The sequence below is a fragment of the Manis pentadactyla genome, chromosome 3 (genome assembly GCF_030020395.1).
Source record: "Manis pentadactyla isolate mManPen7 chromosome 3, mManPen7.hap1, whole genome shotgun sequence".
Taxonomy (NCBI): Eukaryota; Metazoa; Chordata; class Mammalia; order Pholidota; family Manidae; genus Manis; species Manis pentadactyla.
In genome coordinates this window covers 84,437,043-84,581,221 of record NC_080021.1, presented here as the reverse complement: position 1 = coordinate 84,581,221, position 144,179 = coordinate 84,437,043, and the positions used below count along the sequence as shown (strand labels likewise).

Genomic DNA, 144,179 nt, shown 5'->3' with positions numbered 1-144,179 from the left:
CAAGAACCTTGGGCCCTGAGAGTATCAGGGGGATAATGTCAGTCTGATCCACACCCAAAGTCCAAGCAAGAAAGACAATGGGAGACAGAGAAGTGAGCTCAACTGATCTCTCACTATCTGACCAAAAATTGTTTCAAGGAAAGCCCAAAGTGGGGTGAGAAGTCTGTAGCAGACATTCCAGAAAAGGCATCTTAGCTCCTAATGGAGTGCTGTAGAATGAAATGCACATCTAGTGCTTTGGACGACATCAGGTCTGAACTATGGGGAATAAAGGGAGTACCTATGAAAGCAGAGCAGAGAGTGGGAGGAGCCTGGCTCCTGGGTGAACTGATTGAGCCAGCCAGCCCTGAAGCTTGCCACATCTCTAGACATACTTTGTGAGGTAACACATGTCCCTATTGTTTAATTCAGGTGTAGCCAGGGAACAATAATCACAGCCCAATTCAACCTGACATATCTTGATTATAGACTACAAAGCAAATAAGTTTAATGTAATTATTCAGCTATAGATATAAAATATGGAGGTGGAGAGAGAGGAGAGAGGGAGAAATAGATGGAGAACATGTAAGTTTCTGCAAAAGAGAAGGAAGTGTTAATAGCATTTACTTAATAAAAGTCATTATAAAGTATGTAGTTGAATTTTGGAAAATGTAACCCTAGACTATAGAGCAATAGGAGTATGACACTTCACCAACGACCATGGGAGAAAGTACAACTCCCTGAGGTATTAATGACATTCTAATCTCCTTAAAGAACACTTTTACATATGGCACTGCCAGGAGCCATGCTCCTCAAGCTGTGTAGCAAAGCTCAGGCTGGAGGAAGACCCCCACAAATCAGGGGCCTTCGCAGCTGGCTCCCTCTATTACCCACCTTGATTTTGTTATTTTCCATTATACTATTAACTTTGTTTTACTTGCATTGTTGCTAAAGACTAAGCTAACCTTTGCTAAGCAGCACGGAAAAGATGAGAACATAAGTTTCCCAAAAGCTTTTCAGGACAGTGTTCCTGAAGAATAGAACATGCAGGGGCCAAATGGTGATCTTAGCATAAAGTACTGAAACCTGCTGTTAGTTAGTCAAACATTGACCACCCAATTTCCACTGAGAATGCCCCCCTTGTTTACAATGCTAGTGAAACTAGTGAAAGAAGGTTTTCTAGAAATAAAGTTATGAGAGAATGTTGAATAGAATAACCCTGTTGACACTTAATTAATCATTTCATGTTTTCTTCCCTCTACTACTTCTATAGTTTGTTTTTCTTCTTTCCTAATTACGGCCCTTTACTAGAATTTGTGCCTCATATGTAAAATTACCAAGTACCATAATTTTCCAGGAAGTAAAGATACCTCAAAACAAGTGCTGGGCATAGAAGCGATGGAACATAAATCTGCAAAGAAGTAAAAAACTAACATTTTCAAAGAACATTACTTCTCTCTCACTTGCCAGCTTTACATTTCCCTGTATGGCCCCGGAAGATGACTGGTTAGCCAGAGACGGGTAAGATTCCTCACGGGAGGAACAACCTAAGACAGGCACAGTCGCAGGGGGGCCATCAGGTGAGAAAAAGGGGGCCAACAGAGGTGAGGCTTAGAACCTCACCCCCCCAGTTTTGAGAGAAATCTTCTACACCTGTGGATGTTTTGTTGCCCTTGTTCAGCTTGGATTAAGACCTGGTCTGTAGGCACAAACCTGATCATCTACACCTGCCTTCTTACAGTTCTAAATCATGCTTTCTATCTATATCTTGCATTTACCTACTACATTAACATTTTATTAGATTCACATATAAAGTATAAAAATCAAATGAATATTCATACATCATATTTGACATGATTGTTTATAGTTTAAGGTTTGTAGTTAAAACAGAAACAGTTTCTATGTTATGAATGCCCTTGCATTGTTTAGTCCCTGCAGTAGTGGAGTCATGGAGACCTGTGTAGCATATGTCAGGGAGATTTTGGTATCCACACAGAAGAAAGAGAAATGTAGATAAGAAGGGGAAATTTAGTTTGCTGCCTACTGTGCCCTATAAAGGGGTATAAAGTGAAAATATGGGTTTATGATTTTAGATTGATTATAAATTTATTAAAGCCTCTAAGAATATTTTTGTGGGAAAGAATCCTAGCTAACTGTGGCACTAGGTGACCTGTATTTCAGCCTGAGCTGGTAGACTCCATAGTCGCTGCTACATACTGCACGCTCGTACGGTCACATGCACTTCTTAGAAACTGCGTTGCATAGAAACGTAAAACACAATAGAGTACATATTGATGGGAAAAGTTTTGGTCAAGGAACAGAAAAACAATCACCTGTCTAACACTTGACCAACCATGAATAGATTAGAAAGTAAAAGAAAGAAAAAAGCTTGCCTATACTTATTAACCAACTGCCTATGTTAATTAATCATCAGAATAATAAAAAATAATCATATCCTTGTGCAAAATGGTATAAATAAAGCTGTCATCGGCACTTTGTCGAGAGACCACCTCCATCTGACTCCCTGTCCTATCTCTCCATATGCCGACTCCGTCCTGCACCTTCGGGCATCCCACCCCTAGGCTGGAGCTGGACTCCCGCATGGCACCTCTTAGTAATTTAATTAATTCAAAATCTGCTTAACACGAAAAATTACATCTAGTAATAGGGAGGGGTGATTATCTACATTTGTTACTATTATTTTGATTATTTGGAAACTTCAATAATTTCCAGGTAGTATTGTCATTTTTCACATCTAGAAAATGTCTTCCTTTCCCATCAGGAATCAGTTTCCAGAAAAAGGGAATTTGGAAAAACCACAATGCTTCAAGTCATTAGTGAGTATTTAGTGTTTACTGAAATTTATCACCTTGAGAAGATGTAAGAATGCCATAAATCAAAAAATGTCAGAAACTTTATTATTTCTGTTTCAGCTAATTTAATAAATTTAATGCTGGGGTGTACTTTTGAAGGCCAACTTATTTCACTGGTTTTTAATCACGTTTATCGAAAAGATTCTTCTTATATCAAAAAAAATGTGTCCTTTGCATCAGATAAGTTTCCCAAACTTATTCAGAACTGATCAAGTGCTTTTGCTCTGGCTGAGAAGCATTTTTTTTTTTACACTAGTTTCAGAATGGGCATGCCTGTGCTGGTGTGGGGAAAATTAGAAGCACATGCTGCTTGCTTTTGTGGGTGTGGTGTACACTGCAATTATCTCCTTGTGGATGTTTGTCTGGGTGCCCCACAGCTGCTTGTATGGGAACCAGCAACTACACATGGTGTGTACAGATGTTCCTCTTCAACCCTTTTAAAAAACACACAAGGTGTGCTTGTGCATTACTAAAAGTATATGGAAGATTGTATTCATTTGCTAGGACTGTCATATCAAAGCACCACAAACTGAATGGCTTCAACATCAGAAATGTATTGACTCACAGGGTAAGATGTGGGCAGAGTTGGTTCCTTCGAGGGCCATGAGGGAACGGTCTGCTCCAGGCCTCTCCCCTTGGCTTGTAAACATCTGCCTGCATGTGCACATGGAATTCTCCCTGTGTATGTGCCTGTGCCCTAATCTCTTCTTATAAGGTCACTGGCCATATTCGATTAGGGTCTATCCTAATTTATAATTTAACTTAATTCTCTGTAAAGATCCTATCTCTAAATAGAGTCACATTATAAGGTACTGGAGGTTAGACCATCAACATAAGAATTTTAGGAAGCTACAGATCAACCCATAACAAAGATATAGTACTTTATTCTCAGTAATTAGGTTATGGAAAGTCAAAAACAAAATTACAATATGTGGCAATATTAGGTCCTAATTTGTTAGATATAATTGAACTTAGATTTCACAAAATAAAAAAACACTGCTAAAGTAATCTGGATATTTTTCAATGATAAGGCACTTATACAAAATAACAGATGACTAGCAGTTTCTTAGACAATTCAGCACCACAAGTATTTTTCCCTTTGGGGTGTCTGAGAGCTTTCTTTCTTCAATTTTTCAGTTTTCCTGGCCAGACAGAGTTCTGTGCTGAGCTTCTCATCTCCTCTTTACAACAAATAACTGCATGTTCTCAGGGGTGATCTATGAGTACCAAAAACTCCACCCCAAAGTCTGACTATTGGATTCAGTGATACAAGACAGAAATCAGTGGTTCTCCTTAAAGACAATCCCCTTCACACCACATTTAATTATGTCCATTCACTGTGCATTCTGTGTCCTTATTTCTTTTTTTCTCCATCCCCTGCTTTTCCTCTGCCTTAGTTCCCATCTTCACTTCTTCCCCAAGGAAACAATTAAGACTCCTACTCCAGTAATGCACAAACACACCTTGACTCACCAGCTGGTATATCAAATGCAAGATACACCTACATGTACCACCTGCCTTGGGCCTTGGCCCCCTACTTTGATCCTAAGAAGCAGAAATTAAAAGAATGCTAGATTATTTTTAAAGCTGACTTGATGAAAAACTGAAGAAAAACTTTAATACTGAATTATTTTCTTGGCTTTAAATATGGTTAATTGACAAAAGTTATACTTAATCATATTGTTTGGACATGCTTCTATTACAAAGTATATTAGAATTAAGGCAAAAATGTTAGTCTTTCATAATATAATGGCAATTTCTGACTTGAGAAAATAAATCTAAGCCAAGTGATTGGATTTTAAGACTTTTTAGCAATGGTAGAAATGTATAGCATCTAGTATAATTATTTCTTCTGAAATGATTTTTAGTTTTAAAATACAGAGTACAATTTGATAAAGGGCTTATTCTCTGAACACATGTGAAGTGTCTTTTGAACAATTGTTTGACTTCCAAAATTTTGAATGTAATACGGTAATTCACAATATTTCTTCCTGAAAAGAAATATGCTAGCTAGGCAAGTCCAGCAAGCATTTTTCAACATCTTTCTTGAGGTATAATTGATGTACAATAAACTGCATATATTTAAAATCTACTTTTGATAATGTTCCACATTTTTATAATATATGAAACCATCTCCTCATCAAGATAATGAAGATGCCCCAGATTTCCCTGGGCCCCTTTTTAATCCTTCTCTCTTGCTTCTCTCCTCCACTCCTTCCCTAAATCCAGGCAACCACTGGCAATGCTAAAGTTGACTTGAGCCCTGTGCTCCTGAGAAACAGCAGGTAAGAAAGAAAGAGTACATACTAAAGGATGTACTGCCTCCTTGAACATATTCTGAGACCCATGACCAACTTCCTCAGGATTCCCATCAGACTCTGGGTGACTCTTGTCCCTGTGCCTTTCTGAAACCATCCCTTTCTGATTCTCTGAGATGTTCCTCATTAATGCACACCCTCCCTGTGCAGTGGTCTGAGTGATACTATCTCCTTAATTGTCCAGTGAACTTTATATTTGACAGCGGGCACCATGACTCCATAGGATTGGACTTCACCTTTTGAATCCCTGTTCACTCCACCCAGGTGATGAGGCTTTCAAAGGGCTCTCTTCCCGATCAGCCATGAGGGGACGCAACAGGATGACTGGCTTCTGATCCTGTTCTCTGACTTTTGTCGGAACTCCCTGCTGGAACCGTTTGGTGATCTCTAAATGAACTGACAGTTTGTAAAGATCTCAAATCCACTGAATGAAAGACAATAAAGAATCTGATTTATTGGTCTGTTCTTTTTGTCTATTTTACCTATTTTGAGCTCAAATCAATGAAGAGTTCATACCCTTTGGGAAGAAAACAGCTCTTTGATATGATCCAGTGAATTTGTAATTCTGTGTTTACCTTTGACTCATGACTGAAACTTTTAATCAAAGCTATAATCTTTCTTTCCCTGTGTTATATGTTTTTATGTCTGTTATTTGGAAAGAACTTTACCTCTCATTGTGTGAATGTGTAATGTTTTCCTACCTCCAGGTATTAATAAACTAGATTTTAAAAGTTGTTAAATTAAAGCAGCTATACTCAGACTTGCTTAGAGATAAATAAACACTTACATAAATGGAATATTTCTAAAATTCCCAAAAGTTAAGGAAATTTAACTTCCAGTACTTTAATTTTCTTAACAAAAAGGTATTCTTATAGAAACCAACTCAAATAAACATTTTCCCTCTGACAACAGGCTGAATAACATCATATCTTTAATTGTCTCATGCATATTATCCTTGGTACCACTGATCTACTTTCTGGCACTAGAGATTAGCTTTTATTTCTTAGAATTGTATATAAGTGGGATCATACAGAATGTACTCTTTCTTTTTTGCCTAGCTTCTTTCAATAAACATAATATGGTTGCATGTATCAACAGTTCACTACCTTTTACTGCTGAGGAGTGTTCTACTGCATGAAAGTACAATTTGTTTTTCCATTCGCTCTCTGCTGGATATTTGGGTTGTTCCCAGTTGGGGACCACTACAAATAAAACTATAATGAACATTCACGTACAGCTATTTTTATAGATATATGCTTTCATTTCTTTGGGGTCAGTACCCAGGAGTGAGAAGGCTGCTACTTAACAAATTTAAATCTTTAGCTCTGTACTAACCATTTTCTGTTAGAATTTCTTGAAACCAACCCTTCACTCTATGACCAAGATAATAATCTTAGGCAGAAACTTTATGTAGAGATACTCATAGGCTGACAAGATGGCCTTCACACTACTTTGGAAAGAATAATGAATTTTTAAAAATTCACTTGTCTTCTAAAACGGATTTTGCTTTAAAAAGGAGGGAGAGCAAATTCATGTGCCTGTAACATCTATAAATTTCAAATAATATTTTGAATAGAGTAAAATTATGATTAGATGCCATTACCAAGAAATGATAGTAATGACTATAGTAAACATAAATTAATAGATCAAAAGTATAAGTGATACAGGAAAGTAATGTGAGGTTGATGATAGGGATGTAAAATATAGATAATAGAAAAAAGATAAAAGAGGTTAAAAATGGAACTCAAAGCTGTTATTCAAGCACATTTCTTTAAAGGTAATATTTGTGCCTCTTCAGTTCCTTCCCATCAGCCTATAAGCATGTTCAAGCCATTTCTTTGAGAAACCACAAACGGACTCCTCTTCCTCTGAACGTGCTTGCCCTTCCAGCTACTGGCCTGGCGCCTTGTCTCCTCTGCCCCAACAGTGACAATTCCCTTGCTCTGGAAAGGTTCCAAAGGACCTACAGAAGGCCTTATTCAAAGGACGGATCTTGGTTGTTATCAACTTGTTTTACATTTGGTATTGTTCATCACATTCTTTCTACTTAAAAATCTCTGCCTCGCTGAATTCTATGATGCTGCTTTTTCTCTCAGTGCCTCTGTGATATTCCTCACTGTTAGCTCTTGGTCTTTTTTTGTGGGCCTCTCTCCCCCACCCCATAAACAGCTTTCTCTCTGTGTTCTTCTCCTTCTATCCACTCTTGCTCTAAATCTTCCTGCAAGTGAATTACAAACCCAGGAACCCCTTTCTGTACACGAGTTATGAAGAGGGAGCCCCTCCCTCAGGGGCACAGCAGGCAGGAGCAAGGCTCCTGTGGGCTAGACCCGCCCTCCCTTGCTGCCTCACCGGTGCGATCCAGCCGCACACAGCCACAGGCACTGGTGGCCTCCTCAGGCTGGGTGGGGCTGTTCACACTCATGCTGTCTCTGCTCCTGGCTGGTTCTCACCATTTGGGGAAATGCAATTCACACGGAAGGGTGAAAATGCATTGCATGGTGCTGTACAGTTTTCCTACTTTACCGTGGGTCCTCTCCTTCTGCTCAGATAAATGAGATTGGCATCTATTATGAAAGGAGAAGAGCAGTGCAGAAAAATATGTTAGTAATGTTTTCTGGATAATAGAATCACTGTATTTTTTTTCTTCTTCTTCAGAGCAGTTTATCAGAAAGATTTGAACTGATAAGATATTCCACTCATCTCTCCAGTGTTTAACATTTTAATAAAAATATATAGGTTAAATATTAGGAAAATTATTGGTGAAGTTTAGGGGAAGGTGAGGAGAAGGGATTTCCCACAACAGGAAATGGCTGAAGATGAATAATATGTACATTAAAGATTAGTATTTTATAGTCTCTTTTTAAAATTCTGTTGTATTTCCTGATTTTCAGTGCAATTGTTTTCTCTATTTATTTGCTAATGTGTTTGTGTGTCAATGAAGAATAATTTGCAAGAAAAAACACAACCAGATACTGGGTAATAACAATGAACATCACCATTGTCATTTCCACTAGAGGTCAGGCAAAACAAACATGGCAGAGATGTCTTCCTGTGTCCTTCATGAAATATAATAAAGCAGAGCTATTTCCAATGTCCATTAAACATAGTTACATGCTTTGCATTTTTCTCAGCTTTTCTAGAGAGCCAAAAGGGAATGGGCTTATTATTGTAAATTATATAGTCACAATTCTACCAGCTTATTACTCTGACTTTTAAAAGGAAATGAATAGTTTGAGTTAGTAACAAAATTGTAAGCATTTGTAATGTTATCTTCTTTACCCAGTTTTTGCTAAAGTGGCTTTTATAAAGATAGATGAAGTGTTTCACATTAAAAAAAAAATGCAATGTGAGTCAAAGAAAGGAATTTGTTCAAGATTCTTTTATAATAACTAAACTGCCATACACCTTAGTAATGAACATAATTTATGTTATATTATCTTTTTTAAAAGGTATGTTAAACATGAAAACTCAGTGAAATCTCTACACATACCAGGATTTCCCTCTGCCTTTGAATCTACCAATATAAATATGAGATGGATGGGCTTGGGGTCAGGAAGTCCTGGCAGTGAATTGGGGGCTCACTGACTGTCTGGAGGGCATGGCTGAGGCTCAGAGTGGCGGAAGTCACATGGACCAGGGCCAGAAATGAAATTGCTTTGGGAGGTGACTGGTATTCATGGAAGCAGGCCACCAGAAGCATAGTCCTTCTGGGAATCTTATATGTATTGGAGAAGGTGCTGGAATGGCCATAGGACACAGAATGGGGACATGAATTAAAATAACAATTTCCTTTAATGTCCAAATGATTCTGAAGCTAGAAACTGAGAACATTTATAATAGTTTAAGTAACACTTATTTTACCTTGTGAAAAACAGTTGAGTAAAACAGACCCTATAGGTTAAATTTCAATCTTACCACTCATTCGAACTCATTCTCCAAGGAGTGTCATTGATAAGTTTTGATTACTCATTGTAGACACCAGAAACTCCATGTTCTTAGCCTTCCTCCTTCCTTCTCATTTGTCCCATCCTTGTGTAGGGACCTTTTCTCCAGTTGCTTCCCCTTTATCTCCTTTCTTGCTAGAAATTGGGCCAATCAATATTTGTCCCCCAAAGCCCCATCCTGTACTTTGCATGTTTTATTTCTCTTTTTACTCTTTCTTTCACCTAACATGCCCATCTTTCTAAAATACCATCTTCACCTAAAATGCCCATTTTTTCCAAAATTCTGTGCATCCTTGAAATCCCAGCTCAAATATTACTGCTTCCGTGCCACTTTCTTTGGTCTCTTCAGACAGTTCATCTTAAATTCTCTGAGCATACAATTGTGTTGCTTTTCCCTCTACCATAGCTTGTAATACCTCCTACTTCGCAGTGGACTGAGGTGGGTGTTGGGTATGCCACCCAGTCCCCCATGACCAGGCTGAAGCCCCAACACCCTTCCCCCAGACTCTGGGAGTGTGGCCAGCAGCTGTGGCCTGAGTGTCCTGGACCACCTGGGCTGCCTGGGTCATCTGCAGGGGGTGGTTTAAAGACTAATTCCTTACCTCTGAGTGGGACAGCTCTGTAGGGCCTTCCCAGCTCTGGAGACCCCTGGGCATGGCTGAGGTCTTTGCAGGGACTGTATCATGCTTGGTTCCTCTGCACAATCCTACTCCCAAGGACTTGATCCTAACGGCACTCTCTGCTATATTCCCTCCCTGAAAATGTTCACCTCAGTGTATCTTTCCTGGGATCTTACTTGACCCCCCCTTGTTTGGATGTTAGCAGCACTTGGCATGTGTCTGTGCAGTGGAGGCCCTGAGAGTGTGTTGGCTGCACTGAACAGTGCAGAGGTCCTGAGGTCCACCTTCTATCATAGCCTCACACCAAGAAGAAACCCAACCTAGGCCTCACTGCCTTTACTGAGTAGCTTTATTTCACAGATTTATGTTGGAGACTGGGCCTTTTATTCCTACGCGGGCTTGCAACAAATATTGAATTAAATTAAACCTATACCTTATATAGTGGAGGAAACTAAAGCCAGAAAAGGTGCTGAAACTCATTCCAGATCACACAGCTCGTAGGTAACAGAGCTGCCTTGTAAGACTGCATCCCAGCTCTCCCTCACCAACGACCACTTCCCACCCATCTGATAAAGTGCCTGTGACTCTGAGTCTCTGAAAGTTCTGATTCCAATGATATTGGTTTGTTTTTTAAAGAGAAAAAATTAGATTTTAGCTCAACCTTGGATTTCCTGTTTGAGGCCTTGTTGAAATGGCTGGTGGGCTTCTCCTGGCCCTCACTTTCCCTTTAACAATTTCATAGACTTCTGCCTGGAATCTGCACACTTTTTTTTGGTGTCTCTACTGTAGTTTTGAGACTTCCTTTTGAAGCTGGGCTTGACTGTCTTGGGCATATGCCTTGCAGTTTTGGGTACCCTGCCCTTGCCTGCCATGCCAGTATAAGGAGCTGTGAGATACTGGGAGAAATAGAGTCTGATAAAGACAGGCTAGGCTTCTATCTCCAGCATTATAATCCAAAATCCCATGTAGAATTCCTGATGGACCTGCAAAGACAGAAGAGGAAGGCAGCTGGAACACACCCAGAGTGGATCCAGCATTGGACAGATGCCAAACTCCTGCTTGGACCCCACTGTTTCCACCACTCTCTCTGACTGGGCACTGTCATGCATCCTCTGAAGGGGTTCAGTTTGGCAAGCCAGTTATGCTAGATGAATTCTCCCCACAGCTCCAGATGGGGGAGCACAGGGGGAAGTGGCCCTGCCTTCCCATCTGAGAGGATGCCCTGCAGTGGACTGCTCACTGAGGAAGCTGCACAGCGAGGTGGTGTCTGTCTGGTGACCCTTGGGAGAAACGGGACATGCCACACTATGTCTGTATATTATTATTTTGTCTGACTGCTTCTTTAGATTCCCTAAAGCTGATAAAAGTAAACCTTATTATGAGTATTTTTAGAAAAAGTCTTCAATCATTATTAAGGGAAGTTGTTCTGTGTCTACAAAATAGAAATTATAAATCTACTAACCAGGGCTTTTGACCAAATTAAATCATAGAATACATTAAACTAATTTTCAAATAGAATATTGTGTAGGTTTTACTGGAAAAGAATTATTAGAGCAAAAGAGATGGAAGAAAAACAAATGAGTTGTTGAAAGGTGATAAAACTAGGTCAAAGCCTAAGAATACATGATATTTTATTCCCATTTTAATGGGTCCCTCTCCAGAGATCATGTAAACCAACCCTCTTACTCAAAAGGAAAGCACTTATCTATATATATGACATAAGCTTCCCTCACACTATGTGCCCTAATAAATCAGGTGTTTGAAGAATCAAATATAGGAACAAAATCATGAGGGAACGTTCAGAAAAATGATATGCACTATGATAGGAAATGAGTTTTGAAATTAAGAGCATCATGGGAAATGTGTATAATTCAGTCATAGGAACAGGCTAAAAAAGGCTATTGAAAAGTTGATTTACTCATTGTTTAGTGCCAGATCCAAATGTAATTGCAGTGGAGAAATTAGCATTAGATTATTGCATAGCAGTTTTGAAAAACTGTAACTTGGCCAATTTGTTTTTCTAAATCTATATAACATTAGCTAACATGAGTCAGGCTGTAATATTTTTCAGGCTCTGTTTAGTGCCAAAACCTTTAGATGAAAAGTAAAAAAGATCATGTTCCTACAGATGCAGATGTTTTTAGCTCTATACCAACTATTTCACCTAAGTACCTTATAGTTATTGCAAAGATGAATCATAACTTCACATGTTTGGGTGGAAAAACACAAAGATTTGCCTGTGAAAGTAAGATTTTGCAAGGTGGCCTGTGGAGGATGGCAACCCTTTCACTGGGCTGCTGTGGGTGTCTGGCATTCCCAATTAAGAGATCGTGTGTCTATGTGAGAAGATGGATGTCAGCTGGACCCACTGCGGTGATCATTTCACAATATATGCAGATCAAACTATTGTGTATGCCCTAATCTCATATGGTGATGTATATCAATCATTTCTCAATAAAACTGGAAAAAAAATATAAGACATAGGCAGGGAGTGAAGTGATAAGGCTGATGTGTGGCCACATGTTCCCCTGATGGCTGGCTGCTCCCTGTCCCTAGGTGTCTTGCCTGGGTCCTCCACCCAGAAGTCCCTGAGACCAGGATTCCAGTAAGTGGGATATTAGGAAGTGTTCCCAGGAAAACATGTAGTGGAATTAGGAGGGAGGACAGGTAGGAAAAGCTAGGGTGTGACTTCAGGCTAAGGCCACACAGGTGTCAATGAAGGGGAGCTCTGACTCAGCCCCGGGGGAGCTTTGCAGGGATCATAGTTCCCACTTCTGAGAGGTAAGGTCAGAGATGAGGAGCTGAAGTAGCTATCCTCCCCAGACCTGGGCAACAGTCAAGAGAGATCTGTGGGGGATGCAGTTTCCAAGGCACTGTCTGTGAGCAGACACAGCAAGAGCCTGACTGGGGGCTAAGTGCTGAAAGCCCCTCAGAGAAGAGGACACACACTTTTTGAAGGGCTCCCAGAGCACCAGTGCCCCCAGACCCCAGGGCACAACTGTAATGGGCACATGCAGCATTTTCCAGCTGTCTTAGCAGGGCCGCAACTCTCTGCTAAGACTGAGCTCCTTCTTCATTACCTTAGCCATCACAGAGATGACCAAGAAGCATGTGAACAGGTTCTCCACATGACTCATCATTGGGGAAATGCAAACCAAAACCACAATGTGTCCCCTCATATCAGTCAGAATGGCCACTATCCAAAAGACAAGAAATAACAAGTGCTGGCAAGGATGTGGGGAAAAGGGAGCCCTCATACATTGTTGCTGGGAATGTAAACTGATGCAGTCACTGTGGAAAGCAGTATGGAGGTTCCTCAAAAAATTAAAAATAGAATCACCTTATGATCCAGCAATTCCTCTTCTGGGTATTTATCTGAAGAAAACAAAAAAATTCTATCTTGAAAAGAAATCTGCACCCCCATGTTCATGGCAGCATTATTTACAATAGCCAAGTTATGGAAGCAACCTAAGTGTCCATCAATAGGTGAATGGATAAAGAAGTGGTGGTACATATACACAAAGGAATATTACTAAGCTATGAAAAAGAAGGAAATTTTGCCATTCTTGACAGTATGGATGGAACTAGAGGGTATTATGATAAGTGAAATAAGCAAGGCAGAGAAAGACAAATACCATAGGATCTTTTATATGTGGAATTTAAAACAAAATAAAACAAACAAAAAGCCCCAGCTTATAGAGAGTTTGGGGGGGATGGGTAAAGGGGCTTGAGGGTGCAAACTCCCAGCTGTAAAATAACACCATGAGATGTCATGCACAGCATGAGGACTACAGTACTGCTGTGTTTTTGAAAGTTGCTAAGAGTAGATCTGTAGATCCTAAAAGTTTTCATCACAAGAAAAACAAATTTGTAACTACATGGCAATGTATGTTAATTTGATTGAATGTGGTGATCATTTTGAAACATGCACAAATATTGAATCACTACATTGTACATCTAAAAGTAATATAATGTTACATCAGAGCCTCTGGGATTTGTGATGATATATTTGGGTTACCAAGTCTCCATTCTCTCTGACTTCCTTTCCTGTCCACACACATAAGTTTAGAAAGGATCTGAAAAATGTCTAGCCATGACCACAAAAAATAGGTAGAAACAGGCAGAGGGGGCTTGACAAGCTCTACAGTGTGTGAGGTGAACATATTTGCCATGTATCAGACTTGATCATATTTAAAGTTTAAAACAACCCTATTTGGCTTACTTTATAGTTAAAGAAAGGAGGCTTTGTTGGTTCAGGGCTGCTGAGAAGTAGGAAGGGATGGGGTACCCGAGAATGTAAAGGGGTAACAACAAAGGGAGTCGGGGTGAAGTGCTCAGCCTGCCTTGAGTCCTACCTGAGAAGGAGGGCTTCGCTGGAAGAGGCTTGGGCTGCAAGCCGGGTCCCCGAGGGCTTGGGGGAGAGGAGGGCTGGCATCCGATAGGAAGGCCAGGGTGACCCACACCTGGCTGGGCAGGGGCTGGACAGCTCTCTCTCTATTCCACCACCCACACTGAGGGGTCACTTAACTTCCAGGACACACACAGTTGGTAAGGGACACCGCTGAGATGCAAACGCATTCCTGTCTGCTAACACTCCTATAGTTTTCATTATTATACCTTCTTGCTGGCCCTGGTCTCCACAATTTCTAGAACTTTAAACTATGTATTTTCTGCATTTCACAGAGAGAGAATTGGAGTCTAGGCAAGTTCAGTGTTTTTCCTCAAAGATAACATAAGGATGGTAGAAATGGAAAAAACAAAACAAAACAACAGAACATAACATTTTAGGATAACTTTTGCAGGACATCTCAAACATCTCTAAAAACTAAAAAGCACTACTATACTGAAGATTACTCATAGTCACAGTTGATATATAGCATAGTGTGAAAAATCTGGGAATAGCACAATTAAAACCAAGAAATCAATAAATTGTATTTGGTAAGAGTTTATTGTGTACATAAGAATACTTTGCTACCCAGGAACCTTCAAATTCAAAGACTTACAAGAAACTAGGGGTGTGATGCTACAGGTGGCTTATGACGTGAGCTTGAAGATACTGTTGGCCTTCACAGTGACTCTGCAGGGATTGCCACTGAGAGGAATTGGTTAAAAGCAATTATCTTATACCATTGTTAGGAAGATGACAGGTTCTTTCACGATTGTCAGAGGCATCTACAAAAAATAATCCAAGTTAAGTTATGCTTATGTTCATGAAAAAAGCTAGATTTTACTTTCATGGCCTAAGTGGATTTCTCCCTCATGGAATTCTCAAGTCTGTCCATTTTGTATTTAATTTTAACACTTACGTAGTTTACTACAGTACAGTATAGGAGTACCACATGACTCTGCCTTTTCCATTTTCACATATTCTCATACCTGTCATCATCCAAGAACCCTGAGGAGAACTGGGTCACACGTTACTTTACATTTGGTAAAATAGACATAGTGAAGACCTAATGACATTTGAGACATCACTCACTTCCTCAGGAGCTGTGTTCATTTTTCCTCATTTGGTTCTTCAGATTATGTCCTGGGGCTGGCTGTCACCCTGGGAAACAGCAATCACTACAGTTGAGGCCTGAACCCCTGTTAGCTCACACGGCAGCCAAGTAAAAAGTCCCAAACAATTTATAAAGAATTTGGTCTGATGTTCAAAATGCATGCTTACTCCTTAGTAGGAATTTCAGGATCAATGAAGACTGGAATTCTGTGGAATGGGTGTCTCTTTTTAGGAAAAAAAAGATTTATCAGAATTGTAGAAAATAATAAATGAAAAGAGTATTTTTAAAATAATGATTTTTAAAATTGCAGTGAATGGGATGCTATACTCGAAGGACTTTCACCCAATTCTCCCCTGCATAAATAAGCCATGGGTGATGCTCTACATTAAGGTGGCTCAGTGGTAGGGAGCTTGAGATGCCTACCTGACACCATTCTTCTCCGACTAACAGAACTCTGAACTCCAGTTCTCAGCTATGACCGCTGTTATCCAGAATGAGGGACGTCCTCTAGAGTCAGGAAGCCCAGGTGACTAATTCTGGCCAATGAAAGCAAGTGTAAGTTTTATATGTGGCATATGGGATGGCTGGTTAAAGGGACTTGGATAAGCTACCTGGGTCCTTTCTTTGACCTTTCTTTTCCTTTCTTGCATCCTTCTCTTAGTCTAGGATGCAGGGGAGATACCTGGAGGTCTAGCAGCCATCTTGTCATGTGGTAACTTCAAGGATACATCCTTGTCATAGGATGATGAATTAGAACGATGGATAAAACTAGTGCTACCTTGGACTGTCTGCCATCCAACTTCTTGGAGAAGGTGAGAGAAGGAGAGAAATAACTTTCTATCATTTTAAACATAATCATAATGGGGTTTTACTGTTATGTTAAGACAAGTCAAATCTATCTAATATAATTAAGTACATTATTCTTTATTTCTATTAAATTAGAAAATCCTGACATAATAAAAATTATTTAGATGATAGTAGTTGTTTGGTGGCTCTGGCAGAAAGTTCTGGACATTTGGATTGAACATGGACCCAGAAATAATGGTCAGATTTCTCACTCCTTACTAATTTCAGTGCTTCAGAGGTATTATAGTTACAAGTACTTCACACGCAAACACTGAGGTTAAACGCTAACCTGGACAGTAGCTGTAAATGGATTCCTAATCCATTCTGTGGTTGTATATGTTTCTAAAATCATTTTGGAATGTATTTGATCTTAGTATAGTTTATAAATATATCTAATAATGGGCCATTGGTTTCTCTCTCCACTGAGTGACAATATAATCAAGTGCTATGAAAGTTTTAGCTCCAGATGATTGAACATTTTGACCCACAATTTGTTTTATTCTAGAAATTCTGCTGTATTATCCTCAACATTAAGAATTATGATATTTTGGCTGTAAAGTAATAGGTTCACATCTTTCTGACACTGATAGTCTCTGAGGTCCAAAGTTGATAAAGCTGCATGAAATCTTAGAGATGGTTTGATAAGGGTAATGAAGGAATATCTTTATCTTATTGTTCATTTAAAAAACCTAGGTATAGAAACAGCACTTATCCATTCCTTTTTAAAGCACACTTCAGGGTGAAAAAGCAAAGTCACTTCTTAGTTCTTCACAAGGAATATGCATAAAAATATGCTAAGAATATGCATATTCAGTGTCCAAAGATAATTTTTCCATTTCCACTATTTCTTTCAACACGGCAATAAGATTGGAAGGCTTATTGCAGCACTGGCTGCACTCTGTGAATGAGGGAGTCTATAGATTGGCATTCAGGTTGAACCTGTTTTATTTCAGTACTAATGCCCTTCTTTTTTCACACTTAGCATGTGCTCCATTAGTACTGATACAAAGTGTAAATAGTGGCTTAAAACTTGTCATTAATTCAGCAAAATATCTCATGGGTTTTGGGTGATGGAGAACAACTCCCAGTCATTTACCGTGTGGCAGTGTGGCATAGGGCTCTCAAGGGCAGAGCCCAAATCCAAGTCCTGACACTTGGGAGCTTGTAATCCTAGTTTAAGAAATCTCTGCATGCCTCAGCTTCCTCATACATCACTGGGAGAGTATTAGTATCCCTCATGGGAGTATGTTTCTCTAAGTTGAAATATTTGTGTTGGAATTGCCACCTCTTCGTTTCACTTCAATGAGTCAAGTTTGAGCCTTTGACTCATTTGTGTATCAACAAAACAAGACAACAGAAATGCAATCAACATCAACATAAGGCACAGCTGACATAACAATACATCTGCAGAGATGTCTGCTCCCATTGACAGAATGCCAGCCTGTGTGAATGCACCCAGGCCATCCTATAGCTCTTTGCAATTCTGAAGAACCTGATGATAAGCGGAATTTCTATGAAAATAATAATTTAGATTATATTTTCAAATTTGTAAAATCCATTTGACAAATTTGTTTCCCTCTTTGTTCCTCTGAAACACCTCTTACAGATGATGAAGCAGCCTACAGACTCACTGGAGCCTGCTCACCACTTTTGATGCCCCAGCATATGATGGTCAGCTAAGTTTCAGGGTTTTTTTCCATCTGGTGTAAGAGAAATGATACATGGGTACCTAGTATGCAAGTGAAACATAGGTGTGAATTTTCCCTGTTGTAATAATTCTACATTTTGAATGTTTCCTTGAACCTGGCCCTCCTCCTAATTTTCAGTGCAGTCACTTGCTCAGACTCTCACATCTTTTCAGCCTTCACAGCAGCTTCCCAACTGGTCTTCCTAAATTACTTCTTACCATCAACTTCACTCTCCACCCAGGTTGGGATGTTTCTCAATTAAGGACCAGATTTAGTATAGTATAGTGGGAGAACCATCATACTTGCAGTCAGAAAGATCTGGATTTGAATTCCAGCTATTCCATTTGTTAGCTAGGCAATCTTGAACAAGTTAGTATGGGGAAAATGGAAGTTCCTATGGCCAGGATCCTCACCTGACCCTAAACTACTTGATGATATAATTGGCCTACTGCTAGGTACTGCTGGTATTGACTGAGTCACTGTATAAAGAGCTCTGCCCAGTGCTCTGGGAGGAGGCAGAGAGGAAGGAGGATTACAGACCTGCAGTCTGTTGGATGCAGACATGATCCTAGGGCTTAACCTACCACCGGAGAAATAAAGCTAGGTATAAACCCTTTTACCCCAAGAATGTTCCATTGTCATTTCTCGGTTTCCCTGAATCTGTAGTGAACCTCCTGGGGCTGAAACCCTCAGGCAAGACAGTTAACTTTTTGAAGACTTAAGCAAAACAGAAATACAAGTATCTGCCTCTTGGGGAGAGACTTTCTAAGCTTACATATGTTCAGCATTGGGCAGTGTTTGGTTTACAGTATACCTCCTCCTCTGGGTGCCAGCCTAGCCCTCTGCTTATCAGCTGCACTGTACTCAGGCTTGTGTGTCTGCCCACGAAGGGCAGGGGCAGTGTGGACACCCTCTAATTAGCCTTTTTCCAGACACACTCAGTAAAGGAGTATGGGATCAGGTATCCAAGCTGGTGCTGTGGTCACTAGTGGATAATGGGCTTGGTCCCACCACATTTTGAGACCCCATAGGAACTTTTGGTGACTCTAGCTACCTGGTCCCCACACCTTTCCTGAGGCCATCCTGTCAGCTCTGCTCTAAGGCCTCAAAATTCCTTAATTTCACAGTAAAATCCCTGCAAATTTACCTTGGAGAGTAGAAACTATCTATTCCACACAGCTTACCATATACATTAGTATGACTTTATGATTATAGTGTCTTCATCCACATGGGTCTACTGCTTTAGGAAACTCTGCCCAAGAAGGTAAAGCTGCAAATAGCCTTATTTTTTGTTTCAGAAACTTCCCAAAACTTCATTTAAATCAGTATCAGAGCAGTCAACTTTCAATAAACAGCATCAAACAGCTGTTTATTTTCTACAACTCCCTGCAAACTTCTCATCTCTTAAACTGTGACCACCTCTTGTAAGCTATTATATCACAAAATTTACCATGATCTGTGGTAAACCAGAGCCCCCAGGCTATAAATAGCCCATATTTGCCCTTCCTTTTCTAGAAGAATGTTTTACTCCCTACTGGCAATATTAAACTTAGTTTTCTTTATCAACGAACATACTTTTCTTTAAAGGAAAAGAAATCTACCTGGTTGAGAAAAGCCTGGTGGTCACCACTGGAGAGGGGCTGGGGTGGGTGAGTGAGTGAAATAGACGACAGCTATAAAAAGGCACAAAATCTCAATCATAATATAAATTAGTTATGGAGATGAAAGTACAGCATAGAGAATATAATCAATAGTTCTGTAACATCCTTCTATGGTGACAGATAGTTACTACACTTGTTGGGGTGAGGAGTTAATAATGTTATATAACTGTTGAATCGCTATGTTGTATTCATAAAACCAGTATAATATTATATGGCAACTATTTTTCAATAAAAAATAAATCTACATGTTTTTTTGTTGGGTCTGTAATTCTACTCGGTTCTCTAACCTTCTAGTTCAGCACTGTATGCAGATACATACTAAAAAAAGAACATTTTGCTTATTGCAGTGACCTTTTAAAACAGAATTTGCTTCTATACATTGAGAATTATTTTTAAAAAGGCTAAAATGAGCAGATATTCAGGTTGTATTAGCAAATGTGATATAGTCATGGATTTTATGGTCTGAACACATAAAAATTATAATAGTTCTCAGATGTTTTCAAATTTTGGAGATTTCTCTCAGAAATTAAAAAGAGGAGAAAAAAAGCATGGTGATTTCTAAGCTGTAGGAAAGGTTAGAAAGGAGAATATTCTTATTTTTTTCTTTCTGAACCCTCCTTTGGCTTTGAAGGAGGAACAGTCAGGTGGCATGATCAATAGAAATGCAGTGGACGCCACCCATGTAACTCTAATTCTCTAGCAGTGTTACTGAAAGTAAGTAGAAAGAAACAGAGAGCTTAATTTTAAAACTATATTTGATTCAACCCCATACATCTGACATATTTTTCTCTCACCTGCGGCTCTAGCCCTAATTCCGTGCTCAGCAGCTACTCCTTCAGCTGGTGTGGCAAGTGCAGGAAATGAGACAGGGTGGCTGGGGTGGGACAAAGACTGCGGGGCTGGGGGACAGACTGGAAAGGCCCTTCTGGAAGTGCCCAGGAAGAGAGGGTGTAAAGCTGGCCTCTACAGTGCACAGGGTACTTAACCAGCTTGTGAAGAATCTTTTTCAAAATGTGTAAGGATTATAATTCTTAATTCACAGAATTGTAGTGAGAACTAAATCATATGTGTATAGCGCTTGAGAAATTCCTGGTGAATATTAAGCACCGAATAAATGTTCAAACAAACACATGCAGACACACACACCTTTTTAAAACCTCCAGGGAGCTTTGCATTGCCTGTGGGAACAGAGCACAGGCCTTGTGCTTGTCTAGGCCTGTGAATTAGCTTCCACTGTTGGCTGTGAGGAATTTACATTCACTTCTTATTTACTTATGAAAAACCATTTGTTACCAGGGAATAATTTGTCTCTCTGTGTTTCTTCTCTTTTCCTTCTTCTCCCTCTTCCCACTATCCTCTTTTTTCTTCCTTCCCTGGTTCTATTGTTTACTCACCTGGAATTTTGTTCTGATGTGGAAGACTCTCTGGGCCTGGAAAGGGCACCAGGGAGTGTGAAAACACTTGGCTTTCCTTTATGTTTGCAGAACTAGTCCCAGAGGTTATTGAAAATGTTCAGAGTTAAGCTTTTAGGTTTTTGATGATTCAGACTTGAGCTGCGTATAAACCTGCTTACTGAGAACTTGAAGATACAGGTACCTAGTCATGGCTGTGTGGGAATTCCCTGGGTCTGCCTGAGGCTGCTTCCACAGAAGACAGCGGATGGGGTCTGTTGATGACACAACTCAGTCCACCTTGGCAGTGTCTTTACAACTGAGCAGAGGAGTGAGTAAGGGTGGGATGTTTATATGGTTAGGCAAGACTTGAATGTGAGGACAGATTAGAACTGGGCAAGTTTGGAACTGCACAGGTAGACCCCTGAAGAAGACCCTCCGACTTCTAAGAGAAGTCCAAGCCCCTCATTTATGATCCAGAGTGTGAGGATTAGACTAGGTAGCTAGAGATTAAAGAAAATCGGAGTTTGCAAAAGAAGGTAAAGCAAACTGCACTGACACAGGCCTCTGAATTCCCCTCCAGGCCACAGATAAACTCTGGACTTGTGTATCCTTGAGGTATTTCGCAGGAGCTTAGCTCCCCCACCCGCCACCAGATGGGCCACCTCCTGACCACAAGCAGTAGACCCCAGACTGGGTGGAACCAGGAGACTGATGACTTAGGTTCCCAAAACAGTCCCTGTCACGTCACCACTGACCACCAGATGAACACTGCTGACAGCACATCCTGCAACCCTCTTCTGTAATTTTGCCTTTAAAAACCCTGTTTGCAGCCCTACAGTGAGTTTGGGTCCTTGAACTTTCTCCTTGCCTGGAGCCTGCAATAAACTCCCACTTTCCTTCACTACATCCAACATCAGGTGTTTGCCTTTGCTGTCTATTGGGCTTGGTATTGAGGTCAGATGTAACTGTTCAGAAGAGAGATGCACCTAGCAGGACTGGGTCAAAGTGAGCCCCTGAGAGGCTGCCTGCTGGCCTGAGAAGCATTTGCTCTGCCAGGACCTTGAAGAGTTCCTGGTCAGATAAATGCATTGTTAAGTTCCTAGAACCATAATGAAGACATTTTCAGCATTTCTCCCTGGGGATAAATTTCCTGGACTAGTAAACTCATGTTAATGGAGACACCCAACCAAAAACACGTCACAGAAGACAGCACTCTGGCCAGGTGCATGGCCACCTGTGTGCAGGTGGTGCTTCTGGCCCAGACAGGTTTTTGATGAGGCACAAAACTTGAAAGTTCTCTTATATTTTTAAAATTCAAGTACTAGTCTTAGACTAAGTATTTACAAAGTTTTCCAATGGTTAAATTTTGACCCCTTAAAAGAATTATTAGAGTGTCTCAATTCCAAAGTGGCATTCTTACTTCAAAATATCTAGTTCATATATAGAAACTTGGACTTCATTTCAAACTGAATAAGGTGGTCAGTCACAGAAGACAAGAGATCTCTGGGAGAAAAATTATAAAACAGCTGTTTCTTAAGCTCAGGGAAATTTACATTCTCTTTGTGTTTTTAAATATTTAATAGCTGGTAAAGGTCAGTGCAAAATTCCTTTTACTGTTGGAGGCCAGTCCAAAACTGTCAAGTATACAGAAAGCAGCTAATTGCACAACATAGTAATTACGTTCTTTTGCCCTAAAAAAATATGATTTTTTTTACATTTTCCTTATTTGGGAGCTATTATAAACTGTTTTAAGATTTTTAATCCCAATTCATCAAAGAAATTATTAAAGTGTCACATTTTTATGATATGCCTTTACAAGAAAAAATACATCGTCAGAATGTGGTTTAAATGTGAAAATGATGCTTCTTTGAACAACTTTATCTGAATGGTGATTAACTGGCTGCCTCTTGCCCAGTGATTGTGACTCCACAGAGGTTAGGATGACAGCCCGCCAGGGAGGGGTTGGCTAATGACATTAATGATGACCTGCAGAAGAGACAGGAGCCTCTCTCCATAGCAGAAATGGGATGAATCCTGACCCTGGTAGTTATCGCTGCAGCATCAAGCAAATTCCTTATTTTCACTAGGCCTTGGGTTTCTATCAGAATTATGTTGTCACAATACCCATTGCAATGTGCCTATGAAGCTTGTGAGAGAAAATTCAGGGGCTCGGGGAGACTGTGTGGCACTGAGTAATGGTAGGAAGTTATTATCATTATGTTGAGATTCAGGAACATTGGATATGTCTGGACCCTGGCATAGTCTTAATTAATTCTTGTTTTCTTTTTTCCAGGTTAGATAGCACCTGACAAGTGACTAGACAGATCCCCATGGGTTAGATCTTAAAAACAGAGAAACAAGGTTGAAGCCTCGCTATACCATTCCCTAGTTTTTTGGTCCTGGGCAAGGTACTAGCTTTTCTGGGCACAAGTTTCCGTCTCAGTTTAATTGGGCCTGGTGATATTTAATCCATAAATTTATTTGAGGATTTCATGAGATGAAGTATAGAAGGGCATCCTTGATTGTGTCTGACAGTGTAGACAGTTATTAGCTAATTAAATCTGCTTGCTTTGTAATTAACTTCTGAATAATAAGAGGAAATAGCAGGATACTATTCCAAAACCACAATAAAATTATATAATGTATAGAAAGAGATGAAGAAAATATTAGTTGTATGAATATTAAATACACATGTACCACAAGTTAAAATTTTAAAACTTTATCTAGTGAGGCAAATCAAAGAATCATCCAGCCCCATCTTTTCATTCAGAATATTGGTTCATGTAGAAGCATTTTAGTTCTGTGTCCAAACATCCCAACTCCTTTCATGGGATGGTGGTAAGAGTCTCTATACAAGAGCCTAAAAACAATCACAGCAAACCATGTTATTCATTTTTATGTCCTCCCTCACAGCAAAGGTACCACACTGAACACAATTTTGTTGCCTTTGATGTAAAAAATATTAATGGTTTGAAGTGCTAGAAGAATTGTCTCTAATGGTAATCTGATACTGTCATTCCCCTAGTCTTAAATCTTCCTTTTGCATCCTGAAGTCTGCTTGTGGAAATTAGAACTCTTTAGCGCAGCCATTTATAAAGCACCCCGTCCCAACTCACCATGGTTTTCACCTTTTGCTTTCTCACTTCCCACTAAGTTCTTGATAATTCAACTACCATAAGCTGCTTGACTGATGATTTGTCCCCCCACCATGCCTGTGAACATGCCTGCTGCCTATGATACCTTTCCTTGCACCTGCCCAACTCCTCTGCAGCCACCCTGTGTCTGCAGGAGCCTGTGGTACCTACCCCTCCCCTCACAGCCCCTCACCAGGCTGACCTTGGGGAAGCAGGAAGTGGGCCTGGAATAACTGCCTCTAATTAAGCATCTGTTGAATGAATGTATGACTCTTACTCCTCGTTCTCATTTCCAATAGGACTGGTACTCCTCCTCTGACATGTTGGGTGCCAGGGAAGTAGAAACCACTCATATATGTGACTTTCAGTCAGCGCAAGGTGTGCATACTCTGCCCAGGGTGGGCTAAGAACCTGGCTGGGCAGATTGCCTGCATGTGATCCATTTTCACAGGATGTAGCCTATGTGCCTCTTGTACAAAAAATTGGTGGCTAAATGTAAGCTATACGGTCCACCGACTGTGGCGTACCAACCCTTGCTACACAAAGGGCTCCCAAGTCAGCCATGGCCTTCCTCTGGGGATCCAGTCTTCCTTGCAGTCAATGTTGCCCATTACATAGATTTCATGGGTTTTACCACATTGAGTATAAACAGTAAGCAGTGCTAGAGCTGTAATATGGTCAGAAACTGGAAAGCTACATTAGGCTGACTGCTTAATATTCGGTAGGGAAAACACAAGCAGAAGAGGTACTGTTCAGAATTAATTATTGTTTCTCTTTAATTTGAGTTCAACTAGTATGTATGAACACACAGATATTCTCAGTATCCAAAGCAATTTTGGAATTAGGAAGGTGAGGCCTCTACCATATTGTTCACTCTGATGCAGGTGAATTTCCTGTTTGTTCTGGCAAAGCTTTTCCTTACATCAAAAGCACCCACTGCTCTGTATGTGTATATTAACCCAAAGGCTGTGATGACTTATCAGTTGGCAAAATATCCCATCCACTTGGGATCAGAAACTAAGCCAGCCAACTGACTAACAAAACTGAAATGTATCCAAACCGCTCAGGGAGCAAGGTATGTGACTCCAGCAGGGGGTCTCCCAGGACACTGGGTGGGATGGCGATGACCGTCTCTGAGTGGTAGCCTGAGAAAGATCACAGCCAAACTCATCATCAATTTTTATTTCCTACCATATACCAAATGTACAGCACTGAACACAATTTTGTTTCTTTGATGTAAGAAATATTAATTGTTTTGAAGAAACAGTATACAAACTACTTGAAATTAAAAAAATGCATACATCATTGCCTTTTTGCTGTTTACAAAAGACCAAATTTACAGGATCGATCATTAATGTAGTGGAAAGGAAAAAAAAATTCAGTGCACATTACAAAACACGTCAAGTACAAAGGAGGCAAATAAATACAAACATATTTCACAAAACGTTCTTCTCAAACTATGCAAACACAAATAAATTAACCCGAAGTCATAGTAAATTATAGTAATAAATACAGAGGTTGGTAAGAGGTTTCTTTTAAATTAAATAAAATATATAACAAACTTGTTAAAATATTTAGCAAATTAAACCTTTGTCTTTGCAATAAGTGAACTCATTTGTATGCATCTATTAAGTACTGCATAGCAAAATGTTTGCAAGTACATAACTTTAATAGAAAATTGTGTTTGGTATCCCATTTATAATAGACTATGGTAGCTGCTTTCTTTTTAATTGACTTTTAAATAAACACCATTCCTACCTAAGAACAGACATCTCATTTTCACTAAACTAAGATTCAAGGGTTCAAATGAACCCCAAACCAAAGATAAGCCCCACTTAATACATAACAATGACCACAGTGTCATGGAAATTGGAGTTACTGTGATACTACTTTTGATTTGTGCAGGTAACAGTAATAACAGTGGAATATATCAAGCCTGTGTGCCGTCACATTCAACCTACATATCCATGAGGCTAATAAAAAATAAACAATTTTCTTATAGCACAGAAAATTAAGCCCACACGAAGTTCAAGTGTCCATTTACACGGAGGCACATTGCACACGTGGTGTGTGTGCACACCAAAAAGGCAGTTTAGCTGGTTGTCTATACCTTTATCTTAAAAAAAATAAATATAAAAAAACTTTTGAAACAATGCTTAACTACTTTACAATCCCTGAAATAGACATTGCCTTAACTATAGCAACTACTAAACTCTGATCCATCTAGAAATTCAAGATTTCGGGCTCAATTTCACACAAGTGAGTGTACGCACTTATCTGTGGGTAGTTTGTAGCTCTTGAAGTCCTACAGAAAGATTTTCATTGAATTGAAAGTTGTCCTGTTGCCTAAGAAGGGTGAGACAATGTCACCAGTGTTCAAAGTAACTGCTCAGATAGGAGAACCATTTTTCACCCGTTACTATATTTTCCATTCCTTTCCAGTCAACCCAGTAAGATAAATGCTATTTCAGGGGATATGGTTATCTACAGAATTTTCCATTTGGATGTGTTTGTATTCGTTAAGTACAAATCAACATCCATATTGTCACTTGTATGTTGTACCAACATACGGCAGGAAAGCCTGGCTGGTCACATCAAATCTTATTTCTCATCTTGGAGTAAGAGTTGCCAACTCTCTGAGAGGATTTGAAAAACAGACAAATTTGCATCACTAAAAAAGCATACGTTTCTTTAAGCATTTCAAATAAATAATTCATATTAACGAAAACCGCATAGCCAAGTTGAGTACTTTGCTGATTGCTGTTTAATTATTGCTGCTTCCAGTACACTGTGCTTTGTGAGTGTGCATTCCCACCTGTAGGCACCAGGGAGCCTCTCATGCCCTCCATGCAGCTCACCACAAGCCCACTGATAGATGCAAAGCCAGTGAAATGGGGCAAGAAGTGTGCAATAAAAATCTACTGGACCATAGTGAGTCCTTAGACAGGGATTCCCTTCATATTTTTTCTGTTTTCTCATTTAAACCCAGCAAGGTATGTGATTTGAGAATAGCATTTCTATTGGAAAATAAATTAACGAACACACTTGTAAAAATATGGCAGCTTCAAAATGCAGTTAAAAGATAAAAAACTCTGATTAGAAATAAATAAAATATAAAAATGTCACATTTATTTTATATATACTTTACAAAAAAGAGAAAGAAAGAAACCAAAAGGAGTGCAGAAATAAAATAAAAACATATGAAAATAAATAAGTTCTAATATTTGACTGCATCGCTTTTAATCCAAAGAGTCTATCATAGTTTTTCTTTCCTTTTTATGTCAGCTGGGGGGGAAAAATTAGTGCAATGTCGCCATTGTAAATGCAGGAGGCAACCTACATGCCTTAGCAGCACAGGATCCATCCGTATCACTGCCGTTGGTGAATTCTGCTGCCCAGCAGCCCTGTGGTCCTACACATGGATGCCCTTCACTGCCTGTTTGATACTTTCCAGCAGGGCTTTGCATTCCGGGGAATAGTCCCGTTCCAGGTTGCTGTACATGTCTGTGAGTGTATTTACATAGGCTTCAAAATTCTGCTCACTGATAGGCCCCTAAATGAACACAAAACACATTGAACCCATCATGGCGATTCAGGCTTAGGGAAGAGGAGTCCCAAGCCACATGGGAGGAAGTGTATCATAACCCCAGAGTCTGAGGGGACATGAGGATCCAGGTGGCTGCTAGAGTTTGGGGAGATGGAGAGAGACTGAACATGCTGGGACTGGCCTGCTCCCTCTCTCCTCAGTGGGATTAATAATGTGATGGGTTAGACAGTATTCAGTGGTTAGTCTGGGCACACATCAGGTGGATGTCAGGCTGCTGAACTAGATCCCTCTGTGTGATGCTCAGGAGAAGGCAGGCCTCCCGTTTGTGGAAGGGGGTGTTGTTGAGGCTGGGGAGGAAGGCTTCACCTGGACCACATGGCCCCCTTGACAGCACTGGGCTGGAATTCAAGGAATTTAAGATTTGAGCAAGCTGCTCACTAACTGGTGTCTGGTGGAAAAGTTTCCCTTTCCATCTGAACTTGGACACCTTCTTGTTGATTTCCCTGAGCTACATCATTGGAATATGCTTCCTTGTTTTTCTGTCTCTTTTCCAGGCAGCACATCAGATGCACAAAGGCAGGGGCTGTTCATCCCTTATTCTCTTTGTGTGTTTTGGTGTCTCCTCTGCACAGTGTGGTGCCTCAAAGAGAGTCGATGCTTGGAGCGTGTACACCGCATGCATGGGTGAAAGGAAGCGAGTGGCACAAAGCAAGTGTGATACAACCATTTTCTGGTGCCTCCATTTTCCCATTGTTTTGGAAAATGTTCCTTACTTACTTCACAAGTCTTGGAAGAAAGCACCTTTAAAAGGCCTAAATTCTACAGGCACAAAATATATTACTGTTATTGGTGCTACTTAGAAAGTAGGCTATCTAAATGGGAAGGTATTTTGTTGTGCGCAGCAAAGCACTGAGCTAAAGCAGGAGTGTCATTGAGCACAGCTTTCTGTCCCCTCTGTTTCTGCCTTTGTTGTGCCCTGTGTTTCTTGGAGAGCCTGACAACTGGCCTTATGACCCAGGAAGCAGAATGGAAAAAGGTCACCAGCAAAGCCAGGCCCATGTGGCTCAGGTGGGCTTTGGAACCTTGATCAAATTATGTGAACTCTGAGCCTCGAGGTCCTCCGCTGTGGAGTGGGAATGCTGAAGCTCGGTCTTCGGTGCTCTGGTGAATGTTGAGTGTGACCAGCTCTAACAATCACCCCTAGTGTGCCTTGTGTATACCTGTATATGGTACAAGCTATCTTGTAGGGTAACGATTATTTTCATGGCACTGGTGAAGGGCAAAATAGTAAGGCATACAAATTTGAAGTATGAGTTAGACAAATGTTAAAAATGATATTACAGTAATATCCAATAATTTATCTTAATAGTGGCCATAAACACTTTATTTTCCTTTGTGCTCTTAATTGTTACATTATTGATTTTCTTTTTTTAGTTGCCAGGAGACACATTTGGAACTGGTTAAGATGTGGCCTCTAGGCTGAGAAGGTGGGTCGATTGAGTGATTTATTAATTTTGGGAAAACTAATGATATTTCTTCATTAAATTGCTGCTTCTCTAACCATTCTAAATATAAAATTTGCAGCTTTAGAAAACTTACTTTAAGATTGCATGTGATTAATAGCATTCAACAATGCAGCCTCTCTTCCAAATGTAATGGAAACTAATTTTCTATGAATTTTAAATAGTTCCCTGAACCAGTATGTGTTCACATTTGGGAAGTAAGGATGCCCTGCTCATTTTTGTGTTTTTGATTCAGTCTGAGAACTTAAGTATGTCCCTCATATTTAGTCCAAGGAAAGCACCAAGTTAAATTTTAGTTTTTACAGTCCTTGAATTGGGTGGCTGGCACACATGGCTGGCTTTCAGGTTTTATAAGCTGTCTACTTAGAAACAAATCTTTAGTGAGGGAACTTCGGCCTCCAACTTTCATATTACAAACTTTAAATAAACCCTCATCTGTAAATGACTCCTACAACATAAAAAACCCTTGGCCTCAGTGGGATTTAAATGTGGGTATCTATCATGGCCCTAGCAAGGGGCTCCCTGCAGGCTGACAGGGAGAAGCTGCTGGAGGCCAGAGCAGGAGCTTTGCTGGCCTGGCACTTACCATGTGCGGGAGCTGGATGTCGGCAAGGCTGGAGATGAGAGCCTGGCTCAGACCCGCCAGCTCCTTCAGCAGGCTCTCATTGTTCTGTTCTATAAGTTTGTTTTCCTCCTCTATCGTCTTTAAGTTGCTCTCCATGGAGGTAATCTGAAATGGAAATAACTTGGGAATATGAGAAGTAGGCTTTAGGAGGAGTACAAAAGGTTTTTCTATGCAGGAAAACACAGGCTAAATCTAAATGCCAAGGAATGCATACACGGCCACTTCTCATGAAACTGCAGCCTCATTGTTCTGCTGGAAGTTTCTGAATCACATTCCCTAATCTGTATCTTTAGCCCAGATTGTTCCATAAATTGCAGGCTCTATGTGCCTGCATGGCCATGTGCTGGATAGCTCAGGCTCAGTGTGTTCCAGAGGCAGACTTTGCCGCTCCCCTACCAGCTCCCTGCACCCCTATGCCTCCATGCACAGCCCTCTCCTCTCCAGCTGATGGCAACCTGGTGGTGCTCAGGCCATCAAGGACTCCCTGCTGATGTTTTTCTCTCACACTTCAAATTTACTGGGCTCCTCCTTCAAATATCCAGGCCTGATGACTGTCCCACTTACACTGCTGCCCCTTGGACCCAGCCAACAGTGTGACTGTGACACCTTTCCTGGGTGGCCCTGCACCTGGCATTACCTCCTGCCATCTTCTCAGCCCATCAGCACAGCTACCAAAAAAAGTCTCTTGAAATGTCCCAGAAGTACATCAAATATGATCACATTAACCCTTGGCTCAAAACCCCAGAATGATTATGCATTAACTTACAATAAAACCAAGGTCTTTAGAGGGCAAGGATGTACACTGTGTCATCTCTGGGGCTTGTCGCCTATGGTCCCCCAGATTGCTCACCTGTGGCTACACTCACTCCGCTGTTTCTCAAAACTCTGGGTCTTCACAAGATTTTGGGTCTCTGAACTTGTCATGTTCACTTGTTTGAAACACTCCCTCAACCCCTCAAGTCTCCCCTCAGATGCTTCCTTCTTCCTGAAGCCTTGCCTGGCCCTCCAATTTTACATGGAAATCTGGCTTCCTTTCCCCACTGCCTTCTCTAATACAACATAACTTATCATTTGTGATTTCCTTTTGTTATCGTCTGCCTCTGCCTTCTAGACAGTAAGCCCCATGCAGACAGAGGCCTTTGCTTTCTCTGCTAGTGGCTCTCCAGAGGAGCCCCCACGGTCTGTAAGCCAAGGACTGAAGCTCTTCCTAGAGCCCTGGTTACTGTTAATGGAACATTACGACAGGGTCACGCTGGGTCAGGAAACCAAGGCTGTTTCAGATGAACCAACACCTCTCTGAAGCTGCTGCTTCCAAAGTCTTATGCTCAGGCAAGGAGAGAAGGAAGAAGGATGCCTAGTCTGTATTTTGCCTCTTTATTCTTTTTCCTTCCTACTTATTGCAATGGAATCATTACTCACATTTGAAAAAAAATCTTGGACTGAACTTTAAATTTCGATTTGGGTAAAGTTAATTAGAGGATGGGTCAGACATTACATAGGAAAGAAAATTGAGAAGTTGATTGGAGTTTTCAGTAAAAAAATCTGTTCAGGAAAATCTCCAAAAAGATCTGTTTCTAACAAACACTGACACAACCAGAGGTGTCCTAGACAAAGTATTCAATAAATTGCTCTGTTTTACTTAAATTGTGAAGAAAGCTAAGTACTCTCACATCTTGTCATAACAATTTTTCAAAGGCACCACATGCTTTATACAACTCCACAATTATAGGATGACCTGCTTTATGTGTTTATAAAAGCCTTTGATGCACCCAACACAGAAATATGAGTAACACTACCTAAAACTCCGAAATTAGGGATGGCCCAGGGAGGCCCATCTGTTCAAGTTTTTATAATAACTGTGTTTTTAAGACATGCTCAGTGTATTTATTGCAACATATCAGTTATGTTTTTTATCAGATGGTTTAACAGTTCAAGGTTTCACCTTCACTAAAGATTATGACTACAAAGATAACTAATTGCTTTTTCTTTTTTTTTTTTACCTGTGTCTGAAGTTTCATCATATCTGCTTCAATTTTAAGGTTGGATTCATTCAGTTCCTTTATTTCTTCATCCAAATGCCTAATTTCTTCTTCACTCTCTATACCTATAAAAAGTTGGACTTAGTTCAAACTGAAAATATGACACTGTGACACATATGAGTCATTTTATGTGTAATTTGTGACCTGCTCACTGAAAGGTAGACTTTATTTTGAAATGTTTAGTTTTTACCAAAATTCATTCCCAAGATTCTAAAAAAAAAGTGGGTTAAAGGAGTTGCAGGATTAATTCCTTTGTAAGAAGAGAGTAGGAAGTTTCACCATTTAATAGAGCTCCATTATGTTCCAGGAATACTGCTAGATGTGTTTACAAGAATTCCTTATTTCCACTTCCCTGCACCCTGTGGGGTGTGCTCCTTTATATCCTGTTCACATATGCAGACACTGAGCCTTGGAGAGGCCAAATGAGGCCACACTAGTCACTGACAGGGGCTCTGTAACCTGCCCAAGTCCTAAGTAGAAGGCAGAGCTGGGTTCTCTAGTCCACAGCACATGTGCTCTCTCACACACAGTGGTGCAAGGACAGGTAAGCCATGAGTTATGCTGATAATTCTGTATTTGTTATCTGAATGGGACCTTATGAACAATATAAGAGGCAGAGCTGGGGTGCTGGTGGCGGGTTGGTGTGCAGGACCACACACTTTGGATTAGGAGCAAATGCAATCTGGGAGAAGAAACATGGGCTTCAGTGTTTGAACACTGGCCTTGACTGGTCTTGAACTTGTGCAACTTTTCTTCCTTGTGCTTCAGTTTCCTCTTCAGTAAAAACAGGCACAAAATCTATGTTGTGAGAATTAATGTAATAAGATATAAAGTCGTGAACAATAGTAATTTGATAAATGGGAATTATTTCCCCATCACTGTTTATAGAAGGAATACAGGTACATTTAAAGATTTTAAAAAGCTGGAAGTGGTAGCTCATATTAAGGATACCAGAGGCAGGTTTAAGATAATGTCAGCAGTCCAGAATGATGAATCTAAACCAAGGAGATGACAATGAGGAGGCAAAAAATGCAAACTTCTGTATTTAGATTTAATAAGATCAATTTCACAAGAGCAGGCTGGGGAGAACTAACAGTTCGTTTGAAGGAAATCTAGGCTCTTATATTTTCCTGGGATCACTATTCTGGACAGTGGTTCACTATTTACTGAAGGTGAATTTCACATGTCCTATGACCAACATGGTCGCACATGTACAATAGGAAGCATGCCCAAGGTGGACAGAGCACAACCTGGAAACAAGCAAGCCCCATACCCACCATAGACAACATGGATGATTTACTAATATGATGTTAGAGAGAAAAGGAAGCCCTGAAAGTTGACACACAGCATGATAACAAGTGGCTGTGTTGTAGATACTTATTGCTTTATTATGTATAGCGACCTAAATAAAAGTGGGCCATGCATGGACCAATGGAGAGAGTACATCCTAAGAGTGGTCTAATACCACGCTCTGAGTTTCAATAGAGAAGAAAAGCAACCCACAACTAAGATCTAGGGATTTTAGTACCTGGATCCATTTGAGTGTGAGTCTGCAGTGTGACACAGCTGCTCAGAAAGCAATAAACAGTTCCCCAGGACCACACTAATGGAGCTAAAGTGCCTGGGACATGGTTGATTCTGCACTGGCTGGCTGTATCTGCAGAACTGTATTGCATTCTGAGCACCACATTTTTCTGGTCGGTACCCTGGTGGAGGAATCTTCTCTTAGGCAACTGGGATTGAAATATTTATTTTCAACAACACCAGGGAGCATAAATTATCAACTAAACAGGTATTTTGAGTCCTATCAGCACTTGAAATTTTTCTGAATTGAGCAAATGAAAATGTCTATTGCTAAATTTTTTGTCATAATTTTTCTTTCTCTCTTTGGAGTTAAATTTCACCATAGGGAATGGTATTTTCTTACAACATATCTGGTGAGGCAGACAATTAGTGAGGAAGTAAACACCTACAAAATATGCAGAAGGAAAAGTGAGGGTTCTATGTGAACCCTCACTGGAGAAGTCTCATTTAATCTGAAACTTTACTGATACCAAAGGCAGGGGCATGAAAAGCTAGCAGTCAATGGGGAGCATTCCCAGGAGGAAGCAGAAAGCACAGAGACCTGGGGTGGTGAAAAAGTGGGAAGGTCTGCAGTGAGTGAGGCACAGTGAGGGAGGGAGACACGGGGGACATGGGGCAGGGGCTGCAAGGAGCTCGGGTTTATTCCCAGGGCAGGGAGGGCCAGTGGAGGATTTTAAGCGGGGAGTAGATGTGATCCAGCTAACTTTTCAAAACCATAACTCAGAGTTTTAGGTGGAGAATGGGTTGGGAGGGAGGCTGAACAGAAGCCAGAAGACTGGTCAGGGTCCCAGCTGGTGTGGTGGCCCCCTGCCCCAGGGCATGGAAGTGGGGGGAACAGAAGTGAACCCAAGGTAAACTGTGGAGGTGGGATGTGCCATGCTTGTGATGGGCTGGAGGAAGGGAGTGAGAGGTGGAGGAATCAAGATGAGCCCAAGCTGCTGGGAAACTGGGCATTTCTGGGATGAGGATGACTTTGCTGCAGCAGTTGATGGCAGGAAAATCAAGGGTTCAAGTCGGTCAAGTTAGAGATGCTTGTGAGAAGACTCTTTAAGGGAGAGCCTGGGTTTGTGGTACTGACATATCTTAGGACTGTGTAGCCCTGACTCCAAGTTGGGGAAGACACTCAAGCCTCTTTATCAAGGTGGGCCATCTGGAAGATGCCTAATAACAAAAGGTGCCCGGAAGCCTTTGGGGAAGGTGTAATCATGAGATGGAATCTTGAAAAGAAATGTTAGATGGGATCTAATAAACAATAAGGTACTCCATAAGTTGTCACAAAATTAATACATGGATGAACTAATGTTTTCATTACAATTTATGGGATTTGGGGAGATTTTAACCATAGGAGCAAATTCAGTCAATTCATTGTAATTATCTTCCCTAAATACATCACCTCATCTATTCCCACTGAGACATTCACCTGCCAACCTCCTCTCTATACACAGTCTTTAAGAGACTTCAGTGCTGAGTGGAGCTTAGAGGAGGCCACAGATTTTGAATTTCACACCACACTTGCAAATATTAACTCGTTTCATTCTCTTAAGGATCCCATGATGTGGGAACACTTACTGCCTCACTGTGTGGATGAAAAAGCCAGCGTATGACTGGGTTAAGTAGCAAGTGGTAGAGCTGGGACTCAAAACACAAGCTCTGGCTCCAGAATATGTCCTCTTTACCATTATAATGCTACCTTTACACACAGGTTTTTAATCTGTTTTAAAAATATCAATGCAACAAGTGACTGATGTGGCTTTACCGGTATGATTACAACAAAATGTAAAGTGTGGGTTAGACCAGCTAAATTACTCATCAACAAAACCATTAAATTTTCATTGAACAAACTATATATACTTTTTATTTAATAATACTAAATATTTTACTGAATAAGTGGCTCTGTTGTTTTATAGAGTCTACCTGTTTAAAAGCAAGAGAATATGCTTTCTTTACACTCAATAATGATAATTTTGAATTGATACAAATCTATGCCTAATTTACATATTTAGGGATTATATAATTTATAATAATATTTTCTTTATATTCTGTACAAATTTATAAGTGATGTATATATTTACAGCAGGTGTATTCAACTTACATGGGGCTTTAAGAATTTGTTTCATATATAAAATAAACAATTCTATTATATTTGAAACAAATTCTATTATATTTCTTGAGTGAGCCTTTATTCTTACAGTGTACTTACAGACTAAAATTTTACTTCTTTCATTATTTAGGGGGAGATGAATTAATGTAAATTTGACTATTTTAGTTACTAAAGGGGTCAGGAGATATATCCAGAAGGAATGATGTATCACGATATTTAGAACACACTACTTTGCCACATGGGAAGAAATAGAAGGATTTACTAAGTGAAAGAACAATATCCATAAGTCAACCATCATAGCTTTTACTTGTTCCCACAAAGAATAGAGAGGCAAGCATTTGTTCATGTAAGATGATCTAATTTTATTATCAAGGACTAGGAGTGGTCTTAAGAAAATTAATGTGGCAACTTAATTGTGGCAAGACAGAGAACTGACGGCCAATTCTAAAGTTAATATAAATATTTTTGGTGCAGATTTTCCACATTTTAACTGGGGTATAGGTAAAATTCTCCTAACATGTTTATATAGCCAATTGCATGAACGATTTGTACTCAGTTTAACTTCACATAGTACACTAAGAAGTTTAAAGTCATATGAACTTTATATTTTTTTGCAATTTGACTTTTTTTTATGAACGAGAGAGTGTTAGGCTGCATCTGCTTTATATGGCATCCAGGGAACAAACACTGTGACCACACGTTAGGTAGGGGACTGCGGTGGGGGGTGTTGGAACAGACCTCAAATCACTTAGCTCCTCCTGGACCCTCATCAGACCACTGACCTGAACTCAGGTGGACTTTTCTTCATGCACAAGCCATTGTAGGTTGTCAGGCTTCACATGAGCTTTAGAGCCTCACTCCTTAGATTGTAAAGAGATGTAATCTTCCACTTTCCTGGCCTGTCTAGAGTAAATGCACTTCAGACACTTTTCAATGTGCTCCACATATCTCTCTGCTGCTCCATGTCCTTTGTGAGCTCGGCTGAAAATGCTAGATTTTTAAGGGCCCTACAAAGTGTGTGTGTTCAGTTGCTGTAACTGTTTACCAGCAGTTGGTTAGGACAGATTGGGGCAAGTGTGAGCCTGGCCCAGACAGCACCAGCTTTCTAAAGCGTCATTGTGATTTGCTATAATGCCAACAGCTTACCATTTTGTTCTTATCTTTCTGAAGAACAGTCTGTGATTTATATTATCATGTGAGTGTTACTGGTGTGATAATGAAAACTCAGAAGAAGTTCTTCCTTCACACACTGGTTAGTTCCAGAGGGAGTTTTGCTCTGACTTTACTTACCGACAGTGTAATTCTCATGGTGGTTATGTTTTCCTTTGGCTTTGGCTTCTAAAAAGCTACAGTCAAATTCAAGAGCCTGTTTTGCCTACTGAAATGGCTTGCCTCACAATGTCTGTTCATGATCCTCTGGCTTGTCCTGTCTTGCTTTGTTGTTGTTGATTTTCTTCTGTCTCATTTTTTGAATTAATTTTTAAAGTAGCTTTCTTTTTTATTTCCTTAATGTGGCATTGCACTCCCGACCATTTAAATATAGCTTAAGATAAGGAGAGGTGTAAATAATTGAATACTAAATTGTGTCAATTTCATGGGAAACATGCTAAGAGGCATTTGAGGAGTGAGGAGTATTTCCAAGGAGCAATGACAGCATCTACAGAAAGCATTTTCCTGGTGCAGCTGAATGTTGTGGAGAAGGCATTGATTGACCTCCTTCAGCTCTGAGGGCGAGTGCCCAGGGAGGGAGAGCAGGCCCCCCAGGGACCACTTTGAACAAAGGATCTCATGGCTGATGAAGGCCTCAGAGGGAAACAATAGGAAGTTCAAGAGGGCTTTCCCTCCACAGATAGTGCATATGTTTTTTTTAAAAAATTACACACAATTTAAAAAGATTGAATAATGCTTTCAGAGAAATAAAGTAACCACAGTTACTCAGTTCTAGTAATGTGCTAAAGATGCAATCAAATAAAATCTCCAAAGCAAAATACTGCTTGGCTATTGTTTCTCACTTGCTTTCAAATGATCTTTGATGGAAACAACACATGCCTGAGATAAAGCTGATGAGAAATCTTAAGAAAAGCACTGAAGAATCAAAGGAAGATTGGAGGATCCAAGATAGAGCTCAGAAACTGCATATATTAACTTTGCTAAGGGATTGACACTAGGAAAATATAAATATAGATGTTGAATTTAAATCTTGCAGATTCACCATAAAAATACCATTTTGAGTATAGAACAAAATTTAAGGATGCAATATAGATGCCAAATACCATGTTTCTTGAAATTTGATAGAGGCTTACACCAGGAGCACACATCCACACACATCCACATGCATGCTCATGCACAAAGCTGTCATTTTGAGGACTGCAGGACAAAAGTTCAGCCAGTGTACTTAATCCATCGAATATCAGGGCTTGATTTTCTCTGTTGGAGATCCTTATTAAAAAGTAAGAAAAAAAAAAACCAAAAAAAATTTTTTTAGATAAAAGTGTAGCTCAAATGTGAGGAAAGCTTCCTTCTTGAATACTGAAATTACGCTGCCCATGTAGAGTGTCATTTGGCTCCAGAACCCTTTGGGGAGACAGGTCCTGAACCTGGGTAGGGATGGTGACCTCCAGCCACATGCTCTTACCTCCAGTTGCTTTGAGCTTGATGGTCATTAGTTCTTCTGAGATTTTGCTTTTTTTGATGGCTTGTGCATTTAGAGGACATCCAGATAAGCTGTGAAATGGAAATTATACCAATGTGTGAAACACATTGTTTCTTATAAAACTGTGTATTCACTATTTACTATTTTTCTTTGACTGCCTGCTAATTACAACACAATCTGCAATCTCTTAGTACGAATTTAACAAGTCGGTCTCCAATTAAAATGGCAAAAGGCCTTCAAATAATGTAAAAAGTTTTGCATTGTTTTCCTTAAATCAAAATACAAGTAGCTACTGCTGATATCCTCATTTAACTAACTTTGTTAAAATGTTTCTGTTCTGTATTTACATAAATGCCCTCTTAGCGGTTACTCTATTTTCTGTGATGTATAGTACATATATATTTAGGATAAGAATTGTTCCAAATTAGTTAAAATCCAAGAATAATAAAACAGAATCTAGTTCTTGCTGTGTCTGTATTGTCATCTGATCTTTAGAGAATGACTAAAATTAATACAAGACCAAAATAATACCCCCACCATGGTAAATTCAGTTGGGGTATGGAAAAGTTTCCAATTTATTCTTTAACTTTCAAAGTATTATATTGCATGAAAAAATCTCTTATCTCACAGGAAAGTAAAAGGAAGCACCCTATGTGTGTCCAAGTTCCCTCACTGCCAAGGCAGCCACTGCCTTGCAGCTTAGTTACACACTTTTCCTTAATAGCTGCACACCTTAACAGTGCTTCTGTCTGTTAATGTCATCTATTGTATTTAAATCGTCATCTGCTTTATTTAAATTGCACTAAAATGATCATGACGGCATTGAGCAAAATTTGTTTCCCCTAGTACATGATGAGATGATTGTGTTGTTCTAAGCAGCCATTAATTCCTTTGCAATTGTGTTGTATTTTGGAAATAAAATTTTTAAATAAAATAAATAATGATCACAATCATCCATTATATCTTTCTCCCCACAGAAATATGGCTGCAATTTATGTATGAAACTTTCACTGTTAATCCAAAGATTAGGGCACTTCATATATCTGAAGCAAAGCCCTTAATGTTTGCTGAATGAACAAATTTTATTCTTTTATTTAGAATTTTAAAGAAATCTTAATTATTCTGTATGAAACTTATAGGAAATATAAAAAATAATAGATATGTAATACTATGTATGAAAAAAGGCTATGTGGCTTGCCAAAAGTTTATAAATTATGAAATATCTTACACAGGAAAAGGAAATAATGAAAAAGGACAAACTGAGCTTTGAACTGGATATTTCTATTTTTGAAGCATCTCATTGTAAATTGTGGCCTATATAACCTTCTTTATCTTATTTTTCTGGAAAATTTACTTAAGTCTGTCTTGTTTTATGTCAAATATTGTGCTCTCAGTAACTGGTCATGAACAGGATTACTATTTTGTTGTAAGTTGGATTTTTAAGGAGACCTGTAGAAAGTCCATTTGCAATGTAATAGATATTAATACCTTCTGAGAATTTCGCTCTTCCTCTAAAGGATCTGCTTTGTTCAAACCACAGGACAGCCATCACCCAGTGGTAACACAATGGTGTGGAGTTAATGACAAGACCACTTACAAAGAGTATGGTTTGTAAGAGTTTGGTTAAGTTATGAAGGTGAGGCTATGGTTTCAAAAATGCCACTTGACGTTTTGTATCTTCCAATGCAGTTAATGCCTTACCAAATATAAAACAAACCTGAAGTTAAAAAAAATTGGAGTAGAAAATATAACAGTTCTTTTTTCCTTTTGAGCATAATATATTGTATTAATACAATTTTAATGAAAGGGAAAGGAAGCAGTCTGTGGGAAACACAGTGTTGTGTCAGGCAATTAGCTGGGCACTTTATTAAATTATTTCATTACATTCCATATATAATAAAGAAAAGCATTCCACCTTAAAGAGAAAACCCCAAATTAAATTCAGCCTCTTAAATCCTTTAAGTGTCAAGATAAATCTCTAGTGAAGAGTAGTGAAATACAAATTATTCATTTGTACAACTCTTATTTTCCTTCTCCTAGAAAATAATATCTCAGCACTGACATTGAAGCTTATGTTTTTTGAACTTAGAATTGTCTTTTTCTTATTACAAAGTAGGTAGTTGTATATGTAGTCACATGCAGTGTACACCTGCAGTTTAAAGAGCCCTCCAGTGCACACCTTTAGCCTTCAAACATCAAACCTGCCTTTGAAGCTCCTTGTGCCCATTGACAAGTGTTGTCTCTGCCTCCCAGAGATGACCAGCTTGGATTATAAGTTACTAATTGTGTAGCTACTCCAAATGTAATTTCACTGCATATTTTTAACTTTTTGGAAAGAGAATCATACCACACATATTCTTCAGCAAATATTTTCACTCAGTGTTGTGTTCTGGAACTCCTCAGAGCTGTGTCATGCCTTCATTTCCACCATGTTGTGGCAGCCCCATGTGCAGACGCCACCATCTATTTCCATGCTCCACTACCAGTGGGCATGTGGGGCGCTCCCAGTCTGGATCTGGCAGAACAACAGCATGGACATTCCCAGCCATGGCTCTCCTGGGGCTCCAATGTGTGGGAAATTCCCTGGCCATGGACCTAACAGCTCAGTGGCTGGGTAGCAGGGCACATTTGTTTCTTTGCTCTTCTCCAACTTGACTCCATAAAGGCAATTTGCTTGCTGAGTGGCTCTACCCTTTTCTCTCCAACTTATAGTTCATGTGACTCCCTATTGCTCCATATCCTCACCAAGTCTTAGCACCGTGTAAAACTTCTCCATGATTTTTAAAGATAATTCTGTTTTTGCTGAGGGACATGCTCACTGTAGTTTGGCATTACACAGATATTACTGAATCCATGATAAGAAAGTAAAGCTGCTGTGTGGTAAATGTGTCATTAGACAGGTTTGACTTGTGCCTCTCACTCCTGAATATGAAATGGTTATTCAAACTCAGAATAAGACAATGTGTGCTATTGTGAACATGGCCATACATTTGAAAACCTACAAAAAAATAAACCACTTAAACTGTTCAGGTTTTCTCCATAAGCAGGTATCTGGGCATATTTGCTTAGATCAGCAATTCCTGGAAGCCTTCATTTTCTGATACCATCAAGATATACCTTTAAATGGAACAAAACGTCCAAACTCCCCAGCTTTGCTCAATTTGCGTACTGCTCATAAGCAAAGCATCAGGGCTCTCTAAAGATCCACTGGATTTTAAATCTGCATCACATGCAGGAGTAGTGCACAGAGGAGCCCACACTGACTGAAGAAGTGTGTTGTGAATTTCTAGCATCTTTCCTTAAGGTATAATATAGACAAAAAAGCTGGACTAAGATCAATGTTATAGGACTTGGTGGAAACCCACGACATGCGGTGACAAAGGAATTAGGCCATTGTGCGACTATAAAGGGTTTTCTAATCTCATCCTGTTGTACACTCAGTGGTCACTGTGTCATCTTTTTGACTGCTGGAGACAAGTCACATCTTCCCAACAGCAAATGACTACCATTTGGCCTGAAATTGTGCCAGTTCACGAGAGGAAGGGAGTGACATAAATATGGAAAGTGAAAGTTTACAGTTAAACAACATAATCGAGTAGATATTGCCACTTGGAGCTGAAGCAAACCATTAAAAGACTGAGCCATTAAAAAGTAGCAGCATCAACAATATCTTAGAACACAAAAAAGCAACTGCACAGTCCCTACAGCACTTGAAAATCGTGCCACGAATTTTTCAGAAATAGAAAAAATAACACTTTTCATTCCTCAAACTAGTCAAATGTCTATCTGACAAGACATTAATGCAGCATCTAAAATGCTATGATTAATGATCTTGAGGAAGGTGTCCCCCAAAAGCAATCCAGGTGACAGACAATCACAGCAATGACACAATAAAAAGACAGAAAATGAATATTACCTTCTGTGGGTGACAAAGACGTTATTTACGTGGCCCAGCCCATTGCAGCCTGGCAAGGGACAGTGTGGCAGCTCTTGTTTGTTCAGCCTCCAGGAGAGGAGTGCCCCATTGAGAGGATTCTCTTTCTGTCTCTTGGCAGCCAGGGGACAGCCCGAAGCCGTGCGGTGGGACGTGTATTTACCTGATATGTGACCTTGGCCATCACACCCTATCACAGGACATCTAGAGACACAGAGAGACATTCCCAGCTGGGAGAGACTAGCCACCTCACACGCAATGCTGTCGCTGAGTGAAGGAGGCAGTGGCAGTGCCACGCTTACACAGAAGGTAAGTGATGAAATTACAGGGTTTTAAATGATGCCACTACAACTAGCAAAACAGCACTGGATCAGCAGTAATAATGGTCCACAGGCCCTGAGCTAAGCAATTTTTGTGCATTATCTCATGTAATCCTCACTGCAAACCAATTGGACAGAATATTATTATCTAATTTTAGAGTTGGGGAAAAGGAAACAGAACTTTAGGAAACTTGCCACCCATTCTACAAGAAGGGGAGTGAAGTTCACGCCCATGTTATCTAGCTCCCGAGCCAACCAAGACAACGCTTTACGTAGCCCCCAAACAAAGACCGAGGGTGTAAAGGGTGAACCACCTTGCCCTACAGTTACATTACATTACATTATACATCATTCATAGTACTAGAATTTTGGTTTCCAAAATGTCTTATATTTAGAAATGGTGTAGAGCAAGCCATTTAAATTTCTACATCTGCATCTGCATACCTCGTCCAAGACTGGGTAGCATATTTCGCAGAGGAGGGAGTTCAATTTAGATAAAATTTCATCTCAAGTAAAATTACAGTTTTGGGGGAAATGCTGCCATATTTGTGATTTTATAGCATGTCCACAATATTGCTTTCTTTCACAGCAACTGGGAAAGGTATCTTTTTTTTTCCTTTTGCATTATCAAAGAACTTGTGGAAAGATAGTTAGGAATGGGCGTTCTCCAGGACCTCCAAACACACTGATTGCTGCAAAGATCCTTGTGTTCACAAGGATGCACCTTCCTAAAAACTCAGTCCAGGCTAAGTTCATCCCAAACGAGGTCCCACCATTGGACCGACAAGCTGCCTCTGGCCCTGATGCTACTGCCTCAACTGCCACACTTACTTGAGCTCAGGGTCTTCTTTTTCTTCCTTCATAGGAGTCACTTTGACACCACCTTTCCTGGCACGAGGGCAGCCGGACAAGCTGAAATGTGTACCCAAGAAAGAACAAAACAAACCATGGGGTCTCCCTGGCCACTGCTGTGGACATCCTGATTCCCACCCCTCAGAAATGCGATTCATCCTACCTTCTGTGGGAAGCATAGTTTCCAGTCACATGCCCTGAGCCGTCACAACCTGGTGTTGGACACCTGGAAAACACAGGAACAGAGCGCGCGCCGTGTGTTTGCAGTGAAGGGAGGGACTGCGACATTCACACAGAACCAGACGAGTGAGCTGCTTTTTGTGGCACTCAGTCTGCTTAAGAATAATTAGGTTTGGCTGGTAATCCATTTTTAAAGAAAATGTTAAGCTATATAACTACTGCATGGTGCTTGATAGACAACATACTAGCTGTTATTCCACATGCTATTTTCTTTTTTTTTTTTGTAAACCTTATTTTGGAAAGAATCTGAAATTCAGCCCACAACCTATTGCTGGGTATTTGTCTTCATCATGCAAAGTTCCTAACTTCGGCTTAAGAAAAGAAGTTTTCCAAATTGTCTTCAGGCATAATTTATTTTTCTATGATTTGCTCCACTACCACGATAATCCATTAAATTCAGAAGAACAACAGTGGTGTATGTGACTCCGGAGATTCAGTGCATCAATACCGTTGCCAAAGAACCTAAGTCATTTGCACCTGGTCTGTTCTGCCTCATGGCCCAACCTAAATGATCTTTTGGGAAATCGACCAATAACTATTATTGACAATAACTATATTCAATGATCAACCATTACATTTAGAATGAGGAGGGGTGAAAGAGGAAGGAGAATCTGCTGATCAGGAATAGGTTTCAAAATACACAAGAATGCAAAAATTTATGAAGATTCTGATATTTTTGTTTCCTTTTTAAAATCCCCAATACAAATGAAAACACAGGGGCTGTCATAAAATGTTTGCATTTCTGAAGGTTCTTGAAGACATTTTGTTTGTTATCATTTTACTGTACGCTTACTCTGGCTCAGATTTCTACCCAAACAAGAGCTTGGAAAAAATAATAATCCAAAGAAAAATGAGAATACTATCCTTTTCTTAAATGCTAGCCCACAACTGAACCTTCACAGAAATGCTTTTATATCCAATCCTGAGTCAGAAAATAGGATGGAAATGCTGGTTTGAAATGAAATATAAATTCAGCATATACCTCTTCAAACTAACCAGAAAAACTTACATGGAGTCTTTAATCAGCCATGTAAAGATAATGTGTCTTCTATATTGTAGGAAAGGCTAGGATGCTAGTCTTTTTTCTGTTAACATTTTTAATAAAATAGTGGTTTACTAGCATATTGCAATTATGAAAAAGTCTATGGAAAAGTCTGTGCCAAATGCCCTTGTTTTGGAATCCTCCCTGAGTGTCTAAGCAGGAGGGTAATAAAATGTGTCTTTTTCTTCTTTGTATAGAAAAAACCAAGAATGTTATTTATTAGATGGCCCTATAAAATACTTAAATACTTAATATTGCTATAGGACCTCTCAAGCTATATATTTGCAATGTATTATCAACATCTTTTGGTAGACATAATATTTAGAAAAATAGGAGAACTGATAGCTTTTATTAAGATATGGCAATGTAGATGTTTAGAGCAATTGAATAAGATTGAATAAGGAAGTGTGGAGTCCAGAAGATTGAGTAAGATTGAGTAGGTATACCTGGGACTTGTCTCCTTCCAGTCTGTTAATTATTGGTCTCTATTTAACATTCTTGTATTTCAGTCCAGAAAGGTTTCTGGTACTAAAATTCTGAATGTTAATATGTTTAATATCACATCTTCTTTCATAAGCTTATTTTCTGTAACTTTTAGATAAAAATTTTAGACAAGTTAGGAACTGGAAATGCTAACAAAATATTAAGAAAATGTAGTATCTGAAAATTTACCTGTGATTTAGACAGCAAATGTTGATTCGGTTTATACAACTGTTTTATCACTAGACTCAGTAACATTTTCCTAAAATATTATTTGCAAATAAATATCATTAATTTTGTTATGTTATTCCTTATCATTTCTAAATTTATGCCCTATTATATTTTTAAGGGGTTTAAGGTATAACTTATTATTCTATATGTAAAAAACAAGGTATGAAAATAAATTTGGAATAAAAGGAGGTACGAGTAGGTAAAATAAATAAGCAAGTAAAAATTACTATACATGTGACTTTGGGATTTTGTGGATTAGGTAGAAATGGGCCAAAATTGTGTTTACCACCCAAAAGTGAAAGGTATATGATTCAGAATGCCTATAAAGTGAAATATTAGACAGTTTTCTTAAAATTAGATGATAGAAACACTTTGCCACACCTTCATAGATCTGATTTAGTATAAAATACTGAAATCAAAATAAAAAAAGAACTGTGTTTAGCTATTAAATCAGTGCTTTAAAAAATATCGTAAAATACAAGACCTACAAAGCAAGCAAGCTGATGAAATTAAGTTACAGTGATTTGGTTTTAGTCATTTGAACATTTTGGTAAAAAAGTGCATTGGTTATAATTGAGTCAGGCACAAGTTATATGTGCCAGTGACCGCATGGGTCCTGAATGATGAGGGTCCTGCTGCAGTGGACAAAGGGCAAGGAATCGCACTTCCACACTTACTTAAGCTCCTGAGAGTTAGCAGCCATCAGGGACTTCAGAGTCTTATCTGCTAAAGGACATCCAGAAACACTAAAGAGTGTAGGAAAAACAAAAACACAACACTGACATATAAAACCCAACTCAAATGGCTTCTGGAGTTTGTGAACATACATTACATTTATTGTGACTAGGGATTGGGAAATAAATAACTAGGCTTGAATATGGCTTTGCTACTCTAACCATTCTGGGCTTATGGATGCCTCAATTATTTCTCATAGTCAGGTTTGCTATTTATCAAATGAAAGGCTTTACCTCACTGAGACTTCCAGACTCCAGAATTCAGGATACCATGATTACTGACATGAGTCCTTTCCCACTGCATCACCAAGGGGTGGTGGCTCAAAGGTCTAAACCAGCTCCCAGGGGGAAAGCAAAGCACATCGATGGAGGTGAGTGGAAGGATTGAGTGCACTGTTTCCTCTGACACCTACCTTGATTTCCATGCACAGGACAGAGAATGCCATACCCCACAGTGTGAGTGGTCAACCCTGTCACTCTGTTACCTTGGTCTCACTTCAGTCCTAAAGCTGGACAGAGCCAAACCCTGAGCTTTTGGTTTGCAACCTGGACCACAGGGTCAGAAAGTCATTTTTTTAAATCCCAAATCATGATTTCTATACCACATAAATAAAAAGACTAAAGATTTAACTAAGATTTATTCCTGAAAAACAAAACAAAAATCCAACTAACTCATTCTCCACTCACTGATGCAAATAATGTCTTCCTAGAATGGGTAAGAATAAGTATTTAAATTAGAACAAGATGGTCTGGGTTATTAGGTACCTGCGATGGGAAGCATAGTTTCCTGTGACATGGCCACTTCCATCGCATCCTGGCGTTGGACAGCTGGGTCAATAAAAAACATAATTAATGTCAAGCTCATTTCACAGATTCATTTGCTCTGTCTGGTTACCAGGTAGCTTCTTTTCAAGTTCACTTAACACATTCTAAGACATGCAGACACTAGTGAACTAAAGTTTTATGTTACATAAGAACCAGTAGACTAGCTAAAAGGAACTGGCATGGGCTTTAGTTAGTTCTCAGCATCACATCCAAGTCTGTGATTCATATGATGTAAAAAAGTGATGCTAAAATTTATGTCCCAGTGATGTGAGTCAGCAATCAGTGATATTTTATTTCTTTGAAAGTATAAATGTCCTAAAAAATAAATGTTATACACCCATGCTTTATAATGATAGTGACTCATAAGAATACTGGCACCAATTATATAATAGATCCCAGAAAGGAATTTTTGTAGCGTTTGTAAAGAAAGGCAACATAGTAACTTCATAAACATCTTAGAAACTGTCTGAAAAGCTTCCAGAAGCCTATATATGACTGATATATACTGAAATGTATATTGACACTTTAGATGGGAACGTTGCTGGCAGTGCAGAAATAGATAAGAAGTTTAGTTGACAAAGCTGGTGGTGAGTTTCATCCAAAGTTTGACCCCAAGGAGGACAATTGCAATTATTAAGGTGGGCTCTCCAGGCTGCCGCCCAAGACCAGAGCATGCTGGTGCATGTCATCTCTCCCTTGAAGCTGGTCCCATTCTGGGCATCTGATGTGTTTTAAAAGTAGCATAAGAAGAGAGTCATTCTGACCAGTTTTGCTTCTATGTTAATAGATTCCTTGGTTTCTCAGCCCTCTGATGCTGCTCCAAAACCCCTCACCTGGAGTGAGCAGGTTGACCCCTGCTAACTCAGTGCTGTTTGTGGCGGTGTTAATAATCAGAGAAAAATCAGTCACATCATTAGTGCCTCTGGTTTTCTCTGACATCCTGTCTAAAGTAAAGGCTTATCTATATGTGTAGAATATAGAAATTGCCCTTTTGAAAGTACATTTGGATTGACAATCCAAGATTTTCTGAAGTTCCTTTTTTTTTTTTCATGTGAGCTACTCTCCAATCATTTTCAGGTAATCTAAAGAAACTGTAAGAGCTAGAACATTTCCATCTCTCAGAGAGATGTTTGATTTCCAGGGCTTGATCTGAGCAGAATCACCTAGCTCTTCCCCACCACTCTCCCAGATGGGATACCAGAAAGTGTGGAAGCCATACAGATATGAAACCGACTAAAGAAGAAATGAACACTAGCATTTGAGCTGAGTTACCTTGCAAGTGCCATTCACCCACTAAATGGATGAACATTACACAATTGAACATTACATTATAAAACTGCGGTATTCAGAGCTTGAGAGGTGATGTCATTGCCTTGGAATTCCACTTTGGAAATGCACCGCCACCTACTGTGCTAATACAGCATTGCATCTTTTTTTCTTTCTGTTTTGAATTAACTCCTGTTTGCACAGCCAGGAGAGGAAAAGACATGCCGATGATTTTTAAACCAGTCAGCTACAATTTACTTAGGAAAACAATAATAAAGTGTGAATTTAATTAGTTGCTAATTAACTTTTTTAAGTTTAGTGGCAAAGAGGTCAATGAATATAAGGCTGGAGGCTGCGTTGTGGCGGGCAAAGCTTCTGTTTCAGATTCTGGTAGCTGGCTTAAATTACGAATCTTCAGTGAAAAATCTTACACAACAACATGTGGCAATACCAGTTAGGTGATAGATTCTGGGTAAGATTGTAAATGAAAGAATCAAAATTTAGAGAAAGGAAACTAGCTTAGTTCACTCAGTAAGTGGCGCTCAAACACCAAGCAAATTTATGCTAATTAACAACATAAAAAAAATAAAATTCCAGGCAAGAAGTATTTGGTAAGAAGTTAAAGTACCTATATCTGATAGAAAAAAACCCAAAACCTCAAAAGGACAGGATGCACCTGTACAGGATTGACTTTTACAAAACCCACATGCTAACACAGGTTCACATAGATAAGTGGCATCCATGGAGGGTTCACCCATCTGCAAAATGCGGTGGGAACCATGAGGTCTCTAGAATTAATCAATCATATTAAGTAATCATATAAATATATTATCATACATTAACATATTACAAATATATATTAATCTATTACAAATGTGTCATATGTTAACCCTATAAATTCATCATAATTTCCTAGGAATTAGGGATTATATTCCAAAAATTTTTCAAAAGTCTTTTTGCAAAACTTTTTCTTTTGCATTTCCTTTGCACTTCCTTTGATGAGAAGTGCCCATTACAACAGAATCATAATTCACTTCTCTGTCCAAGATGGTAATGCAGGTTAATTATCAATCTTTACACTACATTTAGTTTGGAATGACTCTGACAATTTCAAAAAATCTACCTACAAAGGATAAAATTTTGCCATTTTTGAAAATATTCAAAATAATTTACAGAAACAAAATCCATAAAAAGATTTGTAAAACTGGAAAAGCAGCTCCATGAAGGAGACAGTTATGGCTGGTCTCTTGGGGCAAAATGGTGTTAAGTGAAACTGAAGCTCTAGTAGGTTTGGTACTACATCGTCATTTTGCTTCAGCCGCCAAGCTCCTGGTGAGTATTAAACTCATTGGAGAGCATGCTAATTTGAGTGAATAATCTTTGCATATGAAGTCTATAAAGAATTCAGTCTAAGATTATTTAAAAATCGCCCACACCTCAACACAACAAATGGAGAGAGTACTAGGAATAATTTCACGGAACACTTTCCACATGCAAGGCCCTGAAATGGAAACTGAGATGTTTTCCTTGCTCCGAAATCACTGTCCATGTCGTTGGGGAACTCAGAGGCAGCATGATAAATATATACTACTGGTGTGGATATGGAAGGGAACAAAATCCACAAGACACCTCTGCTCTCCTGGGGCCTCTGCTTTAGGGAGGCCATCTATAGAGAAAGCAGGGAGATGAGATGTGTGAGAGCACTGGGTGGGAGAAATGCTGGAGGACAACAGAAGATCTGGAAAGGGGCCAAGGGTGTCAGGGTCAGGAGGCCCCTACAGTAGCCCAGAAGATCTCCCAGCTGAGTGACATTTGGGAGGAGAGAATGGAGCCCTACAGAGATGTGGGGGAGGAGCGGAGTGAACAGCAGCTGGAAGGCCCCGAGGCCATAGGGGAAAAGCAGGGAAGAGGGTGGAGAGGGGGCAGGGTCCTAGGGAAGGGAGAGCTCATGTGGACTGTGGGAAATGGGCCCAGGGGTAAGGCCAGCCCAGAGTCTGTGCATGGACATGGTTCTACCACTGAAAACTGGGAGCAGTGAGTGTAGATAGAGGAGAGATGGGGGTCCAGGACTGAGTGCTCAGGCATTCCCATCTTTGGAGGGCAGCCCAGGAGTCCAGGAAGGGGTAACAGGGAGGTTGGGGAGTCCACAGGTGTGGTGTTAACCCCAGGTAGGGTCAGGGTGCTGAGGAGGACAGAGCAAGCAGCTCTGCCAAGTGCCACGACCCAGGTCAGTAGGACCGAGGGTGCAGATGGGGGCCTTGGACAACTCAGGAACGGTTTTGGTGGGAAGGTGAGAGTGAAGGCCCGACTGGGAAAGGTTCAGGACAGAAACTGAGTCACACAGTAGAGACCACTTTCTTATGTTTAGCTATAAAAGGAAGGAGAGAGAGAGGGTCAAGGTGGAAGCCAGGTCAGGAGAGGGTTTTTAATTTTTTTATTAGAAAAATGTAAACATATTTTTAAGCTGGAGATTCAGAAAACAGGGTATAGATGCTGGTGCCTGACAGAAAGGTTACTATTTGCTAGATGCTCTCATTAATGGGCAGTTTTAAATGTATCTGTGTATAAATATAATTTTTTATTGAAGTATACTTGACATACAACATGTTGGTTTCAGGTGTACAGCACAGATTCAACATTTCTACACATTATGAAATGCTCACCACAGAAACTGATTACACTATCATTGACTCTGTTCCCTATGTCCCACTTTTCATCCCATGACTTATTTTAACTGGAAGTTTGCACCACTTTATCCCATTCACCTATTCCACCCTATTTTAAATGTTAAAATACTTTTATTTTAAATTAAAATAATTTAATCATTTGCATATGGAAAATATTCTCCTGCATTTCATTCTCACTCACTCTTGTTAAGCAGCTCAGCCAGGACCGTACCACCTGCTGAAGATATAAATGCAATAAAGAACTGGGTCCAGCCTCCTCTTTGCCAGGAAGGCCCTTCCTCCTCCGCCCTGGCTTCATGTCTGTCCTGATACTCCACCTCCCTGCACGGTAACTGGAGCCAAGGTGGAGAAGGGACCCAGGGCTGTCTCTCCGTAAACAAGTGTGAATCAATCTAATCCTAACAACCCGCAGTCAGAGTTCTTCAGGGTTAGCAAAACCGGCTGTGTGAGCTGCAGGCTACGGTCTTGGTTGCTGCCCCGCGGTGCGGACAGCACCTGCGATGCGTCTGCACAGGCCCTTCTGGGGCTCCACCTGGTGTGCCCTGCCCCGCCCCCCTCCACGTCCCACCGGCTGCCTGGCCTCCCTTATTTCAGAGACCTAATTTCAAAGATCGGGCCAGGCTTCTCTGATTTAACCTCTGAACTTCCAGTGGCATTTGATCTTATCAGATGCCCAGTTTGGGAACTTTCCTTGCTTCCAGCTCCATGGCAACCACTTGCCCACTTCTCCGGTGGTCCCAAACAAGCTCATACTGCATTCTTTGTGGGCTCCCTTTTCCCTCTGAGGCCCCAGAAGGATGTGGATGTGGGCTGGCATCCCAGACGACACACTGTCCTGTTCCCTCTAGGCTCCCTCCCTGCCTGTGGGGTCATCCCCCCACGGCCTTGCCACCAACCTCTACGCCAACATTTCAGATGACCTCCCCACCACAGACAGTCCCCAAGGCGTCAGCCTCACACCGCTCTTCCTGAAATCCTGCGTCATTTGTTTGCTTTCGCCCTGCAGCCTGCGCCTGCCCCTCCCCCGCAGCCGTCTGGTCCTCCTGCCCGCTGAAACTTCGTCCCTGTCGGGCATCCTGACCTCTGTCTAAGAACCTGCCTGCCGTTCTAATAGGCCTCTAGACTCTTCTGAGTCTCAGTACCGTCTGAGAATGTGAGGAAAACCAGGAACTCCCTGACCCAAAGAAGGGTCAGCTTCAGGGTGGATAAAGGTTGCAGGGTCCCACAAGCCCTGACCTGGATGTCTGGCATCCGTGGATGTCAGATTAAGAACTAATCAAAACATAAACAGTTCTAATGGTTTTATTTTGTTTTGTTTTCCAATCAATTAGAATTTCAGTTCTCTTAGCATGAGAGTATATCATACACTTCTTTTCCATAATCCTCTTAGTTCTGAGCATAGGTTTAGGTACATATAGGACATTTAACCACTGACTGGTTGAAATTGCCCTAAAACATTCCTAAAGTCAACAGTATAAGCCAAGACATTACTCAAAATTATGAAATGGGACTCTTAATTCCAGCATCTCTCAAGTAGGTCACGGCAGATTACTTACGTAATGAGTTCTTTCTTGAGATCTCTTGCATGGAGCTTGGGTTTAGGGCTTGGTATGGAGGCTTCCCCATGAAACTTTTTTTCCTCCAAATTATCTAGAGAGCTCACTGAGTCTTTCTGAAAAAAAAAAAACACAACACCCCAAAAAACAGAAGCATAGGAGGCATTAGGGATCCCTGGAAGGATAACCATATTTGAAATTGTCAGGGTCAATTTGAGTTTTAGTTTAAGGGCTTAGCTGAAATTCCTCATAAGATTTGTACACAAAATCAATAAGATAACAAGTATAAAGGATATATTCTGATTATAATGGATTATCCTTGGTGAAGAGTGAGAAATTATAATTCAGGCAGACACCTTTAAAAAAAGTTCACCTTTGGGCAAATATAACCACAGAAGAATTTCTTGACCTATAGAACCAAATTAATACTTAAAATATGTTTCAGGTTTTATCATATAATGAAGATTTGCAAAAGAACATAGGACTAGTTCTTTATGTGCATAGCATTGCAAACGAAATACTGAAAAAAATGAATCACAAATTTTTAAACAGAAAAGGAAGAAGTAAATTTAGGTTAAGAGAATGTCCTTCCTAATATACAAATTATTAAGACTTAAATTATTTGTTTAAATATGTAATAACTGAGTCCACAATATTTACGCATTCAACTTGATGTCTCTGGATAATTGTTTTTATTCTAATATCATTTCCTGTTTTTCTTAAGTTACTTCTTTTACTAAGTCGGTATTTTTTAATGCTTCTATTCATTGGATGGATTCTTGTTGGATTATCACTAACTTCCATGGCCTAACACTGATCTTGATTTCATAAAGTAGACATATTAATGCCTTCAAATCATTTATTTACCATCATATATATTATCTTAAAGAAAACTAATGATGGTTTTCCTCAATCACATAATTAGCCTACTTTCATCCTTAAGCTTATATCCAGTAAAAACAATACTTCCTGGATTTAATATGAAAATCAGATTAATTAATATAGAAACCTATATTCTAATTCTCAAAGGTACTGATCTATTTAAGGGGAGAAAACTATTTTTAATTACTCAAGGTAAATCTCATTTAAATAAAGAAAAAGATGGCAAAATATAATTTTAATAATCCTAAATCTATGCTCAGAATCAATGGAAAAGCAGAGTCCCTTGATCTCAGTCATAAAGGGAAATGTAATTTCTTTCTTTAACTTCTAGGTTAACAATTATTTTATATAAGACTATACAGTGGTAAACACATTGATATCTTAAGTACCATTATCTTCAGACCACATTAATAAAACCTGGTTTTATACAATTTATTTCCTTATATTATTTTTAATGCTAAATAATTCCATTTTATTTTATTGATAATTGTTTGAAAATAATAGCAGATAATAATGCAACATTTAAAAATAAAGAGAAATGGGTGCTTGGTAACAGTTGCTTACTAAGATACAAGGAGAAGTGCTATTTTAATGCTACTTCCATGGACTTTATAGCATGAATGATGCTTTTCATTTTAAGTTTTACAGTGTAAATGCCTGAAGTGAAGCAATTCCTAATGATAAGACCTTAAATCTGATAATACCACAATCCATTCTATTTGGTGCTATCTGGATTCAGCTTTGGTAGCATTTTCCACTATAATTTATAAAAGTCTTGGCTTTTAGTAAGTAGATACAAATGCTAAATCCAATACTGTCTCAATGTGCAACAGCCTGTGTTTTTCTGTTTAGATGCTGAGTCTTTCACAAAAATGGCCTAGAATAAAAAAGAGCCATTTTATTGTTTTCTTTATGCTAAAGTTAAGAACAAAGAATACCTAAGAAGGCATGGACATTTTATACATGAAATATAAAGATATCAGATATTGTTTGACTGCTAAATCTATATATAATGGATGGCAAGGGAATAAGAGATTTTGAAAGAAATTATCAAATGTGAAAGTTATTATTTGACTAAAACACATACAAAAATAATGCCTGTAGAATATATGATATTTAATTTGTGGTAGTATGTGGTAATGCTCTAATTGGATAGTTTTATTAGATATGACCTTTTAAATATTTCATATCTTCTTTTAAAAACTGTGGACTCTTATATATGCAATTATATTATGAAATAATTGCCTCTTTCCCATTTCTTTGCTTAGCATACTATTCCTGGAAACTTGCAGAGAGCATACGTATTAAAATACAGGTGATGCCACTAAAAGAATTCTTAATTTTGTTACAGGAGCATTTTATTTTGAACAAATTCCTAACTAGCACCCAGTAAAAAATAAGCCAATATAATTTGCAAGAATTTGTTCAAAATTTAAAGTGTCACTTTGAAAATAATAATCTTATCCTGTGGCTATGTAAGAGAGAATGTGGCATATATGTGTGTGTTTACAGAGTATATGGGCGCAGTGAAATTCCTTTAATGTACAGATGGAAGTTTATATTAATTTCAGTAAAGACCAGAACATAATGGTAAAATGAATAACAGATAATAGCATCTGGCACTTTTAACATTTTAAGCTCTGAAATCTTTGGAGAACTGACAGTTGAAAGAAACTGACAGCCCTAGCTATTTCTCAATACTTTCCTTTCACAATATTTTGAGTTTCTTCCAGATTCAGGATTTTTTTTTTTAGGGGGCATCTGGACAGGCTATTTCACTGAGAGAGACAGACAATATTTTCTGACAATTGCCACCAAAATTAAGCAACTGTTGTGCATATGAACTAGATAACAATGAATTAGAAATAATCACTCAATTTCTGTGTGTGTGTGTGTGTGTGTGTGTGTGTGTGTGTGTGTGTGTGTGTGTGTGTGTGTGTGTTTCCTATGGGCTGGGGTCTGGGAGGTGCTGGTGGTGGGCCTGTGGGAGCAGAATCAGATCCCATTCACAGTATACTGCCTGGGCCAGGGGCAGCCTCCTGGCAGAGCTCGTGGGAAACGGCAAGCATGGGCCAGTCCCTTCACCTGGTTTGTGAGGCCACATCCTGCAGATCAGGGTCAGGGGAAGTTCAGTCCTGCTGTTCTGAGAGGCACCATAGACCATTATTGCCTCCACCACACCTTGCCAAGTGCCATTTCATCACTATTCTCTTTTTTTCTTTCCTTCTAATTTTTCTCACTATTCCCTAGCTGTTGCTATTTTTTTCTTTTCCTCTTGTTCATTTCTCCCTTCTCCTTTTTCTTCATGTTAGGGAAGCCCAGGTGCATTACTTAATTTCTGTATGACCAAGGACCAATGCCCTTACCTCCCTGAGATTCAGTTTTCTCCTCTAAAAATATTAACAATAATCCTGCTTTTCAAGATAGTTAGGATAAAGAGACACTGTGTATAACAATCCCTTATTTTTATTCTAACTGAATGTGGCATCCCTCTGCTACCTTCACAATGAGGATATTGAATAAAATTTGCCCTTACAAAATAATAACTATCCAATATCATATTTTTTATTTTCCATATTCAGAACAGGATGTGAAAAATACTCTCTATCAGTAGAGGACCTTGGCATGGATAAAGGAACAAAGAACAAGTAAGAAGCTGTCCTAGGGATTCCCAGTGATTTAGAGGCACTTTTGTGTATGTCCCCATCATCTATGGCTTCACCAAGCCATGGGTCAACCATGCTCAGATAACTGTGACAACAGCATCAAGCTTAAAAAATTTTTGTCACCTCAAATGAAGGGTAAACACTTCAACTCCAAGAACTCACTTTGCATCTCCAAATCCTCTTAGTGACCTTGAATTTCCACATAGTTTCTCAATTTTTGATTCCAGAATACTTAGGTTGCAAATTGTAACAGTAGAAGTCTGTTCTGTCAGACCTGGTGTAAGAAAGCTGTTCTGAAAAGAGCAGAAATCTAATCTAAACAAATACATTTCTTCCCATAAATTTCCTGGGAAACAAAATGCTGTCACAGATATATAAGCATTGGATAAGGACATATCCCAGTTGAATCCATAAAACTGACAAGGTAAATCCAGAAAATATTGACACATTTCTGGATAATGTTTTTTGAAATTGTGCAAAAAATGAGATTGGAAATAAATCTCTCAGAATATAAGGGGTGCTATGTTGACATTGCAAGTGAGAGCACAAAATTGTAACTGATGTCAAATGACACAAGAGACCCTAAATGGAAATGAGATACCACTTGACACAAACTTGCTTCATTAGAACTCAGAGCTGGATCTATATGTCTGACACTGTGTAGAAACAGCAGGAAGTTTCCTGGTGCATGTTGACAGTAGCCCATTTACAGCAGTGACAAGAATGAGGACAGAGTCAGTCCCATCCTGCACCTGACACTGAGAAGCTCCCAAACACAGTGGGGTTTATCCTCGCAGGATTCATCCAAGAATAGGGGTACAGTTATGCTTACTCTGCAAAGCACTGTCCTTCATGTAACATGTGACTTTTACTGAACCCCCATCAGGACCTTGTAACCAGAATTAGGTTCCCCTCTAGTGGTGTGGAGTGGGACATGCCAATCAATGGCTGGAGATTAAGTTGTCTGTGAAATGGAGGGGTGTCCTTCTCTACTGCTGACTTACTCCAGGGGGGTTGAATCAGCAATCTGGATCTCACTGTGAGTGTGCTTCTTGACTACCTGCCACATCCTCCTTACTTTCATTCAGGATACTTTGTACAGAAGGATCAGTTAATGTGAATATTGACACATTTCTGGATTATGAAAATAGAGGGAAGTTGGGTGCAACTTCTGTTATTTTGCACAAGCCTGAAATGGCAGGGGGAATGTGGAAGAAGGAGGAGATATGTTTGCAGACTTGTGGGCATCACTTAAAGTAAACCTGCCTCTGGAATTTTATGTATTTAGTAGAGCCAAAAATATATTATTTAAGAAGTGGTTCTTCTAAATAGTATTATGATAGATTAATTAACCCTCCCTAAATACTTCAGGTGAATTTTAAGAAGCCAAGCACAATAAAATGACTAAGACAGTACGGCAGAATCTAGTCAGAAACTGCTGGTTTGTGAATCCCCGTCACCCTTCTCTGGGATGGTGTGGGCGATGGTGTCACAGATCCTCCCTGTGTCCTGGGAGGCTCCTTGAGGCACCCATCCCCACCACCCCATGTGGAGTGGGCCATTCCTTCCTGTCTGTTTCTGTGCCTGCTCGTGCCACTGTGTTATCAGTGTATTTGCTTACATGTCAGTTCTCCACCCAGACCAAGTATACGTATGGCAGAAGCATGTCCTGTTTGGTGCTGTGTCCTCAGGACCTATCTCACTGCCTGGCTGTGGGGACACCAGGAACGTATGCAGAAGGAAGAAGGGAGAGACGTGGGGAGGTGGCACAGAGAGGGAAGGGAAGAGGAAGGGAGGGAAATTGGAAACCACTCCATCTTGTGATCACTACTGTTTAGGTCAACTTATGCTCTGAGATATTCAAGCATATGCCAAAACCAAATTAGTCTTCCCCCAAAAGTCCCTGAACTTCAAAAAGTTGAAATAGGTGGGGCACCCTTCTAAAGAGAGTAGCTATTTCACTTCTTTAAATATATCAACTGGCAAGTATTAACAACTTCCCTGACATACAGTAAAACAGAATCACTTGCTATAATAAGTAGGGCCACAATTGCAATGATTTAGTCTAAATGACAGACGGTTCTGGCCATGAGTTCTTCATGACACTAAGTCATGGCTAATCAGACCAAAACCATGAAAATGAAGGCTACATGGACTCCTGCACAGTGTGACACCTGGCCAAGGGGGACGCCTCCTCTGAAGAAAACCAAACACGTGAATGCAGCTCCTTGACTTTGAGTTTGATAAACTTAGATACCCAATGTTGCTGATTCAATACCTTGGACAATGGTTCTATACAAAGGTGAGCTAACACAGGGCCTTCGCAAAACTGAGCACGTGGGACCTGATTCTTACTTGCTCCTGATTTCATCTTCTACGTTCCAGTTCAGAAGCAGCAGTGAGATGGCGTTTCAGCATCAGTGACCCTGCATGTTACAGGCTGCTGCATCCGAATGGAGAGAGGCCACAGTCTCTTAGGCAGTGCACACAGTGGCAGCCATAATGCAGATAAATGACATAGTATCTTAGGCAAGTGACAAAAGAAGTTGGATTCATTTGTCAATTTCTTCTGAAATTTAAAATGATCACTTTACCAACATCTAAAACAAGGTACAGCCAAACAGGAATGTGAAAAACAATTAAGGAAAACAGCTAAGAACACTATCTGATCATGCTTTGTCTTAAACTTCTGGACATATTGACACAATACCTCTTTCTCTTCCTCTGTTCTCCCGTGAGTTTTGCTATAGTTGACAGGAGTATCCCAGCCCTCTTGACCACAGAGGCTCTGGCAGAAAGCCCCATTGACCAAGATGCCACTTGCTTTGAGAGGGGAAGAGGAAGGAGGCGGGATAGAAGTGTTAGAGGAAGCTAGGGGCACAGCCTTGTCCAGGAGTCGATTTTTTTTCATGCTTAAGTCCAATGTGCCATTTTCATCCACTTCTATCTCTGGTCCCTGGTATACAACAGGAAACAGAAAAACACTTAAGCAGTTTGCAGTTATAGCCTGGCCATGTGGGGATTTTAAGGGATCGTTTTAAATGCAAGCTTTTATGGAAGTATATCTGATTTTAAATCTAGCTTTCTGATTTACTTTGGTTCATGTTTGATTCTTAGGCAGACTTTTTAGTGAGCAGCCCCATTAGTGAGCTTTGTGTTTCTGGGTTTAAATAAATCCTAATTTAAATAAGATGTTCCAAATACTAAATGCACAGGCTAAACCTATTATATATATATATATTTTTTTTCAAAGGTTAGCTTTAAATCTTCTTTTCTGGTTTGCAGAATTATCACTCCCAATTCAGCATTTAAAGCAGCCACACTTGAGTTGATAAAAAGGCACAGACCACTTCCCTCTACTCACCAACATCCAAATCACAATGTTAATCTAACATGAGAAATATGCCAAAATAACCAGCTGGAAGTGAGTTTTACGGGAATACTTGATTAACATGAAAGTGACATTTTACCTGGGGTAACCTGAACCAGAAAAGCTTTATTAAATTGGAGAGCGGGAGAGCAGAAACAGTGCAAGCTAGCTCACTCTGGAGGTATTGAGGCAGTACCTGCCGGCAGGCCTGTGTGCAGTTCAAGTTCTACAGTGAAAACTTCAGGATGAAGGTGGTTGTTTTCCAGATAATATGAGATTTAAAACTAACTACACTTCACAACATTTCTCCTTTGGCTAAGTTCTTTTTTTTCAAGGTTCAAGTCCCAGCAAGCTCCATGTGCCCTGGATCTTCCACAGGACCCCTGCTATGGGGTGGCTGCTATGGTATCATTCGTGAACCTGGCTGCAATAGCTCTAAGAACGTGGGAAAGACATGCCTGTCATTTTCCTAAGTAGGTCAAATGAATACCTTTCTGGTATTTGCCATTGTCCATCAACACACAATTAACTTCTGGACAATGCCTCTACTCTTTTCCTTTTGGCTGGCAAAGCTGGAATCTTCTTTGAATATGTGGTAGCCAGTAAATTCCCAAGGGATTAATTTTAACTCCCAATTTACACTGTCCAACTCCCTCCCCAGGGCAGTCCCTGAGGTGTGGGCCATGGTAGCTGGCCTCCAGAGGCCCACTGCTTGTGTCTGGTTTAGAAAATAAAAGCACCTCTTCTGTTTGCTTGTTTTACCTGAAAAGTTCCTATTTTCAAGCTCTCGGCCTAGGAGGTAGACATGCTTTATTATATTTGTGGGAGGTAAATACACTTCTAAAATGTTTGTACTAAGATGCTTTGGCCATATCTTTCTGTCCTTTTTAGTAAATAGTTTAATCTCCTGTGATAGTTTTAAGCTCTGAATTTGACAGTACAGCTTATCCGGGATAATAACTTAGTAACCACAACATCTTATGCCATCTGCATAATATCAAATACGTTTTTATACCAGCATTAATAAATCTTAGTTAAAAATAATCCAAGATATTAACCATATCAGTGCCATGTGCTCTCTCCATGATACAATAATGTATTCTGCCTTAGGCACATCAAAACAAGTTTTGGCTTCATAGTTGATATGTAACTATTGCAATGAAACTGAGCTATAGTAATCAAGTTTAATGGCCAATGCAAAGTAAAATGCTAAATATTGTAGTTGCTGACATTTTTCATAAAAAAATTAAAAATTTGGGTTAAGACTGCACAACCAACATTCACATAAAATTCCAGACCTCTGTGACAGATGGCTTAGGAAAAAGAAGCCATGTGACTGGGCTGCAGAGTTTTATAGTGCAAAACCCATAAATAGTGCAGATTCGCGCTCACTGAAAAAAACATCAACTATTCCAAGACAACACTAATATGTCTTTTCATTTTTACAGAAGAAATTTCAAATAGTAAATTTTTTAAAAATGAGAGAGTGTCACAGTTGTGAATGACTGTACATCTTGAGTAATCACCTGCTGACTGGAAAAAAAAAATTACTGCTAATGTTGAAAAGAGACCCCCTTCTACATCCCTCCCCAGCAGGCTGCTCTGAGCACCTGACTTGCTGGGGAGCGAATGCGGAGGCTCGCCTGGGCAGCAGGGTACAGATGGGCTTTAAGTGAGTGCACAGATGCATTCAACAATTACACACAGCACCAGAGAATGGTCCCTTTCTGCCCGGAGTTGGGTGGATCCCACATTTACTGCATGGACTTTTTTTCAGAGCAGTTATCAATTCATATCACTTCTCTCTGCGCTTGAAGCTCCAAATGGCAGGACAAAAAGATGCTGGTGGAGCAATAGCCTGGGGCCTCCCTCTCCCCCCCAACTTCTAACATTCTGACTTCTCAAAGTGCGGTTTGGGATCCTGATTTTCATCATTTAAATTTAAAAATTATTTTTTTTGAGGGTAGACTTAGGTGAACACTACCCATGTTCTTTCCAACTTAGGAGCCACAATAAAGATTAGCCACTTATGAATTACAGAAGTTACCTCCGATTTGTTTATTCACTCTATGATTGGGAAAGCACTTAATCTTCAAGCTACTACATTTAGGGGAAAAGAAAATTGAAAAATAAATTGTTCTTGCCTTCAAGGAGCTTATTTTATTCATGTTGGAGATTGGTAGTGAAAGGTAATTTAATAAATATATTATAAATTACTACTCAACTGAACATTGAAATAATTATTCATTATAACCCTTATCTGTACTATAAAATAGGGAGAATCTGCCAACAGGAAAATGATTAATGAAATTATGCTACCATTACTTAATGGCATAGTATGCAACCAGCAAAATGATAAGCATGAAGACTGTTGCCAAAATGGGAAGACTTATATTATTGAATGCAGGAAACAACCTGGCATTTCTACGAAAATGGGAAAAAAGACAGAAATTTCTTTTCTGAAGAACAAAAAAGGAAAACACAGACATCATTGTACTTGTACTTAGAGGATAGACTTATGGCTGTTTCCCCCCAGTAGCTTCCAGGCAAATGATAATATCATATTGCTGCAACAAATAGAAGTTATACATTCAAAGGTGGTGATGAAGTAAAAGTGAAGTTATAAATTTGCCTTAAATGTTCTGATTGTGAAATGAGTTCCTTTCAAAACATTGATGTAATAAAACACTGTTTTCCTAATTTGTCAAGATTTCTATTAATACAAGATAGGTCACCCAGCACCCTTTCCTTTTTGACTTCATGAATAGGAAGTGGAAAAATGAAGTGTCCTCAGCCCTGGCTTTCACCTTCCAGTTCTTGTTCTTCCATTTTGTTTCAGGATGTAGTTTGGGGGGAGTATCTTTTCTATATTAAAAGCTACCTGAATTATGTTTTCAAAGTAGGCAGGATATTGACAATAAACAGATGTAATGAAAATACCTTATTTTTACCAAATAGTTATTGACGATTAAAAATATTAAGAGTATGAACTTGTGAAACATACTCAGTATAAATAGAATGATGGAATTCAGAAGAAAAATAGGTGGCTGATGGGTAGAAAATTGAAATTCAACTGATAACAATTTTCCAAAACTCTTTGTCTGGGACTTGGAATCATAGTCAGTGAAAACTCTTAGATGGGCGGCCATCTATAAACTATGAAATGATAAGATCTTTAAAAAGAAAAGATGTTGGGCAGGTGTGAATTTAAATTTCAGCTCCACCAGCTACAGCTGTGCCATTCAGAGAAAATGATTTAATATCACCATAGTACTGTTTCTCTGCCTGCAAAATGGGATAATAATGTGTGCCGTGCCTTGCTGAGTTCTTGGATTAAAAACGATTAATACAGGCAGAGTGCTTATTTACAATGTCTGGCACATAATAGGTGTTCAATAATGACCACTAATAATAATAATCTGATTGGATATTCTAATACCAATAGGCATCTCTAACTACTGTACACAGAGGTGAAGAGGCAGTTATGAAATGTCTAGTTTCCTTGCACCTATGTCAGTCAGTCCCTGAGTCATGTCCCTCATCACATTTAACTCACAATATATGGTGTAATCTGATGGGATGTTAAAGTTACTGAAAAAGGCTGCTTTTGGATGCTAACAATCCCAAGTGCCACCAGGCTATTTCTGATATCAGCCAGGAGAAATGGTGGTGTGATATTGTGTTGTTTCTAGGCTTTGTTCAAGCACAAAACAGACTTTGAACTTTAAACATTTCAAGCAAGTGTCAATTTTTTGTTTTCTTTTAAGGCACACTATGCATATGCCACTTTGTCTAAACAGGTGGGAAAACACCAAAACAAATAACAGAATGCTTGGCAAGCAGCATCGGTTAGGATAAAGATAGGCTGTGTGCATGTTCCTACCTCTGTGGGTGAGGGTAGGAGGAAGGAAGACGGTGCGCTTCTGTGACATGTGCTGGCACACGGACTGCATACGCCCTCCTGCCGCTGGAGGGGGCACGCAGCAGGGTAAGCACCCCCAGGGTGCTCGCTCCCGGCCCACTGCTCAGCCGGGCAGAATGCTGCGCTCACATCAGCAGCAAGTCACCAGCCTGAAGGCAGAGCGTTTGGAGCTGTGGTCCATGTATGTTTGGCAAACTCATTTTAATTCCAAGTTAAAATAAAGGACTTTATACAATCTTAGAATCTAGTAACAAGAGAGGGCTCATAGTTCAGACACAATTACCCTTAACCACTGTGATATCCATGAAATACTACTGATATTACTAAGTTTTTCTCCTGACTTGATTACTCAGAGTACTTGGAACACACAGAGGCAATTTTGGTGGCATAGATATGTGGTGAACATGCCAGATTGTATTTATAAATATTCCAATATTCCTTTTAAGACCTACTTTCAGGACTGACTGGACTGGAGTTTAGGCAGTGATGGGCAGTGTTAGCACTGATTTCCTCTGCAGTGTGGAGAGGGGCCTCCAAAGGAGGCTACTGCTGGGCAGACAGCTGCTCAGCCTGAGAAACTTCCAAAGGGGGGCCCTTTGGAATATCCATTTCGTCCTTCATTGTTTTTTCAAGTGTGTAACTCATTCTCTCACCTCTCTGAAGGTATTGCCTTCTGTAAGAGGAGAGATTTTGCAAATCATGAATTCAGATCTCCCACTGAACTTGTGAGCCAGTTGTGAGCTTGCACATAGCATGAAAAAAATCTGTATTAGCCCTTGCTGACAAGTGGTCTGTGGCAATGTCAAGGTTAGTCTCCTTTGGCTTGATTTTCAAAAGGTTGTGCCAATGTGTGACAGCATGATCTGTAATGTGTTCTCCTATTGGGCTCCTAAGCAATGTTAGAGAAGCTCATTACATAAAAGAAAGGACAAGATGGGGGCAGAAAGAAAAAAAGAAATCAGTTCTCACCCAAGTTCTAAGCAAAGTCCCTAAAAAACCCATGCCTCCCCAGGGCATCAGGAATGGCACCTCTGCAAACCTAGCACTTCACCTGGAGCCCTTCTTTTGTCCAGCTTTGTTCATAAGCTCCTTGAAGGTAGGGCCTATGCAGAATCTAACCTGTGGCTGAGCAGCCCAGCATGCACAGACCTTTCAGATAATACAGCTAAGTGCCCATGGGCCAGAATGTCTCTCCAGGACATCAGAAATGTTTCTGTGCTCAGGATAGAAGTCATAAGTGGGGAAAGCTGTATGTCTCTGCATCCTTCCTTCTAAATAAGCAACTCAAGAGCTCTGGATTTTAGTAGCACAAGTAAACATCTTAACAACATGCCCTGGAGGAAAAACCAAATCATAGTGGATAGAGGATCCGGCCAGTATTCAGTGTGGAGGGGAAGACTGTCTATGCCTAATCCTACATTAAATAAAAGACACAGAGCAAAGTGCAACAGTAACAATAGAAAAGGCTCACATTGGGCACCGTTTGATCAGAGGCCACTTTGCAGGATTAATTATTTTGGCTTTTTCTCATTTTTTGCTACAAAAATTATTTTGGGATTTCAGGAATTTATGAGGTTCTCTTTTATATTCAGAAAGTAGGATCCAACTAGGACCAAATTCTGCACATTGTTAAGGTTGTGTGCAATTGCATGCCCAAGAGAAGAATTCTGCACAAAGTGGCATCACAGGGTGCCATATCTGTCCTATTTTAACAACCACTATGTCAAATGAGATAGTTTTCATGGGAGGACGGTTTTTAAAACTGCAAGTTTAACAAATTCCTTCTAAAATTCAATCAGTACATATTCTGTCTCTTCCATCCTCATTGTCACCTCCAATGCTTGGTTTCTGCAGGTAAGACACAGCTGGCAGTTTGGAGGCTGAGACATGCAGTGGGGGTACTGTCACCCTGGGCAGGTGTGTGTGCTCCATAGAGCAGCCTTGGCCACACAGAGCACTCCCAATAGGAGAGAAAGAGTACACCAGGGGTCAAGGACTTGAATTTTTGAAATGTGTCAATTTAATAATCACTTTCCTGATCAGAAATGTCTTTGAAAAGGAGAACATATGTATTGGCCTGAGAAAATACCCTACAATTTTAGTAGTCTTTGTTCAATTCATTGTTTGACTCTAGCAATTTGCAGAAGGCAGAGAATGTAAAGGTAAGGGCAGAATTCAGAGGAACCAAAAAATATCTACATGTGCAGATGGAGAGCGTTCCTTTCACAACCACTTACTCAAGTAGTTTCAGTAGCACTGTTATAGATTAGTGCTTTTACCTCATGGGACAGCCTCAACTAACAAAATAAAGCACTAAGAAGGAAGATATTTTAATATTTCTCCAACTAGCTGCATATTAGAATATCCCTTTAAAATGGAGACATTTATTTGAATCAAAGAATGAATTTAAGAATAACCAAAGTTGCATTTTAAAGTACCCTAAGTCATTCACTTACATAAATAATCTCTGAACTGGATTCCTTTGAATTTGGATAGCTTAGTATCTCCTTTATATTCCTTAGAGGATATGTTTTTCTTTGTTTAAGAACCTCATTTGTTTAAAAATTGTTTTTGAGTGGTTTTTGGCCGTCAACTCTTCCTGGGGTTTACTTGGCTCGGATTTGTCCAGAAGCTAATTCCGATTCTTCTATCCAATGCTAGATGGTACTGCGCTCTCTGCTCTCCTGAAGGCCTGGCATGGCACAGGTGAGCAGCTGACCACACCAGAGATGGGGCGGGCGGTGCTCGGTGGGGGAAAAGGGAGTTATCCACTCTAATCACCTGAGTTTCAGGGCTAGAGTCTAACCAGGGAATCTTCCACTTAAAGCAAGGGTAAAGTCTCTTCTCCAAGTAAGCCTGGGCACTTTATTTCAGCTGGCTTTAGCATCTAAACAGGAAAACAATTTTTTATTTTATTTCTCATTTCTTAGAGATATGTGATTAATTTCTGGGCTTCAGAAATGTGGCATCTTCTCAAACTTCACAGAATTTGGTTTGGAATTTGAGTGCCCTGAACTCCAGTCCCCCTGCACCATCTCTTGTTGATTTCCTGATTCCAGGTTTTACTACATGCCCTTTGAGAAAACCACAGCAACTTAAACTCTTATGTTATACAATAGTAACATGTGCAATAATAAAATTTCATGAGTCAATTTTGCAAACGTTTTACCAGTCACTGTTTAATCAAACATTTCCTACCCTCTTTGATTTACAGAGAGCAGAAGCTTCCTTTGTTCTCACTGACTTTAATAGCAACCCTCTGGTCTTGGGTGCCAAAGTCCCCAGCACAAAAACTAGGTTTGAAATCTATAAATCTCCCCAACCAGGCTCCATACCTCACTTCTCCCCAGACTTTGGCACACCATCTTCAAGAACAGCCACTCTCACCCCTGCTGGAGCCCACCAAGCTTTCCCTGTCAATGTTGTTCGAGTCTCTTCCTCAGACAAGGAGGGGACGTGCTTGAGGGGTAGGGAACTGCATGGTGGTGAATGTGGTTAGGAGCATGAAAGGCAGTTTATTCTCACGGTTCAGTCGCTGGCCCACCCTCCGGGCTCTTGGACTGGCCTACCTTGGCATACAGGCTCTGTGGTTTGTTGGAGAGGATGTCTGCAGCTTCCCTGCAGCGGGTGGAAAGGTTCAGGATGGCAGCAGCTGCTGCTATGTGGGTGTCTTCACTACATTGACCGTAGCTGTAAGAGCTGGCACGACAAGGGCTCTGTGTGTGGGCGCTTGCACTAGGCAGTCGATTAGGAAATTTCCCTGGACTTGAAAAATGCCTTGCTGTTAAAGAGAGATTTGATTAGCAATTGCATGTACATGGTGTTAGTCATTACACAGATTTGTTTTAAAGATATGACTTCTTGCATTAAAATATGTGAATAAATTAAAACATGATCCATTGTCCATTGGTACATTAAATGAAGGTTATTCAGATTGGTTCTGAATAAATTAACGGATATTGTGATTGCTGGGAGGAATGCCTGTTCTCTTAATATTTTTTGTATTTACACTTATGACAAAAACTCCATAACTAATGTTATGGGGCAGGTGCCCTGGGAGCATTTGTGAAAAAACTGGGGATTAAAAACCACATTAGTAAAAACCTATCAGGGTCTCCAAAGGCTTAAGACTTGTACATCTACAAACTGCATGTGTGAGGACTGGGAGCTCCAGTATAGAAAAATGTACCTTTCAATATTTGTTTTCACAAGCACACTGTATACTTAGACATGGAATTGTTATTGTTTGATATGCAGGTTTGTTTTGTACTTAAAACAGTAGAAGTTGTTATTCATCCAACGAGATGGAACCAAATAGATGGTGGAGCCTTTAAATGAGCTGGCATTTTGCATATTCAGGTAAAGCACGTTAAATAAAGGACAGACTAAATGTTCTCAGAGTGCATGGAAAGGCAATTTAGTTATCAAGGCTGAGTTTCTGTTTTACGTTTCTGTAGTGGGCACCAAGGTATTATGGAGAGATAGAATTGAATGTATTTCTCTTCACTCTACATATTTGTAAACATTACTCAAGGTTAAGGGATAATCACCTGAGATTTAATGTGAGATAATATAATAGCACTTAGTTATTTGTTAAGCTGTAAATATTGTTTATTTTAAATATTTGATCATTATTTTTCATAAAATAGTTTAAAACATTAACAAGTGTTACTACAAATATGAAAATGTCACTGAATGTTTTCCATTTTTAAACCAACGTCCACATTACATGAAAATACAGAGTGCTCTTATTAACTTGCTTCAGCTGAATTTAACATACATATATATGTATATGTATGGGTGTATATTTTATGCATGGATCATAAAACTGTATATATATGTGTATATATATATGTTTATTTACAGATAGATAATAGAAAATACATATGTATGTGTCTAAAATTTTTTCCTTAATCTAACAAGTTTCAGTGGTGATGTGTTGGCCAGACCCTATTTTTGGTAAGAATAGTAAAATATCTTTTGGAGTATAATATACTTTTCCTAATGAGCAAGCTCCCTTCAAGGCTGTTCATCCACTGCTGGGTTTTACATGACATTCTGGTTCTTTGAAAGGGGTGATCAACACCACAAAATGAAGCAGATATTAGGTGTTCCACAGAACACTCAATGCCTGAAGTGAGATCAAGGGATTCCATGGATTTGCAGAATATTATAAAATATTCAAAAATTCATGGTCTGTGGGGGATTCAGACTGGAAGATTGTTACCATACTTGTTACCACAATGCAGAAATTATTCCTGGGTTTATTCCCAGGGTTCACTTTCTTACCTTTTCATTAGAATATTCAAGGACTCTGAACAACTTGAAGAAATGTGTTAGTAAAACCACCAAGTTTTATATGTTATAGCATCTTTGTGTTATATTTTATGTGGATGTGTTAGCAGTAGAGTGTTAACACATTTTAAATGTTTGTATATTGATTCTTACATTTGCAAATAAATATCTCCATAGCCATACATATTTTTTTCTAGTAAAATCTTGATTCCTAAATTTTGAGTTTCTTCCTAGATTTTTCACTCTTTCTCCTACCTTCAGTGTAAGCTTTATTGATGATTTAAGTAATATTTTAAGAAGAATTTCAATATCTTAACCTATTAAGTTTCCCTCACTTCAATACGAGTAAAAATTACTGTGTTATATTAGTGATTATAGCTTTCATATAGTAATACCAATCCCAGGTAAATGCAAATTAAGTATTTTTTTCAGAATGACTGCATTAGATTAGTGGTACCATATCTGTAGATAATTAATCCACTAACTATTCACCATATTTAGGGTAAGTTCATGTGAAATTGGTAACCTAATCAACTTCCTGTTGTTTTCCTTACTTTATTTCATTGTACAATAGAGTTTCTCTCCCTCCAGTAGTTAGTAGTGTATTATATATTTGAGTACGTCCCCCCCACCACAACAAACACATAAACAAGAGCATTTTTTTGGACTCAGCATTAGAATTTGAAGCTTACATTCAAGAAATGGTGTTGTTTTTCGTCCTTGACCTGTTTGTACAAGGGGACGTTTCCCAAAAACCTGAGCATCGAAACTGGCATAATCAAACGGTACTTTTCCAAACTTCTCTTGTTCTTTTGACACAGTGGCTCTGGGAGAGGGGATGGCCTGTGATGGAAAATTGAATTCAATTTGCTTCACCAAGTTTGTCCTGAAGAAGGAGGGGAAGAAATAAAAGGAAACGTGATGAGACTGTTGGTGAGCATACTGATAACAGAGTTGAAAGTGGGTCGGATGTGTCATGCCCGAAGGTACCCACAGGGACACTGAATTGGGGGAAAGAGTACTGGTCACAGTGCAGAGCAGAGAGCCGTGTCCCAGGAGTGAGCAATGGGGAGGCACTCTGAACTCTGAGTGGTCTGGTGAGGCTGCATGTTGGAGAGACTCCATGGGTGAAAGAGGAACGTGCAAGCTTCAGTGCATCTTATGCAGCCATGAGGAGCAAGTCTTTGATGTCTTTAAGCACTTTGAGCTCCTCAGAGAAAAGTGCCATGTACCCATCATTAGGGCATTAGGGCACTGACAAGGTGTGCACATTCTGCGGCTTAGGGCTATTAATCAGACCAGCAGTGAAAAGTCGTGACCGTACCTAGTGAGTACATCATTTTATTAAATTGCCGTCATTTCAATATGAATTAAAATGACTGTTAGTATATACTATTTTGATAACGAACACATTTTTTGATAGAATTATCCCAATCCAAGCTCAATGTGAATTAAATATTTCTTTAGAATTACTGTATTTGGATTAAACACAGGCATCATATTTGTGTAGCACCAATTCCAGCCAAGGAAAACACAAATGTTGTTGTGTTGTGGTCTAATGTTAGAAGAACATGAACAAATACACCTTTCATAATTCAGCAATATCAAATATATATGTTTTTTCTTTTGTTTTCCACCAAAACATCCCTGACTCATCAGAATGTGGATTAAGTAAAAAACTTTTTAGCTGCTGCATAAAAATACTTGAATGATCTTGTCATTGCATATATAAAATAACTTGCGTTACAGTCCTCTTGTTGCATCAGTGTTCTAGTCTAAAACAATATCTATTTTTATAGATATGAGAAAAATGAAACTTAATGCTATTTCCGTATTTGACAAATAACCAACTTAGAGAGAACTAGAGAAAACAGTAATATTAACTGTGAATCTTGCTATAAGATTTTTAATTGCTAGTTATTCAGTAATTCATGATCTTTGTTCAACATATATTCTTTACTCAAGTGATGTGAATGCCAATTTTGACTCTTTTAATTGAATCTGTAAAAGCAAATATTAAGGGAAGCCATACCTTGAAAATACTCCTAATCGTTATTTTGCACTACACAGTCTTAGTAGCAACAATAAAGATCTGGTCATCTACTTTAATCTTGAAATTACTTTTCCTACATATACAATTTTAGCATTAATAAATGTATACCTTTAACTTGCATTACCACACATAGTGCATTATTTAGGTATAAGTAAGGTCCTCCAAACTACTAGTGACTGTGAAATGCCTGGGGCCAACAGCATATATTTTATTAATAGTTACCAACTCATGGGATGCATTTGTTTTAAAGAAACTATATGTAAATCTGGAACAGAAGGATGAACATATAACATTGCATATTTTCAGTGGGTGTTAGTGATTTATGATGGCACTTTCCCATGCAGAAAGGCTAAGTCAATCCTAAGGGAGAGCTTACCTAACTCTTGAGTTTGGATTGCATTTAGTGACACAGAATTTTTATTAACACATGTTATCATATACTTTATTTCTTTCAGATTCATCCACATTATGTTACCTTTGCATACAGAGTAATTTCAAGTTAAACTTCTGGAGGGCCTATAAGTTCATTTAAGTTGATAGGAGGATTAACTGGGCCAGCCTTTCAAAGGTGGTGGCAACTGAGAGTTAGGTCAGGCCATGGTAAACGGGCACAGAGGGGAGAGACTGTTGGGTAGGTGCATGGCATGAGGACAGTATGAACAATGTCATGGGAGGGTCATACCTGTGAACCTGGTCAGAGCACTGCCCGGTTTTGGGAGAATCAAGCTGATTTTTGTCTTGGGACATTGCCAATTTTTCAGCTGCAGCAATTGGACAGCCAGAAAGACTGTTAAAAAAAAAAGTGGGAAGATTTGAGTTACAAAGATCATGTGGTTTGCTTGGCCATGCTCTTCACAGCATACTTGGCAAACACTAAACTGTAAGTCACAGTAACAGTTCATTTAGTCCTATTCTCCTATTAAAAGATCCCAAAGCATTTTACAAACTACCGTGTCAGCTTCTGCCCTCAACCCAATCTCATGGGTGGGTTTTAAATGTGGTGTTAAAGTGGTTTTATTTTATTTTTATTTTAGTATCATTAATCTACAATTACATGAGGAACATTAGGTTTACTAGACTCCACCCATCACTAAATTTCCCTGACATACCCCACTACAGTCACTGTTCATCAGAGTAGTAAGATACTGTAGAATCACTACTTGTCTTCTCTGTGTTGTATAGCCCTCCCTGTGCCCCACCTACTTTATATCTGCTAATAGTAATGCCCCCCTTTATTTTTCCCCACCCTTATCCCTCCCTTCCCACCCATCCTCCCCAGTCCCTTTCCCTTAGGGAATTGTTAGTCCATTCTTGGGTTCTGTGAGTCTGCTGCTGTTTTGTTCCTCCAGTTTTTGCTTTGTTCTTATACTCCACATATGAGTGAAATCATTTGGTATTTGTCTTTTACCACCGGGCTTATTTCACTGAGCATAATACCCTCTAGCTCCATCCATATTTTTGTAAATGGTAGGATTTGTTTTCTTCTTATGGCTGAATAATATTCCATTGTGTATATGTACCACATCTTCTTTACTATTCATCTACTGATGGGCACTGAGGTTGCATCCATTTCTTGGCTATTGTAAATAGTGCTGTGATAAACATAGGGGTGCATCTATCTTTTTCAAACTGAGCTGCTGCATTCTTAGGATAAATTCCTAGAAGTGGAATTCCTGGGTCAAATGGTATTTCTATTTTGAGCTTTTTGAGGAACCTCCATACTGTTTTGCACAATGGTTGAACTAATTTACATTCCCACCAGCAGTGGAGGAGGGTTCCCCTTTCTCCACAACCTCGCCAACATTTGGTGTTGTTTTTCTTTTGGATGGTGACGATCCTTACTGGTGTGAGCTGATATCTCATTGTGGTTTTAATTTGCATTTCTCTGATGACTAGTGATGTGGAGCATCTTTCATGTGTCTGTTGGCCATCTGAATTTCTTCTTTGGAGAACTGTCTGTTCAGCTCCTCTGCCCATTTTTTAATTGGATTATTTGATTTTTGTTTGTTGAGGTGTATGAGCTCTTTGTATATTTTGGATGTCACCCCTTTATTGGATCTGTCATTTATGAATATATTCTCCCATACTGTAGGATGCCTTTTTGTTCTATTGGTGGTGTCCTTTGCTGTACAGAAGCTATTCAGCTTGATATAGTCCCACTTGTTCATTTTTGCTTTTGTTTCCCTTGCCCGGGGAGATATGTTCATGAAGAAGTTGCTCATGTTTATGTCCAAGAAATTTTTCCTATGTTTTTTTCTAAGAGTTTTATGGTTTCATGATTTGTATTCAGGTCATTCATCCATTTTGAGTTTACTTTTGTGTATGGAGTTAGACAGTAATCCAGCTTCATTCTCTTACATGTAGCTGTCCAATTTTGCCAACACCAGCTGTTGAAGAGGCTGTCATTCCCCATTGTATGTCCATGGCTCCTTTATCATACAATAATTGACCGTATATGTCTGGGTTAATATCTGGACTCTCTATTCTGTTCCACTGGTCTGTGGGTCTGTTCTTGTGCCAGTACCAAATTGTCTTAATTACTGTGGCTTTGTAGTAGAGGTTGAAGTTGGGAAGCAAGATCCCTCCTGCTTTATTCTTCCTTCTCAGGATTGCTCTGGTGGTTGCATATGAATTTTAAAACTATTTGTTCCAGTTCGTTGAAGAATGCTATTGGTATTTTGATAGGGATTGCATTGAATCCTAGATTGCTTTAGGCAGGATGGCCACTTTGACAATATTAATTCTTCTTAGCCAAGAGCATGGCATGAGTTTCCATTTGTTAGTATCCTCTTTAATTTCTCTTAAGACTGTCTTGTAGTTTTCAGGGTATAGGTCTTTCACTTCCTTGGTTAGGTTTTTTCCTAGGTATTTTATTCTTTTTCATGCAATTGTGAGTGGAATTGTTTTCCTGATTTCTCTTTCTGTTAGTTAATTGTTAGTGTATAGGAAAGCAACAGATTTCTGTGTATTAATTTTGTATCCTGCAACTTTGCTGAATTGAGATATTATTTCTAGTAGTTTTGAAGTCGAGTCTTTGGGGTTTTTTATGTACAATATCATGGCATCTACAAACAGTGACAGTTTGACTTCTTCTTTACCAATCTGGATGCCTTGTATTTCTTTGTTTTGTCTGATTGCCATGGCTAGGACCTCTAGTACTATGTTACATAACAATGGAGAGAGTAGGCATCCCTGTCTTGTTCCAAATCTTGGAGAAAAGGCTTTCACCTTCTCACTGTTAAGTATGATGTTGGCTGTGGGTTTATCATATATGGCCTTTATTATGTTGAGATACTTGCCCTCTATACCCATTTTGTTGAGAGTTTTTATCATGAATGAATGTTGAATTTTGTCGAATGCTTTTTCAGCATCTATGGAGATGATCATGTGGTTTTTGTTCTTCTTTTTGTTGATGTGGTGGATGATGTTGATGGATTTTCGAATGTTGTACCATCCTTGCATCACTGAGATGAATCCCACTTGATCATGGTGTATGATCCTCTTGATGTATTTTTGAATTTGGTTTGCTAATATTTTGTTGAGTACTTTTGCATCTACCTTCATCAGGGATATTGGTCTGTAATTTTCTTTTTTGGTGGGGTCTTTGCCTGGTTTTGGTATTAGAGTGATGCTGGCTTCATAGAATGAGTTTGGAAGTATTCCATCCTCTTCTATTTTTTGGAAAACTTTAAGGAGAATGGGTGTTATGTCTTCTCTGTATGTCTGATAAAATTCTGTGGTGAATCCATCTGGCTTGGGGGTTTTGTTCTTGGGTAGTTTTTTGGTTACCAGTTCAATTTCTTTGCCGGTACTTGGTCTGTTTAGATTTTCTGTTTCTTTCTTGATCAGTCTTAGAAGGTTATATTTTTCTAGGAAGTTGTCCACTTCTTCTAGGTTATCCAATTTGTTTGCATTATAGATTTTCATAGTATTCTCTAATAATCCTTTGTATTTCTGTGGTGTCAGTCACGATTTTTCTTTCTCATTTCTGATTCTGTTGATGTGTGTAGATTCTCTTTTTCTCTTAATAAGTCTGGCTAGAGGCTTATCTATTTTGGTTATTTTCTCAAAGAATCAGCTCTTGGTTTCATTCATTTTTTCTGTTGTTTTATTCTTCTCAATTTTATTTATTTATTCTCTGATTTTTATTATGTCCCTCCTTCTGCTGACTTTGGGCCTCATTTGTTCTTCTTTTTCCAGTTTCAATAATTGTGACTTTAGACTATTCATTTGGTATTGTTCTTCCTTCTTTAAATAGGCCTGGATTGCTATTTTCTTTCCTTTTAGAACTGCTTTTGCTGCGTCCCACAGAAGTTGGGGCTTTGTGCTGTTGTTGTCATTTGTCTCCATATATTTCTTGATCTCGATTTTAACTTGGTTATTGATCCATTGATTATTTAGGAGCGTGTTGTTAAGCCTCCATGTGGTTGTGAGCCTTTTTGTTTTCATTGTACAATCTCTTTCTAGTTTTATAACTTTGTGGTCTGAAAAGTTGGTTGGTAGAATTTCAATCTTTTTGAATTTACTGAGCCTCTTTTTGTGGCCTAGTATGTGGTCTATTCTGGAAAATGTTCTATGTGCACTTTAGAAGAATGTGTATCCTGCTGCTTTGGGTGTAGAGTTCTGTAGATATCTGTTAGGTCCATCTGTTCTAGTGTGTTGTTCAGTGCCCCTGTGTCCTTACTTATTTTCTGTCTGGTAGATCTGTCCTTTGGAGTGAGTGGTGTGTTGAAGACTCCTAAAATGAATGCATTGCATTCTATTTCCTCCTTTAATTCTGTTAGTATTTGTTTCACATATGTTGGTGCTCCTGTATTGGTGGCATATGTATTTATAATGGTTATATTCTCTTGTTGGACTGAACTCTTTATAATTATATAATGTCCTTCTTTATTTCTTGTTACTTTCTTTGTTTTGAAGTCTATTTTGTCTGATACTAGTAGTGCAACACCTGCTTTTTTCTCCCTGTTGTTTGCATGAAATATCTTTTTCCATCCCTTGACTTTTAGTCTGTGCATGTCTTTGGGTTTGAGGTGAGTCTCTTGTAAGCAGCATATAGATGGGTCTTGCTTTTTTATCCATTCTATTACTCTGTGTCTTTTGATTGGTGCATTCAGTCCATTTACATTTAGGGTGATTATTGAAAGATATGTACTTATTGCCGTTGCAGGCTTTAGATTTGTGGTTACCAAAGGTTCAAGGTTAGCTTCTTTACTACCTAACTGTCTAACTTAACTCACTTATTGATCTATTATAAACACAGTCTGATGATTCTTTATTTCTCTCCCTTCTTATTCCTCCTCCTCCTTTGTTTATATGTTAGGTATTTTATTCTGTGCTCTTTTGTGTTTCCTTTGACTGCTTTTGTGAGTAGTTGATTTTATTTTTTGCCTTTAGTTAGTATTTGGTTGGCCTGCTTTCTTTGCTATGATTTTATTTTCTCTGGTGACATCTATTTTTCCTTAGGAGTGCTTCCATCTAGAGCAGTCCCTCTAAAATACCCTGTAGAGGTGGTTTGTGGTTGGCAAATTACCTCAACTTTTGCTTGTCTGGGAATTGTTTAATCCCTCCTTCATATTTGAATGATAATCTTGCTGGAACAGTATTCTTGGTTCAAGGTCCTTCTGTTTGATTGCATTAAATACATCATGCCATTCTCTTCTGGCCTGTAAGGTTTCTGTTGAGAAGTCTGATGATAGCCTGATGGGTTTTCCTTTGTAGGTGACCTTTTTTCTCTCTCTCTGGCTGCCTTTAATACTCTGTCCTTGTTCTTGATCTTTGCCATTTTAATTATTATATGTGTTGGTGTTGTCCTCTTTGGGTCCCTTGTGTTAGGAGATCTGTGGGCTTCCATGGTCTGAGAGACTATTTCCTTCCCCAGTTTGGGGGAGTTTTCAGCAATTATTTCTTCAAAGTCACTTTCTATCCCTTTTTCTCTCTCTTCTTCTTCTGGTACTCCTATAATGCGAATATTGTTCCATTTGGATTGATCACACAGTTCTCTTAATATTCTTTCATTCCTAGAGATCCTTTTATCTCTCTCTGCCTCAGCTTCTCTATATTTCTGTTCTCTGATTTCTATTCCATTAACAGTCTCTTGCACCTCATCCAGTCTGCTCTTAATTCCTTACAGAGATTGTTTCATTTCTGTAATCTTCCTCCTGACTTCATCCCTTAGCTCTTACATATTTCTCTGCAGGTCCATCAGCATGGTTATGATCTTTATTTTGAATTCTTTTTGAGGAAGATTGGTTATATCTACCTCCCCCAGGCCCTCTCTCAGGAGTTGTCTGGGTGATTCTTGACTGGAGCAGATTCTTCTGCCTTTTCATGGCGATAAAGGTAGTCATAGGCAGGTGGCATGTGTGTCAGCTTGGAGAACAAAGTCCCTTCCTGCTTGCTTGTCACCTTGCCCTTCTCTGCTGCCTGTGTTGGTTACCCACACACCGGGAGCAGCCTCCAGGTTAATCCCTGAGCTACCGTGGGTGGGGCAGCCCTTGGGGTAGCCCAGAGCCCTGTGGGGAGTGGCAGGCACACCAAGTATGCTCTCCTGCAAGAGTGGTGCCCCTTTGTGCCTTGCCCTGGCCTCCTCTGTCTGTGCCAGGCATCTGCATGCCGGCAGCAGCCTCTGGGTTTGGCCTGGGCAGCTGTGCACTGGGAGGAGACTCTGGGCGGTTGCTGTGGGTGCGGCCACTCTCCAGCTGCTCTGCCACTGTGGCAGGGCAGTACCGGCTGGGGGAAAGAATGGCAGGCTGCTTATTGCCGTGAGGGACTTCAGAGCTGCGTTGCCACCCAAAAGGTTAGGGTGCCTGAAGTTCCTCAGGATTCCCAGCCTGCTGGGCTGAGTGTGCTGGGACGATTCTGTCCATCTGTTCAGCCCCTGTACCTTTAAGACTTTCAAAAAGCACTTGCTTTTCTTTTGTCCCAGGGGAGCCAGCTGCAGGGACCTGCTCACAGATTTTACTTTTCCATTTCTCTAATATCCAGCACACGTGCAACGTGTGTCTGCACTCCCAGTGCAGATTACTGGGGCTGGTTATTTAGCAGTCCTGGGCTCCCTCTCCCTCCCCACTCCAACTCCTCTCCTCCTACCAGTGAGCTGGGGTGGGGAGAGCGCTTGGCTCCTACCAGGTCGCGGCTTGTATCTTACCCCCTTAGTGAGATGCTGAGTTCTTGCAGATGTAGATGTAGCCTGGCTGTTGTATTGTATCCTCTGGTCTCTCTTTTAGGAATAGTTGTATTTGTTATATTTTCAAAAATATATATGGTTTTGGGAGGAGATTTCCGCTGCTCTACGCATGCCGCCATCTTGGCTCCTCCCCCATTAAGTGATTTTTAAATTCATTTTTAAAATCAGAATATCCCATAAGGTAGAAATAACTGATTTATTCTGAAACTTCATAGTATTTTAAGTAGAATGTGCTCACTAATTGCAAGGTGTCCAGCTATAGATGTTACCATGATAATTTCAAGATTTGTTAGGATCTTTAGCGAAATGTTAGCCACTTAACTTTATGTATTAGCTTAAATTGGAAGTATAGAATATGAAGTTTTCTGGCAATATGTTTATGAGTCAAATAGTATCTTGTGACCATACAATCTGTACATAATATAAAGTACAGATAAAACGATAAGCATTTTCACTAAATATATTTACATATATACACTACATTTGTACACTAATGCACTTATGTGTTTTAACCTAGTTGTGATCTCAATGAAATGAATCTCAATGAAATGAAATGATGTTTACCTTAATCCTCATTTATAGTCAAAACCATAGTATAGTGAAGCCCTTTTGTATATTTTTAATGCTTATTGAATGGTATCCAAGATAAACCCTAAGCAACTATTTTTAATGTCAAAACAGCTATACAGAGGTTCCACAGCAAAAGAGAACATGTTCTATTTGTATGACAATATGAATAAATAGCCGCAGTCCTTAAATATAACACTTTTGGTTAGCATAACTGGCTGCTAAATGAAATTTTCTAAGAAAGTAAATAATGGGGTAATTGTTTTTTTTTGTTTTTTTTGTTTTTTTTTTTTACTCTTCACACATTGAAAATATTTCTTATCTATTTCAAGTGGTAATATATTTGATAGTGATCCAACAATTTTTGATAACATATTGTTAGTTCCTTCTTTTCTTGGTGCAAAGGGTCTCTCCTTCCCTTTGTCATGTAAAAGATTAGCATCTTATCACAATTACCTCCTGTGGGTGTTGCGGTTGCTGTTCACATGCCCTCTTCCTGTGCATCCTGGGGTAGGACACTTGAGCACATTTTCATGCATGGCAAGAACTAAGTACAAAATATCACACAAAAGAAAAGAGTAATATATACAAACACATAACATGTGAACAAATTCATTTCTCAACATTTAATTCAGATGAATTTAGTTACATCATTGACCGTGCTCCCTCCCACAGATATGCAGGTTGAACTTCAACCTCATGTACACTTAAGAACTTCCAAAATTAGATGCAACAAGCTTGTTGAAGGTTCAGTTTCCCTAAATCTCATGTTATGGCTAACATTAGACTAAAACGAAACTGTTCTGCTTATATTTAACTTAAACTGAAAAGTTCATAACCTTCCTCTTCCATTTATGTGCTTTGTCTTGGGAGAGGGGATGGAGAACATTATTTGTGCAATAGTTTTTGATTTTTTGTCCATTGCCCTCCTCTCCCACCTCCCCTGCATTTTGGTTATTGGTGAAAGACTATGGTGAGATGACTGTTAAGTCTTTAGTCCAAGGGACTGCTTATCCCATGGGGCAGAGCTAAACTGATTAATCCAGTGATTTGCACAGCTGTGCTGCTGTGAAGAGTGAGGCCAAGGCATCCCCATCACTGTGCTCTGTATGACCCAAGAGAGTCTTAATACACAGGTTCCCAAAGCCAAAGGTACATCACATTGCTAACTGCAAAATTTAGGAAGCCAGCTTTTCCCTAAAATCTAGTTTCCTGGCTCACAGAGACCAACAAAGATTTACTTTTGCTTGGTGCCCTCAGCTGCCACAGGATGCCCTGGGTGACATCACAGATATCACAGTTTCCTGTGTGCAGAGGGGGGCTGGAGGACACTGGTAACAAGATGCACCTCCCATATTCAGATGAGGAACCGAGATTAAGACACTGTGGAGGCCATGCCTCGAGGTGAGAAAAGACTGCAGTCCACAGGGTAATAACCTCTATCCTGATGCGTGGACCTCTGGGGCCTTGAAAACCCTGCAGAGAATGCCCTGCCAGGGGAGCTGATGCCTAGGGATAGCAAACACCTGTGCTGAGACCATGCCCAGGTCTCTTTCATCAGGCTCTCCCACTTCGGACACTCTCCACCTGCCCTAAGCCCAGCACAAGCTACCAGCCAACTGCAGATAGTTCCTAAGCCCCAGAGCCCACTGAAAGAATTCAAACTAGCCCATCTAAGCCTGCCTACCCTGCTCCTCCCCACAGAAGCCACAGTAAAGGCTCTTGCCCATGATTCCCCCTGGGAGCCTTCCTGCGAGGCTCTGCCTGGCGTGTCATGCCCTGCCTCCCCTTGGGAACCATAATAATTTCTCTTCTCAGTGTCAGCTGTCTCCTGAGTTATTGGCCTTACTGTACCCTTCATTTACTATTAATATGCTATATTAATAGCTATATTAAAAGCCCAGTGAGATGGAATTTGTCTTGACACAGAAAGACAAAACTATATTTCCATTCCTAAGTCCAAACTGGAGGAGAAGGAAGATGGCACCATGGCACTGTGGCGCTCTGGGGATAAGCAGTACTCACTTTCCAGGGGAACCCGCACTTTGTGGGGGCACCCTGAAAGGCTGCGGTGGTGGGGGTAGAGTCCTGTCACATGTCCTGTGCCATCACACCCAGGGATGGGGCACTTGGTCTCTCTCTTTTCAGACCTTGGTGAATCTACAAAGAAATTGAATTGAAAGATTCATTTGGTTATTTTCCTCTCCCTTCCCACTCAACAGAGTGGCCTTGCAGGCTGACAGTCTCACTTTATTCAGTTTTATCATCATAAACATTCTTCTCACATTGCCTTGAATAAGACCCTCAACTAAGACCTGTGGAAACATAAAAAATGTTTTCAATTTTGTTAGTTTCCTGAGCAAAAGCTGACACAGGGCAAGGGACCGTTAAAATGCAGAGATGGATTTAAGTTGTCATGTCACATATTGTCATTAGAGCCTCATTATGACAAATCAACCCTATGCCAAAACCACACAGGCTCCTGAAAAGAAAAAAGAAGTGAGAAGGAAGAAAGAAGTATTTAAACCAAAATAATCTTCTACTGAAGGAGTCTGGAAAAAGCCAGACTGAAAATTGTAAAACAAAGAGGCCACCCTATTTGAGAAGGGCCTCTCGGATCTTGTCCCCTGTGGGTCCCCAGCAGCATGTAGCCCTAGGGTTCGGGCTCCAGCAGCTGCTCTTCGATGCTGGGGAGTCTGCCGAGAGTTAGGATGGCCGGGAATGCCACTGTGTGCCATGCTCTGCAGGCAGCAGTGCAGCGCAGGCCAGGACAGCACAGGCCCAAAAGCAGGCCCGTGGGTCAACGTGCAGCAGCTGCGGAGGGGCTGCTGCTTGTACTCTGCATGCAGACACTGAAACAGGTGTGGGAAGAAGGCTGGGCAGGGGATGTTCTTGGGGAGAGACAGAGAACAGAGGTAGGGAGTGGAGGCCCCCTGAGTGTCTAGAGAGCCTGCCAGAACATGGGGTGGGGGGAGCAGGGGAGCAACCGGGCAGGGCCAGGCACCTGGGACACACTGTCAGGCATCCTAGGACAGCAGCCTTCAGGGAAGGCTGCAGACAAGCTCGGGTATTAGTTTCCAGCATACACCTGGCTGCAGGTCAGATAAAGGGTTCTTGAACCTAGTAACATACACGAGGCCTAACCAGGATGCTGTTCAGCACTAATGGTATCAGAATCACGCACACACTTGATGCTGAGAGCAAAACCAGATGATCTGTGTGATCCTATCACAAGGAAGTTGCCGGCATGGAAATGGGCAGAGCCCTGCAACATGAGGACATGCAGGGCCCACATGCTCCTGCTCTAAGCATGGCACTGAGAACAGGGCAATGTCAGGATGTGAGAGTCTCCAGGGTGGAATGTTGAGAGGAGCAGACAGGCCTCTGTGGTACCATGCCACCCCAGTTAAAAACGGTCCTGGGCAGATGGGCACAGCAGGTTGTATGTAATGCAATTATTTGGGGGCATGGTTTCAGCAAAAGAGGAGGGGCCAAGGATCCTTCAAGTTAATGGGCACACTGCCAGGGAGGCCAGAGTCCGCAGAGAGGATATAAACTGAAATGAGAAAGGAATAGCCAAATGATAGGGATGCCTTGAGCAGCAGCCATTCATGTTTGATGAAAGACATGATTTAAATGCCATGATGTGCAGCCCACACTCTATCTTAGGTAAGAGACAAAGGGGCATATTAAGTGTTTAGATATGTTCTTTGGTTTTGTAGATATATTTTATTTAATCCAAATATGTTGACAAATTTCAAGTTGATTGGAGCATGTAATATCTGTAGACGGCTGTCAAAAGCTGTGAAGCCTGATTAAAGAGAAATTGGGAAGAGGGGCTGATATCAGATATGAGGGTGGATGAGGAAAAAGGAGAATGAGAAGCAATGTGTACTTTGATGCCCTTCTTCCCTGGATCTTGTCCAGGTGAGGCCACATTTCGAAACCACATTGAAAGGTTTGGCGTTGAGCATCTCCCCTCCTTGCTACACTATTTGTCTATAGGAAGCCAGGGAGGGTGTGGGAGATAAGGCAGGGCTGGCACCTGACCAGGTCTGGTCCACTGACACACCATCATTTACCTTTGTCTGCAAGCCCCCTCTCTGCTGGGTGAAACAAAGATGCTGGTGCAATGCTGTACAGGGCAGAACCTGTTTGCATGATAAGAAGCCAGAGCTTGAGCTCTCAGGTAGCTCTCCAGCCTGGCTCTTCTATTTTCTTTGCCAAATGCTGCATAATGACCTTATACTCTGGTGACTTATATCCTGGTTTGCCCAGGACTGCCTTATGCATACCTGATAAACTCGTGTGACTGTTCATATCACTTCCCTTCACTCTAAAAGTGTCGTGGGCTGTACAATAAATTATATGGTGACTTTATTCATATTAGGACTTAAAGACTCACTAAATGCTTAGTAACAACAGTCTAGTCAAACTTTTTTATTTTAGAATTGCTGACTTACCTGAAAGCTTGGGTACAACAATATTTTACAATCCTAGTGTTCCTTCCGTAACAGCGGAGCTGCATGCCCAAGGTGTATAGGAAATTAGAGTGGCATTTTGGAGAGCATGGCTATCAGCTGGAACAAGTATTGACTTAGGAGCATGGAATGCATGCCTGAGAAAAACAGCCCCCCATATTCCCTTGGGCTCCACATCTAGAGCAAGCAACAGGAAAGTGAATACTTAACTTGGACTCTGCAGGCATCCTCTAGACAAAGAGTACAGTCCCCTGCATAACTGGCTTCACATTTTTTTTGCCTGTTTCATACTAGTCTGGTCTGTATCTCCTTCCATAGGCATTTAATCCTCCAAGGCAGGACTATCCTGTGCAACAGGATATACTATTGGCTCATGCAACCCTGTTTGTAATTCTCTAAGCCTCCAACACAACCTGTGTTTACAAACACAGATTCTATTGTCTTATTAATTTTTTAAAACAAAATAAATGTTCAAGTACCAAAAAATGAATTATATAAAAAGGATAGTCAAGTATTATGAGCTATAAATAAAGTTTATATAGCACAAATAAAGTTTCTCCAAATCCTGGACTTGATTGGCTGGAATACATCATCAATAGTAAGATGAAACCTCATTTTGTGTGCTAGTAAGAAAGAAAAAAACTACTGAAAATTAAATCATGGCATACCTTTCTGATTTTAGAGATGGTCAAATAGGAAAATAGTGTATTTTAGAAAATGAAATGGAGTTATTTAGGAAATTATGGCTTTATGGAATTTGAAGTAAATTTCACCTTTTTTTCCCCCCTGAATTTGTAGTTCTTTAAAAATAATCACACACAGATAAGTTCAACAAGTTGCATATTGGTTGAACACACAGAGCTAAGTGCCATGTCTTGTCCTAAACACACATTAGTCATTAATATTCTGTCCCCATCCCAACCCTGGCAGCATGTTTGCAAAGCATTATTATCTTGCTCCTCACTACATGATGTTACTTTATTCTTTTTTGTTTTCTCAGCTCTGAGCTTAAGACAGTAACTGACAAGATTGCAGGTGAGTCCTAAAACTGACACAAAATGATAAAATATACAATCCATTTCTGCATAAATCTCAGCTATCAGAACACCAAAACCATACTAACACAGTATCTTGTAAGTTCTTTGGGGGCCCTGACCTTGGTTTTCTCTAAATCTCCTCTAATTCTGTGGTCCTTAGACTTCAGATCTTTGGAACCTGCTAAAAATAAATGCAAGTTCTGGAGAAGTGAGTCTAATAGGATCCTGTAAACAACCACTTTAGAACAAGCCTTCTAAACACTTAAGGACCACCATTTGGGAAGCTCCATGTAACTATGGGAATCATCACCAGGCCCACCTGGTGCAATACGAGCAGGAAGGAGTATCCTTGTGGCAGAGGGGACACAATATCCCTAAAGTCAGAGGAACCGTTTTAAGGTCTTACAAGCAAAGCATGTTTACTCTCTTATTCATGTTTGACCCAGATATTTGTGGGCCTTGAGTTAGAGAAACAGACTTATAAAAATGCTAACATGTAGTTTACCCTAAGAAAGATCAGGGCATCATGGCTGACTTGCAAGTACCTTGGCAATATTTTAAAGCTCCAAAGCATTCATATGATCCCAGAAAGAGGGTGAGAAAATCAGTTAAATTTCTGGAATTGATTAACAAGTAATCAATTAAAACTCAGTAAGTACTAACGTACTTGTAACATGTCTGATAACGTACTTTTTAAAAAATACCATATGATTCTTTGTCACATGTGAAAACACTGCAAAACTGACTAAGCTTAATCTGAGAGCTGTCTAGAAAGTGGGGGGGGGGGGGAAGAAATTGTTTATTTTACAATATATATTGGTTTTTAAGTTGCATTGTCAAAAAGCTATCTGGAAGAAGGAATCAAATCTTAATTTTTTTCCAACCCTTAAGGCAATTTTATTCCTAAAATAAATGCAAAAACGTGTCTTACGTTTATTGTTAAAGATTTGTCTTCCACCCGTGTCAGTAACTTTGGTTTGCCGCCTTTCCCCTGCCAGGTGCTCCAATAGGAACCTGTCCAGCTCTTTGTAGGTGTTACGGAAAACGTAGCCGCGCTCAGCCTGCAGAGCAATCGCCTGCTCCAGCAGACTTAAGTTCCCCTCGGCTTTCTCCGGGCCAGTGGGCTCTTCCATCATTACCGCCGTACACGCCTGGTCCTCCGCCGCCGCCCCAGAGAACGGCCGCAAGGCTGTGCCATCCGGCGGGTCCGCGGGAGCATGCTGCGCGTCTCTCATTTCTGTTTCAGAATCACACTTGTTTTCACATGAGATAAATTTGTCGCCTTCAGTTTTTATTTCAGGAACATCCAGTAGGTCTTTTCTATTATCCACTAAGATATATTTTGGAACTCTATGTGGTTTGGTTTCTTCTGAGAAGTTGGAGCCACTGTCCCAACCGTTCTCTGCACTTTCGGAGGCGCTTTCACTGTCATCGGATAAGCAAAAGGGTAGCCGGGAATTAGTTTCTTCTTTTCTATCATCAGGATGGGTCACACAGCACTCGTCCACCTCGTCGCTCTCTGCTCTTAGAGACTGGATGCCACTGCCATTTAAGTTTTCACTCATGGGCTGAACAGATAGATTTTTTTCAAATTTCCCCAAGTGCATTAAAGATTTGACCACGAGCTCTTGATAACAGCCGTATCTGTGTGCTTTTGTGCCGGAGTTTTCTTGCGCAGCTGAACGGAGCTTCTCATCCAGAGGTTTTATGACGATTTCTTCTATGGAAAAACAAAACAAACATTTGAAACACAGGAGCAAAAAATACGTTAGAAAACTGCACCTAGATAGATAGATGGATAGACAGATACAGATACCGACCTATCTGTAGGTAATATGTGTAGTATGTGAATATGTGGGATCTATCAATTTTATAAACACTGAGAAAAATATATATCTTCCTTAAAACAAAACAAAATTTAGATCTTAATATTTTGAGAATTACCTTTGCAAAAACTGCTATTAGAAATCTCAGCATATTAAGAGCTATGTGCTTTTAGTATCTACTTAAGTATATATACTTAACAATACAAAATGCTGAATGTGAAATTATTGTTACTCTACCTCTTATATTTGCAAATACTAGAGAAGAAGGAAATCAAATATACATAAAACTATACATTATTAAGGAAATATTCATGAGATTTCTGTTAGCATGGCAGCATATTTTATTTGGTTTATGTTCACTACCTCTGTAGTTTTTCAAACATACTTTTAGATTTTATGGAATGTTCGCTAAACTACAAAATACACCTGTATAGAGATTATAAGTGCCAGAATTCTCAATTTTTCTAGACTGCCTGTTCACTTTCATAATTTTCACACAAAAATCCCAGGCCAAGAAAAATATAAACAAATGGGAAATACTAGCACGATCAAATAATATCTTACATAGTAGCACATTTTCTGGCCTGGTACTCATATGCATTTGTGTAAAAAGGAAACAAGACAAGAGGCGGGAGAGGCTGGAGCATGTGGAGCCTTTGCTGGCTGTCTCTGCGCAGGGCCAGCTGGAGTCCTGAGGGTCGGGGAGCCCTGTGACTGAGAACAGGCCCCCCCGTGCCTGTCCTCTAGGACAGCCCACTGGGTCTCTGTCTCCCCAGTCACAGGGACAGGCTGTGTGTGTAACTTATAGACACATGGCCTACCCAAGTCTGTCCCACTGCAAACACACAACTGAGGGTGCAGATTCGCCAGTGGCCTAGCCCTGGCCCAGCGCAGGGCAGTCTGGGGAGCAGGGAACCCAGCCACTCCAGTCTGTGAAATGCACCAAGCCAGCCATGGCCCCCAATGTGCACTCGGACAAAAAGCCTCAGCAGCGTTTCTGTGTCTCAAAAGGCAGGTGGGGGATGGGAAACAAAATAATGAGCCCCCTTAAAGGCTGTTAAAGACACCAAGTGAAGTGCATACTGTGTCAATAAACATCTTTGGAGGGAAGAAAAGCACAGCCATCCCATGTGAGGGCTGCAGGAGAGGGTATCTGTGCAGAAGACAATGTGCCTGTTTTTGTCTCATTTAATTTTTTTATAAACATTGTCTCTGACAAGGACACTCAAAAATACATCTCCATCATCTTCCTTTCTGGTAATTATCTCCCTAAATCAACACTGGACTGCCAGGATCAAGTAAATATTGCCATAGTAACTAAAAGCATTTTTGGATGAAGGGAAGAATTTAGTCACAACACTGGCCCCTTTAAATAATGCTGATTATAGGGTGCCGTCCTTTGTTGGGATCTATTCAACATAAACTGAAAAATTTAACATTTTACTTCCTAGGAAAGAGGCTAGATAAACAGGCACATAATACTTGATGGGATGGTCTATCCTCTCCTGAATTCATATCAGAGGAACTCCAGGTTTAAATAATATATTAAACATAGTCTAAAATGCAAATGACGTTTTTCTCAATATCACGGTTGGCTATTAAGAGAAAGTGTAAAGGGGTTATGATAATTTTAAAGTATTATGAACTACAGAAAACAAATAAAAAGCATTTTCAGTGAATATGCTCAATTCATTGAACTATTCTCTCACTCCACTTAACTACCCACATGTGTACAATAATGATTTATAGACATTATACCTAATTATGCATATTTGGGCTATGTTAGAGTGCTAACAAAAGCTCTAGAAAGCAACAATTACCTCTGTTGCTTAGCTACATAGTTTAAAATATTCCTATTAAGTGCAGATCAGCAGAGAGGCGGGAGTGACAAAAAATGCACATGTGCAGGACAATACATCTCCCTGTGCTGCTGCCAACTGCTTGCATTTTGGGTCATTTCCAGTTTACATAATTGTTTGGTTCAATTGTTTGTTATATGCTAAAAGAAAATATTTATTAATTATTCTTCAGAAGAAGTGGAATCCTGCCGATAGAGGTGCCTCTGTGCATCGTACGCGATGGTTCCCAGGGCTGTTCTGCAGACCTGCACACCAGCTTCCTCACGACGCACCCCATTCTGCCTTTCACTCTGATTATAAGGAAGACAAAATTGAGTTCACTTTTGAACCTGGCAGATCTGTGACGAAGGGCTTGTTTCTCCTAGCTTTGGAACAGACTGCCTGCATCTCCTATGCTGGTGTGTTTTTATTCCATGGATGGCCTGGAGATTTGTTTTGTGCCTTTGCCACTGAAGTAGCTGAAAGAGCTCTGCCCTTACAGTCACAGAGACCTGGTTTGGTTCTGGATCTGGGCACTCATCTCTGCAAACCCCAGTGGGTTTCTGAGTCTTCGTGAGCCGTGTCCTTATGCACACAGTGGGGCACACTGTGGAAGCCACATGGGGGTACATGGGAAGCAGCTGACACGCAACAGGTATGCAGCAAATGATGGCTTGCCTCCTCCTTCCCTGATACTGCTTTAGAAGAGATTAATGGCAGAGGATACAGAGGGCCTTCTACATACATGGGGTGGGCCTGATTTTCATTTAGAATAAGCAGTGGAATTAACCCCTGAGGAAGGGCCCAGTGTGAGGAAGGCTCAGCCCCGTTCACCATTCAGGTCCCGCATGCTACGGCACCACCCACCATCCACCAGGATGGGGGAACTGCAGGCTCAGTGCCCAGTACACACCAGGGAGGGAAACCCTCCCTGAGTCTCAGGTCTGGAGACTGAGGCCAGGCTGCTGGCCCCGCACTGCCTGCCTGTGTGACCTTTGGCAGGCCCAGGTCTCCTGCACCCTGGGTCCACATCTTTAAAGAGATGTGATCCAATGACATCCTAGGACAATACACTGATATGTTTCTGGCATGACAGTCAGTTCTTCAATCCATTTGATCTTTATATAACTATAAGAAAGGTGATTTCTACTCCATATTACAGAAGGAAAACTATGATTCTAAGGGGTTCAGGACTTGCTCAAGATCACCCAGGTAACCAGTGTGGGGCTGAAATTCAGACCCAGAGCCATGTGCCTCCCAACTTCATGACTGCCTCTCTCCTACGAGCCACCCTCAGACCCTACAGCCTGGGAATGTCAGATGTCGTGGCTGAAGTGAGGAGAAAATCTTTAGAATACTAATAGCCTATTATTGCCCCAAGTTTGGTTATTTTCAAGAGTGAATTACTAAGAAGATACTAGAATACAATTGACAGCTCTCAGTGAAAATACAATCCCTAAATTATAAATAAAAATATGCAAAAACAAAAACAAATAACCCACCTCAACTTTCTTAATACCATAACACAGGTCAGAAAAAGTTCCCAGGTGCACCTCGGGTCCAGTTGGAGAGCTGGACAGGGAGCCAGGACTGCCCTTGCTCAGTCCTGCCTGCATTTCAAAGTATGGGGGACAGGCAGAAGGGCTGGGACCGGGACAAGAGTTTCTTGCACAAAGAAGAAAAAAAAGGAAGCATTGTTGCCTAGTATGTAAACGTTTACATTTGTTTATTTGTTAAACCAAAGTCTCTCCTCCAAGGTGTCTGGGAATCCTGGAAAGTATATGTTAATATATTTTTGCTATGTGTTAGCTGTTCTGCATCAAAACAACTTAAACAAATAAAAACAATCTTCTGAAAGTCACAACATGTTTTGAGTTTGACTCCTTTAACGTAACTGGATTTTATTATGATTGGATTTTAGTTCTGTGTCTGTCACTAAGTTACTTTCACAGGTAAATTAGTTTTCCAGACCTCGAACATTTAAATTTTGCTGGGAATAAAAGCCCTAGCAAAGAGAATTCATCTTCCGAAGTTCTAAAATACGGAGTGGCTTATCACTTATTGGCTGTTTGACAGGAGATAATGTGTATTAAAAGTATCATTCCAGCCTCTTGCACTCCTGTGACTGACAGATCTCCCTGAATCACAAGCATGTGGCTATAAACTGGGGAGAACTCCACATACCTGGTCAATATCACTTCAAGGTAACCCTCCCCTTCTCCGTCTGCCTTGGCTAAGCATGTGCTCATCCCATCTCCAGATAGTACTTTTCAAGCTCATCTTCTTGTTTGCCCCAGTGAAGAAGATGTATCTCTATGGTTTTGACCACACACTTTTCTATCACCCTTAATGCCCACCTATGACTATTTGGAAAATAGCCTGTTAGGGTCTGGGGTATAGTTTGGCCATTAAATGGATTCAAGCTTATGACCTCAGCCTTCCTGAGCACTTTACCCTCCCTTCATCCTCTGAACTTCTCACTGAAGACACAATCAGGTTCACACCTGGACAAGTAAAGATGTGGGGGTACTGAAGTTAATGAGACAATAGGTGAAAAGCCCTTGTACTGGGCTTGGGTACTAACTCAGCTCTCTTCCTTCTGGAGGGTCCAGGTAACTTGCTCAGTGGACTGAAGGTGACTTAGAGTTTTGCTCTTTTGACCAGGAATAAGAGCAGCTATGAACTGTCATTTTTGGAAATGTGGTTTGCTGATTCGCTGTCACAGAAACTTTACTGCTTTCTAACAGTAGTCAGAGCTTGGAGAACAGGGCTGTGGAACATGGTTAGCTGGGAAATAATTACTTGGCTTGTCCTTCAATTTTAAATTATTGAAAATATTACTTAGTCACAGTCTACCTGCATTGGTCCTTGTTGTTATCAGTTATATTTTTGGGAGTTAAATAATACTATATATGGTTATAAAACAAAAAATTTAATGTTTTATTTACATATGTCATATCTTAATATTTTAAGGCTTAAATGTGTCCTTTTAATTTAAAGGCTTCTTTCAGGGACAGACATCCACCTATTAGGAAGTCAAGGCACTCTTCAATTTTAAGGCTTAGTATCTTGTATTTTCTTCAAAAAGAGGCACAGTCCAGTCCTGTGCTTTTGACAATGGACTCAGGGCAAGGACTCACTCTTGCTTATATTTAGATTCTCCTCAGTCACTGATATGAAATTGGCCCTCAATAAATGGACCATGAGTAAATAAATGTTTGGTTTTGCTTCCAAACTGGAATACGCTTTTACAACCACAAGACTGTCCATTCTACTCAAGTCAGGACAGAATCTTTGCAGCCAGGGATTAGATAAGTCAGGGCCCGTGCTCCTCGCTACCTGTGGTCATGTGATCGTTGCCTTCGAGGAGGCCAGCATCTTCCTCCACCTCCGTCCTGTCCTCGCTTTCTTCCTTGCCGTCCATGTTTGGGCTGTAGTGCCGTGGCTTCATTAGCAGGGACTTCCTCTTATTGACCGGGACCCCCAAAGCGTGCTCTTCTGCTCTCCTCTTCTTGGCCATGGAGCAATCATACGCAGCACTGCAGTGATTGAGGCAAATTAAGAACGTGATAAAACAGTTTGCTGCTATTTGCCATTTGACTTTCATGAAGTATAACACAAAGCCTGTGGAAACTTGGGACTAAAGGTTCAGGATGAGTTATTGGCACTAATAGAAACAGCCCATCCACTGCATCCATTGAACTGTGTGGATTATACTTTACTGCCTATCAGGAGAGTTTTTAAAAAATCATCCTTAATCCTGAGTAAACATATGTTAATCTGTGCTTTGCTTGGCACTACATTAAATACCCAGGGAGGGATGAAACAAGATTTGCACTGGTTTGCTAATCCTAAGAAACAGCTAATGTGAAAAATATACCACCAGATACAAAAAAAAGTGTCCAGTATGGAGAAGTCACAAGGTCTTTCAAATAGCTGTCTGCTACCAAAGCTTCTTATCTCTGCCACAGTTGTGCATCAAACGTTCAATGCCACATCCTGAGCTTTGACTTGAAAGAAAGAAGCATAAAAGGAGGGGACAATGTATGAACATTCAACCAACCCCATCTCCAGTCACCAAAACCTCTAAAAAACAAAACAGTATAAAGATGCTCCATGGCATTCTGCCTTTTGGTTCTCACCCATTGGCACACAGAACAAACACATAAAAGGAGGGGAATTTAGATTGGATTTCACAAAAATGGACAACAGTTTATTCCTATCTCTCTTTTATGGTTTTATTTGGAAGTGCTCCTGAGGATGGCCCTTTCAAAACAGGTTTCCTACCACATAGCTCAGTCACAGTTAATGCAGATCACTCTATGTGTTGAAGTTAAGACAAACAGTCTCTTGGCAAGATGCAGGAAGACTGGAGGGTTTAGCCAACAGTGAGTCTGAGAGATATTTATTAAATGCTCTTTGAAGAAAATGCAAGAGTTTCAGATGAAAAAATGCAAGAGTTTCAGATGAAAAGATCAGATGAAGAGAATCACAGACTTAGAGTAATAAGATACTACCTACGCCACCACTAAAAAATCATTCAGTATTCAGCTATGTTACTAAACAGACAAAGGCCTGTCGGTCCCTGACCCGCACATAAGGGAGGAGACATGATGAGATATTGAAGATCTGAAAGGACCAGCCAGGGGACTCAAGGCTTAACTGTGCAAGAGTGGTGCTGAGAGGGCACCTCTCATATTTATTGGTCACATAGTTGCTTAATAACAATAGTATTCTGAGTTAGTGATTTCATACATACATAATTATTAACTAATTCCACACCTAGTGTTTAGCTGCCTCCAGTTTGCTGGGACACAACATTCTCTAAAACATAAGAACAATGTAGGAACAGCCATGTCATGGAAACAGATCTTAGTTAAGATATAGCATTCCTAAGCATGCATCAGAGGTAACAAAAAAAGGCATTTAATTCATAGAGAATTAAAATATATTTCAAACCCACAAAGGCTTCATATTTTTCTCTTAGAATCATCAGTACAAAGATGGTGGCTCATTCATGAAAATTATCTGATTATAGTCATACATGAATTCTTTGGAATTTAGAAGATTAGATTTAAAAACTTCAGAGGACATGAAAGTGCTCTTCCTTCTAGAAAAGAAGATTCTGGAAGGAGAAATCATCTAAGATTGTTAAAAATCTCTCAAAAGAGATTACAAATTGGAGAATTGAAAATCCTAGGGAAGAGACCAGTGAAGTTCCTAAATAAACTAATGTACTTCTGCAAAATTTATCTAATATGCCCAAATTTAAAGTGACCATGTGCAGAAGATGGAGCAAAAGAGAATATCACCTGATGACTATGAGAGCAAGAAGATTATAAAAAGGCCTTAGGTGAAGACCTACATAGCCTGAACCTGCTGGTTTGTTAATGAAACCACTACAACAGCAGTTATGATGTAAAGGGAGTGAGCACAGCAGAACCACCCTTACACTGGCCTTCTTTGTCAAGGAGACTGACCTTTGAAGGAAGAGGGACAGAAGAAACACATCCAAGGGGGATACATTTCCTAGTAATTGTGAAGAGAGCTTAAGAAGTTCCCTAAACTAGTTAAAGCCCCCTAATTCAAGTGAATTTCTATCAAAGATGCTCAGAAAAATATACCACTAAAACATTATCTCAAGCCAAGAATGTTTATGGCAAATAGGAGAAGCTCCTGACAAGTTTTATTCAGATATCAAAGCAAGAAAAGAAAGTGGATTCTAAAAAACAATTTAAGTATAGTATTTGTATTGGGCAAGAGGCTAAGAAAATGTGTGTAAATGAAGATTTGCCAGGAAACATGGTTCAACGTGACATGGAGTGGTGCAGGTGTCAACGAAGAGGCGGTCAGTCAGAAAATGTCATTTCTGTCTTTGGCGGTTAGATCATGATTGAGGCTGAACACCTACCACCAGCAGATCCTTACAAACTTTGTCTTGTTAATATTCTTATCCAAAATTACTTACAAAGACAAGTAATATTCCCCAAACCGTATGTCTGGTCACCAGCGGGGCTGATACTTGAATCCCAATCTGCTAGGCCTCAGCGTTCGCGCTCCCTCCTACATGTTGCCAAATCAGAACAATTAATTGCAGTAATTTCCATATGCATCTGACAACTGGTTGAAGTAGCACCTGCATAAATCAGCCACCTCTCTAGCTGGAAGGCAGCTGTCTATCAAAGGGCTTTGCCCAGTGGTTCAGGTCAGTTATATAGGGCCCGCATTAGATCTGGAGATGATACTGAGTTGCGGCAATGAAAAACATGTTGCAAAATGTAATTAAGAACTGCAAAATGTCTGCAGTCTGGAGCTGCCGAATAAATGTAATGAGATGACACTCAATGGTAATAAAAATCAAATAATAACTGCAAAGATGAAACAGATATGTAAGATTTTGTCTGAAGTATAAATTTAGCTTAAAATAAATCATTAAATTTGATACTGCATATGAAGTTCCTTAAGTAATATTAGCTGTGTAATCTGCAACAGATAATCAAATCTTTGAAATACCATACCAAATTCCCTATCCCTGGAACAGGGAGAATAATTTCTGTATCATATGTTGTGGATAAAGAAGATAACATCTATGCTGGTAGTGACAAAAATAGGCCAAGATAAAGGTTCAGACTCTCAGCTCAGTGCTCTCTGGACTCCATCAACATCAGGCTGATGCTGCCACTATGCAACATCACAAACTCTCTCCCTGGCACTCTGTGCAGATTTATGCATGCCTGTATGTCAGTAAGTGCATTCTACTTTTTTCACATATTACTTATATTTACATCAATTATATTAGATTTATATAAAACATTTGCTTTAAATCTCACTTTCTGTGCATTTCTCCATTGCAAAGTAGCCATGGCCCAGGCAGCGTTTGGAGCTGAAACGAAAAGCTTTATAATAAATATTACCCTTTGTGTGTGCATGGAAAATGGTCCCTTTCCCTAGTTTTCCCTGAGGGCACACTATTTTGGCTTTATTGTGACACTTCACTGTGACACTGCAATGAGGAAAAGCCATGCTTTACATGTCACTGAAAGAAATGCCACAAAATGCTAACATATCTTCTCAAGGTTGCCAGAAATAATTTCCACTGGGTTGTGTTTTCCCATCTGCGGAGCTCTGAAATGTTAAGGAAATAAATGAGCTCTATTATCTATATTTTTCTAGTAGATGAGAAAGAAAGAGAAAAAATACACTCAGCCCTGCATTTATTGTTCTATTCAATCAAACTGTTGTTTTAAGCATCCAGAGTCCTCCAGGGAACTTAATCAATGCACCAAATACCTTTCAACACCATATTTCATATCTGTGGTTTTGATTTTATTAAAGTATCTTTTAAGATCTGTATTTAGTTTTTGGTTACATATTTGAGAAATGCTTCTATTTACAAACATGAATTCTAATTTTAAATGGTATTCCCTTTGATGACAACATAAGGCTGAAATTTTATTTTAAAATCATTGAGGAGAACAACAATTAGATAACACTAATGATAGAATTAGTGCTGGAAGTATGTTCAGAAGTCAAATTCACTGACCTTTCAGGTTTCAGAAAGAGTATAGCAAATTAGGAAACTGTGAAACCCCAAAATCTGCCCAACAGCACCAGGCCTTGGAACAGTTTCTCAGCTGACTTTCCACAATGGTAAAGTCTCAATGCAATTTATCAAAAGATATATAACAAATTAAAAGAATAGGTCCAGCAATAGATAAATTCTGAGCATATCCGCGCCCCCCCCCCCACTAAAAAGAATAAAAGAGAATAATAAGTGGCAGTTATAAACCTCTGAGTACACAGAAACTATTTATATGCTTCAACACTTCCATGGAAAATTCATAGTGGATATTCCTACTGATTTCTTCTAATTATGCAGAATACCACAGACACATGGAAAGGGACCAAGAAGTATGAATTTGAATTAAGAAGACTAGCAGAAAAAAAACAAAGGTAAGATGATTGAAAAAGAAAAAACTAAATTATTATTATTTTCAGAGACATGATTATGTTTGAGGAAAATCCAAAAGAATCTACAGATAAAATGTTGAAATAAGGTAGTAAATTTAGTGAGGTCACTATTAAAAAGTTATTTGAACTTCTATAAACCAGCAATAAAAAATTAGAAAAGTGTTTAAGTAAAACCCTTTATAATGAATAGAAATAGGAAATATTTAGGAATAAATGTAACAAAAAGTGTAAAACTTGCGCAAAACAAATAACATTTTGAGAAAAATTTAAAAGACCAAAATAAATGGAGAAATACAAAATGTTCATGCATAAAAGACTCAGTATTACAATTTTCAATTCCCCCAATTTTATCTATTAGATTCAATACAAGTCCAAACAAAATCCCAAGAACTTTTTTTTTTTAGAAATAAGCAAATTAATTCCAAAATTTGTATGGAATGAACCAAGAACAAATAAAAAGAACCAAGAACAGCAAAGACCATCTTGAGAAAAGAACAACAATGTGGGCAGACTTGCAGTCTTGGATATCAAGGGTTGTTGTAAGTCTCTGGTACTTGAGGTAGGGTGTCACTGGGGCAAGCATAAACAAACAGCAATGGAACAGAATAGATGTTCCATCTGTTGGGTCCAGAAATACACTCATGCATATATAGTCAATTTATGACACAAGTATCATCGGAGAAAAAGTTGTTTCTTCAGTGCACGGCACTGAGTCACCTGGATATCTATCTCAAAAAAATTCTTGACCTCTGCCTTATGTATATACAATAAGCAATCCCAGAAGGATTAATGACTTAAAGCATGCACTGTAACACAATAAAGATCCTAGAAAAAAAATATGAGACAGTATCTTTGTGACCTTGGTAAAAATTTCTTAAGCAATTTACAAAGGGCACTACCTTAAAGGAAAAGACTGATAAATTGGAAAACACTGAAATTAAAGCTTGTATTCATCAAAAAATACCAGCTGGAAAGAGGATCTTCCTATCAATATCCCATTTCTTGGTCTGTTTACACAATCATTTCAGGTTATGACATTTCATTGAACCCTACTCTTATGACATGTACACACTGCTACATGTATATTATACTCTTTAAAACAGAAAAGAGAGGGGAAAAAGAAGTATGAATTTGAATTAAGAAGACCAGCAGAAAAAACAAAGGTTCCCACAGAGTGGGAAAAGACATTTGCAATTCATATCTATATATTTAAAATTTTTGTAGAATATATGAAGAATTCTTCCAAATAAAGAAGGATAAAAAAGTAATCAATTAAAAACAAGGGCAAAAGATGTGAGCAGGCACATCATTACTCAGGCTCCTTCATCTCCAGAGAAATGCAAAAACATATATTGGCTTCTTGGCTAATAAAATGGGACCTGTAATTGGAATCCTCTAAAACTTCTTTCCCATCACCAAAATAGTAAATTCAAAACACTGTATTCTAGAAGGAATGGCAAAGATTAGTGTCACCCTTAAAATGTAGGGGTTGGTGGTCCCTACAATTTTTCTGCTAAATTCATCAACATGCACCCTAATAAGACTGATACTTGTGACTGTCACTGGACAAATAACAGTTGAAACTACAGCTGCCTGACTAAAATACAGAATATTTGCTGTAGCAGATTAACATAGACTCAAATACATGTTTTGCAGTTACCGACATAGTAAATATGTTCTTTCCCACCTCTATCAGAGAGCAGAGCCAGAAGCAGTTAGCATTCCAATGATAAGGAAGGGTGTAGATCTGTATTCTTGCTTTCAACTGGGCAAATTGTGCTGCCCTTGGTCATAATACAGTCTGAAGGGACTTGGATAATCCAGACATCCCACAAAACATCACACTGGTAAATTATGTTAATGAGAACAGATAAGCAAAGGGTGGCAAGTATTTTAGAAGCTTTGGCAAGACATCTGTGTTCCTAAAGCTAGAAGATAAACCAACAAAGATTCAGGGATACACCATATCACTGAAGTTCTTAGAGGCTCAGTGGTTTGGGGCATCCTGGATGTCCCCTTTTATAATAACAAAGGACAAATTATTGCATTTCACACTTTCCACAGCTGAGAAGAAAGCACAGTGCTAGACTGGCCTCTTTAGGATCTGGGGACAGCATATTCCACACTTGGGAATACTGCTCTGACCCACGCATTGAGTGACAAGGGAGTCCACAGAGCAGGACCAGGCTGCCTTGTTGGTTGGACATAAAACCTGGTAGAGCCGATGGTATGTTTGGAGGTATCTGTGGTAAAAGGAAAAGATGCAAATAGAGTTTATAGCAAGATCTATCAGAAGAATCACAACACAGAGTCACAGGTTTCTGGAACAAAGCCATATCATTTGCAAAAATAATTATACACTACTTGAAAAACGGCCCTAGTAGAGGTTAGAATCCCTAACTGTAGGACCAGAGATGGCCATCATGAACTGGCTTCTGTTGGCTCCACCAAGCCGTAACGTCATGCCAGCCTAGAAGTGATCCATCAGAAGATCAAAGGTCCAGTATTAGGCTAAAATAAAGCAAGTCTGGAGGGAGCAAGAAAGCTGACATCCACCATTATGGTGGCAGTGCTTCACTCTCAACTGCCACAGATGGAACATATGTAGGACTCCTAAATATCAGATACAAAGGGAGAAAAAGGATGAGCTTGGTTTATAAGTGCGTTCATTGGCTTGGCTTCTGAGTGTAATCTGAAAATAGATTACAGGTCACCCCTTAAAAGTGGTTCTGAAAGGAACAATGAGAAGAAATCTTCCTAATGGGCAGAGCTGTAGGGCAGGGCAGGGGTGCAGCGGTCCTCCACTTTTCATGGGGAGAAAAGTTGCCAAGGTAAGAAAATACATGGGCCCAATAGGCAAAGTGAATGGCTTAGCTAGTCAGGCAGGGGTAAGATGAATGGTTTAGCTGGAAGATCAGGGACAAGGAGATCAGAGGAAGAGGAATATGGGTGGACTTAGAGAGTTAGGATGAAATGTAAAGGTCATTGTCTTGCATGATGACACCCACCAGAGAACATATACCAAGGAACAAGCATCAAACCACCATCCAGACAGAATACCTAGTCAGGGGAAGTCAACTAGCCTTGCTTTGGCTTTCATATGGGAGTACATTAAGGGGGTAGTCTTAATGGCAGGGATTGAGGCACTGAGCAGGTCCACTAAGGACATTTCACAGCCCAATGTCCTATTTGCTAGCAACGGGATAAATACCAAGCCAAGAGTGATATCAAGGAACTTATCGTCTATTGTTTTCTCCTAGGAATTTTATGTTCCTGGTCTTATAGTCAAGTCTTTAATCCATTTTGAGTTAATTTTTGTGTATGGTGTAAGATAGTGGTCTTGCTTTCTTCTTTTGCATATGGCTGTCCAGTTTCCTAAGACCATTTATTGGAGAGACTTTCCGTTCTGCATTGTATATTCTTGCCTCTTTTGTCATAAGTAAATTGACTCTATATGCATGGGTTTATTTCTGGCTCTCTCTACTGTTTCATTGATTAATGTATCTGTTTTTATGCCAATATCACATTGTTTTGAATACTATGGCATTATAATATAGTTTGAAATCAGGAAGTGTGATGCCTCCAGCTTTGTTCTTTCTCAAGATGGCCTTTGGCTGTTTGGGATCTCTTCTGGTTCCATACAAATTTTAGGATTATTTGTTCTATTTCTGTGAAAATTCCATTGAAATTTTGATAGGAGTTGCATTGAATTTATAAATTGCATTTTGTGATATGGGCATCTTAACAATATTAATTCTTCCAATCAATAAGCACAGATTATCTTTCCATTTATTTCTGTCTTCTTCAATCTCCTTCATCAGTGTTTTGTAGTTTTCAACATACAAGCCTCTCACCTCCTCGGTTAAATTTATTCCTAGGTATTTTATTATTTTGTATGCAATTGTAAATGGGTTTAATTTCTCTTTCTGATACTTCATTGTTAGTGTATGAAAACATAACAGATTTTTGTATATTGATTTTGTATCCTGAAGCTTCTCTGACTTCATTTGTTAGTTCTCACAGTTTTTGGTGGTATCAGTAGGGTTTTCATAGAATCATGTACTCCACAAATAGTGACAGTATTACTTCTTCCTTTACAACATGAATGCCTTTTATTTATTTTTCTTGTCTACTAGCACTGGCTAAGACTTCCTATACTTAATGAATGAAAGTGATGAGAGTGGGCATGTTTGCCCTGCTGTTTTATTCTCTTTTTAGTCTCTATTTCATTTATATCATTGTGACCTTTATTTCCTCATCTTAAAGGAAAAGTTTGAGCTTTTCACCATTGAGTATGATGTTAACTATGGATTTGTTGCATAGGGGCTTCATTATATTAAGGTACATCCCTCTATACCTCCTTTGTTGAGAGATTTTATCATAAATGTAAAATTTTATAAATTGCCTTTTCTGCATCTATTGAGATGATCATATGATTTTTACCATTATTTTGTTAATGTGATGTATCCTGTTGTTTGATTTGCAGATATTGAGCTATCCTTACATCCCTGGAATAAATCCCATTTGATCATGGTATATGATCTTTTTAATGTATTGTTGAATTTGGTTTGCTAATATTTAGTTGAAGAGGTTTTGCATGTGTGTTCATTGGGGATCTTGACCTGCAGTTTTCTTTTTTTGTGGTGTCCTTGTCTGACTTTGGTATCAGTGTAATTCTGGCCTTGTAAAATGAGTTTGAAAGCATTCTTTCCTCTTCAAATTTTTGAAAGTTTGAGAAGGATAGGTATTAAATCTTTGAATGTTTTCACTAGTAAAGCTGTCTGGTCCTGGACTTTTGTTGGTTGGGTGGTTTTTGATTGCTGATTCAATCTCCTTGTTGGTAATCATTGATTCAAACACTCTATTTCTACAGATTCAGTCTCAGAAGATTGTATATTTTTAGAAATGTATCCAGTTTTTCTAGGTTGCCCAACTTCAGTGTGTATAATTGTTCATAGTAGTCTCTTATGAACCTTAACATTTCTTTGGTATCAGTTGTAACTTGCTCTTTTTCATTTGTGATTTTATTTGAGCCCCTCTTTTTCCTTTTTAGTGAGTCTAACTAAGGTTTGTCTTTCAAAGAGCAAGCTCTTAGTTTCATCAATCTTTTCTATTGTCAATTTAATCTCTATTTCATTTATTTTCACTCCAATTTTTATTATTTCCTTCTTTCTACTAACTTTGGGCTTCATTTGTTCTTCTCTTTATAGTCATTCAGGTGTAGAGTAATATTATTTATTTGAGACTTTTGTTGCTTCTTGTTTCTTGATAGTGCATGAAACATTTTTTTCTATTCCTTAACTTTCAGTGTATATGTACATCCGAGGTGAGTCTTCTGTAGACAGCATATTAGATGTGTCTTGTTTTATTGTCCATTCAGCCACTTCATGTCTTTTGATTGGAGAGTTTAGTCCATTTATGTTTAAAGTAATTATAGATGCATATGTAGTTGGCATCCTTTTGTTAACTGTTTTCTAGCTGTTTTGCAGTACCTCTCTGTTCCTTTCTCCTTTTTCTCTCTGCCCTTATGGTTTGATGCCTTTTTTTAGAGTTGTGTTTAGATTCTATTTTCATTATCCTTTGTGTGTCTACTATAGGCTTTTGCTCTGTAGTTACCAGGAGGCTTACATATATCAGCCCATATCTATTATATATATATATATGTCTATTTTAAGTCAATAGCAATTAAAATTTGAGCTCATTCTAAAATCTTTACATTTTTACTCCCCCCTTACACCTTTTGGTTTTGATGTAATATTGTATATATTATTATTTTGTGTATCCCTTAACTAATTGTTGTATAGATATTTTTGCTACTTTTGTCTTTTAACCTTCATGGTAGCTTTATGAGTGAATAGTCCACTACCTTAACTATATATCTGTATTTACTAGTGAATTTTTACTTTTATATGTTTTCTTGTTACTATTTAGTGCCCTTTCTTTTCAGCTTAAGGAAGTCTCTTTAACATTTCTTATAAGGTCAATTTAGTGATAGAGAAAGACTTCAGTTTTTGCTTGTCTGGAAAACTAGTTATCTCTCCTTCAATTCTGAATGATAACTTTGCCAGGTAAAGTATTCTTAGTTGGAAGATTTTTGCTTTCATCACTTTGAATATATTATGCTCTTCCCACATGATGTACAAAGTTTCTGCTGAAAAGTCTGCTGAGAATCTTATGAGATTCCCTGGCATGTAACAAATTATTTTTATTTTGCTGTTTTTAATATTCGTTTTCTTTAACTTTTGACCTTTTAATTATAATATATCTTGGTGTGGATCTCTTTGGGTTTGTCTTACTTGGAACTTTCAGTACTTCCTGGATCTGCATGTATGTTTCATTTCCAAGGTTAGGGGAGATTCCAGCCATTATTTATTCAAGTAGGTTTTCTGTCCCTTTCTCTATCTCTTTACCTTCAAGGACTCCTATAATGTGAATGCTGTTTTGTTTATGTTGTCTGTAAGTCCCTTAAGCTATCTTTACTTTTTACAGTTCTTTCTTTTTTTTTTTTTCTGCATTGTTTGGGTGAGTTCCACTGCTTTGTCTTCCAGCTCACTGATCTGGTCTTTTGCCTAATCTAGTCTGCTGTTGAACTCACCCTCTATTGTATTTTTCTAGTGTATTTCTTCATCTCTATGGGTTTTGTTTGGTACTTTCCTATATTTTCTGTCTCTTTCTTGAAGCTTTCTCTTTGTTCATCCATTCTTCTTCTGAGATCAGTGAGCATTCTTTATGACCATTACTTCAAACTCTTTTTCAGATAAATTACTCTATTTAATTAAGGTTTCTTTCTGAGGCTTTATCTTATACTTTCATTTTGAACATTTTCCTCTGTTTTCTCATTTTTCTTGATATTCTGTTTATTTCTCTGTATTAGGTGAAACATCTATCTCTCCCAGTCTTTAAGGTGTGGTCACAGGAAGGTGAGATATGTTTCAGTCTGCTGTGTGCAGTGTCCTGAGGTGGTGGTGGCCAAGAACTGTCTCTCCAATTGTTTCAGTCCTGTGGGCCCAGAAATGCAAACCCCCCTGGCCACCAGAGCCAGGCATACAAGAAGTGTCCCCTGTGTGGACTGCACACACCCACTGGCTTTGATGGGGCCGCAAGAGAGCACCAAGGCTCGGGCAAGTCCACCTGCCTATAATATAAACTCTTAATGATCACTGTATAATGCTATGTTCTCATAGTTTAAATATATGGACCCAAGAACTAAGGGGTGGAACTAGGAATTGCATGCTTTACCATGACTTCCAGTGACCAACTTGAAGGATTTGTATATCTCTTACCCCAAATCTAGCTCTGTGAGTCTAAAGATCTTGGTCCCCAAAGGGAGAATGTTTCTACAAGAGGACACAGTAAGAGTTCTGCTGAACTTTAAGCTCTACTGACTCTCAGTCACTTGGGCTTCTTGTGCTGAGAGAGCAGCAGGCAAGGAAAAAAGTTTCCACTAGGCAGGAGTCATGGGCCCTGATCATGGGTCAATGAGTAGTAATGCTGCTATTACATTTTTGGGACAGAGAATATATTTGGTACCCAAGTATCCACTGAGATGTCTCCTGGTTCTTCCTGGCCCAAACTGATCAGTAAATAAACACACGTGGAGCTATAGAATCTGAAAGTCATGGTGACCAGGAGCTCAGAATCCTTAGGAATGAAGGTCTGATGCATGCCACACCAAGCAAGCCATCTAGATCAAAGAGGCACTGACAAAGATGAAAGAAATGGAGAGAAGAATAGACAATGAACTTAATATGCAAAGCAAGTGGATTTAGGGATGGAGGTACATACTGTTGTGGACACTGTGGTATGCTACGACCCTCTCCCCATCTCAGGACTGAGGTACTCATTTCCCCTACCTACTGAGAGTCCTAAAAGCTAATGGGTCTTAATTAAATCCATCTGTGGGAACTGCACTCAGTCAGAGAATCATCTTTCCCCAAATCACATGGCCCTGGAGGCAGCCCATAGTCACACTTGCATTAAGACAGGACAAACTCTGAAGAGCAATCCCAGCACGAGAGCTCTCTGTAGGAATGGCTGAGTCACCTGTCACCCCTGCACTGCAATATCCCTCTCCTCTAACTGGCATTGTTCCCATGAGCATGCTCTGTCAAAACACTGCATTACAAACTCCTGTCTCAGTCTGCTTCTCAGGGAACCTAACCTAGGGCAAGAGCATAACAAACTAGCTCTGGGGGCAGAAGGCAGGTACTGGTGGCTAAGTGGAAGTGCTGGTAGGTGGAGCTCACTCTTGACCTATGGAACTTGGGTACAGTCCCTCTTCTAGTCTTTGTTCTGAGAACTTAGAGGATACATGGTCTCAGCTGCAGCATATGGGTTTGCTCTTGACTCCATCTGAAGCAAGAAGGAGAAGACAGAATTCATTATCATTCATTTAGAAAACCAAGAGATATTGATATTTTAACTTAAAAGAGCAATGGTAGAAAAACAACTCAACCTTCGGAACTGTAACTGTCTCTCCCAGTAACCTGGAAACATTTAGAGGATAACAGAGACTGTATCTTGTTTATTTTTGTATTTCCTGTGCATAATAAGGCCTGTGCCTTAGTAACATGCTCTTTAAATGTTCATTGAGGTTGAACTCCACCCAGATGTAAGCATACAAAAATGATTTTGGTGCAAATACATACGAGGGAATTGCCTTTCTCCAGGAGATGCATCAGAAAACTACCCATTCAGTGTACAGATGGGTGGCTCACCCACACTCCTGGGAACATAATTTCATGTGAGCTTCTGTTCCCAGTTCCCCTTACTACTTTTGCAATACAGCCAAAAAAGACACAGAAAGTAAGTTAACAGTAGCAGGTAAATCAATAAATCCTCATTAATTCACAGGATGATTAACCAAATGACCACAATATTATGAACTAATCAATTCCTAAACTCTGCTATCCAAGAATGCAGAAAAACCATATAGTTTTAAAGACAATTCAATCCTCCCATAAACCAAAACTTTTAAAGAAAAAAGTATTTGATCATTAATTAAAACACAAAATAACATATCTCTGTTAAATAATGTGGGTACCACCAAACTCCTTTTAATTGCCTATCGATTGACTGAACAAGTCAGTTAATGTATAGCCACAGCTTAGCCATGAAGTATATTAATAGCTCACTGGCCTCTTTAGAAACATAATATGGTGGATCAGAGGGATTTCCCAAAAAGAATAGAAGTTGGAGACATTAAGATAAAATTAGAAAATTAAAGACAGCAAGAGTTGGTCATCATGTGGATTTTAGAATCAGGACCCTTATAGAATTCAGTAAGAATTTAAAAGCAAAGGGAGATCTGTTGTTTGCTGGTAATTTGGCTTTATTAGAGTCGGATTGTTTATTATTTTGATTTATGGAATAATACTTCAAATACTTTTTCTTAAGTATGTGAAATAAAATGTATGTGGTTCTACATTAATTTTGTCAAATAATATTATAAAACTAAAAGTAAACTTCTGCACAGTGAGAGAAAATATCAACAAAACAAAAAGGCAATCTGTTAAGTGAGAGAAGATATTTGTAAATGACATATCTGATAAGGAAGTAATATCCAAAATACATGAAGAACTCATACAACTCAACACCAAAAACCCCAGAAATAACCCAATTAAAAAATGAACAGATGACCTGAATAGACATTTTTCCAAAGAAGACATATAGATGGCCAGTAGGCCAACAAAAAGATGCTCAGCATCACTGATCATCAGGGAAATGCAAATTAAAACCAGAATTAGACATCACCTCATACCTGTTAGAATAGTTAGCATTAAAAAGGCAGGAAATAACAAGGGCTGGTGAGGATGTAGAGAAAAGGGAACCCTTCTACACTGTCGGTGGTAATGTAAATGAGTGCAGCCACTATGCAAAACAGTACAGAGGTTCCTCAAAAACCTAAAAATAGAAATAGTATATGACCCATAATTCCACATCTGAGTATTTACCCAAAGAAAATAAATCACTAATTCAAAAAGTTATATATACCCTTATGTTTGTTGCAGCATTATTTACAGTAGCCAAAGTATGGATGCACCTAAATGTCCATCAATAGATGAATGGATAAAGATGTAGCACACACACACACACACACACACACACAAACATATACACAATGGAATATTACTCAGCCATAAGAAAGAATGAAATCTTGAAATTGATGACAGCATGGATGGGCTTAGAGGCATTATACTGCATGAAATAAATCAGAAAAAGACAAATACCACATGATTTCATTTATATATGGAATCTAAGAAGCCAAAGAAATGAACAAACAAACAAAACAAAACAAAAAAGACTCATAGACACAGAGAACAGACTGCTGGGGAGAGACACACATAGAGGAAGGGTGCAGGGCATGAGTGAAATAGGTAAAGGGTATAAAGATGTACAAACTTCAAATAAAACTTAAGTTGGAGGGACAGGGAAAAAGATGGTGGCATGAAGTGAGGCAAGAACTTTCTCCCAAAATCACATAACACAAAAATGCAGCAAATACAACTAATCCTGAAAGAGCAACTGGAAAGAAAACTGCAACAGATGGCCTACATCTGGGGAAAAGAGAAGAATTCATAGAAAAGGGTAAAGTAGAAAAGCCACAATCCAGCATCTGGTGGGACCTAAGCACTACCCCCATCCTAACTCACAGATAGAGGAACAGAAATAGAGCAGGAAGGGAGTAGAAGCCCAAGACTGCTAAGTGCCCACCCCTGGAGATATGCTCTGGGAGCACAGAACAAACATTACATGGTGCTCTGGAGATTAGTAGGGTTGAAAAGCAAAGACAGGCAGAATAATTGGAGACTGAGATTCTAGCAGCTCGTGGAGACCAGGTACCTACAACCGGACACTCTGGGACAAAAGAAAGGTGGGCACTCTGAAAGACCTCTCAACAGTGAAAGGGCTACTAAAAGGGGAAGGATTGCACACAGCTTGATGCTCAGGAGAAAGGACAGTTGGATGAAATCATCCTGAACACTCAGCCCAGCAGCTTGAGAACTTTCAGGAGCTTCAGGTGCTCCATCCCCCTGGCTGGCAATGCAGCACCAAGGCCCCTACTGTGATATGCAGCCTGCCACTCCTTCCTACCAGTCAGAGACATTGTGCCAGGCTAGCTGGAGGGCAGCCCCACCTATGGCAGCTACAGGGGCATAGCACAGAGGCTACTCCCTGCATACTCAGTCCACTGGCCCTGGAAGTGGAGGCAGGCACTATAGCTAGGAAGCAGGAAAGAGCACTTTCCACCCAGCAGGTACTGGTGCCACTCACCAAACCTCTGCAGTTGCTCCAGGTGCTGGGCAGCTCCAGAGAGTAGAGCTTCTGGGCACTAGAGGATGCTGCCAACACAAAGCTATTTTTCCATAGTAATCACTAGAAATATGAAATGGCAAAATAATCTTGTACAAACAACAATCCTTGAAACACCAGAAAGAGGGTTAAATCATAAACATGCTCACAGAGCTACAGAAAAATATTCAAGATCTAAGGGAGAACTTCAAGAAAGAGAAAGAAACTTTGAAAACTACAGTATCTGAAATGAAATATACAATGGAGAAATTTAAAAGCAGATTAGATGAGGTAAAGGAGACAGTAAATGAAATAGAAATAAGAGAACAGGAATACAAAGAAGCTGTGGCACAGAGAGAAAAAAGGACCTTTAGGAATGAAAGAATATTAAGAGAACTGTGTGACCAATCCAAACGTAACAATATTTGCATTATAGGGGTACCAGAAGAAGAAGAGAGAGAAAAAGGGATAGAACTTATCTTTGAAGAAATAATTGCTGAAAACTTCCCCAACCTGGGGAAGGAAATAGTCTCTCAGGCCATGGAGGTGCACAGATCTCCCAACAAAAGGGACCCAAGGAGGACAGCAGCAAGATATATAATAATTTTAAAATGGCAAAGATCAAGGACCAGGATAGAGTATTAAAGGCAGCCATAGAGAGAAAAAAGATCACCTACAAAGGAAAACTCATAAGACTATCATCAGATTTCCCAACAGAAACTTCACAGGCCAGAAGGGAGTGACATGATATATTTAATGAAAGAGAAGTACCTCAAACTAAGAATATTCTACCTGGAAAGATTATCATTTAAATTTGAAACAAGGATTAAACAATTTCCACATAAGCAAAAGGTGAGGGAATTTAACTCTGACAAACCATCTCTATAGTGTATTTTGGAGGGACTGCTATTGATGGAAGTGGTCCTAAGGTTAAATAGCTATCTCCAGAGAAAATAAAACCACAGTAAAGGAAGTAGACCAATTAAGTGGTAAGCAAATGCAAAATTAAATCAATTACACACAAAGTCAGTCAAGGGATACACAAAGAGTACAGAATATGACACCTAACATATAAAGAGTGGAGGAGGAAGAAAAAGAAGGGAGAAAAAAATAAACCTTTAGATTGTGTTTGAAATAGCATAAAAGTGAGTTAAGTTAGACTGTTAGATAGTAAAGAAATTTCCCTTGAGTTCTTGGTAACCATGAATCTAAATCCTGCAACAGTAATAAGTACATATCTATTGATAATCACCCTAAATGTAAATGGACTGAATGCACCAATCAAAACACACAGAGTTAAAGAATGGATAAAAAAACAAGACCCATCTATACGCTGCCTACAAGAGACTCACTTCAAACCCAAAGACATACACAGACTAAAAGTGAAGGGATGGAAAGAGATATTTCATGTAAATAATAGGGAGAAAAAAAGCAGGAGTTGCAGTACTTCTATCAGACAAAATAGACTTCAAAACAAAGAAAGTAACAAGAGACAAAGAAGGACATTACATAATTATAAAGGTGTCAGTCCAAAAAGAGAATATAATCATTATAAATAACTATGCACCCAAGACAGGAGCACCTACATATGTGAAACAAACACTAACAGAATCAAAGGTGGAAAGAGAATGCAGTGCATTCATTTTTGGAGATTTCAACACACCATTCACAACAAAGAATAGATCAATCAGACAGAAAATAAGTACGGAGAGAGAGGCACTGAACAACACACTAGAAGAGATGGACCTAACAGACATCTACAAAACACTCCACCCACAAGCAGCAGGATATACATTCTTCTCAAGTGCACATGGAACATTTTCCAGAATAGATCACATACTAGGAAACAAAAAGAGCTTCATTAAATTCAGAAGGATTGAAATTCTACCAACCAGTTTCTCAGACCACAAAGGTATGAGACTGGAAATAAATTATGCAAAGATAATAAAAAAGCCCCCAAACACATGGAGGCTTAACAACATGCTCCTAAATAATCAATGGATCAAAGACCAAGTAAAAGCAGAAATCAAGCAATATATGGAGACAAATGAAAACAACAACCCAACACCCCAAAATGTGTGGCATGCAGCAAAGGTGGTTCTAAGAGGGAAGTATGTTGCAATACAGGCCTACCTCAAGGAAGAACAATACCAAATGAATAATCTAAACTCATAATTAATGAAACTAGAAAAAGAACAAATAAGGCCCACAATTGGTACAAAGAGGAACATAATAAAAAATCAGAGTAGAAATAAATAAAATTGAGAAGAATAAAACAATAGAAAGAATCAATGAAAGCAGGAGCTGGTTCTTTGAGAAAATAAACAAAATAGATAAACCCCTAGCCAGACTTATCAAGAAAAAAAGAGTCTACACACATAAATAGAATCAGAAATGAGAAAGGAAAAATCACTGTGTACACCACAGAAATACAAAGAATTATTAGAGAATACTATGAAAAATTATTTGCTGACAAATTGGATATCCTAGAAGAAATGGACAACTTTCTAGAAAAATACAACCTTCTAAGGCTGACGCTGGAAGAAAAAGAAAATCTGATCAAACCAATTACCAGCAATGAAATTGAATTTGTACTCAAAATCTAAGAACAAATTCCCTGGACCAGAGGGCTTCACAGCTGAATTTTATCAAACATTTAGAGAAGACATAATACCCATCCTCCTTAAAGTTCTCCAAAAAGTAGAAGAGGAGGGGGTATTTCCCAACTCATCCTATGAGGCCAGCATCACTTTAATACCAAAATCAGGAAAAGACACCACAAAAAAGAGAAAATTACAGACCAACATCCCTGATGAACATAGATACAAAAATAGTCAACAGAATATTGACAAACTGCATTCAAAAATACAGGGATGCAAGAATGGTACAACATTCGAAAATCCATCAACACCATCCACCACCTCAACAAAAAGAAGGACCAAAATCACATGATAATCTCCACAGATGCTGAAAAAGCATTAGACAAAATTCAACATCCATTCATGATAAAAACTCTCAATGAAATGTGTATAGACAGCAAGTCCCACAACATAATAAAGGCCATATATGACAAACCACAGCCAACATCATACTTAACAGTGAAAAACTTTCAGCTTTTCCTCTAAGATTGGGAACAAAACAAGGATACCCACTCTTTCCATTTTCATTCAACATAGTACTAGAGGTCCTAGCCACAGCAATCAGACAACACAAAGAAATAAAAGGCATCCAGATTGGTAAGGAAGAAGTTAAACTCACTGTTTGCAGATGACATAATATTGTACGTTAAAAAACCCTAAAGAATCCACCCCAAAACTACTAAAACTAATAGCTGAATTCAGCAAAGTTGTAGGATACAAAATTAATACACAGAAATCTGCTGCATTTCTATACACTATGAACTAGCAGAAAGAGAAATCAGGAAAACAATTTCATTCACAACTGCTCAAAAAGAATAAAATACCTAGGAATAAACCTAACCAAGGAAGTGAAAGACCTATATTCTGAAAACTACAAGACACTCATGAGAGAAATTAAAGAAGACACCAATAAATGGAAACACATCCCATGCTCATGGATAGGAAGAATTAATATTGTCAAAATGGCCATCCTGCCTAAAGCTATCTACAGATTCAATGTAATCCCTATCAAAATACCAACAGCATTCTTCAACAAACTAATTGTTCTAAAATTCATATGGAACCACAAAAGACCCTGAATAGCCAAAGCAATCCTGAGAAGGAAGAATAAAGCAGGGGTGTTTTGCTCCCCAGCTTCAAGCTCTACTACTACAAAGCCACAGTAATCAAAACAATTTGGTATTGGCACAAGAACAGACCCATAGATTAATGGAACAGAACAGAGAGCCCAGATATAAACTCAACCATATACGATCAATTAATATACAATAAAGGAGCCATGGATATACAATGGGGAAATGACTGCCTCTTCAACAACTGGTGTTGGCAAAACTGGATAGCAACATGTAAGAGAATGAAACTGGATTATTGTCTAACCCCATACACAAAAGTAAACTCGAAATGGATCAAAGACCTGAATATAAGTCATGAAACCATAAAACTCTTAGAAGAAAACATAGGCAAAAATCTCTTGGACATAAACATGAGCGACTTCTTCATGAACATATCTCCCCAGGCAAGGGAAACAAAAGCAAAAATGAACAAGTGGGACTACATCAAGCTGAAAAACTTCTGTAGAGCAAAGGACACCATCAGTAGAACAAGAAGGCATCCTACAGTATGGGAGAATATATTCATGAATGACATATTTGATAAGGGGTTAACATCCAAAATATATAAAGAATTCACACACCTCAACACCCAAAAAGCAAATAACCTAATTAAAAATGGGCAGAGGGCCTGAACAGACACTTCTCCAAAGAAGAAATTCAGATGGCCAACAGGCACATGAAAAGATGCTCCACATTGCTAATCTCCAGGGAAATGCAAATTAAAAGCACAATAAGATATCACCTCACAACAGTTAGGACAGCCAGTATCCAACAAACAAGAAACAACAAATGCTGGCAAGGATGCAGAGAAAGTGGAACCCTCCTACACTGCTGATGGGAATGTAAATTAGTTCAACCATTGTGGAAAGCAATATGGAGGTTCCTCAAAAAACTCAAAATAGAAATGCCATTTGGCCTAGGAACTCCACTTCTAGGAATTTAACCAAAGGAAAGAAGATTTCAGATTCAAAAAGACATATGCACCGCTATGTTTCTCGCAGTGCTAGCCAAGATATGGAAGCGACTTAAATGTCCATCAGTAGATGAATGGATAAAGAAGAGGTGGTACATATATACAATGGAATATTATTTAGCCATAAGAAGAAAACAAATCTTAACATTCACAACAACATGGATGAAGCTGGAGGGTATTATGCTCAGTGAAATAAGCCAGGCGGTAAAAGACAAGTACCAAGTAATCTCACTCATTTGTGGAGTAAATGAAGCAAAATTGAAGGAACAAAACAGCAGCAGACTCACAGACTCCAAGAAGAGACTAGTGGTTATTAAAGCAAAGAGCATGGGGAGCAAGGGTGAGGAGTGAGGGAGAAGGGGATTAAAGGGCATGATGATTAGCACACATAATGTGGGGAATCACAGGGAAGGCAGTATAGCACAGAGAAGACAAATAGTGACTCTAGCATCTTACTAAGCTGATGGACAGCGACTGCAGTGGTGCTTGTGGGAGACTTGATAATATGGGTGAATGTAGTAGCCACAATGTTGCTCATGTGAAACCTTCATAAGATTGTATATCAATGATACCCTAATAAAAAATAAACAAGTAAGTCACAGGGATGAAAGTACAGAATAGGGAATATAGTCAATAATATTGTAGTAACTTTGTATGTTGACAGGTACTAACTATTATCATTGCGAGCCTTTAGTAATGTATATAATTGTCAAATCACTATGCTATACACGTGAAACTCATATAATACTGTATGTTAACTATACTTGAATAAAAGAAGAGAACCTGAAAAAAATCTAAGACATAGTTGCTGCTGAAGCAGGGGTTGGGAGGTGTCCCTGCCCCACCGCCCCTCCCTCCCACTCCTTAGACCAGGTCTAAAACACTGCATGGCTGCCATGCCAGTTCAGCTTTTCCATGAAAAACATCTTCATATTATTTTCAAATCACCCCCATGAATGATGCAGAAAAGCTTCATTCATCCTACCACTTAATCAACATCATGTTTTACGTTGTTTGGTGAATATCTGTGTTAATCTTATGAGGACTGACATCCTGCATGTCTTCTTCCTGACTTATGCCTTATTTATACTTTATATCTGCAAGTGTAGCACAGAGCCTGGGTCTTTCCTAGAGGTCATAGAATTTATGGTCCCTGAGGCAGTGCTCAGGCACTTTCTGCTGATGGGGAGAAACAAAGCCCTTCCACACACACTTCTAAGCCAGAAGATACAGTTAACTTCGGCATAAAACTTGGAATTCAAAGTAAACTGTAGTCATTTAGTAATCAGAATAAGAACTTTAAGTGTTAATGGAGGTTGTTGACTAGAGTGCAGAACCTTATCCAGGCACTGGCAAAATTCCCGTTCAGGTCTCATTCTTTAACGGGAACTTTAGAATAGAGTAACAGTGAATAATACACATATAGCAAAATGTCTGTTCTGAAATTACCTTTGAACAAAAATAATGCAGGTAATTAATATTTGATTCACAATCATGTCAATAAACTCAAGATCATGGAAATTAACCAGACAACTTAGAGGGAAAAAAGGTTTATTGTAAACAACCTTATAAAGAAATTATCTCTATTGTGCACCATGTCTGCACCTATTAAATACCAAGTTCCTATTTATGTTTGTCATGCAGACACATTCTTTATTAATGAAACGATCTCTTTTATTGACAAAGTAAAAATCACTAACTATTGATAGGGTTTGGAGCTTCTTTGTTACTGTGGATCAGTCACTACCAGAAATCCTCAAACCAGGGCCATGTAAGTAAAATCTAGTTAATCTACTAGATCTTTAAATGAAAACAGGACACAAAGTACTAGTCACTACTGTAACAAACAAAGTGTAGATCTTCTGTTCTCTAGTATGGACATTTTTTTTCTTTTTCCCAAGACGTGCATAAATGAGCTCTTTCTCAGGAGCAGGCCCTCAAGGGTTATTGAGATATCAGAGAATGAAGCTCAATATATGTTTAAGAATGTGATGTAAGAATTAAATGTTTTTATACTCAGTAGAGAATTATAACCATATCTTACATATTAGAAACACATACAGTGGCTTCTTTCTGTTTGGAACATAGTTAATTCACTGCTTCTTGATGAAATTTATGTGTGAATAGTGTCATCAGGTATTATTTATATGTGTATTATTTTGTAAGACAAGTCCCGTTATTTTTGTTATCTAGAACAGAGTTTATCAATGTTGACCTTTTCATTATTCACTGATTTCTTTTTCCAGCAAATCCTGCTGTGGTTTCTGTTAAAGATACATCTAAATGTTCAAAATAATATTTTTCTCAATTTCAAGAAGGGTAGGCCTGGTATGAACATCTGGAGTAGAAATTTGCAGAAAAGATAATGTGATAATAAGGAAGGTGGGAGAGAGAGGGAGAGAGCACATGGGATGGAAGGGGCAGGAGGAAGGAAGGCATCTGGAGAGAGGGATGGAAGCTAAGAGGGGTCAGGATCAGAGAGTCAAAGAGAATAAAGATGCTGAGAGCAACCCAAAGAGGGAAGGTCTAGGAGACACAGACCGCTGATAGGAGGTAACACCACCCCCACTGAGGGGAGCAAAGCTAAACAGGCACAGATACAAACACTAACTCAGAACTTCATCAAGTAACATGAGTACCATGGGAATTGTTTTGACATTTAAAATTGCTATGCCAAAAGACTTCTTAAGAGCATGTGGCTGTTTTATGGCTACTACCATAAATGTCTATTTTATTTCTAGACATTTACCTAAGTGAAGATATTTGGTCCATAAAACTAGGTTCCTTTCTTAGTTCTCTGAATTAAAACACTAGAAACCTACAGATATACACAAAATAATTGTCTGATACTTGGAATAATTCCATTTATCCTTCTCAACCTCCCCATGTCACATTATGAGTCATTTCACAGACTTGCTGCCATGCTGGAATAATATTTGAAAGGAGGATCAAGAATTAAAATAGTGAACTAAGTACTGAATTAGTAGGAATCACCTACTTTCATATATTGTTTCAACCATGTGCATATAAATGTATGTGCAATCTCTATATGAGTATGCATAAGTATGGAATATTATTTAGCCGTAAGAAGAAAACGAATCTATTTTGTGCACACACAAAAATCTGTGAAATGCTTTAGCAGCTAAGTATCCTACTGAACCAGAAATTACTTGCTTTAAAGGCTGCCCCTCATTTAGAAAGACTTGACCAAAAATGAAGCCCACAAGCTCCACCTGTCACTTCCTGCAACTCAACCGCTTCTCTGCATATCTGCATATCCATGCCTTCCTGCGCATCCACCTCCAGGGCCTCTGAGGAACCACCCTCCTGGCCCACCTCTGTCTGCAGACCCTGCTATATCAGACAGGTTTAGCCCCCTTTGTGGTTCTGCCATCTTCCAGCCCGGCAGGCTGGCCACCTCTGTGGGTCACTCATACAAAATCCCCTATATTTCCATCCACCAGTGGGGGTGGGAGTGAGTGAATATTTTGCCAGTGACTGCATCCTAATTTAATATTCCATCATGTAACCCTTTTTAAAAATTCACATTCTTGCTCAGAATATTATACAACCTTGCTTCCCAGACAACTCCAAAGCAACTGGGAACCCAGTTTTGAGCCAGAGTTCACTCGTGTAGACAATATGAGAGCTGTGCCTGCCCATATCCTATAAAACTAGGTGGTGTATGCACAGCTCCTGACACACGCACAGTGTCAGGCCATGAAGGGACTTTGGATTCTCATTCTGCCATCCTATCCACACTTTCTGGATGCACTTCTGGGAGCTATCCTGTAAATCACTGTTTATAAGGATGTTCCCATGGTTAACAGGGATCACAAGGTTAAAAACCTGCCTGCAGAGTCATTGGCCATGTGGGCTGGGGGCGTCTTGAGCTGTTGGTCAGTCACTGTGATGCTTCAAAGCCTTATTAAAAATGTTTGGATCCCCATGAAGCCCTACTATACCCAGGTTTACCAGGAGATTTGGGTAGCAATGGGTTTGATAAGCTTCATCGTCTATAAAATCAGGAGTGCTGATAAAAGAAGCAAAGCTTTGAAAGCTTCGAGTCCTGTGCCTGCTCATGGTCATCATTAACCAGACCTACTTGGAGAACCCATCAGATGGGACGTCATTCTGGCTGAAAATCTCAGCAGGCTGCTAGATGGGGGCACGGGCGGCTGCCATGCACGGGCAGAAGTGCTGCTCCCTTTGTGGTATGAATAAACACGCCTGTGAGATGCTCAAAAACAAAACAAAACAAAAAAAAATCCTGCCTGCAGACTTGGTCCGTGGTGTTGTCTAGAAATGGTCCTGCATCAGTTTTAGATATGTAAATAAACTCAACATCAAAGCATAACATTAAAGCACAAAATCATAAAAATCAAAGACATTTGGATCCTACAGTATAAGCTTTCTTTTGATACATGAATTTGTATTGCTTTTGAAGGTATGGGGCTATCCCGTGATGAATGCACAAGTGCAAGGGGGTTTGAAGTAATGGAGGGGGTCAGCCTTCACACACTCTCAGGGACAATCTCTGTTCCTATCTTCCATTCGTCTGTGATCCCCCAGTTACCCAAACCCACAGCAGACCAAGAATCAAGTTTTCCATTCAATCCGAGAATCAGGCCACAGGAAGAGTTTTCCATTCAATCCAATTTAACTCACTCTTAAGGAGTGCCTGCTTTCTGCCTTAGGAGTTGCCTGGGGGATACATCCTCATCCTTCCAACATCAGGCCCTATTTGAAATGTTGGGGGTATTATCAATGAAATAAGGATAATTCCTGCTCTAAGAACACTCACATTGTCATGAGACAGGGAAGAGGAATAGAGAAAGCTAAGGGGTGGGGGCTTGGCAATTTAAGGCCCAGATCAGGGAACACCTTGCTTACAAGAAGTCATTTGAGTAAAGACCTGAAGCAAGTGAGGATACATACAGCCTCACAGGGAACAGCATTCCAGGCAAAGGGAAGAACATGAAAAGGCCTGAGGCAATGGCAGGTCTGACGAGGAAGGGACCCCAGGCACTCAGGGGACTACGGAGAGGTTGGAGAGACTAGGCCAGAGTAAGGATTTTGCCTTTTTCTTTGAAAAAAGACAAACCCAATGGAGAAGAGGTGTGATGTGCTCCTGAGGGAGGGCAGGAACACAGGACAAGCATCATGATTTATTCTTCCTGCCTATGATGAAAATGCCAAGATATAAATAGTATAGTAAGAACAGGAGGGACTTCATCTTAAGGTTAAGATTTCATTTTAAAATCCAATGAGTTAGAAGGTAAGAGTCTTAACATATTTTATGGTAATCAGCCAACAAACAGCCCTATCTGAGGGCAGGACAAGCAGTCCTAAATGACATGTCCTCACTGCTGGAGGGTCACCACTATGTGGGAGAAGAGCAGGGTCAAGAAATTCCTTGTGTCAAGTTTATCTTACAGATTATCTAGAGGACAGACTATGGATGGTGACATAATGTCTCTCTCAATGGAAATAGACATCATGAGACCACAAGTCAAGCCTACACCCCCCACCCCACCTTTTGCCCTAATCCTTGACATCCTTAAAAGACAGAATGCTACCCCTCTAAGCACACCTCCTCTCTGAGGTTGCCTGCACTCCCCTTTCTTCAAGTGTGTACTCGGCCTTTAGTAAAGCCTCACTGCTTAACTTCCTGTGTTTTGTCTCTGCACCCCTCTAGTGGCAAGCATCTTTGTTACTTCACTATTTCATTCAATTTTCTAGACTTAAGGACAAGTCTTCACTCTCTCTGTCCTACTTCAGGCAAGTAGGGAAGAGCTACTGAGATCTCTGATTTGGGCTTGCAAGTTCCTTTCACCTGGTGACCTGGACAGGACTGCAGCTGTACGATCATGTTCTTTAGTAACCTGCCTTTGTCTTTAGGAAGTTCTCAAAACATAATCTCACCCCATTCAGTGCTCTGTGCCTCCCCCAAATCCTGGGGTGGTAGGGGCTTAGCTCCCATGCTGTGCACATTCAAGAGGACACTGGACATCAGGTGACCCTGGCTTTAGGAGCTGGCAAGGGATTTGCCCTATGCTGAGCAGGAGTTCGGTGAGCTTCCGTCTCCTCCCTCTGCTCTTGCTCTTGGGTGCCTGCACAACTGCTGACATGTGCTACTACTCTCACTTTGATGAATTCCTTCTACCTACACTTGTCCTACTGTTTGAGAATTCTTTCTCTTCAGAGCCAAGAACCCTCTCCCAGGCTGAGGTCTCACCAAAAGCACAGGGAGATTGGGTTGCCTGACCATTTTCCTACTCATTTTAACAAGATCATTCTGTCTGCCTTGTGGAGTGAATCCTAAGTGGTGAAGGACAGTGGCAGGGGAGCCGTGAGGGGGTGCCTACAATAATTCAGGCAAGCAATGATGGTTTGGGAGCCTCGGGGTAGCACGGAGGTGATGAGAAATGCTCGGATTGTGGATTTATCCTGAAATTTGAGCCATAAGAATATTCAAAGAAATTGCATATAGGGATGAAGAGAGGAGTGAAGGATGACTGCTAAGCTTTTGTACCTTGCTACAGACTAATGTGGGGAGGCTGTGGGTATGTCCAACTTACAGAAGACTGTGGTCTCAATTTTGGCTGTATTAAGTGTGAGCTACCCACTAGGGATCCATTTGGAAATGTTGACCACACAGTTGGAGGTATGAGTTTGACGTTTAGGGCAGAGAGGATTTATTTAGATGTAAATGTCATGAAAGTCTGAGTGAGATCACCAAGGTATCACCAGCATAAAGGACTGAGGTGGCACCTTGGGAAGAGCAGTGTCCAATGTTTAGAGATTGCGGTGTTGATGGTGAACTAGCAATAAGAACTAAGAAGATACAGAGAGGTAGGAGAAAAGCAGGGAGTGTGTGGGGTCAGAAAGCCAACTTTCTTTAAAAATAACCATGGGAGAATGAGCTTCTGGTCCTTCCTCCAAGGGACCCAGAGCTTAGTGACCTACAGGACAGACTGCAAGGTTTTCTGCTACAGGGCAGAACTGTCAGCTTCCACCTACTGAAAAGGGTCCTTAGAGGCTCTGGATGGAGCAATTATCATTAGCACTTTGTGGAGTCTAGGAGTCTAAATTCTCTTTATTCTCACAGGGGCAACCTGGAAGAACAGAGTCTACTCTGTGAATCCCACATGAGGGAAAGGTGGAGAGCGTGTCCCCAGGAGCAGTGCAATCATTTCCCCCCACTAGTTTCACCCCCACCCTGATTTGAAACAAATCCTAGAGACCATTCCCCCTCGCACCTTGGAGAGCCTCGCCCACAGATGGGACTGTGTTCCCATGCCTTGGGCTGAGAAGCACTGTGAGACAACCCCTGTTCTAAGGCTGTTCTCCCTTATCTACACTGTCTGGCACCTGGTTGACCCAGCCTTGGCTTTCTTCTAAGTGTTCTTTCATGTCTGGCAGTGGCTCTACTTTATGGCCTTGTGGTATCAGGCCACTCCTGTTCACAGACTCATTTGGCTGATCCCTTGGTACAGGCAACTCAGAAATGGATCATTTCTGATAAATATATGCATTTATATTCCTGTTTTGTTTTCTTTCTGACTGAAAATGACCAAATGAGACCAAGGGAGAATTAACAGAATTAAAAGCATCTTACTTTTGTGCTTGATACCATGATAAAATATACTTATAGAGGAAGACTCTATTGACAGAAGAAAAATGAATCACAAATGACTACGGCTAGAACAGGCTGGTTTGTAGTTCAGGTGCAGGCTAAACAGTCTTGATTTTAAAGGGACAGAACTAGGAAAGAACCTAAGAATTTGGAAACAAGGAAGTTGCAGTCACTTTATAAAACTAGTTAAAGAAAATCAACATATTAAATAGAAATTCATTTACAATAAATTACTATCTACATTACTTTTTCTCAAAACATTGGTAGACAATGTAATAGAAAATATTTCTCAACTAACATCATGTACCAGGGATACAACAGCGGTGAATAAGATAGATTTCTTGTTCTTAAAAAATTGACAGTATATCAAAAAGGCAAAACTATATATATGGCTAACTGAAGTGTTTTTGTTTTTGTTTTTAACAGTTGTTTCTTTTTTTAAGGTCTCTCTAACCAAACTATGAAGTTGATGTCAGGGAATCTGCTTTCTTTTGAATGGGTGGACAGATGAATGAATGAATAATCAAATAGCTATGATTCAAAGTAACAAGTGCTTTAAGACAGACAAGAAAAGAAGTTCTTTGGTACACAATGGAACAAAGTATTAGTCAGTCTGGGAGGTCATGGGGACCGTTCACAGGAGAGAGAACATTAGTCATCAGCCTTAGAGGATGAGTAAAAATCCTATATGAGAAAAATGAAAGAATTTTGCAGGGATAGACTGCACCAGACTTAAGGTTGAAGGAGAATTATATAAAAAGAAAAATAAGAAGTAGTGTTGGGCATTGCATTTCCTATAGAGAATGCAATGATGACAACACTGGAAGAGCAAACTGTGGAGGTGGGAGATCAGAAAAAAGTGCTTTCCCCTTGAAGAAGAAAATGAGCAATGAGAGATTACATAAGGAAAAAACCCCAAGATGAAAGGCAGTTAAGGAGAGGTTCACAGGCAAAGATGAACCCAGAAGGTATGTCTGCATATAGCAAGAGGTTAAATTTAGTTGTGCTTTGAGATGGGGGAGCAGTTGTGAATGCAGAGGCCAGCACTGAAAGCACTACACAGCAAAATGCTTCATTAGTTAAGGAGGCAGCAAGACCTCACATTTTAGCACTTCAAGATCACACAGCTCTTCTGATGGAACGTCCAAAACACACAGCTGCTATTGCCCCATTGTTCTTTAGGTGGACCAGTCAAATTCGAAGTGAAAATTTGCATTATGAGGAAAGAGTGAAAACTAAAGCACACCATGTTTGGTTGTAGGGAGTTGATTTTTAAACTCACCACAATACCTATTATACACAGTTTCATTCATTTCAGTTTGCACTTTAAGCAGGAAAAATACTGCAAGATGTGAGAAACATTGTTTGCAAACATATAATGTAATTGAAATGCGACTTCATGTGGTTATAGTTTACTTCAAAGATAACAGCAAGAAATGAAGAGCTCTGCCTGATGATTAAAGTTACTACATTCCTTTAAGGAGGATTGAGGAGAAACACAAAATAGTATTAAATAACTTTGTGTTGCATTAGAGCTGCTCAAGGGCACATTATGGTGACAAGATACTGCCCAAAGGAACAAATACACTGGGAAGTGTCTGGGCAAATGGGGAGGAATCTCAGCATACTGGTTACCAATGTGTGAGAGCGGTACCACTGTCATGTGACATAAGGAAATTGAGAGAGATTTTGGATTTTGTTTGATGTAATTATTTGTTTGAATAATTTAATACTCTGAGAACACACTCTAGATGACTACAGAGTCTTCTATGGAAGCATGTAAAATTGTGTTTAAAAAGCTCCCTTACATAAATTCTCTTCCCTTCCTGATGATATGTGAAAAATATTTAAGGAAGATTTAGCTGATTTCAAATACTCCCAAGAGGTCAAAACAAAGACTCAAAAATGACCAAAGTTTGTGCTTTGGGCTGCACTACCATTACAATTGTTTGTTCAGTAATTTGCTATTCTTCATCAAAGGGAAATGCAAAAAAGTCATTAACATTAACCCATGGACTCATAGACCAAGAAAATTCTGAAGAATCCAGACACTTGACTTATCTGCTAACCCACATGATTGAAAATTAGCAATGGAGAGAGAACTTTTCCAAGTAAGTACTGAAGTGTAAGCCATTGCTTCTCAACCTTTAATATGCATGCTTAAAGATCTTGTTATGGAGCAGGATCCATGGTCTGGATGGGCCTGAGAGTATGCATTTCTAGTAAGCACTAGAGGGCACAGACTGTGCTGACACTCTGAGTAGCCAGGCTCCAGGGTGACGCTTGATACCAGCTGGAAGTGATCTCTCCCTCTGAATGCTGCTAGCACTTTGCTCATAACACCCACAGTGACGTTATTACATAATTCCCTGGGTTTGTTACATCGATGCCATTAAATCTGCCTCCACCACAATACCTAGTATACACAGATACAGAAGAAGCGTTGAATGAACCCATATCAAAGGAAACATTCATTCCTAATCAAGAGTGGCAAATTTTGCTGTGTAAAAAGATTTATGTTACAAGAAAGAAAAGCTAAATGGATGGAAAAATTATCTCTGTGGGTGAGCTCTGCAAATTGAAAATCCACAGCAAAGTAAACCTTTGCATGTAGCCTGCAGTGGTTGACATTTTGTGACAGTTTTAGAAAATGCCTGATTTCTGGAGATGTTAATGCCTTAGATTTCTATAACCCATTGGTTGACATAGGCCGCTATCTTTGTGATAATATTTGAACATAGAAAAAAAAGGTAAAGAAAATAAAGCACAGTTTTTTGTTATTTTTTCTGAGAAACTGCACCAGATATTTATTTATTTATAAGCCCAATAGTATTTTTCTAAAACGCAGACAAAATAATTTATAATAGAACATACACAGTCAAGTTGGGGAGTGGCCCATTCCATGTAATCATTATGCATACATGGTGTGTGCACATTGGAAAACACATAGCCATTTAGTCTCCAAGTCAACATACTATGAAGGGGCAGAACCCCAGAGGTGGCCTGTTTCTAAATGCCTGTCACTGGCCTCAGGTGGACAGTAAGTGACACATACCTCCCACATGGCAAAATCAGTCCTCATGAAGTAAAAGACACACGAGAGCTCCCTGGGAGGGAGCTTGAGAGAGGGAAAGACAAACAGAAGGGACATATTTGTAATATCTCCAGATACCTTAACATGGACTTAAAATCACATAACCAATCCAGGGGAGAAAATCTAAAAGGAAAGGACAGTGGCCCCTTTATAAGTGGCAGTGAACAAAGATGTGCTGGGATTAATTTATAGGTCTGATATATGTCAACATGATTTATTAATTCACTGATAAAGTTTAGATTAACAATTCCCCAAAACGCAGATAGCAAAATGGATGCTGATGCTTCAGCAGGCCAATCAGCTGGAACGTGTGCCTGTGGTGGGTGTGGATGGCCAGGCACTGGGCGTGCATGGCCCGGGGCCTATACAAAGTCTCTTCTGTGAACCAAAAACTGCTCTAAAAAGTCAAGTCTGTTTTTTTAAAATAGGAATGCAAGGGGCTGCGGTAATGGAGGACAGCCCAGGGGCTGTGGTGGCCCACAGGCTTGGATTCCACACGGACCTCAGTTCTCCTCTGAAACAGTCACTTTTTAGTCAAAGACCAGGTATAAAGCACTTAACTCCCTAGAACTTGGTTCATGGGGTGACTGTGGATAAAGCTGCATGTCCTGACTAACCTGAGGCGTTGATGTATGGCTCCAATTAGACACTGCAACCTACTTGCAAGACACCTGTTGGAGGCCACTCAAAGTTACATGCTGTGACAGGCTATGCACATGCGTCAATGTGTGATAAGGATACAGACAATGGCTTTTTCTTGTTAAACACCTACCCTAGTAAGTACAGAACAGTAAACAAAATAATCTCTCTGGTATGATTAAATCATCTCACGCCTCAAAGTTGCGTGTTTAACGCGAGTCTCCACATTAGAAGGAGGTGTAGAGGAGGAGGATGGAGCAGAGGGGTGCACAGTGACTCCTGGGATACCCCCAGGTGGGTGCTTCTCTCCTTCTAAATTCTTTAAATCCTGGTTATCACCTTCTTCAGTTATGTACCTCACTTCCCCCAGCAAATGGCTTAGAGGAAAATGGGTTTCCTGTAAGGTTTTAGGCGTCTTAGATTCCGATTTATAGCTTTGGCCATAATATTCAGAAAGACACATTGCTGACATGAATATAGTATGTTATTAAATATCCAAAACCTGAACTGAGCCCTGCATGTGGAAATCATAGCAATGAAAAGGAAGAAGAGGATTTCTCTTTTCTTTTATCCAACCTTATGATCAGCACTATTATTTCCTTTAACCTGGATGATAGATTTATGAAAAACTTAATTTAGAAAAGAGTTTCTGTTCATTATATTTCTTTTAGTTGTCACCTCCAGAAATCTCTCTGCAACAGAGGTGCAATAAAATCATGACTATTAAAGGAAACTTTACTTACAAAAAAAAAAAAAAAGAACCTGGAAAAAAAACTATTAAGTAAAATGTTTAACTGATATAAAGACTGTAGAAAATGAAATTAGGTACAAGAAAAAAGAAAATGCCATTTAAATCTGTAAGTCACAAAAGTTTTTCACATGTCAAATATATGTTATTATTAAATTATAGCTTGTTGATTACTGAGCTCAAAAAAATTTAACATTTTAAAACTTAAAAGACAATTTTAAATAAGGTTTTAAGTGAAGGAGTAAATTATAGAAAATAAAGTAAAAAGAGACAACTAGATAAAAATTTTCATTACAAAACTTAAGCTAACAAATTGGTAAGCAGCAATAAGACCATGAAAGGACAGTGGGATTTGACTCTAATATATTTAAGAATCTTGAATTCATTTATGTCTCTAAGTATTCACATAGAAAAGCCATTTCAGAGGCTAGAATATATCTTCGTAATTAGAGGGAAGGGGCTGCATTGGTGTAAAACACTTTGCCAACGCATGAGACAATTACCAGTATTAGGAGCAATAGCATGAGGATCAGATTAAGGATAATAGAAATTAAAAAAAGAGCAGAGATAATACAATAGTCATGATTTAGAAAGACACAGGAAAGCCTTCTCGACACCACCTGTAACCTGAATTGTATTGGAGGAAAGACTGGAAATGCTAATAAGGAATATGATTAAAGGTGGGCCTGTGGTTATAAATTGCTTTTTTAATGGTGATGATAGTAGCTGACATAGAGTATAATAAGAAGATGAGAATGTCAGTATCAATTTTTATTAGTGTCATGAACAATATACGGTATATTTAAATCAGCTTCATTTGTATTAGTATTTTTGTAATAGCTCTAGAAGCAATAACATGTCCAATGCATTCTAAAAAGAAGAACTAAATAAAGTTGCCAATGCTTTCTACAAAATAGCCGTAACTTCTGCACTGTGGAAAATATGCTATATTTCTGAAGATACTCAGAATTTTGGAGCACAACAATCTGAGGAATAAAGTGGAGAAGCAATTGTAGCAAATGGATAAAGGTGTACAAAATTAAAAGACACCAAAAATATAACCTTCCATATAATGCAGAACTTTTTTCCAAGATTTATATAAAATGGTAATTAGGGTCTATATCTGGGATAACTTAAACCATTTAAGAAACGACTTGGGATCTGTTTAGCTCAAGCATAATGGTTCTGTTGAAAATAAGTAATTACAAAATTAACAATAATCGTATGGTAATTTTTATAAACTGGTTCTTATTATAGAAAAACAGGTGAATTAGTTTTGTATATGAATTTTCCCAGCAATTATCCCTGGCTTTCTGAGTTGGTCTAATGGCAAATTAGGTAAAATTGAATATGTCATAAAAACTAATTTTAGAGAATTAGGAGAAGAGGAAATATTATTTTTAATTAAAATATATTCCTTGTTTGACAGAAAACTAGGCTGTTAAAAAATAAACTATAAAAGTTAAAGTGTAGAATTTTAAAAATCCAGCTGCTAAGGACATGAACAATGAACTTCTTTAAAAAATATTTATGTTCTAGACGCTATTGGTTATATATGAGAGAAAACATAGATTGGTGACTGAGAAGCTGACCTCTGAGTCAGAAGTCTGGATTGTTTACTAGCTGTATAGTCCTGAGCTATTTATATAAATTATTTTCACTTCCTTCACCTGAAAATTGGAAATATCATGATTTCTAACTTAAAAGGTTATTGTGAGGATTAGAGACAATAAAGTGATAAAGAATGGTCAAGAGTGTGTGGTACACAATAAGACCTCAATAAGTATTAGTTTTATTAGAATGATTAATGCTAATAAGGTTCTTAAATAGTAATTTCTATTTCTCCAGAAAGGTTGCATTAAACTTTTTTTCCACCCACAGAATTGCTTCTCCTTGCTAATTCCTTCCTTTTCTCTATGAATTATGCATTTCTCCTTTGGTTGAAGCACACACTTATTCAAAATTCTCTTTTCTTTTTCAAGTTATTTTGCAGGACACATACCTTTAAGGCCCTTTCCCCACCTCTGAATGTTTTTGCTTCCCTAACAAGACTCCAACTGAACAGGTGTCCCATCAGGTGAGACCACCATGAGTTCCTGGGCCTCCTGTCTCTGCAGCAGACCACTAGGAAACCCTTGCCTGGTATGGCAAACCTCCCATGCACTTTGAGCCCTTTATCATTTTAAACTTCTTTTGATCATTCTACAGGGGACATAACGTTTCCAAACAGAGTAGGAATGTTAAATGAAGGCAGATGTAAAAAGCAAGAATTTAAATGAGCCAGACAATTTGGTCATTTAATCCTGTCCTAATGTGTAGATGTACTACAGGTTCTGCTCTATATCAAAGTAGTTAAACTGCTCAGTGATGAAATTGACAATGTAGGAAGGACAACAGATTCCCTACTAACAAATTTCCACAAACAGCATCAGATTGAAAGCTTATCCTCAGTTTTGATAGATGAATGTTCCACTAACAGGTGAACCAAAATGGTGACAAAATGAATCATGACACATGGAAATAACTAAGATAGCCCTTACTTCAGGAAACCACAGAACACAGTTGCCTTGAAAAATTAACCCTGTAAATTGTTAATGCCTACATTATAAATTTCAAGTGTTTCAGATGTTCTTACACGTACTCCAATTTTCAAACATTTCCATGATGAGAGAACATGTGTAGACCATTATTATCAGAAAGGTGAATGAGACAGTGGGTTTGGAAATTCCTGAGTTTGCAATAGCAAACCTAAAGAAGAGACAGGGACTCATCTTGTTCCTGAAACAATTTCTTTCAACAATATCACCAGTGCAGAAAATGTATCGTTGGCATGTGTTTCTTCTTAAAAATGTACTTAAAAAAAAAACTATACCTTGACAAAGATGCTGAAAGAACATCTAACTGGAATTTCTTCTGCAAAACCTACTATAGTGGAATTGTCATAATATTGCCTGAGGTGCATTCACAGTAGCTACAGTGGAAATGCATAGACACACCCAAAACCTATCAGTCACATTATCTTCAAATGTCTCCATTAAAAAGAAATAATTATGTGGTTACCTTATACAATTATCTAATTATTTAAAACAGAAAGTGGGAACTTAAGACTTGGGTTATCTATTAATTGGGCTCATGGGTGACAGCTCAGTTCTTTACTTACCATCAGTGCAAAAACAAACTGCATGCCAAGGGTACACACAGGCAGCACACAGAGAAATGTGAGGAATTACATTGCAGCAAAATGCTGTTGTGTTCTGTTATCAAAGTATTAGCTTTAATTGTTTTGAATCAATTATCAGTCATTTTTCCCTTTCTCTGCTTTTTTGGTGTATAGGCAGTGTGTGAAATAAGCCCACTGGCTTATTCCTCAGACTAAAACAGGGATTCTGAGGATTGAAAAATACAAAACATTCTAATAGTCAAAGACAATCGGTATTAGAAAAAGTAATGTGGGGCAAATCTTACTTGAGCTCCTGGAGTAGAGAATCCATTGGCACTGGTGACAAAAGGAGGAAAGAGAAAGAAAATCAGTTCATAATTTTGAAAACTGTGACTGAAACTTTTCACAATCCTGGAGATAAAGGCCAGTAAGTGGTTAGTACAGACCCCACTGAATTTCCCAAGCGGCAGATCAATCTTCTCTGGTTCTGGTACTTTGGAGATGAGTTATAGAAGACTATGATTGACCCTAAGGTCATGGGTTGGACTTTCTAAATACCTGTCTTTAGAGAGTCACTGAAAAATTACAGAAACACAAAGGACCTGAATTATTTATTTATTTATTTTTTAGGAGAGCAAGTGAGAAGCTTTTATTTAGAGATAAAGTGAGAGAACAGAGCTCCTGACTCATGCCAGGAGGAGACAAGAGAGTCCTGGGGTAGTGCGTTGTCTGGGGGTTTTATAGGTGGTTGAGAGACAAAAGGCTAGGGATGCACACCTGCTAAATGGTCCCAAAATGTTTATCCTTGAAGAGACATTAAGTTTCTTATTAGACGTCCTGGTTACTTACAAGAAAGTGACTACTCTGATTTCCTCCCAGGATAGCAGCTTCCTGGTCTGGAGGCATATCACTCAAGACTGCCTGCTTTGCTCCCAAGGTGGGCTGAGTTATTGTCTGTTTGTTAAAGAGTATGTTAAGAAACTTACTTTTTAACTAATTGGACTTTAAAATGTAATCTTATTTTCAAGATGGAGTCCTTCCTATTTTCTATGTTGTTTTGGGCTTGCTTGTTAAATTGCCCAGGTTGCAAATCCCTTGTTTAGGGCTGGAGGAAGAAAAGCAGCACCTGGGTAAAGTCAGAAAACTAAACTGGGCCCCCCAGCAGGTCAAAGCAAATCTCACAATGGGTTATCTTGCTTTGTATTTTCCAGAGACCCTCACCCTACTCTGTCTAAGCCCATGATTCCTGTCTCATTCCCCCCTCTACAGATGGGGACCCTAGCTGCTGCTAGGGGAAAGGGGGCAATGACTGCTCTGGCTGCTTCATGCTGAGAGAGGACACAGTAAAGGGTGCAGTTAGGTCTTCATCACTGGTCAGAAGAGTGAACACAAGTTTCTTATGGTTTTAAGTTCTAATTAAAACTACTTAAAATAATAAGGAAAACATCTCTGCATGTTGAAAAGACGTGCGTTTTGATAAGAGAAAGTATAAGGAATGGAAATGCATTTTATTAAGGGTAAAAGAAGGTAACTTTGTTCTAAAGTACAGCTGGTTATTTAAAGAGGGAGAACTGTGAATGTAAAAAAAGAAAGTTGTAGCAAGTTGTGGAAGAATTGATATGGTCACGTTATGTGAAATTAAAGCAAATGAGTCTTGATATCAAGTTCACAGCAAAATTAGAATTTTATTTTCTCTTTGTTAAAAGGACAAAGTTTTCTTAAACTATTAGTCTGCTCTTAATGTTGAAAGATTGCAAAGGGTTTTCGAATCGTTTTATCAAAGCAGTTTCTCATGCCTAAAATCTCAATAAGTTAAAGGGCACAAATTCCCCTTCTATGATGCTACAAAGAATTTAACTACCATTATAGCTCTACCTCAACTGAAAAATATGTCCAATGTGCCAATTCTCCATGCAAATAATCACAGATACGAAAGTTTTTTCAAAATCTGGGATGAATATATTTGGGTTACTCCAAAGGCAGAATGCTTAAATCAAAAGGCTCCCCTCTGCTGGTAGCAAAGAAACCATTCTAATAACCATTGCCCAAGCCTAAATATTCACTGATATTTAGGCTGACTTCCCAAAGACCACTGAATTACTTTTTATATCACTTTTACTATTTCTAGGAAATTTTTCAAAAGAACCCAAGTTCTAAGTTTACATTTTCATTGACACCAACAAAACTGGCAAAGTCTTACCAAATGAATATGTCCCAAGGTTTTGATCCATAAATATCATATGTATAGGCAGAGGAGGATAAGCTTCAGCCCTATCAATATCTCCATCCATTTAACAGTAAGAAACTTATAGAAAAAATAGCTTTGATTTTTCAGACTGAAATGATGGGAACTAAAAAAGTCCATGTTTATAAATACCTGCCTACACAAGGATAAGCAGCATATTGAGAATGACAACAGGTGGTTTTAAAGATTACTCATGCTCTGTGAGAAACAGTTGTTACATTTCTAGAACATTTTGGCTCTATTTAGGGTGTATGTGCATGTGCCAAAAGAAATTGGAGTCCAGGAAGAATTGCAAATTAAAAGACCCATGTTTTAAAAGTATGATGGCAGAATGTGCTTTCAGAAGCCAAAACAAGAGATTCATGTAATCCAAATACAGTTCCGAGTGGGCTGATATTTATGGCAGAGGTGAGCTTATCCTAAGTAACACTACAAACTATGTTTCTTAAATTCGCGTTCCACTGAGAATTTTGTTGCACAAAAGTTTCATGTTTGGAAATAGTGCATTCCAAATATGAGGTTATAATATGTGACTGCTTTGAAAATAAACTAAAACTGAAAAATAATAAGGTGTAAAACTTGTTTGGGTAAAGTTCCATACTTTGTACAGTGTTATTCTGTACTGTGGGTATCACAGCTCACAATAACCATGGTTACATTTTAACTGGAAAAAAAAATCAACCTGGGATTTATTAACAATTTTGGGCTCCTGGACTTTACTCAAAGAGAAATTATTTACCTTGACTACATATATAAATATAGCTAAGGAAAACTTTGCCCTTGATCAGCTACCTTCAACTGACTGTAAATCCAAACAATTGCACGAATGCTTTCTGACTCAGCTTTTCCTCAGCAGGGCTGACGTGAGACGAGAGGGGTGGGGAACAGTTATCTGGAGTGTTTTCAGAGGCCATGGTGAACCTACAGTTTTCCATTTAGAATTAAGGGTCACAAAAATATAGCTAATTATAATAAAAGTTATTTTCCTTAAGGGGTATTATTGCCAGTCAATCCTGTTTTCCAGATGTTTAGATCATCAAGGGCCTGTTTATATTTCAATATTACATTACCATCTGTTGGTTACAAAAAGAGAAGGATAACCAGCAAGTCAAACCTTTCAAACATTACTTTGCAGAGCTGCTGTAAATTCCCGGCAGGGACAGTCAAAAAACAAACATCATCGTTTTACTTGAACTCAGTTTAGATTGGGAGCCACTAAACCAGGTAACATAAAAATGAAAACCTGCTTTGGCAGTAAACTACCAATTCGGTCTTTTCCCTTGGCCTTTAAAGGTCACTTCAATAATCTGAAGGTCTCCATGAAGCATTCTTCCCTTGCTGACCCTTATGTTGTTTAGCATGATGTTTAAACCCACTCATGACTGCATTTTGTAAAAATTGGCATCATCCATCATTTGGACTTTCCTGAGTCTTTTAACTACTGGTTCATGATATTTTGCCTCTCAATGCCAAGATCCAGTGTCCTAGCTTGATTGAAAAAAAGAAGGCTGAGCAAGTTGTAATCATTCAGACTACACATTAGGGACCGAGCCTTGGAACTCCCATATTTCATGGTGTTGTGGGCACGGTGTCGTGTAACCTGCTTGCTAACTCACCCTTGGTTCCTTTAGAGCGAGTACGCAGCGTTTTATCTTCAGCCTCTGCATCCATCTGTAACATGAACACAAAGTCCTGAGGTTATTCCTTTGACATTGGCCAAAATATGAACGCATGTCATTAGAAGTTCTGAAGGTCATGCTGAAAACCAGAGTAGTCTTCCAAGCCCTTGAAGAGCATTCTGACTCTGCAGGGACAGAGCCAAAACTGCCCTCCTACCCTAGAAGTTTGGCAAATATGTGGACAGATGCTGGAACCAGAGCGAATAGTGACAGCAGGGCAGGTGTCCTTGTACCTAAGTGTTCGATTCAAACTCGTCTGGCATTACAAAGACAGAAAACGAGGATTGTCTGATTCAGTGGTTGTGAAAGAGGCAAAACCTCAAATGCCAAACATAAAGGTTTCAGACTAATTTTCTGAACCTGGACTCTTTTGCAGGTCTATAGCCTTTCTGAGACATACCTCTTCCTAAGTTAGGAAAAAATAACTCCCTGTGTAAAAAAACAACATGAAGACAAACCCCTGAAATGGTTACATTTCAAAATATCACTGGAAACGTTGATCATCAACAGTGACATGCATTTATTCCCAGAATTCCAGAATAAATGTTGGTCATAGTCATCGAAATATACAAGGAAAATGAAATTTGAGTGTTATGTGCCAATGTCAAATTCCCTAAAACATCATTACTAAATATTTTAAATGTAATCAAATGAAGTACTGATGGATGCAAAGACTTTTAAAAGCCTGTGGTTTTTGTCACATGGGATAGATGCTGACCTGACTACACTCATGCATTTCACTAGAACCCTCTGATCACCTCTTAGTTTAATTCACTTTTACACATTATCAGAAGGAATTTGTGAATCGAAAGAAGTTATTTTGCTTGCTGAAAATCAGAGGCAGGCAGAAGGTGCTCTCTGTGGCTCCCATCCTTAAATCCTGACACAGGCGTGGATGCCGTGTGACTGCTATGGTAATAGGAGACGCATCTCTGCTCTCCGAGGCTGAGTTGTGATTGAAGGCACTGACCTGCCATAGACTTATAATAGGGGAGCAGGTGTGGCAATGATGGACTTTAATTTCCTTTAATAAACCTTTTATGGGCCACACTTTTACTGCCATTCGACGCTCTCCAAGGTCCTGCACATAATAGGTTCATTACTTTTGATTACTATAGTCTATTGAGACAAACAACTCCAGAACACACTATATATTATGTTCAGTTAAACCAATATAGACTATTTATCCATTGTGCATTTTTTCACCTGCAACACTACAGACAAAATTAACGACGGCTCTCGTAAGCTAAAACTATTAAAACCACCAGTAGTCTTTTATCATCATTTCATAATAAACACACCAATCATTGAACTGTTTTTAAAATTAGCAAACAAAAAGTGTTCACTGCTTTTGCTGAGCAGCAGTTGCTTTAGTCTAAATAAAATGGTTCGTTGTTATGAATATTTTAGAATTACATAATAAGGGGAAACAACAATAAAACCGAGGTGATATTTTCTCCTCTAGCTTTTCCTTCTTTTAAAATCATGTTTTTATGACAGATGTGATGCTGCCTAGGATTAAAGCAGCTTGGTTTACTTAGGGTGGTGAGCACTGTGTCGTGAAATCCTCCTCCTTCCTGAGCATCTCTGTTGCATATTAAGTGGCTCAACTCCTGCAAACTCCCCTCCACACACTAAATGAATAACTTGGTTAAGAGAGATCAGTATCATGAGGGTTAAAATTATGAGAACCATTACCCGTTTCTGAGGAAGCTACTCCCATGAGTGAGCATCAACTCAGGACGAGTGTAATGTTATCCTGTCCACAGGTGCTGTTAGCTCTACCCTCCTACCCGGAACAATTCCCCCAAAAGGGAAGTGAAGGTCGAACTCCAGGAGTTTCTTTACCAAAACTGAAACACAGGTTGCCAAGAGTGCCAGCAGGCATATATAAAGGTTTTAGAAACCTACTTAAACATAACCTTCTTTACAACAGCTTTAAGACTAATTCTATTTTGCAATTCAGCTATCCCGTTGGACCTGACCAGTCTGTCACCACTCCCTGCAGTCGCCTCCCCATTAAAGTCATTGGAAAGAATGTGTAAATATTCATGGACTTCTGCTTGATTGTGTTTGGAATGCTAGCCTAATAAATATATCTTGTGGAGCTATTGTTCTCTTGTTAGTGTAGCATATATATCCTATATAAACATTTTAAGAACTGCCAACTCACTCAAAAAGCTAAGTTTCCAAATTTAACTTGGGCCAAGTTGCGGGAGCGAAATGGATCAAGACCATAAACACAACCCATCTATTTCACTATCTCTCTCTCTTTCACACCTGAAGAACAATAAAAGTTACTAAGTTCAGTGTCTAGTCATGTTTTCTGGCCCTTGGGAAATAAAGAACATCAGAGACCTAAAGCACATGTGCTTTTCTTCTTGTGGTGGAAGGTTTTAACATTATGAGGTGGCTCCCTCTCCTGATAGGTGTCAACTTGAAAATAGACTTTGTTCTCTAAGGTCTTTTATGTGGAATTAGAAATTTCTCAGTATTCTTCATATGGATTATTCCAATGGACTTTAATAAATTGCCAATGGGTAGAGTTAATTTTTGTAACATCAAACCTCATATTCAGTGGATACCATGTTCTGGTAATGGTTCATGAAAGGTGAAAATAAATTTCTACCTCAAAGCATATGTTGAGACCTGGGGGGAGGTGAAGAGGGATGGCAGAGAGGGTGATGGTTACCATCCTTTCAAATTCTCCCAGTTACAGCAGAAGCACATGATTATAGTATGAGTCAGGATGCTGACCTAACTAGCATGAGCTGTAATCTTAAAAACTGCACTTCTCATTGGGAACATTGTTTGTTTGTTTTTTCTTTCAGAAAAGGAGACTTGATCATCTTTACTGTTTAAGTTCTAAAGGCTATTGACAATCTGCAATTAAATATGTAAAACTTAATGAACAATTTCTTTTCTTAAAACAGAGACTTGATTTCCTAACAAGCTGCACTTCTCCAGGTTTATTAGGGCTTTTATCTGCACCATTCCATTCCTTATGGATGGGAACAAGGTATTTTCTGAGATTCCTATAATGGGTTCTTATGGCTTTGACAATCTACTTCTCAATAGTGATAAAATATTAAAGGTAGGCTTTGCTACTTTTATTTTTCCTGATCTGAACCTACATTAAGAAAAGTTCATTTAACCTATAAGTATAGGTATGCTATGTTTAATAGTTATATATAGAGAAGAAGAAAAGTGGTTCCTGCTTAGCATCTAATTCATAATAAAGCCATGAAGAAAAATTTATAACACTTCACTCCCCAGTTTTCTGGTGAGAGGCATTAATACAAGGAGAAACAACAGGAGGGAAAGAAATGTTTAAAATTTATTTAAAATATCTTTAATGTTTAATTCCTTTCAAAGAAGGAAAACTTGGAGGACAGACATGCCAGAACCAACAGTGAAATAAGCAGACAGGCAATGAAGAAGAAAAATGCTCATAAAATAAAATTTAACTACTTAGCAGAATTTGGAAAGCTCTAATTTCTACCTTTATATACTTACATACCTGAATACAGGTGTACAAAGTAATTTCCTAGTGACTATACTTTTCTCACTGGCACTCACATTGGAGCATTCGGCAGTTCTGTCCCACCCAGTGCACAGATCTGGACCGGCCTTGGGCCCAGGAAGGAACTCAGGGATTGTGCTGTGGTGGGAGGAGGAGCTTCAAGGAGTAGGACACAGAACTCAAGGACTCAGTTTTGCTTTCGTTCACACACGTAAATTGCTGTTATAGGAGGAAACTTGGTTTTCTTTGTTTTTTCACTTAACACCCTATTTTAACCAAATGCTAAAAGGAAAATTTATCCAAGCAAATATTTAATTGCTTCTTAAAAATTGGGTAAAAAAAAATTTCTTGATGATGTTGAAGTTTTATTTTCCATTCAACAAAACCCTAGACACTGATTCCTCAGCATAAATTGATAAGTAATCTTGAGTTTCTTAATATCAGTAGAAAAAGCCATGATGATAACATTGTGAGGATACTTTCTCAGAATGCTTGTACAATTAATACTGTCTACTTATACATAATCTCACACCAGTAGCTACTTTTGAGAAGTCTCTCACACACAATTTGCAATAATTTCCACTTTTAACAAGATTTCACTGTGCTCCTCTCCTGACGGTTTAGAGCTGGCAATGCAGTTTTAAATGTTGGGACACATTACTTGTGTTCATGTAATCCTGGGGACCTCATGATATGGTGAGAGGAAGTTCTTGGCTACATCCTCTCCACAAGGAGCCCTTTATTCTGAGTGGAGTCTTCCTTTACAAAAAAAAAAATCAGTTTAAAAAAAAATAACAACGAGAAACTCAGGAAGTTGGAAAGGCTAACCCAGAAAATGAAACAACTGAATGATGAAAGTACTTGGGATGAAATTTGCCCAGATTGAAGGACAAAGAACCTATAATGAGAGCCCTTTCTTTTGTGACTCTGGCATCATCATTTTGTCTTAAACACAGCCTTCTATCAGCCTAAACTGCAGCAAAGGATCCTTCCCCATTACACAGGAAGGGATAGATAAACGTGTTGTGATACTCACTGAGGCATACTGAAGTAGAAGGTCATGTATGTGTCCTCCCTGTTCTTGCCCTTTCTGTAATTTTCTGGTTTTCATTTCATACATTTATTAATTGCTCAGAAAAAGTAGTTTAGAGAATAAACTTTTTAAAAATGTAAACTAATAGAAACAAGGCTTTTTACATCATCTGTGATGTCATATTAATACTTCCTGAACCTTTTCTGAATCCTTTATTTTAACATGAAAATTTTCTGAATCCTTTATTTAGGACACCCAATCCCTGATTTCACCCCTCTGTTCTTGTATGTCCCTAATCATACTGTGTTTGAGTCTGTAGGGAAAGCTGGAGAATTGAGTGATGTGTACTCTTCAAATTTATGACATCCCACTGCCCCCTTCTCCCCATCCACCCCAACAGACACCACACCTAAAGGAAGAAGCAGGTTCAGTTCACCATCAGATGAAGTACACATCTCTGGGAAATTGCTTTTCTGTACACACAGTCCCCACAGATGAGGCAATTTCCAAGGGGAATTCTAGAGTCATTCAGAAATGCACCGCAATAGAAAAAGCCTCATTTGAGACAACCTGGGTTGCTTAATGAGGAGACTGACCTATTTTGATTCTTATCTCTCCTTTCTGAGTTATCACAGCCATTGTATACTTCATCCTGTAACTTTGTACAACTGGCAATGCTGAATATAAACCAAAGCCATATGTTTGTGTCTTTTTGCCAAACAACTCCAGCAAATAGTTCTATTATTCCCTTAGGTAGCCTATGTGTGCCAAGGATTTCTATTAGATGCCGTGCCATGGCCTCTGAGTCACAGCTTTGTGACATAGGGGGGCGATTGCCAGCTTTATGTTTGAAGAGACATTTTTGTGTTTTTTAAATATGCAATGCTGAAAGATAACTCAGAGTAAGTAACACCCTAAAAGGGCCTTAAAAATTTTTTCTTGCTGATATTTTGAGATGCATTTGTTGCAAAATAAGTAGTTGTCAGAAAACAAGCTCTTTCATATAGGGATAATTTATTATAAATAGATTTTATGAAGGACAATGCAATTCCTTACTTTTCAGTGTTGGTAGAAATTAACTCTAGATGTCATCTAATCTGCTTTTAAAAACATTCTTTTATAATATCTCACTTATTTACTCTTAATCCTTAAGTAAACTAATTTCTAATGCAAATGGATTCATATTAGATTTTAAAAACTTTTAATACTGAATCTTTCTTATAGGGAAAATGTGTGTGAACACATAACACACATACTAATCAATATGCAAAATGATTTGTAAGCTCAGAGGACATCACCTGCTTAATATTTTCAATTATTAAAGCGACCATGCCTCTGACAAAAAAAAAAATTCTAAATTTGGCACTAACAACTTCTTTCAAAGCAAATCCACAGAGATGAAGCACTGCTATAGAAGGGATTCTTTATATGAATGCTTTGATTGGATCCAGTTTATTTCAATGTATTCTGCTTTTTAATAAACAATGCTGTCTTACCTCTTTTTCTCCAAGTAACTTTAATTCCAACTTGGCTCTCCCTGCTCCGTCAAAGTGACTAAATGTCTTTGTCCACTTCAGTGAGAAATCCTGAAATTCATTCTGTTAAAATAAAATATAGAAGGAGCACATATCAGGTAGAACAAATTAAATAGAAGATCAATAATAAACACTGAAGTGACCAATAAATGATGCATGAACACTTTTAGCTGTAATTTGGTCTATAAACAGAATGAAAATCTATATACTACATATCAGGGGGAACAAGATGTTTAAAGGTAACTCAAGTTCATTTTTGTCATCAATACCAAACTATATATATTATGTCTTCAATTTAACAGAGAAATTGGATAAGAGGGGCTCACACTTATCACTGTTACTTTTACTTTTAGCCATCAAAAGAAAAAGTTCAGATGAGATTTAGGATGTGCTCCTCTCAAGAAGTAATGAAAGACAGATTCAAAGCTCATCCTTTTCTCACTGAGGGCTCCCTTAATGAGGCTGTCATAAAATGCTGCTAATGCTGTTCGCCAATATTTTAACCTGTTTTCCATGGAAACAATTTGCCCTTGGCTGCTTCACCTCTGTTTGGTCCCAGGGATGGGAAGAGAATCTATGTTCAGTCCATTTGGCCCTTGAGAGAAAACTCAGAAACTCAGGGTACTAACTCAGCAGGCTAGAAGGGGCTATTTGTACACAAATCACATGTATCAACACACATTTAAAATGCTGGTATTTTAACACACCCACCGCACCAACCTTCCTTGCAGAAGATTTCTGTCGTCCTGTATTTTACCCTTTGCAGTAGATTAAGTGCCTGGTTTTTTAACCATAGATTTCTGTATCGCTTTGCTTGTAAGCTTTGACGAGACATTAAGCAGATGCTTCTTCAACTCAAGTCAGCCACTGTGGTTCCTGGGGAAAACAGGGATAAAACTCTCTCAAGTGATAGAGCAGATCACCACACATGATGGAAGAATGGAAAGCAGTTGCAGGAGCTTGGGAATTCTTAGTGTGTGTTTGATTGCAACTTTAAAAAAGAAAAAGGAAAAGAAAGGCTTTCTCTACAAACATGTTTGGCTTATTCTGTTTCACCCTCAGTTCAGAAAGAGTTCTGAAGCTTCCCACCTGCCTATTCCCTTTTGTTTGCCCTACTCTAACCTAAAACAAAAGATCCCAGAACACAGTCACACTGGTGAGCAAAGCTCTTTCTAAATCCTGAAAGTAATGGCTTTCTGTCTAATGCCCTATCGTGTTATGTATTTATTAGCAATACATTTTCCATTTATTTTCTCAAAGATTGCCAATAAAGAACTGAATCACATAAGGGAGTAGCTGTAAACCCTCTGAGTTCCCTAATGTCAAACTCATTAGCATCCGAATAAGCACACAGCAGAGCATCGTCTGCACAATTGCCATTTTTTACTACTTTTAATAGCGTTTCTCCAAGGGCTCATTTTCAACTTTCTTCAGTGGTTAGTTGGTTCTCAAGGGAAAAGGCGCTTCCTGACGCTGGCAGCTTCCACTCAACAACCCGGCCGTTTGCTGTCAGATGCATCAGCCCTCCGCCCCGGCCCCATCTGCTGGCCCTCCCCTCCCTGGGGAGCGGAGTTAAGGAAGCACAGCTGAGGTCGACTTGGAGGCGTGCACGGAGGGCGCCCACAGAATATAGGTTCAGAAACAGGATTTGACACAAAATGCTCCATAAGTCCAGGTACACCAAAAGACAAATGGGAATGGTGGCCCGCGGAAGGCGCCCCACGGCACGCGTCTAGCATTAGTTAACTCCACCCACCGTTTTTGGGAAACACTCTGGACTGATCCCCAAAGGAATCTTGTACCCAAATCAGTTCTTTCCGCCGCCTGCCTGTGCCCTGTTGTTGTATCAGGGATAGACCTTTAAAACCCCATTTCATTCACTGCCATACTTTAATCTCTTTTGCTGATCTTAAACCATTTTATAGAACTTAAGGACATACTAAAATACTCACAGAAAATAACACGTTGTGGAAGACAGTTAACCTAAGACTTGGAATCTTGACCACATTCCCACCACTTGCAACTGTTAGTTCTATAATACACCCACCAGGATGAACACTTTTTCACTGAAGCTCATATTTTTATGAAACCACAGTCTTAGAAGATGAAAGTCTATGACATCCAAGGTGTTAGTCCCCTAATGGGCTACACCATCCTTAAGTGTGCTGTCTAATTAAGACATGGCTTTACTTGTTAAATGAAGTCATCACACAATACTCCATTCGTCTACTTTACTAGATGCCAATAACTGGGGACTCTGTCTTCACAGCGGCTTCATGGGTGAGAACCTGATCGGGAGAAAGGCCTTTAACCTTGCGATACAGTGTAACAAATCTGCTCTTATGAAGTTCTGTTTTATTGGGGGAGGGGAATGACCTGGAGTGACATGATGTATATGTCAATGGTCTCTTATGCCTCAAAAACCCACAACATTAAAACTATGCTAAACTTCAAACTAAAAGTGAAAAATTTGATGAACTCAAATAAATTGAATATGAAATGTGGTAGCCCTGTAGCCCTGTGATAACTAACAAGAGCTCACCACAACCATCAGTTTCTTTTTGGAGTTTGCTTACCAGATGCTGTATTTCAGTCGGGATGGAAGTACACGGCAGGTCTTCTCAGAAGTTTGTAATGTTAAATGCAAGATCCAAAGACCACTCTCCGATTTAGTTTCTTAATGAGTAAAATAAAAATAGAAGAGTGCCAGCATATTTACCTAACATTGCTATATTTTGAGGTCCTGTCTCTGTAATTTCTAAGAACATTCATCTCTAACCTGTCCTCTAACTTGAATATTGTCACCAATTGTTAATTAGTTGGCATGATGAAAAATGGGGTTTATCCTCACTGGACTTATTTCTATAAATGGTAAAGCCAAGTCCTTTACAGTTCTAAGTTTCCAGGTTTCTTTTTATATTAATCAGCACCATCACTTAAGTTAGAGTAAAATTTTGTACAAACTTTAATGATACCTTTACCTAGATAGGTAATTGAATTCTTCATTTTTCCATTTGCCATGTTACTCCATTAAATTTCTAATGAAAACTCAAGTCCCTATTTTGGACTTTCTAATCGATAAGCTATAGAATTGTTTTTTTTTCATCATAGCAAGAGATTTTATATTTAGAAATTGATGCACAGAAATTATGTTAGCAACTGCCACTTGATATTTAGGTCCATCAAAGATGACTTTCTTTTAAATTTGGTATCCCCAATTAATTATTTGCCTTAAAGATCATTGTGTCTGATATTAATTTGCACACTGGTTTTCTTTAATAAGAGTTTGGTGTATATTTTACAACTTTTTACTTTCAACCTTTCTGTATTCTCGGGTTTTATGTGTGTCTTTTGTAAACATAACATAGCTAAAATTGTTTATTGAAAAATAAAAAAGATGACTTTCTTTTGCTTATCTTTCCAGGTTGATATTAGGGGATAGGCTTCATTGGCTATAGGAAATGAGGAGTAGTGAGTTTCATTTAAGTTGTTTTAGGCAAAGGAAAACATTGCTTATGGCCACAAGCTTCTACATTTACCATCAGCCCATAATTAGACACCTGATCACAACTGTAGTAGAAAAAAGAGCTTCATCAAAACTGAAATTACTCTGCAGGAAAGACAGCCCCCATTGCAAAGGAAGTCAGCGGCACCACTTACTTTTAGGAGCAATGCTTTGGATTTTAAATCATTGCATATTCAACAAGATGATTTCTTTGATATTAGCAACCAAATTGATTTTCATGTTCCATTTTGAACCTTTTTTCCTTCACTGAGTGATCACTGAAGTTCAAATATTATAAAAAATTATTATTCAGTAGTTTGTCATTTTAAAAGAAGAATAAAAATAAGATTTGTCAATGTACAAAATTTCCATTGATGGACTTAATTGATTTTTACTGGTTTTCTTAGCTTTTTGAAATCTCTGTCCTATAGAATCTTTCAAGGAAATTTAAGTACAAGGTGTTCTATGGCAACTCTGACCTCCTCCCAGAAAATGCAATGTTTGCTTTGCAAATTGCTGAAGTCATACAGAGCATCAAAATAACTTCTGCTTTCCACTGTGACAGATATTTAATAATTGTATTTGTCCTTCCCATACCTGTAGAAATAAAACACAGGCCTCTTCTCCTTATGCTCTGAAGCAGTGTCAACAACTTGCTCAAGACCTTTATATCTCTCTGCAAGAGGTTTTAACTTTCACCTGATTTAAGTAACAAAATAGCCCTCAAAGATACTTAAGTCCTCCCTGCAATTAACATAACTGCATTTAGATGCCATTCATGACTGGTAATTCCAACACCTTGTGGGAAAAAAAAAAGTTGCATGCCGTAAACATTATAAACATATTCAAATAAGCTTAACACAATCTGCCATGCTTATTTCTGCCTAGATCATGGACCAGCGAAATGGTTAATGCAAATGGATTTATAATTTGCTTTGGGGGGCCAGTTTCTTCTCCTTATTTATTAGCCCAGCTGATGGGGCAGATTTGATGAGGCACTTCTGGAATAATTGAGTCATCACACAAAGAAGGCTGCTAGCATTCAGAGTGGTTTTATCAGCAGCAAGCAGGCCTGATTACTGACAATTACACTCTGATCCGGTGATGGAGGAGAAAGAGCCAACGAGTGGGAAATGTCCGTGTTTCTATCCAGGAATAATTTCTACATTCATTTTACATGCTAAGTGTTTCCTATCTCTGCATAATAAACTGTAAACAGGAATAGATGGCACAATGTCCCTTAATATTTCCTGGTAATGAAGACACAAATGTACAGTGAGTGCTGATAAATATAGATGAAACATAAGCTATTCTCCTAGTCTGTATTGTTACCTTTAAAACAAATGCATTTTTGTGGTAAAAGCATAATCATAGCTAATGCAAAAAAATGACAGAAGATTGAAACTGTCCTTGTAACTACATAGAAACTTTGTAAAAGTCCTGTTAATCACTGCTGCTTTAAAGGCTCAGGAACTGAAGGTGAGATACTAGAAACCACATCATTTTGTTTCTCAACAGTCATCTGTGAAGAACTCCCTGGATTAGACACAGCAGAGAATAACACCAAAAATGACCTCCATTAACACTCAGAGAGAGGACATCTCAACGCTAAACTGAGAAACAATGAAGCTGGCACAGGAGACATCTTCGCCAGCATAGATTTCCATTTCCCTTCCATCAGGCCTTGAACAAAATGTTGATCAGGAATAACAAAGTTAGACCTAAGACTGCATGATATAGCACCTGGAGCAAGGCAGTGCTGTCTTTAGAGTGGCATTTTTAACCACTTGTTCATCACATGGTTTATTAACAAAATACTAGGAGCAAAAATGCTTCTCACAGAGATACCTTATTGAACTAGCTTTCCCTCTGACTTAAAAATCTGATTTGAAATGCCCAGATAAAGGGAATGTTCAGATTTCTTAAAGTGCCACTATACATTTTAGAGGAAAAAAATGTTAATTTCCTGTAATACCAAGAGTTTCCTCTTTAAAAAGTCAGTCAGGTGTGTAACTCTGCATAATGAACCTGCTTGGGTCTCTTTGCTTAATCTTTTCTGGAAAGCCCCTTTCTGGCTGCCAAAGAAAAGTTACCTCTGTTCTCTGGTGGTAACTATGGAAACTCTGGTTTATTAAACTAATCACTTAACTTCAAGGTTTGTGTTGTAACTAACTGTGCTATTTTGAGTAAACCTTTGCTGAACAATCTTATAATGTCAAAACCCTTTTAATAAAGTTCAAAAAGTTGATTCAAAAATGAGGCTTTTTATTATATACAGAGAATTTTCTTTATTTAAGCTATTTTGTTATATAGTTACACAATATGCTTGATATCCAGAGACACCTCTTTTCCTTATCCCTTTTTAAGAATGTTTCTAGAATATTTTTCAACAAGTCTGCTGTTCTTCCCAACAGGAGCTGTTTTTTCATGAAAATCTTCACCATATTCTGTAAATTTGAATCCAGCTTAAAAAAGTCATTTATCTTCATTATCTCACTATGAAATATGGAATGGGGAGAATCTACTGAAATTACAAAGATGACATGATTTTCAATTGCTGAGGCCAATAGGGCACTGGAATTTTGCAGAATGATCCTTGGATTTTTTTCTCACTACAGTGTCAATTTAATATAGATTCTTGTAATATAAGTATCTTTCTCCTCAAAAAATTGCTTATTATTGGTTTAATATACATTTGGTAGGCACTAATCGTGTGTATTGCTCCATGCTAGACAGTGGGCATAAAAAGATGCATAAAGTATGATTCTTATCCTAAAAAGTAGAAACCAGCAAATTGAGGATTCCAAGATCTGGAAACTATGGTCACAGAAGGAGGTCGAAGGAGCAATGGAGGTGTGCAAGCTTAGACCAGACTGGAAACACTTCCAGAAGATGATGGTTCCTGTAGAATTCATCCCCAGAGAGATTCAGAGGACTTTGACTAAAATAAATAAACGTCCCCAAAGACCAACTGAAAAGACACAAATAGTTTAAGTTGTACTTGGCTTGGTTACACAATGCATTAAACCATGCAATTATGTAGTTACACAAGGGTCAAAGGAGACTAGATGGTCAAAATTAAGTAACTAAGATTCAGTGTATAGAATCTGTTGTTTCATTTGTAACTTTCAAAGGAGTTTTTCCCTTTGGTGTCAGAGCTGCCATATCTGTCTGCTGAAATGTGATTTGTCATCCATGTTACAATTCAAGTGACAGCATCTCACAGCATCCTGTAGCTCAATAGTGCTTTGATGGCATTTTCATCTCGATTACCGTGTTCTGCCTGATATTATACTCACTCATGTCCATTTTATCAAGTTTAAGTTCTTGGAATTGAAGGGTTTGTCTTATTGACCTTTTACTGCAATAATAATGTTGTGGCCAGAGTCAGTGCTTGATACATTAATACTGAAGTGAGTTGAGGTAGGCAAAAATTAATATTCTTTAGTTATTATTAATTGTATTTTAATACAAAACATCCCAGATACATGACAACCAGGACTCTCAAGATTTTGTCTGTTTGATTGCTATGCCAGCTAAGGAAAATTTATGATTTTGTCTACCCTCATGTTGAAAATGTCAGCCTCCAAGATGCAAAGAAAAGCAAACATGAAATGTAACAGATTATCTGGTCAGACTTTCCCCAGTGTCTACTTTTGCTAATTTATTTTAAAATTTACAATTTATGATTAAATCAGTCCTATTATGGGAATAATAGCCAAATAAAGTAAAATAAAAATATACATAGACTTTCTTTCCCCAAATTTGGCAAGAAAACAATGTAGGAAGATCTCCAACTCATTGATACTATATCTAATTCCCAGTTTTTATGCCTCACTGTTCTTACTCATGTCAGAATGCCCTGACTATTATGCACTTAAACATTTTATTTGAAACTTCCATATACTCTAAGCAGTGATTTTTTTGTATTGGCGATAAAATGACACTAGCCATGAGGAAAAACAAAAGTGATCTATTATTTTTATAACAACAGTAAAGTGACACAGTGTTTTCTAAATAAATAGAGCTCACCCTTACTTAATTCTTATCAAAGACTAGGCACTCTTGC

At 39.1% G+C, this 144,179-nt stretch overlaps 2 protein-coding genes across 4 annotated transcripts; one reads left to right on the top strand and one right to left on the bottom strand.

Moving 5' to 3' along the window:
* Positions 1-25,015: 25,015 nt before the first annotated feature.
* Positions 25,016-136,651, bottom strand: LOC118908909 (suppression of tumorigenicity 18 protein). Of its 3 annotated transcripts, none has more exons than XM_036878930.2 (21): positions 136,567-136,651; positions 130,452-130,506; positions 126,896-126,926; positions 90,663-90,862; positions 84,591-85,379; positions 80,167-80,301; positions 78,598-78,688; positions 71,068-71,172; positions 69,025-69,218; positions 66,607-66,818; positions 58,456-58,701; positions 52,198-52,313; positions 46,629-46,691; positions 45,807-45,875; positions 43,300-43,362; positions 43,116-43,196; positions 41,947-42,168; positions 38,013-38,101; positions 31,654-31,757; positions 29,615-29,758; positions 25,016-27,511 (listed from the first exon to the last, which is right to left on the bottom strand). In XM_036878930.2, the coding sequence occupies exons 2-21, from the start codon at positions 130,504-130,506 to the stop codon at positions 27,371-27,373; spliced, it is 3,150 nt and encodes a 1,049-aa protein (XP_036734825.1). In that variant the 5' UTR covers positions 136,567-136,651; the 3' UTR covers positions 25,016-27,370. The 3 variants fall into 3 exon arrangements, with proteins under 3 accessions (XP_036734825.1, XP_036734826.1, XP_036734827.1); XM_036878931.2 differs by having other exon boundaries at positions 84,591-85,376; XM_036878932.2 differs by lacking the exon at positions 58,456-58,701.
* On the top strand, positions 115,187-115,523 carry LOC118908910 (ATP synthase subunit ATP5MJ, mitochondrial-like). Its single transcript, XM_036878933.2, has one exon. It carries the CDS (start codon positions 115,223-115,225, stop codon positions 115,403-115,405), a length of 183 nt encoding a protein of 60 aa, XP_036734828.2. The 5' UTR covers positions 115,187-115,222; the 3' UTR covers positions 115,406-115,523.
* Positions 136,652-144,179: the final 7,528 nt, after the last annotated feature.

Coding starts and splice junctions, on each gene's coding strand:
- LOC118908909 (XM_036878930.2), bottom strand. CDS start 130,506: ATGGATGCAGAGGCTGAAGATAAAACGCTGCGTACTCGCTCTAAAGGA. Junction 69,219..71,067: donor TGCTCTGACCAGGTTCACAG/GTATGACCCTCC, acceptor CTCCTTCTTCAG/GACAAACTTGGTGAAGCAAA. Junction 38,102..41,946: donor GTCTTTGTCACCCACAGAAG/GTAATATTCATT, acceptor TCCATTTCACAG/CTTATCTGGATGTCCTCTAA.
- LOC118908910 (XM_036878933.2), top strand. CDS start 115,223: ATGCTTCAAAGCCTTATTAAAAATGTTTGGATCCCCATGAAGCCCTAC.